Source organism: Ornithorhynchus anatinus, chromosome 1, assembly GCF_004115215.2.
Source record: "Ornithorhynchus anatinus isolate Pmale09 chromosome 1, mOrnAna1.pri.v4, whole genome shotgun sequence".
Lineage (NCBI taxonomy): Eukaryota > Metazoa > Chordata > Mammalia > Monotremata > Ornithorhynchidae > Ornithorhynchus > Ornithorhynchus anatinus.
In genome coordinates, this window is record NC_041728.1 from 185,105,086 (window position 1) to 185,226,981 (window position 121,896).

The 121,896-nt window shown below is 53.7% G+C and overlaps 2 protein-coding genes across 3 annotated transcripts; one reads left to right on the forward strand and one right to left on the reverse strand.

The window, feature by feature from the left end:
• Window positions 1–48,150: 48,150 nt before the first annotated feature.
• Window positions 48,151–94,838, forward strand: ITGB5 (integrin subunit beta 5). Of its 2 annotated transcripts, XM_029063332.2 has the most exons (15): window positions 48,151–48,244; window positions 55,627–55,712; window positions 56,547–56,751; window positions 56,867–57,116; window positions 60,075–60,243; window positions 64,818–64,979; window positions 67,541–67,636; window positions 69,116–69,205; window positions 70,060–70,194; window positions 74,188–74,629; window positions 81,123–81,345; window positions 85,535–85,650; window positions 85,766–85,885; window positions 94,025–94,191; window positions 94,365–94,838. In XM_029063332.2, the coding sequence occupies exons 1-15, from the start codon at window positions 48,226–48,228 to the stop codon at window positions 94,458–94,460; spliced, it is 2,376 nt and encodes a 791-aa protein (XP_028919165.2). In that variant the 5' UTR covers window positions 48,151–48,225; the 3' UTR covers window positions 94,461–94,838. The 2 variants fall into 2 exon arrangements, with proteins under 2 accessions (XP_028919165.2, XP_039769534.1); XM_039913600.1 differs by lacking the exons at window positions 94,025–94,191; window positions 94,365–94,838 and adding an exon at window positions 86,147–86,193.
• Window positions 94,839–95,657: 819 nt separating this feature from the next.
• UMPS (uridine monophosphate synthetase) lies at window positions 95,658–106,313 on the reverse strand. Its single transcript, XM_029063339.2, has 6 exons — window positions 106,089–106,313; window positions 102,566–102,719; window positions 101,744–102,394; window positions 97,285–97,460; window positions 96,437–96,551; window positions 95,658–95,893 (listed from the first exon to the last, which is right to left on the reverse strand). Exons 1-6 carry the CDS (start codon window positions 106,272–106,274, stop codon window positions 95,724–95,726), a joined length of 1,452 nt encoding a protein of 483 aa, XP_028919172.1. The 5' UTR covers window positions 106,275–106,313; the 3' UTR covers window positions 95,658–95,723.
• Between the last annotated feature and the right edge of the window lie 15,583 nt (window positions 106,314–121,896).

The following is a 121,896-nucleotide window of genomic DNA, read 5'->3' on the forward strand; positions in this document are numbered from 1 at the left end:
AAGTGCTTGGGAAAGGACAATATAACAATAAATAGATTCCAGATTCCCTGCCCACAGTGAGTTTACAGTCTAGAGAGTTGAGGATGATGCCAAGTTTGCGGGATTCTGGGGTGGGTAGGAGGAGGTGCCCACCGAAATGGGAAAGTTATAGGGGAGGAATAGGGGCACAGGGAGGAGGGTGAGTAGTTCTATTGACTTGGAGATGTCTTGGAGAGACATTCAGGCAGAGAGAGGCACTGGAGGTGGGAGGAGATGAGGGGTTATGGAGTGGGAGATTGACTGTATTAATAATAATAACTGTGGTAATGGTTAAGCACTTACTTTGTGCCAAGCATTGTTCTAAGAAATAATAATAATAACTGTGGTATTTGTTAAGCCATTACTAAGTGCCAGGCACTGTACTAAGCTCTGGAGTGGATACAAGCATATCAGGTTGGACACAGTCCCTGTCCCATATGGAGCTCACAGTCTCAATCCCCATTTTACAGATGAGGTAACAGAGGCCCAGTGAAGTGAAATGATTTTCCCATGGCCACATAGCAGAAAAGTGATAGAGTCGGGATTAGAACCCATGACCTTCTGACTCCCAAGCGCAGGCTTTATCCACTACACCATGTTGCTCCCCCATGGAATTGATACAAGATAATCAGATCAGACCCAGTTCCTGTCCCATATGAGGCTTAGAGTTTTAAAAGGAGGGAGAACAGGTGTTAAATCCCCATTTTACAGAAGAGGAAACTGAGGCACATAGAAGTTAAGTGACTTGTCCAAGGTCACGCAGCTGGTAAGTGGCAGAGCTGGGACAAGAACCCAGGTCCTCTGACTTCCAGGCTCATGCTCTTTCCACAAGGCTGCGCTTCCTCCCCTTTTTCCCCTTCTCCATTTCCTCCTCCTCTTTAGTCTCCTTGCCCTGCTCTTCCTCTTCCTCTCTCTGTCCAGGAGGGCAATTTGATCAATCAATCAAATTTATCGAGCACTTACTGTGTGCAGAGTACTGTATTAAGCATTTGGGAGAGCCCAGTAGAATAGAGTTGGTAGACGTGTCCCCAGCCCACAATAACCTTACAGTCTAGGGGGGAGACAGACAGTAATAAAAATGAATTAATATAAATGAATTTTAAAAGTACAGACATGGACATAAGGGCAGGGAATGGAGGTGGAGAAAGGGAACAAATCCAAGTACAACATGGCTTAGGGGCTAGAGCCTAGGCTTCGGTGTCCGAAGGACCTGGATTCTAATGCGGCTCTGTCATATGTCTGCTATGTGACATTGGACATGGCACTTCTCTTCTCTGGACCTCAGTTAACTCATCTGTTAAATGAGGGTTAAGAGTGTGAGCCCCATGTGGGACAGAGACTGTGTTCAATCTAGCCCAGCACTTAGGACAGTGCTTGGCACATAGCAAGTGCTTAACAAGTACCATAATCATTAACGAGTATCATAAACAATCAGTGCAAGGATGACACAGTAGGGAATGGGAGAAGAGGAAATGAGAGCTTAGTCAGGGAACCCTGTCTGAGTCAGAGTCCAGGGGTGACAGTGCCTGGACTGGGCCCCGGGTGGAAGCTCGCTGTGGGCAGTCATTCCGTCGGTCGATCAGTCAATCGTATTTATTGACTTCTTACTGTGTGCAGAGCACCCCTGGGAGAGTACAATATAACAATATAATAGACACGTTCCCAGCCCACAGCAATTTTACAGTCTAGAGGGGGAGACAGACAGTATAAATAAATGAATTACAGATATACTCTGTGGGGTTGGAGGTGGTGAATAAAGGGAGCAAGTCAGGGTGATAGAAAAGGGCGAAGAAAAGAATAAAAGAGCTTAGCCAGGTAAGGTCTCTTGGAGGAGACATGCCTTCAGTAGGGCTTTGAAGAGCAGGGAGAGTCATCGCCTGTTGGATATGAAGAGGGAGGGCATTCCAGGTCAGAGGCAGAATGTGGGCGAGGAGTTGGCAGCAAGACGGACGAGATCGAGGTACAGTGTGAGAAGGTTGGCCTTAGAGTGAAGTTTGCAGGCTGGGTTGGAGTAGGAGAGTAGCAAGGTTGAGGTAGGAGGCTACAGGGTGATGGAGGGCTTTAAAGCCAATGGTGAGGGGTTTCTGGTTGATGTGGGTGGGCAACCACTGGAGGTTCCTGAAGAGGGGCGGAACATGGCCTGAACATTTTTGCAGAAAAAAGGATCTGGGCAGCAGAGTGAAGTATGGACTTAAGTAGGGAGAGACAGGAGACAGGGAGGTCAGAAAGGAGGCTGACACGGAAATCAAGGTGTGATAGGATAAGGGCTTGGATTAACATGATAGCTGTTTGGACAGACATGAAAGGGCAGATTTTAACGATGTTATGAAGGTGGAACCGACAGGATTTAGTGATGGATTGAATATGTGGGGTCAATGAGAAAGGGGAGTCAAGGATAACGCTAAGGTTATGGGGAATGTATCTTCTAATTTTTCTTTATTGGACTCTCCCAGGTGCTTAGTACAGTGATCTGCATAAGCAGCATGGCTCAGTGAAAAGAGCCCGGGCTTGGGAGTCAGAGGTCATGGGTTCTAATCCCAGCTCTGCCACTTGTCAGCTGTGTGACTGTGGGCAAGTCACTTAACTTCTCTGTGCCTCAGTTACCTCATCTGTAAAATGGGGATGAAGATTGTGAGCCTCATGTGGACCAACCTGATTACCCTGTATCTACCCCAGCGCTTAGAACAGTGCTCTGCACATAGTAAGCGCTTAACAAATACCAACATTATTATATAGGCATAGTGGATAGAGAAGCAGCATGGCTCAGTGGAAAGAGCCCGGGCTTGGGAGTCAGAGATCATGGGTTCTAATCCAGCCTTCGCCGCTTGTCAGCCGTGTGACTTTGGGCAAGTCACTTAACTTCTCTGTGCCTCAGTTACCTCATCTGTAAATTGGGGCTTAAGATTGTGAGCCCCACATGAGACAACCTGATCACCTTGTATCCCCCACCAGTGCTTAGAACAATGGTTTGCACATAGTAAGCACTTAACAAATACCATCATTTTTATTATTATAGACCCCGGGCTGGGAGTCAGAAAGTCATAGGTTCTGATCCTGGCTCTCTCACTTGTCTGCTCCAAGACCTTGGGCAAGTCACATCACTTCTCTGGGCCTCAGTTCCCTCATCTGTAAAATGGGGATTGAAACTGTGAGCCTCTCATGGGGCAGGAACTGTGTCCAACCCAATTAACTTCTATCTACAGCAGCACATAGGACAGTGCCTGGCACATAGTAAGCACTTAATAAATGCATTTAATTAACTAATTAATTAATTAATTAGTAAGCACTCAAGAAATACCACTGATGGATCGATTGACCCTGCAGCCAGAAACCCAGAATTTCTGTCCCAGCCCACCTCCTCAAATCTGAACCCTCCAACACAAAGCCTCTTCTTCTTGAGGCTTCAGGATTCCCTGCAGACAGGATTTGGGGTAGGGGGTGAGAAGCAGTGTGGCCTAGTGGATAGGGCCTGGCCTGAGAGTCAGAAGGACCTGGCTTCTAATCCCGGTTCCTCAACAATCATATTTATTGAGTGCTTACTGTGTGAAGGGTGCTGCATTCATTCAATCAAATTTATTGAGCACTTACTGTGTGCAGAGCACTGTACTAAGTGCTTGGAAGAGTATAAGATAACAGAGTTGGTAGACACATTCCCTTGCCCACAACGAGCTTACGGTTTAGAGAAGAGTTTATACTTGTCTGCTGTGTGACCTTGGGCAAGACACTTCTCGGAGTCTCAGTTCCCTCATCTGTCAAATGGGGATTAAGACTGTGAGCCCCACCTGAGACACGGACTGTGTCCAGGCTGATTAGTTTGCATCTGCCCCCCAGCGTTTAGTACAGTGCCTGGTACAAAGTAAGTGCTCAACAAATACCATGGGAAAAAAAAGGAAGAGCTGGGGGAGGAGAAGGAGGAGCCGGGATGGGGCGGGCTGCATATGGGAGAGAAACAGCTTGTTTTAGTGGATAGAGCATTGCCCTGGGAGTTGGAAGGACCTGGGTTCTAATCCTAGCTCCATCACATGTCTGCTGAGTGACCTTGGGCAAGGTACTTAACTTCCCTGTGCTTCAGTTACCTCATCTGTAAAATGGGAATTAAAATGGGGACTGGGTTCCACCTGATTAGCTTGTACCTACCCTAATGCCTACAACAGTGCTTAGTACACAGTAAGCACTTAACTAGTAGCATAATTATTATTACTGTCCATTCTGTTTTCAGGTAAAAGCTTCTCTGGAATGGTCAACATGAAATCGAACTACAACCCCACGATCCACAGTAAAAAGAGCAAGGAATATCAAGATCTCTTTGACAGCCTGATGGACTTTGTGAGTTTTCCTGTGGAATTCTCTGGCTTGGGGCAGCGTTGGTGGTTAGAACAGGGTCAGCCCAGCTGGGCTGTGTTTGGAATGTGGCCCACTGGCCCAGACCACCGTGGGTGGGCTCTTTCACCAAAAAGGCATCAGATCACCAACACTTATGGTCAGGGATGGACTGTCCAATAATCCTGATTCTCCTCTCTCCATCCCTGACTCTCCCCCATTGACCCAGCATGTACCATTCAACACCCCTGATTCTCCCCTCTCCATCACTGACTCTCCCAGTGACCTGGCAGAGCACTGAGTACCAGACGACCTGGGTTCTAATCCCAGCTCTGCCACTTGCCTGCTGAATGCAAGTCACTTAACTTCTCCTTCCCTCAGTTCCCTGGTCTCTAAAATTAATTAATCCATGGTATTTGCTGAGCACTTACTGTGGTCAGAGAACCAGGAACTTGAGGGAGTACAATACCATGAAGTTAGTAGACACATTCCCAGTGGAGATCAGACCGCTACTCTCCCTCCTACCTTGGACTCAGACCCTTGTGTGACAGGAAAGCCAAAGGAGGGGGTCCGGGGGCATAAGTGAGGGGGTGAGCTCTCTGGGGGATGAAGGTGGGGAGTCTGAGGCAGAAGGAGAAGATTCTGGGGGGCTGAAAGTAGGGAATGTGGGGACCTGAAGGTGGGGGGGTCCAGGGGCCAAGGATGGGAGTGAGCTGTCCTGGGGGTAAAGATGGGGGCCCTAGGGTGGAAGGAAAATGTTCTAAGGGGCTGAAGGTTGGGGGTCCCAGGGCAAAGGAGAGGGGCAAGATATCTTGGGGGTGAAGGCTGGAGGAGAGAGTTCTGGGGGTTGAAGGTGGGGGACATGGAGGCCTGAAGATGGGGGGGTCCAGAGAAGTTGAAGCAAGAGCTCTTAAGAAGTTAAGGCAGAGGACCCTATGAGCCAAAGGTGGGGAGTTTGTGAGGTTGAATGTCACAGGGGCAAGAAACAACCTGACCTAGTGGATAAAGCACGGGCCTCAGAATCAGAAAGTCATGAATTCTAATCCCAGCTTTTCCACTTGTCTGCTGTGTGGCCTTGGGCAAATGATTTCACTTCTCGGTGCCTCGGTTACCTCATCTGCAAAATCTGTAAAATGGGCCCCTTGTAGAACAGGGACTGTGTCCAACCTGGTTACTTTGTATCTACCCCAGTGCTTAGAACAGTGCTTGGCACATAGTAAGTCCTTAACAAATACCATTATTATTGTTATTATTAAAGAAGCAGTGTGGCTCAGTGGAAACAGCCCAGGCTTGGGAGTCAGAGGTCATGGGTTCTAATCCCGGCTCTGCTGCTTGTCAGCTGTGTGACCTTGGACAAATCACTTAACTACTCTGTGCCTGAGTTACCTCATCTGTAAAATGGGGATGAAGACTGTGAGCCCTACCTGGTGCAATCTGATTACCTTGTATTTACCCCAGTGCCTAAAACAGTGCCTAAAACAGTGTTTGGCACATAGTAAGTGCTTAACAAATACCAACATCATCATTATTATTATTATTCTCTGGACCTTAGTTACCTCATCTGTAAAATGGGGAGTAAGACTGTGAGACCCACTTGGGACATGGACTGTGTCCAACCTGATTACTTTGTAAAATAATGATGGCATTTGTTAAGCGCTTATTATGTGTGAATCATCTACCCCAGGTCTTAGAATAGTGCCTGCCACATAGTAAGTGCTTAACAAACACCATTTTAAAGAGCAAAGGTGGGGCAAGCTGTCCAGGAGGTGAAAGCAGGGGGCCCAGGGCTGAAGGAGGGGAGCCAGGGGTGAAGGAGTGAGTTCTGGGGAACTGAAGGATGGGGAACATGAGGGTTCCAGGGGCTAAAGGTGAGGGGGTTCAGAGGTGTGAAATTGAGAGGTCTTGGGGAGTTAGGCAGGGGGCCCAATGAGCCAAAGTGAGGATTCTGAAGGTGGGCAGGGGGGTGTCCAGGGGATGAAAGTGGGGGTTCTGGGGATGAAGGGGGAGGGGCCAGGGGTTGAAGGAGGAGGGTCGGGGTGAGGAAGTGACTGAAGGTAGGGGACATGGAGGCCCGAAGGTGGGAGGTTTGGCGGGGATGAAAGCGAGGGTTCCTCGGGAGTGAAGGCAGAGGGTAGAGGGGGATTTCTGCATTTAATGTCATTTTTCATCTCCCACAGTTCAATAACTCATTCTCCAATAATAGCAATGACTATGGACAGACGGTGATTGTGAAGGTGGAAAAAGTCAGGTGAATGCGCAAGAAGGTCTGGGAGTATCTGAGGGGGTGTGGGGTTGACAGGTGAGTGAGCAAGAAGGCCTGGAAATGTGTGTGGTGTTATCAGGTGAGTGCCAGAAGGACTGAATCTGCCCTTTCCTCTCCAACCAAACTGCTACCAAGTTAATCACTTATCCTATCCCACCTAGATTACTGCATCAGTCTCCTTGCTGACCAATAATAATAATGTTGGTATTTGTTAAGCGCTTACTATGTGCCGAGCACTGTTCTAAGCGCTGGGGTAGACACAGGGGAATCAGGTTGTCCCACGTGGGGCTCACAGTCTTAATCCCCATTTTACAGATGAGGGAACTGAGGCACCGAGAAGTTAAATGACTTGCCCAAAGTCACACAGCTGGCAAGTGGCAGAGCTGGGGTTTGAACCCATGACCTCTGACTCCACAGCCCGTGCTCTTTCCAGTGAGCCACGCTGCTTCTCTGGACCACCCAACCTCCTGCTTCTACCCAATCCAGTCTATACTTCACTCTGTTGCCCGCATCATCTTTCTACAGAAATGTTCAGAACATGTCACTCACCTCCTCAAAAATCACCAGTAGTTGCCTATCCACCTCTGCATCAAACAAAAACTCATCATCATCAGCTTTAAAGTCCTCCACCACCATGCCCCTCCTACCTCACCTCCCTTCTCTCCTTCTACAACTCAGCCCCTCATACTTCTCCCCTCAGGTGCTAACCTTCTCACTGTGCTTCCATCTCGTCTGTCTCACCATGGACCTCTGGCCCACGTCCTGCATCTGCCCTGGAAAGCCCTCTCTCCCCAAATCCCACAGCAATGACTCTACCTCCCCTTCAAAGCCTTTCACATCTCCTCCAAGAGATGCCCCACTTTTCCTCATCTCCCTCGCCCTTCTACGTCACCCTGACTTGCTCTTTCCCCCCTCTCAGCCCCACAGCACTTATGTATATTTCTGTAATTTTATTTATTTGTATTTATATCTATTTGTATTGATGTCTGTCCCCCTGCCCACTCGACTGTGAGCTCGATGTAGGTCGGAATTTTCACTCTTTATTGTTGTATTTTACTTTCCCAAGAGCTTAGTACAGTGATCTGCACACAGTAAGCACTTAATAAATATGATTGAATGAATGAATGAATGAATGAATGAATATGGGGATGTCAGGTGAGCGTGCAACAGGCCTAAGAATGTGTGTGGGAGTGTGCAAGTAGGTCTGGAGTGTTTGTGGGGTGTCAGGTGAGTGTGAAAGCAGGTCTGAGTTTCTGTGGGGGTATGAGGGTGTGGGGAATGCAGGTAGTATTGTGAGTGTGTTTGGGGGCGGGGGTGGGGGGGTGACAGGTGAGTGTTCAAGCAACCAGAGATGCTGACTGGGTTCTCACCCCAGCTCCGCCACTTGGCTACAGTGGGGCCTTGGGTAAGTCACTTCACTTCTCTGGGCTTCAGTTTCCTCATCTGGAAAAGGTGGATTTAATCCTTGTTGTCCCTCCTACTTAGATATGGGATGGGGATTGTGCGCAATCTTGTAACTTCCATCAACTCCAGCGCTGTTTTTTCAATGGTATTTGTTAAGCGTTTTCTATGTGTAAATCACTGTTCTAAGCTTTGGAGTAGATACAAGTTAAGTAAGTTGGACACAGTCCATGTCCCATTTAGAATCTAAGGGGGAGTGAGAGTATATATCTATGATTCCATCTATCTATTTTGATGGTATTGATGCCTGACTACTTGTTTTGTTTTTCTGTCTGTCACCCCCTTTTAGACTGTGAACCCATCGTTGGGCAGGGATTGTCCCTCTGTTCCCGAATTCTACATTCCAAGCGCTTAGTACAGTGCTCTGCACACAGTAAGCGCTCAATAAATAGGATTGAATGAATGAATGAACAGAGATTGAATCCCTATTTCACAGGTGAGGAAACGGAGGGCCAGAGAAGTGAAGTGAACTCCTCTAGACTGTAAACTCGTTGGGGACAGGGAATGTGTGTCTATTGTTGTATTGTACTCTCCCAAGCATTTAGTACAGCCCTCTGTACACACTAAGCTCTAAATAAATATGATTGATTGGCTGAAAAAAAGTGACTTGTTCAAGATCACACAGCAGGGACGTGCCAGAGCTGGGATAAGAACCCAGGTCCTCTGACACCCAGGTCCAGGCTCTAATCACTATGGAGTGTTGCTTCTAAGGATCCCCCAGGATTCCTCCCTCATGGGTTTTCATTGATTCAATCATATTTACTGAGCGCTTACTGTGTGCAAAGCAGTGTACTAAGCACTTGGGAGAGTATAATAAAACAATAAACAGACACATTCCCTGCCCACAACAAGCTACAATCTAGACCTCTCTCATTCACTCCACACATCCTACCCGTCACCAAAACCGACCGGTCTCACCTTCACAACATTGCCAAGATCCTCCCTTTCCTCTCCACCTAAACTGCTACCTTCCTGGTACAAGCTCTCATAATATACCAACTGGACTACTGCATCAGCCTCCTTTCTGATCTCCCATCCTCCTGTCTCTCCCCGCTTCAGTCTATAGTTCACACCGCTGCCCAGACTATATTTCTGCAGAAACGCTCTGGGCATATCACCCCCCTCCTCAGAAACCTCCAGTGGTTGCCTATCAACCTTCGCATGAAGCAAAAACTCCTCACTCTTGGCTTCAAAGCTCTCCATCCCCTTGCCCCTTCCTACCTCTCCTCCCTTCTCTCCTTCTACAGCCCAGCCCTCACACTCCACTCCTTTGCCGCTCACCTCCTCACCGTCACTCATTCGCACCTGTCCCGCCATCGACCTCTGGCCCACATCCTGCCTCTGGCCTGGATTGCTCTCCCTCCTCACATCTGCCTAACTCTCTTCCCCTCTTCAAAGCCCTACTGAGAGCTCACCACTTCCAGGAGGCCTTCCCTGACTGAGCCCTCCCTTTCCCTCTGCTCCTCCTCCCCTCCCAATCACCCCTACTCCCTCCCTCTGCTCTATCCCCTTCCCCTCCGCATGGCACTTGTATATATTTGTACATATTTATTGCTCTATTTATTTTATTAATGATGTACATTTATCTATGGTTCTATTTATCTATTTTGATGGTAGTGATGCCTGTCTACTTGTTTGTTGTCTGTTTCCCTCTTCTAGACTGTAAGCCTGTCGTTGGGTAAGGATTTTTTCTATATGATGCCGATTGTACTTTCCAAGCGCTTAGTACAGTGCTCTGCACACAGTAAGAGCTCAATAAATACAATTGAATGAATGAATGAATGAATGAATGAATAGAGGTCCTTTCCCTTGGCAGAGTACAGTCGCCCCTTAAAACACACTGACTAAGCTCTCTTTCTTTTCAGTAAGGCTGTGTCTGCTGCCCTGTTTCGAGCCCCACAAGAAGACCCTCTCAGTGTCACGTTTCTGAACATATTTAATAGCCAAACAACTGTCACTGCAGAGAAAGTGGCTGAAATGATAAAAAACTCACATCATTCCAGTATTACAAATTATCAAGGTAAAAGTTTCAGGCTAAGTTTAGAACACTGCACTGTTGCGTATGAAACCAGGGTTAATCAATCAAGCAACCAATCTGTGGTATTTTTTGAGCCTTGTGCAGGGCACTGTACTAAGCACTTGGGAGAGAACAATACAATGGAATTAGTAGATGTGTTCCCTGCCCAATCTAGCTAACTGTCTGGATGGGGAGACAAACATTAATAGAAAAAAATAAATAAGAAATATGGATACAAGTGCTGTGGGGCTGAGAGAGGGGCAGATAAAAGGAGCAAATCCAAGTGCAAGAGTGATGCAGAAGGGTAGTGGGAGAGGAGGACAAGAGGGCCTACTTGGGGAAGCCTTCTTGGAGGAGATAGACTTTTAATAAGGTTTTGATTGATTGATTGATTGTAGTTGGGGAGAGTGATCGTCCATTGGATATGAAAAGGGAGGGAGTTCCAGGCCAGAGGCACTATTTGGACAACAGATGGAGAGCAGATGGAGGGACAGTGAGAAGGTTGGCATTGGAGGAGTGAAGTGTGTGGGCTGGGTGGGAGTAGGAGAGCAGCAAGGTGAGGTAGGAGGGGGTGAGCCGAATGAGAGCTTTAAAGCCAATGGTGAGGAGTTTCTGTTTGATGCGGAGGGGGACAGGAAACCCCTGAAGGGTCTTGAGAATTGGGGAAAGATGGTCTGAATGTTTTTGTAGAAAAATGATTTGGGCAGCAGAGTGAAGTATGGACTGGAGTGGGCAGAGACAGGAGGCTGGGAGGACAGCAAGGAGGCTGACGCAATAGTCAAGGAGATATAGGATAAATGCTTGGATTATCGTGGTAGCAGTTTGAATGGAGAAGAAAGGGAGGATTTTAGCAATGTGTGAAAGGTGAACCGACAGGATTTGGTGACTGACTGGATATGTAGATTGATGAAAAAGGTAAGTCAAGGACAATACCAAGGTTTCAGCTCTGTGAGACAGAGAGGATGGTGGTTGTTTACAGTGATGGGAAAGACAGGGACACAACAGGATTTGGGTGGGAAGATAAGGAGTTCATTCATTCATTCAGTCGTATTTATTGAGCACTTACGGTGTGCAGAGCATTGTACTAAGGGCTTGGGAGAGCACAATACAATAAACAGTCCCATTGCCACTCACAGCAAGCTTACAGTCTAGAGGGTGGAGACAGACATCAATATAAAAAAAATAAAATTACAAATATGTACATAAGTGCTTTGGGGTTGGGATGGGGGAAGAGGAAAGGGAGCAAGTCAGGGCAACAGAGAAGGGAGTGGGAGATGAGGAAAGGTGAGGCTTAGTCTGGGAAGCCTCTTGGAGGAGCTGGACCTTCAGTAAGGCTTTGAAGAGGGGGAGAGAGTCATTGTCCATCAAATTCGAGGAGGGAGGGCGATCCAGGCCAGAGGCAGGACGTGGGCTAGGGGTTAGCGAGTTCTGTTTTGGACACATTAACCTTGAGGTGTTGGAGGGACATCCAGGTAGGGATATACTGAAGGCAGAAAGAAATGAGAGACTGCAGTGAAGGAGAGAGATCAGTGCTGGACAAGAAGATTTGGGAATCGCCTGCATAGAGATGGGAACTTCAGCTGAAGTCATGGGAGCGAATGAGTTCTCCAGGGTGTGGGTGTAGACAAAGAAGAGGATGCAGAACTGAGCCTTGAGGGACCCCCACAGTTGGGGAGTGGGAGGCAGAAGTCTATGAAAGAGAATGAGAAGAAGCAGCCAGAAAGATGGGAGGAGAACCAGGAGAAGACAGTGTCCATGAAGCCAACGTTGGATAATGTTTCCAGGAGAAGGTGTTGGTCGATGGTGTTGACAAAACAGTGGTATCTACTTAGTGCATACAATGTGCAGAGCACCGTGCTGAGAGCTTGGAAGAGTACAGTAGAGCAAGTAGATATGATTCCTGACTAAGAGCCCGGGCTTGGGAGTCAGATGTCATGGGTTCTAATCCCAACTCTGCCACGTGTCAGCTGTATGACCTTGGGCAAGTCATTTAACTTCTCTGTGCCTCAGTTACCTCATCTGTAAAATGGGGATGAGGACTGTGAGCCCCACGTGGGACCACCTGATTACCTTGTATCTACCCCAGCGCTTAGAACAGTGCTTGGCACATAGCAAGCGCTTAACAAACACCAACATTATTATTATTATTCTTAAGAAGTTTACTGTCTACTGTGTGCAGAGGACTGTACTGAGCAATTGGGAGAAGACAGTAAAGTTAGTGGACACAATCCCCGTCCTCAAGAAACTGACAATCTACTATGGGCAGAGCACTGTACTGAGAACTTGAGAGAGGACATTAAAGTTAATCAACAGAATCCCTGCCCTGAAGGAACTTTCAGTCTACTGTATGCAGAGTCTGCTGAATTCAGAGTCCTGTACTGAATGCCAATCGTGTACAGGGCACTCTATTGGGTGCCTGCTGTGTTCAGAGCCCTGACTGTATGCTTATTTTGTGCAGAGGGTTTTGACAACCTACAATACACAAAAAAAGGGGGGTACAGTGTAAGGGGAGAGAAAAAGTGGCCAAAATTTCCAGAGGGCAGGTGAAAGAGTGAACAGTGTAAAAGACTATCCATCAGTCAATCAATCAATCCTATTTATTGAGCACTTACTGTGTGCAGAGCACTGTACTCTGTGCTTGGAAGAGTACAATATGACAGAGTTGGTAGGCATGCTCCCTGCCCTTTAAATTCAATGGTAAGGAGTTTTTGTTTGAAATGGAGGTGGTTGGGCATCCATTGGAGCTTTTTGAGGAGTGAGGTGACATGTCCTGAACGTTTTTGTAGAAAAATGGTTGGGGAAGCATAGTGAAGTCTGGACTGGTGTGGGGAGAGACAGGAGGCTGGGAGGTCAGCGAGGAGGCTGATGCCGTTGGCCCCTCTCGGGATGGCTCCTGGAGCGTTTTCAATACTCTCTCAGTCTTGGCTAGGGTAGGGAGAGTGAAGCCGAGGCATACCCATTCCATTCCTAGTTTGGCCAGTGGCTAGTGAGTGGCAGGCCATCTGCTACAATTCAAAACTCACCTGTACTGGGCAGCATTGGCATAGGAGAGAGTCAAGGGCGGAGACTCAAGTTTACTGCGCGGAAGGAGGAAATGGTCAAGCACTTCCAGATTTTGTCAAAGAAAACTCTATGGATACCCTTCCAGAATGATTGCAGATGGAGAGTGGGGCATTCTGAGAGAGATATGTCCATGAGTTGCTGTGGTTCGGAGGCGACTCGACAGCACAAGACAAGACAAGAGGCTGTTGGATTTGGCAAGAAGGAGAGCACTGGTGACCTTTGAGAGGGCGGTTTCTGTGGAGTGAAGGGGACGGAAGCCAGATTGGAGGGGATCGAGTAGAGAATTGGAGGAGAGGAATTTGAGACAGTGGGTGTAGACGACTCACTCAAGGAGTTTGGAGAGGAATGATAGGAGGGAAATGGAAGGTAGCCATGGTAAGCTCACACAAGCTGTGTCACACACAGACATAGACACACAATAGTGCTGCTCTCACACACGCACACACACACGTGTGCTGAAGCAGATGGCAGGTGGAGGGGAGTGGGGGAGGGGATGGCTTGACCTTCCGTTTCTCTGTCCAGGATTGAAAGCCTGTAACACCTCGTTCTGTGACGAGCACACCACCACCTGCAAGGAAGACCAGGGCTGGCCCTTGTGCCATTGCTTAGAGGGCCTCACCTCCTCCAGCCCCTTCTTCATCACTTCCTGCACAGGTCAGGAGCCCCCCGCCTCCCTCCCCACCCCCGACTCCCCTTCCCCCCACGTCCCCCTACCAGCCCTGTGTCTCCCTACTCCCCGCCCTCTGTGATGGACCCTTCCCGGTTGGGGGCGAGGAGGGTGAGGGTGAGGTAGGGTAAGGGGCATTGGCTCCATCACCGGACCGATGGTCGCCTCTCCCCCTGCAGCCTGCGCCGATGACTGCACTGGAATGAACCATAAGTACTGCACCGAGAACGATAAGCAGATCCCTGTGTGTTACTGCCTGCCTGGCTACTGGCTCCGGGGCTCAGAATGCAAAATGTGAGTCACCCCAGGACCCCCAGGGACCCCAACTCCAAACTGCCTTCCAACCCACCGTCGACCACTGAGCTCTCTGGGCTTGATTTAGCACTGCTGACGGGACAGGGACAATGCCACATACACACACTCCCTGCCCTCAGACAGCTGTCATTCTAACATTCATAATTACAACAACAATAATCATCATCATAATAATACTTGCTAAGCACTTACTATTGTGCCAAGTACTGGTTCTGAAAACTGGAACAGATGCAAGTTAATCAGGATGGACATAGTCCCAGCCCCACATGGGGCTCATGCTCTTATCCCCATTTTACAGGTGAGGGAACTGAGGCACAGAGAAGTGAAGTCTCTTGCCCAAGATCACATCACAGACATGCGGTGGAACCGGGATTGGAACCCAGGGCTTTCTGACTCCCAGACCCTTGATCTACCCACTAAGCCACACTGCTTCTTCAGATTCATACCAGGCAGTGAAAGCTGGAGGAGGAACACACACTCACTCACACACAATACACACACAACACACTCACTCACACACACAATACACACAACAACATCACAATGTCAACCACAGTATCATTGAGTGCTTACTCCCACAGGTGGCAAAGTTTGTTGAAAGGCAGAGAGTGTATCTACCCTACTCTACTGTACTCTCCCAAAGCACTGCACAGTGCTCTGCACATACTAAGACCTCAATACATTACCACTGATTATGTCCATATCCATAATTTATTTTTATTGTTGTCTCCCCCAATAGACTGTAAGCTCTTTTTGGGTAGGGAACATGTCTATCAACTATTATTTCATACTCTCCAAGCACTGAGTACAGTGTTCTGCATAACAGGAAAGTGCTCAGTAAAATACAATGACTTGATCGATTGACTGGAGGACAGGGAAATGTGGCTATCTCCATTTTATTTTATTCTTCCACGCCCTTAGTACGGTGCTCTCGTCTGTGTCTCAGTTACCTCATCTGTAAAAATGGGGGTTAAGACTGTGAGCCCCACATGGGATAACCTGATTACCTTGTATCTACCCCAGCACTTAGTACAGTGCTTGGCACATAGTAAGTGCGTAACAAATACCATGATGATTATTATTACATAGTAGGGGATGAATCAATCAATGGCATTTATGGTATTTACTCTTTTATTGTATTTGTTAAGTGCTTACTATGTTCCGGGCACTGTACTTAGGGCTGGGGTAAATACAAGGTAACCAGGTTGGATATAGTCCCTGTCCCACATGGGGCTCGCAGTCTCCATCCCCATTTTACAGATGAGGTAACTGAGGCACAGAGAAATGAAGTGACTTGCCAAGGTTCACACAGAGGCAGAGCTGGGATTAGAACCCAGGTCCTTCTGATTCCCAGAACCAGGCTTTAGCCACTAGGCCACGCTACTTCTTCTACTCTGTGCAGAGAACTGCACCTAAGCGCTTGGGAAAGTGCAATCCAACAGAGTTGATAGAGTCGTTCCCTGCCCCAAAGGAGCTTACAGACTGGAAAATAAATATCACTGGTATACAGAGCACTGGAGTAAGCATTTAGGAGAGTCCAATATGATAGAGTGGATAGACACAATCTCTTCCCCAAAGTACTTAGTACAGTGCTTAGTGCTCAATAAATGATTGAATGAATGAAGAGGTTTTAATGTAGGGGGGGAGACACAGACTGAAATTAATAACAGAAGTGAGAAGAGCAGAGTTTTAAAGATCTGTACAGACATGTTCATTCATTAATTAATTCATTCAATCAATCGTATTTATTGAGCACTTGCAGTGTGCAAAGCACTGTACTGAACACTTTGCAGACTGATGGATGGGATAGAGAGGTTCACAGATGTGAGGTGTTGGGACTGGGGTCCCCGGGTTCCTGTTGGGAAGGGGGCTGCACCAGCTCTGAGACCAAAATCAGACGTTTTGGGGCTAACGCCGGCAACCCCCCAGGCCCCACGACGCCCTACCTCAGCCCCACTTGCCTGTCCCCCAAATCCCAGCCCTTCACCTCCGGACCGGCCCCTCGGGCCGAAGTCCCGGGACGCCGACCCTGACCCTGACCCCTGACCCCTGACCCCGACCCCGTGGGAGGCCGCGGGATCCGCAGCCGCGTTCATTCGGGTTTTTGGTCTTCGTCCGGTCAGGTGTGATTTCGGCTACTCCGGGTTGAACTGCGCAGAAAGTGAGTGTGCATCAGGGGCGGGGCCTGGTGGGGGCGGGGCCTGGATGGGCTTGGTCTATAGGGGCGTGTCCCCGAATGGGGCGTGGCCTAAGGGGCGGTGAGCCGGTGAAGGGGCGTGGTCTGGTCAAACGTGGGCGGAGCTCATTGAGGGGCGTGGTCTGTGGAAAGGGCGTGGCCATTGGTGGGCGGGGTGGGGCCGGGCCGGGGCCTGGCCGGGGCAAGAGCTGGGAGACGGGGGTGGAGGCCGGGGTGAGGTTTAGGATTCAGCGGGATCTGGGTTCCAATCCTGCCTCCACTACTTGTCTGCTGCGTGACCATGGGCAAATCACGTCACTTCTGTGGGCCTCAGTTCCCTCCTCTGGATTAGGAGAGATTAGACTGTAAACCCGTCGATGGGCCGGGATTGCCTCTGTTGCCGAATTGTACATTCCAAGCGCTTAGTTATTTTGTTAATGAGAGGTACATCCCCTTGATTCTATTTATTGCTATTGTTTTTGTCTGTCTGTCTCCCCCGATTAGACTGTAAACCCGTCAATGGGCAGGGATTGTCCTATCTATTGCTGAATTGTCCATTCCAAGCGCTTAGTAAAGTGCTCTGCACATAGTAAGCGCTCAGTAAATACTATTGAATGAATGAATACAGTGCTCTGCACATAGTAAACGCTCAATAAATACTATTGAATGAATGAATGAAAATGGGAATTGAGATTGGGAGCCCCACGTGGGACGGGGACTGTGTCACTCATTCTTTCATTCGATCGTATTTATTGAGCGCTTACTGTGTGCAGAGCACTGTGCCAAGCGCTTGGAAAGTACAATTCAGCAACAAATAGAGATAATCCCTACCCAACAACAACGGGCTCACAGTCTAGAAGACTCTGTCCAACCTGATTAGCTTGTAGCTACCGCAGCGCTTAGTACGGTGCTTGGCACATAGTAAGCACTTAACGAATACCGTCATTAGTATTATAATAATTATTATCATCCTGGAACGAAGGGGGCACGAGAGGGGGCGGGGCCTGGGGGGGGCCCAAGGAAGGTGTTGGGGAGGAGGATCTCCCCCAGCCCCCTCCCAGCATTGATGTCAGGGCTGGCGGCTGGGGTCGGGCAGGGGGCTGCAAGAGACTCGGATAAGCTGGGGGTGGGGAGGACCGGTGCTGACTCTCCAACCCACCCCCCCCAACCCCCAACAACTCCAAAAGGGGGATCTGGAGCCCCCGAGGGGAGGGGGCTCCGGGGGCGGGACTCGATCTTCCCTGGGGTCTCCCTTGCAGACCATCTGCTGGCGCTGACCATCGTGGGCTCCGTGGGCGGAGCTCTCCTCCTGGGCGCCGCCGTGGCCATCGCCGTGCTGGCCATTAGGTAATGGAGGGGGCTGGGGATCGGGGGACTCAGGGCTCAGACCCTACAGCTGCAGGGTCGGGGGGGAGCTGAAAGAGTCGGGCCATCTGCTTTGTGCAAAGCACTGTGTGTCCGGAACGCTTTGTTGGGCCCCTACTCTGTCCAGAACACTGTGCTGGGCACCTATGCTGTCCAGAACGCTGCACTGCGTGGCCAAGTGGAAACAGCATGGTTCTGAAAATCATAGGACCTGGTTTCTAATCCCAGCTCTGCCACTTGTCTGCTGTGTGAGCTGGGGCAAGTCACTTCACTTTTCTGGGCCTCAGTTCCCTCATCTGTAAAATGGGGATTGAGACTGTGAGCCCCACATGGGACAGGGATTGTGTCCAACCCAATTTGCTCATATCCACCCCAGCACTTCATATAGTGCCTGGCACATAGTAAGTGCTTAAAAGATATCACAATTATTATTATGCCTGTCCTCTTGTTTTGTTTCGTTGTCTGTCTCCCCCTCCTAAACTGTGAACCCATTGTTGGGAAGGGATGATCTCTATCTGTTGCCGAATTGTGCTTTCCAAGAGCTTAGTACAGTGCTCTGCACACAGTAAGGGCTCAATAAATGCGATTGAATGAATGAATGAATTACTGTGTGCAGAGCACTGTGCTGGGTGCCTACTGCATACAGAGCACTGCTTCAGGGGGCTTGCGGGATGAGGGGTGGCTGTAGGTTCATGCATGGCTTCCGTTCCAGGTCCCGGAGCAGTGGAAAGGGCTCGGAGCGGGAGCATCTCATCAATAACATAAAGCTGGAGCCCACGGGCTTCAGCAACCCGGCAGCTGGAGGCCCCTCGGGAGGCTTCCACATCCCCAAGGTTGGAGCTGCCCCCTCCTCTTCTGCCGCAGCCCCCTACAACCCCTATGGCCACGATCAGAAGGGACGACGACCCACCCCGGCCCGCGACTACGAGGAGGTTGAGGTCAGTCAGAGGGTGACCCCAGGGGTTTGCTAGGGTCAGAGATGGGGGTCGTGCTTCCGGGGTCAGTGGGGGTCAGTGGGGGAGAGTCAGGGTTGGAGAGGGGAGATAGTCAGGCGGGGGGGGGGGGGGTTGATACATTCATTCATTCAATAGAATTTATTGAGCATTTACTATGTGCAGAGCACTGTACTAAGCACTTGGAATGTACAAATGGGTAACAGATAGAGACAGTCCCTGCCCTTTGACGGGTGCACAGTCTAATCGGGGGAGACAGTCAGACAAAAACAATAGCAATAAATAGAATCAAGGGGATGGATGAACATCTCATTAAAACAATAGCAAATAAATATTCATTCAATAGTATTTATTGAGCGCTTACTATGTGCAGAGCACTGTACTAAGCGCTTGGAATGAACAAGTCAGCAACAGATATAGACAGTCCCTGCCGTGATGGGCTTACAGTCTAATCAGGCGAGACAGACAGACAAGAACAAAGAATCAAGGTGATGTACATCTCATTAACAAAATAAATAGGGTAATAAAAATATATACAGTTGAGTGGACGAGTACAGTGCTGAAGGGAGGGGAAGGGAAGGGGGAGGAGCAGAGGGAAAGGGGGCAAAAGAGGGCTTAGCTGAGGGGAGGTGAAGTGGGGGGTAGAGGGGGAGCAGAGGGAGCAGAGGGAAAAGGGGGAGTTCAGTCTGGGAAGGTCTCTCGGAGGAGGTGAGCTCTCAGTAGGGTTTTGAAGAGGGGAAGAGAGTTAGTTTGGCGGAGGTGAGAAGGGAGGGCATTCCAGGACCGTGGGAGGATGTGGCCCGGGGGTCGACTGCAGGATAGGCGAGAACGGGGGACAGTGAGGACGTGGGCGGCAGAGGAGCAGAGCGTGTGTGGTGGGCAGTAGAAAGAGAAGGGAGGAGAGGTAGGAGGGGGCAAGGTGATGGAGAGCTTTGAAGCCTAGAGTGAGAAGTTTTTGTTTCATTCGGAGGTCGATAGGCAACCACTGGAGGTTTTTAAGAAGGGGAGTGACATGCCCCGAGCATTTCTGCAGGAAGATGAGTCTGGCAGCGGAGTGAAGAATAGATTGGAGCGGGGAGAGACGGGAGGAAGGGAGATCAGAGAAAAGGCTGCCACAGTAATCTAGCCGGGATATTACGAGAGCCTGTAACAGTAAGATAGCCGTTTGGGTGGAGAGGAAAGGGCAGATCTTGGCGATGTTATAAAGGTGAGACCAGCAGGTTTTGGTAACGGATTGGATGTGTGGGGTGAACGAGAGAGCTGAGTCAAAGATGACACCGAGGTTGCGGGCCTGAGAGACGGGAAGGATGGTCGTACCATCCACAGTGATAGGGAAGTCAGGAAGAGGACAGGGCTTGGGAGGGAAGATGAGGAGCTCAGTTTGGGCCATGTTGAGTTTTAGGTGGTGGGCCGACATCCAGGTAGAGACGTCTTGGAGGCAGGAGGAGATACGAGCCTGGAGGGAGGGGGAGAGGACAGGGGCAGAGATGTAGATCTGTGTGTCATCTGCAGAGATGATAGTCGAAGCCGTGAGAGTGAATGAGTTCACCGAGGGAATGAGTGTATATGGAGAACAGAAGCGGGCCAAGAACTGACCCTTGAGGAACCCCGACAGTTATAGGATGGGAGGGGGAGGAGGAGCCCGCGAAGGAAACCGAGAATGACCGGCCAGAGAGATAAGAGGAGAAACAGGAGAGGACGGAGTCCGTGAAGCCAAGGTGAGATAAGGTATGGAGGAGAAGGGGATGGTCGACAGTGTCAAAGGCAGCCGAGAGGTCGAGGAGGATTAGGATAGAGGAGGAGCCATTGGATTTGGCAAGAAGGAGGTCACGGGTGACTTTAGAGAGAGCAGTCTCGGTAGAGTGGAGGGGACGGAAGCCAGATTGGAGGGGGTCCAGGAGAGAATGGGAGTTAAGGAATTCTAAGCAGCGAATGTAGACGACTCGTTCTAGGAGCTTGGAAAGGAAGGGTAGTAGGGAGATAGCGCAATAACTGGAAGGGGAAGTGGGGTCGAGAGAGGGTTTTTTTAGGATGGGGGAGACTTGGGCATGTTTGAAGGCAGAGGGGAAGAAGCCATTGGAGAGTGAGCAGTTTAAGATAGAAGTTAAGGAGGGGAGGAGGGCAGGGGCGATGGTTTTTATAAGATGAGCGGGAATGGGGTCCGAGGCACAGGTGGAAGGGGTGGCACTTGCGATGAGGGAGGACATCTCCTCTGAGGATACTGCAGGAAAGGATGGGAAAGTAGGGGAGAAGATTGGTGGGGGGGAGGCGGAAGGGGGAGGAGTGACTTTGGGGAGCTCAGACCTGATTGTGTTAATTTTCGTGATGAAGTAGGTGGCCAGATCATTGGGGGTGAGGGATGGGGGAGGGGGAGGAACAGGGAGCCTAAGGAGAGAGTTAAAGGTCCGGAACAATTGGCTGGGGTGACGGGCATGGGTGTCGATGAAGGAAGAAAAGAAGTTTTGCCTGGCGGAGGAGAGGGCAGAGTTAAGGCAGGAAAGGATAAATTTGTAATGGATAAGGTCGGCTTGGTGATTGGACCTTAGCCAGCAGCGCTCAGCAGCTCAAGCATAGGAGTGTAGGAGATGGACAGAGGCAGTGACCCAGGGCTGTGGGTTAGTGGAGCGAGAGCGGAGGAGGGAAAGGGACTGTCTGTGCTGGGTTACTGGGGGACAGTCAGGGATGGAGAGGGGAGAGTAAGATGGCAGAGTGGATAGAGCACAGACTTGAGATTCAGAAGGTCATGGGTTCTAATCCCAGCTCTGCCACTTGGCTGCTGTGTGACCTTGGGCAAGTCACTTAACTTCTCTATGCCTCAGTTACCGCATCTGGAAAATGGGGATTGAGATTGTGAGCCTCATGTGTGATAAGGAACTGTGTTGAACCTGAGTTTTTTGTATCCACCTCAGCACTTAGGACAGAGCCTGGCCCATAGTAAGCATTTAATAAATACCATATTATTATTATTATTATTAGAGTCAAGGGGGTTGAAGGCTCCATGCTGGGTCCATGCTGGGTCACTGGGGGAGAATCAGGGATGGAGAGGGGAGATCTGGGACTTGATGATGGTCCATCCATGAAGGTCCAGGGGATCTATCAGTGGGGGTGAGCTGGGGCCATCTCTTGGGGTGTCTATTACCAGGGCTTCCCCTGGCTCTGTGTTTCCCCCCTCGAGATCTCCCCCAGGACTCTCCGCCCTGCCTGCAGCCCCCAACCCTAACTCTCATTCATTCATTCGGTTGGTCAGTCAGTCAGTCATATTTATTGAGTGCTTACTGTGTGCAGAGCACTGGACTAAGCACTTGGGAAGTTACAATACAGCAGTAAAGAGTGACAATCCCTGCCAACATTGAACTCACAGTCTACAAGGCGGGGAGAAAGACATCAGTACGGATAAAAAGACATCAGTATAAGTAAATAAAATGATGGGTATATACATAAGTGGTGTGGGGCTGGGGAGCAAAGGGAGTAAGTCAGGGTGATGCAGAAGGGAGTAGGAGATGAGGAAAAGTGGGGCTTAGTCTGGGAAGGCCTCTTGGAAGTGATGGGCCTTCAGGAAGGCTTCGAAGAGGGGGAGAGTCGTGTGTCAGATTTGAGGAGGGAGGGCCTTCCAGACCAGAGTCAGGACGTGGGCTAAAGGTTGGCGGTGAGACAGGTGAGCTGGAGGCCCAATGAGGACGTTAGCCGCACCAGAGGAGCAGAATATGCTTGCTGGGATGGAGAAGGAGAGAAGCGAGGTGACGTAGGATGGGGCAAAGGGATGGAAGGCTTTAAGGCCAATGATGAGGATTTTTTGTTTGATACAGAGGTGGATAGGTAACCACTGGAGACTTGTGGAGGTGGGGGGAGGGGGCGGCGATGACATGTCCTGAATGTTTCTGTAACTCTCCCATGCTGTGTCTCTCCTCCCTTCTCTGCCAGTGGTGATTCCAGAGAAGGATCAGCCCCATGACCCCCTGCTGCCTGACCGACCGTTGACAGGACCCGCCTGGGGCTCAAAGACCATTCCATCACAGCAGGCCCCCTCCCCCAACCCCCTTCCCCACCCTCACCTACCACCAGAAGCCTCTCCTCTCCGCCTTTCCTATAAATACTTCAGTCCAGATCTGATGGCTCGTGTTTGTCTGACAGGCCCCCACCCCCACAATCCAGGGATGGGGGTCCTGGGCGGAGAATGAGGGGTGAATCCCAGAAAAGGGGTGGAAGGGTCAGCGAGTGGGGGTCTGGGAGGTGGGGGTGAGGGAGGAGGGGGCTGGTGGAGGAGGGGGGAGAGGGTCTCTGGACAGTCATGGTGCAGGGGATCCCGGCAGATCCAGGGACAAAACATCCATGTCCCCTGAGACTGTGGAGAGTGGAGACCCCGTGGAGAGCAGAGACCCCCCCCCCCCCGAGGGTCTCCAGGCTGCCCCTGCCTAGGGTGTGTGTGGATGAAGAGCACAGTGGGGAGGAAGGTGAAGAGAACAGTTTGGGTGGATGGTGGGGAGGACAGTTTGGGTGGGCAGTGGGAAGGATGGTGAGGAGGGTTGTGGAGCGGATAGTTTGAGTGGGCAGTGGGGAGGTCGGTGAGGAGGATGGTGAGGAGGATGGTGAGGAGGATGGTGAGAAGGCCAGTTTGGGTGGGCAGTAGAGAGGAGGGTGAGCAGGATGGTGATAATTGTTATTAAGATGGTATTTGTTAAGCACTTACTTTGTGCCAGACACTGTACTGAGCACTGAGGTGGATACAAGCAAGTCGGATTGGATACAGTCCCTGTCCCACATGGGGCTCCCAGTCTTATCTCCCATTTTACAGATGAGGTCACTGAGGCAAAGAGAAGTGACTTGCCTAAGGTCACACAGGAGACAAGTGGCAGATCCGGGATTAGAACCCTTCACCTTCTAACTCCCAGGCCTGGGCTCTATCCACTTTGCCATACTGCGGTGGGGAGAACGTTTGGGTGGGCAGTGGAGAGGACAGTGAGGAGAAGGGTGGGGTGGGCAGTGAAGAGGATGGTGAGGAGGAGGACAGTGAGAAGGATGGTTTGGGTGAACAGTGAGGAGGGCGGTTAGCAGGATGCTGGGAAGGATGGTGGGCGGACACTGGGAAGGATGCAGAAATGAATCTGGGAAAAGGGATGCAGAGGCGGGGAGACCTCAGGGTGGGGTCTTCCGGGCAGGAATAGGGGGTGGGGAGAGGGTCCTGACCCAGATGCCAGCCCAGGACCCAGCCACAAAGTCACCTGTGCCCGTGCAATCAATCAGTGGTTTTTACTGAGTGCTTACAGTGTGCAGAGCGCTAAAAGACGAGGACAATTATCAGAGTCAGAGTCATATCCAGAGTCAGAGTCAGTTTGGAGGATCATAGTAACTGTGGCATTAGTTAAGTGCTTACTCCATTCCAAGCCACGTGCATTAAAGCACCGAGGTAAATACAAGATCATCAGATTCCATATAATAATAATAATGGTATTTGTTTAAGCGCTTACTTTGTGCCAGGGCACTGTACTAAGCACTGAGGTGGATACAAGCAAATCGGGTGGACACAGTCCCTGTTCCACATGGAGTGACTTTCTCAAAGTCACAGAGCAGATAAGTGGAGGGGTGCTGGGATTAGGAAACCAGGACCTGCTTGAACTGGTCAGACCTGTGCCCATACCGACTAGGCCATGCTACTGCTACATGCTTCTGCCCTACAGTATGGCATCGGCATAAGCACTCTCCACGCAGAAGGCACCAAGCACAGCTCTCTGCACATAGTAGGTGCACTGTACAATGCTCTGCCACAGTAGATGCTCAGCACACAACGGTCCACCCACAGTAGGTGTCCAGTACAATGTTCTAACCCACAGTATGATGCCTCAGCACAATGCTCTGCAAACATCCAGTACAGTGCTCTGCACACAGTAGTCACCTGCACAGCACTCTGCCCACAGTAATAATAATAATAATAATGTGTTAACTTGTTAAGCGCTTACTATGTGCTAATCCTTGTACTAAGCGGTGGGTGGACACAAGCAAATCAGGCTGGACACAGTGCCTGTCCCACGTGGGGCTCACAGTCTCAATCTCCATTTGACAGATAAGTGGAACTGAGGCCCAGAGAAGTGAAGTGACTTGCCCAAGTTCACTCATGTGGAATAGCCAAGATTAGAACCCATGACCTCTGACTTCGAGGCCCGTGCTCTATTCCCTACAACTCAGCATAGCACTTTGCCTAGAGTAGGTGTCCGGTACAATGCTCTGCACACAGTAGGCACCCTGCACAGCACGGTGCACACAGTATGCACAGGGTCCGTGATGATTAGTGAAGGTTAGTGACAATTCTTCCTGCACCTGGACCTCAGGCAGACTGTAACACTGAACGGTGTTGATTGGGTGAGAAGCAATATGGCCTAGCAGAAAGATCCCAGACCTGGGGGTCAGAAGGACCTGGGTTCTAACCTTAGCTCCACTGCCTGTCTGCCGTGTGACCTTGGGCAAGTCACTTCACTGCTCTGGGCCACAGTTCCCTTATCTGTAAAATAGAGATTAAGACCGGGAACCCCATGTGGGACAGAGACTGTGTTCACCCTGATTAGTTCATATCTACCCCCAGAACTTAGGACAGTGCCTGGCACATATTAACGAATACTCTAAAAAAAAAAAGAAAATTCAGATCCTGGGATCCCTTCAGCTACCTCTGATATATCTGTGATGACGTCCCAACCCCCGACTCTGATTCAGTGTGGTGGATTCCAAGGCAATGCCCCGGGCACCCCTGCCCCACCCTGCTGATAAAGCCCCAAGAGGATGCCAAGGTCACCAACGTCTGCTCCGGGCCTCAACCAACGGAGAAAGGGTCCGGGCCTCCCTGCCTCCTCTCTCTCCCCACTTCAGCCCATACTTCACTCTGCTGCCTGGATCATTTTTCTAAAAAGGAGCATGGCCTAGTGGCTAGAGCTGAGGCCTGGGAGTCAGGAGGTCATGGGCTTTAATCCCAGCACTGCCATTTGTGTGCTGTGTGACCTTGGGCAAGTCACTGTACTTTTCTGTGGATTAAGAGTGTGAGCCCAATATGGACAGAACTGTGTCCAAACCGGAATAGGTTAATAATAATGAATGATGATGGATGTAGTATTTGTTAAGTGCTTACTATGTGCTAAGCAATATTCTAAGCTCTGGGGTAGATTCAGGGTAATCAAGTTGTCCCTGGATTGACTAAGGCTCACAGTCTTAGTCCCCATTTTACAGATGAGGTGATTGAGGCACCTAGAACTGAAGTGGCTTGCCCAAGGGCACACAACAGACAAGTGGCGGAGCCAGCATTAGAACCCACGTCTTCTGACTCCCAAGGCCATGCACTTTCCACTAAGTCATGCTGCTTCTCATAGGTAGGGTGTATCTACCCCAGCACTCTGAACAGTGCTCGACACATAGTAAGCACTTAACAAATACCATTATTATTATTATTTTGAAAACGTACAGGTCATCTTTCCTCACTCCTCCAGAGCTCTAATGGTTGCCACACCACCTCCACCTCAAACAAAAATCCTCACCTTTGGTTTTTAAAGCCCTCAATCCCCTCAGCCCCCTTACCTCACCTCACTGCTCTTCTGCTACAGCCCAGCCCACACACTTCACTCCTCTATCACCAACCTACTCACTGCACTTCAGTCCTCATCCTCCTTGACCCCTCAGCTGCCTTCAACACGGTGGCCCACCCCCTTCTCCTGGAAATATTTTCCAACCTCGGCTTCACTGACACTGTCCTCTCCTGGTTCTCCTCCTCCTTTCTCTCGGCTGCTCATTCTCAGCCTCTTCTGCGGGCTCCTCCTCTGCTTCCCAACCCCTAAATGTGGGAATTCCTCAAGGCTCAATTCCGGGTCCCGTCTACACCCACTCTCTGCCTACACCCACTCCCTTGGAGAACTCATTCACTCCCAGCTTCAACTACCACCTCTGCGTGGCTGATTCCCAAATATCTGTCTCCAGCCCTGATCTCTCTCCTTCTCTGCAGTCTTTCATTTCCTTCCGCCTTCAGAACTTCTCTATTTTGATGTCCCGCTGACACTTCAAACTTAATATATACAAAGCAGAACTCCTCCTCATCTTCCCACCCAAACCCTGTCCACACTTCAACCCCTCTCTGCCCTCTGGCTCCTCCCCCTCGTCCCCCCTACCAACCCCCCCGCCTCAATCAATCACTCATATTTATTGAGCACTTATTTTGTGCAAAGCACTGTATTAACCATTAGGGAGAGAACAATGTCACAGAGTTGGCAGATTCCTGCCCATAACGAACTTACAGTTTAGAGGGGGAGACAGACATTAATATAAATAAATAAATTAGGGATATGGACATAAGTGCTCTCATGTCCTACAGATGGTCACTCACCGCACCATCAAGGTCTTATTCATTCATTCAATTCATTCAATCGTATGTATTGAGCGCTTACCGTGTGCTGAACACTGTACTAAGCGCTTGGAAAGTACAAATCAGCAACAAATAGAGACGGTCCCTACCCAACAACAGGCTTACAGTCTGGAAGGGGTGAAACAGACAACAAACCAAGTAAACAAGCATCAATAGCTTCAATATAAATAGAAAGAATTACAGATATATACACATTATTAATAAAATAAATAGAATAATAAATATGAACATATATACACAAGTGCTGTGAGACAGGGAAGGGGTAGAGCAGAGGGAGGGAGTTGAGGTGATGGGGAGGGAAGGAGGAGTAGAGGAAAAGGGGGGGGTTAAGTCTGGGTATTGAAGGCCCATCTCTTCCAAGAAGCTTTCCCTGACTAGACCCTCATTTCCTCTACTCCACTCCCTTCTGTGTCACCCTTGCACTTGGATTTTTCCCCTTTATTCACCCATACTCAGCCCCACAGCACTAATAACAATAATAGTAATAATAATGGTATTTGTTAAGTGCTTACTATGTGCCAAACACTGTTCTAAGCACTGAGATAGATACAAGGTAATGAGGTTGTCCCACGCGTGGCTCACAGTCTTAATCCCCCTTTTAAAGATGAGGTAAATGAGGCACAGAGAAGTTAAGTGATTTGCCCAAAGTCACACAGCTAAGTGGCAGGGCCAGGATTAGAACCCAAGTCCTCTGACTCCCAAGCCCGTGCTCCACTAAGCCAGCTGCTTTTCTTGAGTCCATATCCATAATTTATTCATTCATTCAATCAAACATATTTATTGAGTGCTTACTATGTGCATAGCACTGTATTAAGCCTTTGGAAGAGTAATAATAATAATAATGTTGGTATTTGTTAAGCATGTACTATATGCAGAGCACTGTTCTAAGTGCTGGGGTAGATACAGGGTAATCAGGTTGTCCCACATGAGGCTCACAGTCTTCATCCCCGATTTTAGCAGATGAGGGAACTGAGGCCCAGAGAAGTTAAGTGACTTGGCCCACAGTGAAACAGCTGACAAGTGGCAGAGCCAGAATTCAAACTCATGACATCTGACTCCCAAGCCGGGCTCTTTCCACTGAGTCACGCTGCTTCTCTAAGAGTACAGTATAGCCGAGTTGGTAGACACGTTCCCTTCCCACAAAGAGCTTGCAGTCTAGAGGGGACACAGATATCAATATAAATAAATAAATTATAGATATGTACATAAGTGCTTTGGCACCGAGGGAGAGATTAATAAAGGGAGCAAATCAGGGCAAATCAGAAGGGAGTGGGTAAAGAAGGATGGGGGTTTAGTCCGGGAAGACCTCTTGGAGGAGATGTGCCTTCAATAAGGCTTTGAAAGTGGGGAAAGCTGTGGTCCATCAGATGAGAAGAGGAAGGGCGTTCCAGGCCAGAGGCAGGACGTGGACCAGGAGTCAGTGGCGAGATAAACGAGTTGGAGGTCCAGGGAGGAGGTGAGCAGCACCAAAGGAGCGAAGTGTGCAAGTTGGGTGGTAGAAGAAGAAAAGGGAGGTGAGGTAGGAGGGGGCAAGATGACGGAGAACTTTAAAGTCAATGGTGAGTAGTTTTTGTTTAATACAGAGGTGGATAGGCAACCGCTGGAGATTTTTGAGGACGGGGGGACATGTCCTGCACATTTCTACGGAAAGATAATCTGGGCAGCGGAGTGAGGTATGGACTGGATTGGGGAGAGGCAGGAGGTTGGGAGGCCAGCAAGGAGGCTGATGCAATAATCTAAGCAGGATAGAAGGAGTGATTGTACTAAGATGGTGGCAGTTTGTATTGAGATGAAGGGGCGCATTTTAGCAATGTTGTGAAGGTGAGGCCGACAGGAATTGGTGACAGATTGGACATGTAGGTTGAATGAGAGAGCGGAGTCAAGGATGCTGCCAAGGTTGCGGGCTTGTGAGATGGGAAGGATGGTGGGAAAGTTTGGGAAAGAACAGGTTTTGGGAGTGAAGATAAGGAGCTCTGTTATGGACAAGTTCGAGGTGATGGGAGGACATCCAAGTAGAGATGTCTTGAAGGGAGGAGGAGATGCGAAACTGGAGAGAGGGAGAGAGATCAGGGGAGGAGATGTAGATTTGGGTATCATCTGCACAGAGGTGGTAGTTGAAGCCGTGGGAGTGAATGAATTCTCTCAGGGAGTGAGTGGAGATGGAGACTAGAAGGAGACCCAGAACTGAACCTTGAGGGACCCCCACAGTTAGGGGGTGGGAGGCAGAGGAGGAGCCCACGAAGGAAACTGAGAATGAACGGCCGGAGAGATGAGAGGAGAACCAGCAGAGGACAGAGTCAGTGAAGCCAAGGTTGGATAACGTTTCCAGGAGATGGGGATGGTCTACAGTGTGGTACTTAACCTAGCTATCTTCGATAATTAATCACACAGTTATGGGTTACTTTAGTAGAGACAGTGTATCACATTTGACTCAAAAGTCAATGCCCCATTTATAAAATAGTAATAATAATAATAATGATATTTGTTAAGTCTTACTGTGTGCCAGGCACTGTACTCAGCACTGGGATGGGTACAATAATAATAATGATGGTATTTATTAAGTACTTTCTATGTGCCAAGCACTGTTCTAAGCTCTGGGGTAGATACAAGGTAATAAGGTTGTTATCCCAAGTGGGGCTCACAGTCTTAAAATTGAACGGGACTCAGTCCCTGCCCAACATGGGGCTCACATCTCGAGCCCCGTTTTTACAGATTAGGGAACTGAGGATCAGGTAAGTAAAGTGAATTGCCCAAGCTCACACAGCAGACAACAGTGGAGATTAGAACCCATAACCTTCCAACTCCCAGGCCGGTGCTCTATCCACTACGCCATAACATTGTTACTATGAGAAAACTGATTTTAGCTTACATTTCAACTTAAAACTCATTTTTCAGGAATCAACTGTGTTAGAGAGTGGCCGCTATCTCTTTCTTTATTTGTTAGATTCACTTGCATTTTATCATTTGTATCTACTCTCTAACTTGTCTATTACACATTTGACAATTGGTCAAATTAGACTGTAAGCTCCTCTCCTTCATGGCGGAAACCATTGCCTCTTGCTTCTTTTATTTGTTCTTTATGTGCCTAGTTCAGTGTTCTTCATACAGTAGATGAGAAAATACTACTAATGACAAATTGATTTCCTAATATATTGCTTTCCTGCCACAGTGTCTGAGGTTATGCACGATGGTCTAATGGATGGAGTACGGGCCTGGGAGTCCTTCTGACTCCCTGGCTTCTAATGCCGGCTCACTGGCTTGTCTGCTGTGTGATCCTGGGCAAGTCACTTTACTTCTCTGGGCCTCTGCTTCCTCACCTGTAAAATGAGGATTAAGACTGTGAGCCCCAGTTGGGACAGGGATTGCGTCCAACCCAGTTTTCTTGTTTCGAACCCAGCACTTTGTACAGTGCCTGGCACATAGTAAGCACTTAACAAATACTATTATTATTCTTCTGTGAGACAGGGACTGTGTCCAACCTCATTAGCTTCCGTGGCTCAGTGGAAAGAGCCTGGGCTTGGGAGTCAGAGGTCATGGGTTTGAATCCCACCTCTGCCTCTTGTCATCTGACTGTGGGTAAGTGACTTCACTTCTCTGTGCCTCAGTTTCCTCATCTGTAAAATGTGGATTAAGACTGTGAGCCTCACGTGGGACAACCTGATTACCCTGTGTCTACCCCAGTGCTTAGGACAATGCTCTGCACATAGTAAGCGCTTAACAAATACCAACATTATTATTATTACCCCAGAGCTTAGTACATTGCCTGGCATAGTAAGTGCTTAACAAATACCATAAAAAAACATAAATCCTTGAAGGGTTTTCTCTGCCCTGCCTTGCATTTCAGCTGTCCATATCAATCAGTCAATCAATCAATCATATTTATTGAGCACTTACTGTGTGCAGGGCATACTAAATGCTTAGGGATACTACGTACTTATATATATATTAATGCCTGTCTCCAATCCAAACCGTAAGCTCTTTGTGGGCAGGGAACATGTCTACCAACTCTTTTATATTGCACTCTCTCAAGTGCTTAGTGCAGTCCTCTGCACTTAGAAAATAATAAATACAATTGATTGATTGATTGATTCACCCCAATCACCCTCATTCACCCCTCACATCCAATCCATCACCAACGCCTGCCGGTCTCACCTTTACAATATCGCCAAGATCCGCCCTTTCCTCTCCATCCAAACGGCTATCTTGCTGGTACAAACTCTCATAATATCCCAACTGGATTACTGTGTCAGCCTTCTCTCTGATTTCCCTTCCTCCTGTCTCTCCCTGCTCCAGTCTAATCTTCATTCCGTTGCCCGGCTCATCTTCCTGCAGAAATGCTCTGGGCCTGTCACTCCCCTCCTTAAAATCCTCCAGTGATTGCCTATCGACCTCCGCATGAAATAGATTTCCCTCCCCTCAGCACTGTGCTCATTTATATATATTTTTATTGCCCTATTTATTTTGTTAATGAGGTGTACATCCTCTTGATTCTATTTATAGTGATTAAGTTGTCTTGTTTTTGTCCGTCTGTCTCCCCCAGTTAGACTGTAAGCCCGTCAATGGGCAGGGATTGTCTCTATCTGTTGCCGAATTGTATATTCCAAGCACTTAATACAGTGCTCTGCACATAGTAAGCGTTCAATAAATACTATTGAATGAATGAAGGATTTAATGAATGAAGGATTTAATGTCTGTCTCCCCTTATCTGTAAACTTTTTGAGGGTAGGGATAGTAGCTGCAAACTCTATTTTATTGTGATCTCCCAAGGACCTAGTTCAGTGCTCTGTCCAAAGGAAGTGCTCAATATATACCATTGATTGTTAGTTCATATCTCTCTCTCTCTCTGACTTTCTGTAAGTCCCTGCCTCTCAGCCAGCCCGGCGCCTCAGCAGGCTCAATAAATACACTACAGGCTCAATAAAAACGACTGACTGTGTGATTAATTAATTCCGGGAATGGGTGGCTGGAGGTGGGGAGGAGTGTGGCTCAGTGGAAAGAGCACGGGCTTGTGAGTCGGAGGTCATGGGTCCTAATCCCTGCTCCGCCGCTTGTCGCTGTGTGACTTTGGGGAAGTCACTTCACTTCTCTGTGCCTCAGTTACCTCATCTGTAAAATGGGGGTTAAGACTGTGAGCCCTACCTGGTGCAATCTGATCACCTTGTAACCGCCCCCCCCAGCGCTTAGAACAGTGCTTCGCACATAGTAAGCGCTTAACAAATGCCATCAAGCTCTTAGTACAGTGCTCAAGCGCTTAGTACAGTGCTCTGCACACAGTAAGCTGTCAATAAAAACTCCTCACTCTAGGTTTCAAGGCTGTCCATCACCTTGTCCTTTCCTACCTCTCCGCCCTTCTCTCTTTCTACTGCCCAGCCCGCACGCTCGCTCCTCTGCCGCCTACCTCCTCACCGTCCCTCGGTCTCGCCTATCCCGCCGTCGACCCCTGGGCCACGTCCTCCCGCGGTCCCGGAATGCCCTCCCTCCTCACCTTCTTCAATCTAATTCTCTTCCCCTCTTCTCAAATCCCTACTTAAAGCTCACCTCCTCCGAGAGGCCTTCCCAGACTGAGCTCCCCCCTTTTCCCTCTGCTCCCTCTACCCTCCCCCTTCACCTCTCCGCAGCTAAACCCTCTTCTCCCCCCTTTCCCTCTCCTCCCCCTCTCCCGTCCCACCCCCTCAGCACTGTACTTGTCCGCTCAACTGTATATATCTTCATCACCCTATTTATTTTGTTTATTTTGTTTAATGAGATGTACATTACCTTGATTCTATTTATTTGCCATTTTTTTATGAGATGTTCTTCCCCTTGACTCTATTTATTGCCATTGTTCTTGTCTGCCTGTCTCCCCCGATTAGACTGTAAGCCCGTCAAACGGCAGGGACTGTCTCTATCTGTTGCCGATTTGTACATTCCAAGCGCTTAGTACAGTGCTCTGCACATAGTAAGCGTTCAATAAATACTATTGAATGAATGAATGAATTTATACGATTGAATGAATGAGTGGGTCCCTGCTGGGCCCTTTGTTTGCTGCCCTCTGGTGGCTATGTGAGGAACGGTGGAGGGTCGCACGACAAGAGGGATCAGGGCCGTAAGACCCCCGCGTCAGGAGAATAACAATAATAGTATTTGTTATGCGCTTACTATGTGTCAGGCACTGTTCTAAGCGCTCGGCGCTAGGAGAGATATAATGCTCTCTCATTTACCCCACACGTCCAAACCGTCACCAACTCCTGCCGGTCTCACCCTTACAATATCACCAAGATCCGCCCTTTCCTCTCTATCCAAATGGCTATCGTGCTGGTACCAGCTCTCATAATATCCCCACTCGATTATTGTGTCAGCTTCCTCTCTGATCTCCCTTACTCCTGTCTCTCCCCCCTCCAGTCTATTCTTCTTTCCACTGCCCGGATCATCTTCCTACAGAAAAGCTCTGAGCCTGTCACTCCCCTCAAAAACCTCCAGTGGTTGCCTATCAACCTTTGCACGAAACAAAAACTCCTCACTCTTGGCTTCAAAGCTCTCCATCCCCTTGCCCCCTACTACCTCACCTCCCTTCTCTCTTTCTACTGCCCACCCCGCACGCTCCGCTCCTCTACCACCGCTCACCTCTTCACCGTCCCCCATTTGCTCCTGTCCCGCCGTTCGACCCCTGGTCCAAGTCCTACCTCTGGCCTGGAATGCCCTCCCTCCTCACGTCCACCAAACTCATTCAATTACTATATAACCGCTATCGCATGTTCTTGTTAATTGTTCTCAGTGCTGCCACTTGCCTCTCTGATTTCACCATGTCCTTCCACATCCCTCCTCCCATCTGCCCCTCCCGATCCTCACCTTCCCCCTTCCCCTCTCCCGCCCAGCTCTTTCCCACTCTCTCCTCTGCCTCCTCCCCTCCTCCCCTCCCCCGCCCTAGAACCCCACTTTACCAGCGCATACCCCTCTTCCCCCTCCTCCTGCGCTCTTCCCCACCAAACCCCCTCCTCATTCCCCCTCCCCTTCCCACTTCCCCACGCACGCCCCATCCCAGTCCTCCTGTCCCACCACTACCCCTCATCCTCCTCTCCCCGCCCAGGCCCCCGCCATCTCATTCCCATCCAAACCCTTCCCTCCCCCCACCCACTCCCCCCTCCGTCCCCTGCACTCACAGCCACTGTCAAGTGTGGCCTTTGAAATCCCCGCTCCATTACAGGTAAACTACCTTTCATCCTTGACCTTTTCCTTTCCCGCTCTCTCTTCCTCCTTGCCCTGACAGAAACCTGGCTCATTCTTGAAGACACGGTCTCTTCTGCTGCTCTCTCCAGCGGAGGCCTCTCTTCTCCCACTCACCCAGACTCACCAGAAAAGGAGGAGGCGTCGGCTTCCTTCTCTCACCCCGATGCCTCTTCCGCACTATCCCTCCTCCCCCTTCCCTCTCCTTCAAAGTCCATATCGTTCGCCTCTACCACCTCCTCCAGATTCTTGTAGCTGTCATCTACCGCCCTTCTGGTCCCACCTCCGACTTCTTCAACCACCTTGACCCCTTTCTCACCTTCCTTCTCTCCTTCTCTATGCCCACTCTGATTCTCGGAGACTTCAACATCCACACGGATGTCCCCGGTGACTCCTCTGCCGCCCGCCTGCTATCGCTCCTAGACTTGCCGACCTCCTGCTCCACCACACCTCGCCCACTCACCAACTTGGTCACACCCTCGATCTCGTCATTTCCTACCGCTGCATTATCTCCTCCCTCACCACTTTGAAATCCCTCTCTTGGACCATAACCTTCTCACCTGCCTCCTCTCTCACACTCTCTCCTCCTGCAAATCTGTATTACTCCCCCACAGAGACCTCCGTTCTCTTGATCCCATCCATATCTCCAAAAACATCTCTCCCCAGCTTGCCTCCCTATCCTCTCCCTGCTCTCGATGATCAGGTTACCACTCTCAACTCCACTCTCTCTACTCATCTCAACTCACTTGCCCCTCTTTCCCTCCGCCGCACTTGCTCCACTAATCTGCAACCCTGGATCTCTGCCTCTGTCTGCCTCCTTCGCTCTTATGCTTGAGCTGCTGAGCATTGCTGGCAAAGGTCCAGGCACCAAGCCAACCTTATCCATTGTAAATTTATCCTTTCCTGCCTTAACTCTGCCCTCTCCTCCACCAGGCGAAACTACTGCTCTTCCTCATTGACGCTCATGCCTGTCACCCCCGCCAATTTTTCTGGATTTTAATTGTCTCCTCAGGCCCCCTATTCCTTCCCCTCCCCCATTCCTCACTCCCAACGATCTGCCCACCTACTTCATCATGAAAATTAACACAATCAAATCTGAGCTCCCCAAAGTCACCACTCCCCCTTCTGCCTCGCCCCCCCCAACCCTCTCCCCTACTTTCCCATCCTTCTCTGCAGTATCCTCAGAGGAGATCTCCTCCCTCCTCGCAAGTGCCACCCCTTCCACCTGTGCTTTGAAACCATTCCCGCTCAACTTATAAAAATCATTGCCCCTTCCCTCCTCCCCTCCTTAACTTCTATCTTCAACCATTCACTCTCCAATGGCTTCTTCTCCTCTGCCTTCAAACATGCCCATGTCTCCCCCATCCTAAAAAGACCCTCTCTCGACCCCACTTCCCCTTCCAGTTATCGTCCTATCTCCCTATTACCGTTCCTTTTGAAACTCCTGGAACGAGTCATCTACACTCCCTGCCTTGACTTCCTCAACTCCAACTCTCTCCCGGACCCCCTCCGATCAGGCTTCCATCCCCTCCACTCTACTGAGACTGCTCTCTCAAAGGTCACCCGTGACCTCCTTCTTGCCAAATCCAATGGCTCCTCCTCTATCCTAATCCTCCTCAACCTCTCAGCTGCCTTTGACACTGTTGACCATCCTCTTCTCCTCCATACCTTATCTCACCTTGGCTTCATGGACTCTTATCTTTCTGGCCATTCATTCTCGGTCTCCTTCATGGACTCCTCCTCCCCCTCCTATCCACTAACCGTTGTGGTTCCTCAAGGGTCAGTTCTTGGCCCTCTTCTGTTCTCTATCTACACTCACTCCCTTGGTGAACTCATTCACTCCCATGGCTTCAACTTTCATCTCTATGCAGATGACACCCAAATCTACATCTCCTCCCCTGTTCTCTCCCCCTCCCTTCAGGCTCATATCTCTTCCTGCCCCCAGACATCCAGTCTGCCGCCACCTAAAACTCAACATGTCCAAAACTGAGCTCCTTATCTTCCCTCCCAAACCCTGTCCTCTTCCTGACTTCCCTGTCACTGTGGATGGTACGACCATCTTTCCCGCCTCTCAAACCCTCAACCTTGGTGTCATCCTTGACTCAGCTCTCTCATTCACCCCACACATCCAATCCGTCACCAACGCCTGCTGGTCTCACCTTTACAATCGCCAAGATCCATCCTTTCCTCTCCATCCAAAGGACTATTATGCTGGTACAAACTTTCATAATATCCTGACTGGATTATTGTGTCAGCCTCCTCTTTGATCTCCCTTCCTCCTGGCTCTCCCTATTCCAGTCTATTTTTCATTCTGCTGCCGGATCATCTTCCTGCAGAAATGCTCTGGGCATGTCACTCCCCTCCTTAAAAACCTCCAGTGGTTGCCTATCAACCTCCACACGAAACAAAAACTCCTCATTCTGGGCTTCAAGGCTCTCCATTCCCTTGCCCCCTCCTACCTCACCTCCCTTCTCTCTTTCTACTGCCCACCCTGCACGCTCTGCTCCTCTGTCACTCACCTCCTCACTGTCCCCCAGTCGTGCCTATCTCACCGTCGACCTCTGGCCCATGTCCTCCCGCTGTCCTGGAACGCCCTCCCTCCTCACCTCCGCCAAACTAACTCTCTTCCCCTTTTCAATGTCCTACTGAGAGCTCACCTCCCTCAAGAAGCCTTCCCAGACTGAGCGTCCCCTTTTCCCTCTGCTCTCTCTGCTCCCTCTCTGCTCCCCTTCCACCCTTGCTCCCTCCCCATTCCACCCTTCACTTCCCCACTCTGCTCCTCCCTCTCCCCTCCCCCTCCCCTCAGCACTGTGCTCATTTTGTATATATTTTTATTACCCTATTTATTTTGTTAATGAGCTATACATCCCCTTGATTCTATTTATCATGATTAGGTTGTCTTGTTTTTGTCCATCTGTCTCCCCAATTAGATTGTGAGCCCGTCACTGGGCAAGGATTGTTTCTATCTGTTGCCAAATTGTACATTCCAAGCGCTTAGAACAGTACTCTGCACATAGTAAGCGCTCAATAAATGCTATTGAATGAATGAATGAATGAACTCTCTTCCCCTCTTCAAAGCCCTACTGAGAGCTCACCTCCTCCAGGAGGTCTTCCAGACTGAGCACCCCCTCTCCCTCTGCTCCTCCTCCCGTGCCCTCCCCCTCCCCCCCCGCCACCCTCCGCTCTTCCCCGTCCCCTCCCCTCAGCACTGTGCATATTTGTATATATAATTTATTACCCTCTTTATTTTGTAAATGAGGTGTATATCTCAATGATTCTGTTTATCTTGATGAAGTTGTCTTGTTTTTGTTTTGTTCTGTTTTGCTTTGCTGTCTGTCTCCCCCATTTAGACTGTGAGCCCGTCATTGGGCAGGGATTGTCTCTATTGGAAAGAGCACGGGCTTTGGAGTCAGAGGTCATGAGTTCGAATCCCAGCTCTGCCACGTGTCAGCTGTGTAACTGTGGGCAAGTCACTTAACTTCTCTGTGCCTCAGGTACCTCATGGGATTAAGACTGTGAGCCCCACGTGGGACAACCGGATTCCCCTGTGTCTACCCCAGCGCTTAGAACAGTGCTCTGCACATAGTAAGCATTTAACAAATACCAACATTATCATTATTATTATTATTATTATTATCTGTTGCCAAATTGTACATCCCAAGCACTTAGGACAGTGCTCTGCACATAGTAGGCACTCAATACATACTATTGAATGAATAATCAGGTTGGACACTGCCCCTGTCCTACACAGGGCTCACAGTCTTAATCACCATTTTCCAGCTAAGGGAATTGAGGCCTAGAGAAGTGAAATGACTTGCCCAAGGTCACCCAGCAGACAAGTGGCAGAGTTGGGATTAGAGCCCCTGACCTTCTGACTCCCAGGGCTATGCTCTATCCACTACACCATGAGATACTTCTTAGCGAAGAGTACAGAACTTTCAATAAGGCTTTGAAGGTGGGATGACACTTTAAGATGGGGTCTTTCAGACCTACTGTCCTCTCCCAAGTGCTTAGTACAGTGTTCTGCACAAAGTAAACTGGAAGTTCCTTGAGAGCAGGGATCATGTCTACTAACTCTATTGTTCTCTCCCTAAGTGCTCAGTACAGTGCCCCACACACAGTAGGTGTTCAAAAGCAGAGAGGTTTAGTGGACAAAGCAAAGGGCTGGAAGTCAAAGAGAAGCAGTGAGGTCTAGTGCATAGAGCCCCAGCCTGGGAGTCAGAGGACCTGAGTTCTAATTCCAACCCAGCCCCTTGTATGCTGTGTGACCTTGGGCCAGTCACTTCTCTGGGCCTCAGTGACCTCATCTGTAAAATGGAGATTAAGACTGTGAGCTCCATGTGGGACAGGGACTATGTCCAACCCAATTAGCTTGCAGCTACACCAGCTCTTAGGACAGTGCCTGGCACATAGTAAATGCTTAAGAAATCTTCTTCTCCTTGAAATGCTGTCGAGTTGTTTCCAATCCATAGCGACTCCATGGACACCCCCTCTTCAGAAGGCCCCATCTTCTGTTATAAAGTCTTTCTGGTTTGTGGATCCAGAGAATTTTCTTGTTATAGATATGGAAGTGGTTTACCACTGCCTTCTTCCATGCATTAGAAACTTGAGTGTCTGCGGTTGTCTTTGATGAACGTTTTGATCACTTGAGAAGCAGCATGATGTAGTGGAGAGATCCCAGGCGTGGAAGTCAGAGGTCATGGGTTCTAACGCCGGCTCTACCACTGGTCTGACACTTCTCTCTGTCCCAGTTCCCTCATCTCTGAAACGGGGACACTTTGCTTCTCTGGTGCTAACCTTCTCACTGTGCCTCCATCTCACCTGTCTGGCTGCCAACCCCTGGCCCAAGTCCTGCCTGGAATGCCCTCCCTCCTCATATTCATTCATTAATTCATTCAATCTTACTTATTGAGTGCTTACTGTGTGCAGAGCACTGTGCTTAGCGCTTGGAAAGCACAATTTGGCAACAGATAGAGACAATCCCTACTCACCAACGGGCTCACAGTCTAGAAGAGGGAGACAGACAACAAATCAAAATAAGAAGACAGGATCATTACCATCAAAATAGATAAATAGAATTATAGATCTATACACCTCATTACTAAAATGGAGTAATAAATGTGTGTATATATACACAAGTGCTGTGGGGAGGGGAAGGGGGTAGAGCAGAGGGAGGGAGTAGAGGTGATGGAGAGGGGAGGAGGAGCAGAGGACAAGGTGGGGCTCAGTCTGGGAAGGCCTCCTGGGAGAGGTGATCTCTCAGTAGGGCTTTGAAGAGGGGAAGAGAGCTAGTTTAGCGGACGTGAGGAGGGAGGACATTCCAGGTCGGTGGTAGGATGTGGGCCAGAGGTCGGTGGCGGGACAAGTGAGAACGAGGCCCAGTGAAGAGGTTAGAGTCACCAGAGGAGCAAAGTGTGTGGGTTGGGCTGGAGAAGGAGAGAGGGGAGGTGAGGTAGGAGGGGGCAAGGGGATGGACACCTTTGAAGCCAATCGTGAGAAGTTTTTGCTTCTTACGAAGGTTGATAGGCAACCACTGGAGGTTTTTGAGGAGGGGCGTGACATGCCCAGAGTGTTTGTGTAGAAAGATAATCCAGGAAGCAGAGTGAAGTATAGCCTGAAGTGGAGACAGGAGGTTGGGAGATCAGAAAGGAGAATGATGCAGTAGTACAGTCGGGTTAGGATGAAAGATTGTACCAGCAAGGTAGCAGTTTGGGTGGAGAGGGAGGGGCGGATCTTGGTGATGTCATGAAGATGAGAACGGCAGGTTTTGGTGACAGATTGGATATGTGGGGTGAATGAGAGAATGGAGTCAAAGATGATCCCAAGGTTGTGGGCTTGTGAGACAAGAAGGATGGTAGTGCTGTCCAGTGACAGGAAAGTCAGGGAGAGGACAGGGTTTGGAAGGGAAGATAAGGAGCTCAGTCTTGGACATGTTGATTTTTAGGTGGCAGGTGGACATCCAGGTGGAGATGTCCTGAAGGCAGGAGGAGATATGAGCCTGGAGGGAGGGAGAGAGAACAGGGGAGGAAAATTAGATTTTGGGGTCATATCCGACACACAATGACTCTCCCCCACTTCAAAACCATACTGAAGGCCCACCTCCTCCAACAGGCCTTCCCAAACTAAGCCCCGCTTTTCCTCATCTCTTACTCCCTTCCGCATCACCATGACTTGCTCCCTTTGCCCTTTCATTCATTCATTCAATAGTATTTATTGAGCGCTTACTATGTGCAGAGCTCTGTACTAAGCGCTTGGAATGTACAAATCGGCAACAGATAGAGACAGTCCCTGCCCTTTGACGGGCTTACAGTCTAATCGGGGGAGACAGGCAGACAAGAACAATGGCAATAAACAGAGTCAAGGGGAAGAACATCTCATGTAAACAATGGTAAATAAATAGAAGCAGGGTGATGTACATGTCATTAAACAAAATAAATAGGGTGATGAAGATATATACAGTTCAGCGGATGAGTACAGTGCTGAGGGGGTGGGACGGGAGAGGAGGAGGAGGGGAGGGAAAGGGGGGAGAAGAGAGTTTAGCTGCAGAGAGGTGGGGGTGGGTAGAGGGAGCAGAGGGAAAAAAGGGAGCTCAGTGTGGGAAGGCGTCTTGGAGGAGGTGAGCTTTAAGTAGGGATTTGAAGAGGCGAAGAGAATTAGATTGACGGAGGTGAGGAGGGAGGGCGTTCCAGTATCGCGGAAGGACGTGGCCCGGGGGTCAACGGCGGGATAGGCGAGACCGAGGGACGGTGAGGAGGTGGGCGGCAGAGGAGCGGAGCGTGCGGGAATAAAAAGAGAGAAGGGCGGAGAGGTAGGAAGGGGCAAGGTGATGGAGAGCCTCGAAGCCCAGAGTGAGGAGTTTTTGTTTTGAGTGGAGGTCGATAGGCAACCACTGGAGTTATTTAAGAAGGGGAGTGACATGCCCAGAGCATTTCTGCAGGAAGATGAGCCGGGCAGCGGAGTGAAGAATAGACTGGAGTGGGGCGAGAGAGGAGGAAGGGAGATCAGAGAGAAGGCTGACACAGTAGTCAGCGTGGCTCAGTGGAAAGAGCCCGGACTTTGGAGTCAGGGGTCATGGGTTCGAATCCCGGATCTGCCATTTGTCAGCTGTGTGACTGTGGGCAAGTCACTTCACTTCTCTGTGCCTCAGTTCCCTCATTTGTAAAATGGGGATTAAGACTGTGAGCCCCACGTGGGACAACCTGATTCCCCTGTGTCTACCCCAGGGCTTAGAACAGTGCTCGACACATAGTAAGCGCTTAATAAATACCAACATTATTATTATTATTATTAAAATGGGGATGAAGACTGTGAGCCCCACATGGGACAACCTCATTCCCCTGTGTCTACCCCAGCGCTTAGAACAGTGCTTGGCACATAGTAAGCGCTTAACAAATACCAACATTATTATTATTAGTCTAGCCAGGATATTACGAGAGCCTGTAGCAGTAAGGTAGCCGTTTGGGTGGAGAGGAAAGAGTGGATCTTGGCGATATTATAAAGGTGAGATCGGCAGGTCTTGGTTACGGATCGGATGTTGGTATTTGTTAAGTGCTTACTATGTGCCGAGCACTGTTCTAAGCGTTGGGGTAGACATAGGGGAATCAGGTTGTCCCACGTGGGGCTCACAGTCTTAATCCCCATTTTCAGATGAGGGAACTGAGGCACAGAGAAGTTAAGTGACTTGCCCACAGTCACACAGCCGACAAGTGGCAGAGCTGGGATTCGAACTCATGAGCCCTGACTCCAAAGCCCGTGCTCTTTCCACTGAGCAGACGAGTCAAAGATGACACCGAGGTCGTGGGCCCGAGAGACGGGAAGGATGGTCATACCATCCACGGTGATAGGGAAGTCTGGGAGAGGACCGGGCTTGGGAGGGAAGATGAGGAGCTCAGTCTTGCTCATGTTGAGTTTTAGGTGGGGGGCAGACATCCAGGTGGAGATGTCCTGGAGGCAGGAGAAGATGCGAGCCCGAAGGGAGGGGGAGAGGACAGGGGCAGAGATGTAGATCTGCGTGTCATCTGCGTAGAGATGGTAGTTGAAGCCGTGAGAGTGAATGAGTTCACCAAGGGAGTGAGGGTAAATGGACAACAGAAGAGGTCCAAGAACTGACTCTAGAGGAACTCCAACAGTTAAAGGATGGGAGGGGGAGGAGGCGCCTGTGAAGGAGACTGAGAATGACCGGCCAGAGAGATAAGAGGAGAACCAGCCCTTTCCCCTCTCTCCCCGCCCCACAACACTCATGTCTATATCTGTCATTTTATTTATTTGTACTGATGTTTGTCTCCCTGCTTCTAGACTGTGAGCTCCTTGAAAGCAGGGATGGTCACTCTTTATTGCTGTATTGTACTTTTCCAAGTGCTTAGTACAGAGTTCTGCACACAGTAAGTGCTTAATAAATACGATAGAATGAATGAATGACTTTGAGCCCCACGTGGGACTTGTTTGTATCCACCACAGCGCTTAGTACAGCGCTTCGCACATAGTGAGCACTTAACAAATACCATAATAATAATAGCTATTAGTTAATATAATTCCATAGTTATTATTATTATTGTTTTTGTCTGCCTTTGACTCTTTCCCTTGCCATTGTTGCCCAGCACAGGTGAATGAACTTCGATGCTTCATTCATTCATTCATTCAGTCGTATTTATTGAGCACTTACTGTGTGCAGAGCACTGTACTAAGCACTTGGAATGTACAATTCGGCAGCAGATAGAGACAATCCCAGCCCAATGGGCTTGCTTCAACAGCGTACACAAACTCTCCTGCCACAATAAGGCATCAATTTATAGGAGACAACAAATACCGTAAAAAAATTTTTAAAAACCCTGAACAAATACTATAAAAAGAAAGAAGGGAAGAGGTTGCGCTGGAGATGCAGAGTGAAACCAATGGGCACAAGGGGCTGGAAACTCTTTCTGGAAAAGCTTTTTGTCTCCTTGGTCAATCCATGGTATTTATTGAGCACTTGCTGTGTGCAGAGCACTGTGCTCAATGCTTGAGAGGGGACAGTAGAGTTAATAGACCCGATCTCTGCCCTAAGGAGCTTCCAGTCTACTGTGAGAGTGCTCCTTGAGAGTGAACACTTGGGAGAGAACAGCAAAGTAGACACAATCTTTGCCTTAGAGGAGTTTTCAGTCTTCTCTGTGCAGAACACTGGGGAGAGGACAGTGGAATTAGTAGACACAGTCTCTGCCCTCAAGGAGCTGACAGTCACTAATTACCTAATTTCTATCCATTTTTCTTCTTTCGAAGTGAGATTTTTCCTTCTCCCTCTGTGGCTCAGTTCCTCAGCTCTCCTACCTCAGTTTCTCAGTTCTCCTACCTCGGTTTCTCAGCTCTCTCCACCTCACTTTCTCAGCTCTCCTACCTCAGTTCCTCAGCTCTTCTACCTCAGTTCCTCAGCTCTCTCCTACCTCAATTTCTCACCTCTTCTACCTGAGTTCCTCACCTCTCTTGCCTCAGTTTCTCAGCTCTAGCATCTCATCCTCAGCTCTCTCCTAACTCAGTTCCTCAGCTCTTCTACTTCAATTAATTAATTAATTATGGCATTTGTTAAGCGCTTACTATGTGCTGAGCACTGTTCTAATCGCTGGGGGGAGATACAAGGTAAACAGGTTGTCCCACGTGGGGCTCTCAGTCTTAATCCCCATTTTACAGGAGAAGTAACTGAGGCATAGAGAAGTCAAGCTACTTGCCCAAAGTCACACAACTGATCAGTGGCGGAGCCGGGATTAGAACCCACGACCTCGGACTCCCAAGCCCGGGCTCTTTCCTCTAAGCCATTCTGTTTCTGTTTCTCTCAGTTTTCATTCATTCATTCAATCATATTCATTGAGCGCTTACTGTGAGCAGAGCACTGTACTAAGCACTTGGGAAGTACAATTCAGCAACTAACAGAGACAATCCCTTCCCACAAGGGGCTCACAGTCTAGAAGGGAGAAGGCAGATATCAAAACAAGTAAATGGGCATCAGTTGCATCATTATAAATGAATGGAATTATAGATATATACACATCATTAATAAAAATGAATAGAATTATAATTATAAATAGGTACATATGTACACAAGTGCTTTGGGGCAGGGAGGGGGGTAGAGCAAAGGGAACAGGTTGGAGCAATGAGGAGGGGAGGGGGAATAGAGGAAAAGGGGAGCCTTTCCTCAGCTCTCCTACCTCACTTTCTCAGCTCTTCTACCTCAGTTGCTCGCCCTTTTGCCTCAGTTCCTCACTCATTCATTCATTCATTCATTCATTCATTCATTCAATTGTATTTATTGAGTGCTTATTGTGTGCAGAACACCGTACTAAGCGCTTGGGAGAGTACAATACAACAATAAACAGACACATTCCCTGCCCACAATGAGCTTACATCTCTCCTAACAGTTTCTCAGCTTTCCTACTTCAGTTTCTCAGCTTTCCTACCTCCATTCCTCACTTCCATGGCACTTCCACTGGGCAGAGCACTGAATTAAGCACTTAGGGCAGTACAGAGTTGGAAGATTTGTCCTTGGCCCACAACGAGCTAAGGCATATATGAAGTTCTCAATAAATTCCATTATTAATTGCCATCATTAATATTATCTTCATAATTTGTCCTTTCTCTTCTTCTGTCTATAATTTATTTTGTCCTCTCCCCCACTAGGTGGTAAGTCCCTTGGAGGAGAGGATGTTGCCTGACTCTATTTACTCTCTCAAGCGCTTAGTATAGTGCTCGCCACACAGAAAGCGCTCAGTAAATACCATTGATGATTGATTACCCCAGCCGAGAGGGTGCCCAGTGGGCCTGTGGGTGTGCAGGGGATGGTGGGATGGGGGCGTGTGGAAGAAGGTGCGTGGCTCAGTGGAAAAGAGCATGGGCTTTGGAGTCAGAGGTCATGGGTTCGAACCCTGGCTCTGCCACTTGTCAGCTGTGTGACTTTGGGCAAGTCACTTCACTTCTCGGTGCCTCAGTGACCTCATCTGTAAAATGGGGATTAAGACTGTGAGCCCCACGTGGGACAACCTGATTCCCCTGTGTCTACCCCAGCGCTTAGAACAGTGCTCGGCTCATAGTAAGCGCTTAACAAATACCAACATTATTAAGAAGGTGGGGAACCGGTCAGGGAAGGGGGAAGGGTCTCTAGCTGAAGAAGGGGTCTTCCCTTCCTACCTGTGATCTGGACCTCCCTGGCAGCCACAGGGAGGGGCTTCGTGAATGTCTGTTTGTGTGTGCGTGTGTGAGAGAGAGAGAGAGAGAGAGAGAGAGTGTGAGTGTGTATGTGTGTGTACATGACTTTGGGGTACACGGAAGGTCAAGTATGGCATAGTGGATAGAGCACGGGCCAAGGAGTCAGGATGTCATGCTCCTCCACTTGTCTACTGGGTGACCTTGGGCAACTTACCCTATTTATTTTGTTTATTTTGTTTAATGAGCTGTACATCACCTTGATTCTATTTAGTTGCCATTGCTTTTATGAGATGTTCTTCCCCTTGACTCTATTTATTGCCACTGTTCTTGTCTGCCTGCCTCCCCCGATTAGACTGTAAGCCCGTCAAACGGCAGGGACTGTCTCTATCTGTTGCTGACTTGTACATTCCAAGCGCTTAGTACAGTGCTGTGCACATAGTAAGTGCTCAATAAATACTATTGAATGAATGAATGAATGAATGAAATTACTTCACTTCTCTGGGCCTCAGTTCCCTCATCGATCAAATGGGGATTGAGATTGTGAGCCCCACGTGGGACAGGGACTGTGTCCAACCCAATTACCTTGTACTTGCCCCAACGCTTAGTACAGTGCCTGGCACATAGTAAACGCTTAAGAAATACCACAATCATTATTAATAATGATAATAATAATGATGGTATTTCTTAAGCGCTTACTATGTGCAGAGCACTGTTCTAAGCACTGGGGTAGATACAGGGTCATCAGGTTGTCCCACGTGAGGCTCACAGTCTTAATCCCCATTTTACAGATGAGGGAACTGAGGCCTAGAGAAGTGAAGTGACTTGCCCAGAGTCACACAGCTGACAAGTGGCAGAGGTGGGATTCAAACCCATGACCTCTGACTTCCCAGCCTGGACTCTTTCCACTGAGCCAGGCTATTTCTATTATTATTATGCCTGTGTATACATGGATTGGGGGGTGGTGTGTGCATGGGCGGGTAGGCACGCATGTACGCGTCTGTGTGCAAGTTAATGCGTGTCAATGGGGATGTTTAGGTGTAAGGTGTGTGTGTGTGTGTGTGTGTGTGTGTGCGCATGCGCTTGTTGTGGGTAGGGAATGAGTCTGTTTATTGTTGTCCTCTCCCAAGCACTTACTACAGTGCTCTGCACACAGTAAGTGCTCAATAACATGGCTCAGACAGCCTGGGGCTTGAGAGTCAGAAGACGCGGTTTCTCATCCCGGCTCCACCACTCGTCTGCTGTGGGACCTTGGGTAAGTCACTTTGCTTCTCTGGGCCTCAGTGACCTCATCTATCAAATGGGGAGGAAAACTGGGATCCCCACGGGGGACCACCCGATGACCCTGTATCTATCGCAGCGTGATAGCGGCTGTAGCAGTATGAAGCAGCGTGGCTCAGTGGAAAGAGCCCGGGTTTGGAAATCAGAGGACGTGGGCTCTAATTCCGGCTCCGCCACTTGTCAGCTGTGTGATTTTGGCCAAGTCACTTCACTTCTCTGGGCTTCAGTTCTCTCATCTGTCAAATGGGGATGAAGACTGTGAACCCCACGTGGGGCAACCTGATCACCTTGTATCCCCCCCCCAGCGCCTAGAACAGTGCTTTGCACATAGTAAGTGCTTAACAAATACCAACATTATTATTATAATTACCACAGCACTTAGAAGAAGTTTAGAGAAGCGGCGTGGCTCAGTGGCAAGAGCCGGAATTGGGAGTCCGAGATCATGGGCTCGAATGCCATTATTAACTTGGCTCAGTGGAAAGAGCACGGGCTTAGGAGTCAGGAGTCAGAGGCCATGGGTTCTAATCCCGGCTCCTCCACTTGTCAGCTGTGTGACTTTGGGTAAGTCACTGAACTTCTCGGTACCTCAGTTCCCTCATCTGTAAAATGGGGATTAAGACTGTGAGCCTCTTGTGGGACAACCTAATTACCTTGTATCTACCCCAGCGCTTAGAACAGTGCTCGGCACAGAGTAAGCGCTTAACAAATACCAACATTATTAATCCCGCCTCCGCTACCTGTCAGCTGTGTGGGGCAAGTCACTTCACTTCTCTGGGCCTCAGTGACCTCATCTGTAAAATGGGGATTAACTGTGAGCCTCCCGTGGGACAACCCGATGACCCTGGATCTCCCCCAGCGCTTAGAACAGTGCTCTGCACAGAGTGAGGGCTTACCAAATGCCAACTTTATTATTATTGTTGTTAGAAGAGGGCTTGGCACCTAGTAAGCGCCGAACAAACGTCATCATGATTATTACTGTTAGAATGAATGAGCGAGTGTGTGAGTGAGTGTGAGTGTGTGGGGCCCGTGGGCGTGGCCTCGCCGTGGCCCTGTGGCAGAGCGCGCTCTGATTGGCTGCCGAGGGGCTGAGTCGGGGGGCGGGGCCAGGTAGGGGGCGGGGCCGGGGGCCGTCAGTCAATCGGACGGACGGACGGACGGACGGACGGACGGACCGACCGACCGACCGACCGACCGACCCTGGTGGCGCAGGAGCTCCCTCGGCCTGACCCCTGCACCCTCGGATAGCGGACCTCCGGACCCCCTCCGGACCCCGGCCCCTCCGGCCCCCGGCCCCCCCGGACAGCGGCCCCCCTCCGGCCAGCGGCCCCCCGGAGGCCGGGCGCCGCGGCGATGGGCAGGGCGAGGCCGGCGGTGGCGTTGGAGGACTGAGCGGCTCCGGACGGGACGGGACGGGACGGGACGGGAAGGGAAGGGAAGGGGAGGGAAGGGAAGGGACCGGCCGGACCCGGCCGGGACGGGACGGGATGTCGGCCCCGCCCCGAGGACCCCTCCCCAGCCCCCGACAACGACCCCTGCCCCCGCTCCGCCTGCTGCTCCTGGCCGCGATGCTGCCCCTCTGTCCGGGTGAGTGACGGCCGGACGGACCCCCCCACCCCCGGAACGACCGGCCACCCCTGCCCTTCGATCCTTGACCCCCTCCCGTCACCCCTCCCCCCCCCCCGAGTCCACGACCCCCGGACCCCGAAAACCGGATCCTCCACCCCCGACCCCCACCCGGCCTTTCCCCGGCCCCCCACCCCTGGACCCGCGACCCCCGGACCCAGCTCGGGAAGGGGACCCTCGAGACTGGGGGAGCCTTGACCCTGGGGTCTTACAGCCCCCCCCCCCCCATCCTTCTCCCCCTGCCCTCTTTTCCTTCCTCTCCTCTTCTCTGTCTTCCCGCCCTCCTCCTCCTCCTCCTCCTTCTCCTTCTCCTTCTCCTTCTTCTCCTCCTCCTCCTCCTCCTCTTCCCGCCCTCGGCTCCCCCCATAATCCCCCGCCTCCTCCTCCCCCTCCTTCCATTCCTGCCCCAACCACCCCCTCCTCTTCCCTCTTCTTCTTCTCCCCATCCTCCCTCTCCTCCTCCTTCCTCCCCCCTGCCACCCCGACCCCCATCCCCTTTCCTCTCCTACCCCCTTCCCCCAGGGCCACTGGTTACTGGGTCCTATGGAGGGGCTGTGTGTGTGTGTGTGTGTGTGTGCTTGTGGGCGTGTGTTCACATGTTTGTGTGCAGGCATGTGTGCACACGTGCTGGACGGGTTGGGGCTGGCTGGCCCTGGCTGAGAGCAGAGGAGTTGGGTGGGTTTGAGGGAGACACAAAGCATTGGGGTCGTGTTTCCCCCACCACCCTCGTCCTCTGCACCGAAAGACCTGGGGGACGCTTGGGGACTCAGGAAGGGCCCGCCCCGACCTCCAGTGACCCGGGCCCCGGGCCCCTGGCTACCAGCTGAGCCCCAGAGCGGGCACCGGGCCCCACGTATCTTAAGAAAACTCTGTTTCAGAGTGTGTGCAGGGTAGGCCAGGTCCTACTTGAGGGGAAGCTTGTGCTGGAGCTTCTGCAAGGCAGGCCGGGGCCTGGTCCGCTGGGGGACAAGGGAAGCAGGTGCTGGATCGTTTGCAGGGCAGACCAGAGCCTGGTCCACTGCGTGTGCTGAAGTGTGTGCAGAGCAGGCTGAAGCATGTGCAGGGCAGGCCGGAGCCTGGTTCGCTGTGGAGGGGAAGTGTGAGCTGAAGCGTGTGCAGGGCAGGCCGGAGCCTGATCTGCTCAGGGGGACCGTGTGCCAGAGCGTCTGTGGGGCAGGCCAGAGCCTTGACTGCAGGGGGGAGATGTGCTGAAGTATGTGCAGGGCAGGCCTGCAGCCTGGTCCGTTGCAGAAGGGAAACGTGTGCCAGAGCGTGTGCAGGGCAGGCCGGAGACTGGTCCGCAGGCGGGGGTCAGGAAGGAAGCGTGTATGGAGCACAGGCAGGGCAGGCCGGAGCCTGGTCCACTGGGAGACAGGAGAAGCAGGTGCTGGAGCATGTGCAGGGCAGACTGGAGCCTGGTCCTCTCGTGTGCTGGAGCATGTGCAAGGCAGGCCAGAGCCTGGTCCACTGGGGGAGGAGTGGAAACGTCTACATGACGTGAGTCAGCGCCCACAGCTGCAGCCAGAGCTCACTGCCCCGCCCTGCCCCGCCTTCACTGGTCCAAACCCAAGCTCCCCTCCCCGACCCCCCTCCCCATCCTCTGCCTTCCCCTCCCCAAGCCCTGGGCAGCCTATCCCTGCCAGGTGCTGTTTGTCCTTATGTCCAGCCTAGAGCCTCACTTCCCCAGCCCGCACGTGGCACATCGCCGCCGTCCATCCGTCCATCCGTCCGTCCGATACTAGTTCCCCCAGCCTGGGCGGCCCATCCCTTCCCACCGTCTTTCTGTCTGTCTGAGCCTGGAGTCTCGCTCCCCTGGCCCAGGGGTGGCCGCAGCCCCTTCCTCAGCCCTGGCCCCCGATGGACAGACGGAGGGATGGACGGACGGATAGTCTGTCCGTCCGCATGGTCTGCCCCTCTGCACGCCTGCCCAGCGGGGCCCCAGTCGGCTCCAACCCGACTTGGCGGGGGCCGGGGCCCGCGGGCCGGAGTCTGTCGGCCAGGGGCTGCGGGTGCAGTTGGAGTTGCTGGAGGGGCCGGGACCAGGGATGCCAGGTAGGGAGTCTTGATAGCCAGGGCCTTCTGCTGTGGTGGCCAGGGGCTGGGGGACGATGAGTCCTCGCCTTCATAAAATAATAATAATCGTGGTATTTGTTAAGCACCTACCATGTGCCAGCCACTGTACTAAGCACTGGGGTGGATACAAGCAAATCAGGTTGGACATAGTCCCCTTCCCACGTGGGGTTCACAGTCTCAGTCCCCATTTTATGGATGAGGGAACTGAGGCACAGAGAAGTGTGAAGTGACTTGCCCAAGGTCCCACAAAAGACAAGTGGCAGACCCGGGATTAGAACCCCATGACCTTCTGACTCCTGGGCCCGTGCTTTATGGGGGTTCTTGGGAATGGGGGGAAGGGGAAAGGCGCTCCCGGTGGCCCCTCGTTCCTTAGACTGGGCCACCTGGTCCCACATGGGGCTCACAGGCTAAGTGGGCAAGAGAACAGGGATTGAATCCCTGTTTTACAGATGAGGAAACTGAGGTACAGAAAAGTGAAGTGACTTACCCAAGGTCCCACAGCAGATAAGTAGAAGCAGCATGGCTTAGTGGATAGAGCACGGAGTCAGAAAGAACTGAGTTCCAACTCAGTTCCATCACTTATCTGCTCTGTGGCCTTAGTAATAATAATAATGATAATGATGATGATGATGGCGTTTAAGCGCTTACTATGTGCCAGCGCCGAGTGCTGAGACTTAGGCACGTCACCTCTCTGAGCCTCCGTTACATCATCTGTAAAATGGGGAGTAAGTCTGTGAGTCCCATGTGGGTCAGGGACTCTGTCCAATTTGATTAGCTTGAATCTAATAATCTCCCTCTAGACTGTAAACTCGCTGTGGGCAGGGAACGTGTCTACCAATTCTGTTGTATTGGACTCTCCCAAGTGTTCAGTACACTGCTCTGCACAAATAACAGCTCAATAGGAATGACTGATTGATCTATTCCAGCAGCTAGTACAGTGCCTGGCACAAAGTAAGCGCTAAACAAATACCATAAATAAGGGGTGGAGCCGAGATTAGAACCCAGGTGTCCTGATCCCCCAGGCCTGGCTTTCTCCACTAGGCCATGCTGCTTCTCAGACCGCAGAGTAGGGGGCTACTCTGGGAGTCGAAGGCTGAGAGTGTCAGGGAGGAACGGATGGATGGCGAGAGGAGGATGGACAGATGTGGTCGCCGTGAGGCAAGGAAAGAAGCCACTTGTGGGCGAGCTAAAATCGGTGCAGAAAAGTAGGAGGCTGGAGGGTGGGGGCAGGCCTCCTCGGGAGGGGGGCCGGATCATGGGGCTCGTGGTGGGCAGGGGCTATGCCCGAGCCGAGCGCTGAGGGCTCCAGAGGGAGGCTGGACGTCCGGTGGCTGTGCTGGGCTTTCCTGGGTCTGTCCAGCCCAGGGACTGAAGGAGGAGAGGCTGGTGTGGGGAGGGTAGGGAGTGTGGAGCCACCCCAAATCACATCCTGAGCAAGAGCCCCCTCCCCGCCCCTGCCCGCCGCTTGCCTGCCTCCTGCCTAGCCCCTGCCTGGCCCCTGCCCACTCTGAGCAGGGTTTGCAGGGCTGGACTGGACCACTGGGATCAGGTGGGGCTGTGGGAAGAGGGTGGTAAAGAGCAGGCAGCAATTGGTCATTTGGTCAGTCCACCAATCAGTGGTCTCCTGCTTGCAGAGCACTGGACCTAGGAGTAAGTTATGGTCACTGGTCCATGGGAACCCCCCCCCCCCCCAAACACACACAACCACACTCTCTCTCTCTCTCTCTCTCTCTCTGTGCTGGGCACTGGGGGAGGATAGAGTGGGGAGGAGGAGACACTGCTCATTCCCTCAACGGGCTGCTGGTCCATGGGGAGACTGGACATACACATGCGTGTGCACACAAGCATGCATGTGCACACACATACATACACATAAAGCGCTGGGCCCTGGGGAAAGACAGAGGGAGGAGAGGATATGGTCCATGCCCTCGCGAGGCTGCTGACCTGATAGGGAGACAGGACCCACACACACTCCGTGCTGGACATTGCGGGAGGGACGGATGAAAAGGAAGAGACACGGTTCCTTGAGGGGCTGCCGATCCATGGGGAGACCAGCTGGGTCGGGGACAATGCAGGGGTCACCGGGGTCGACCGCAGTGCTCGCAGCAGCTGCCCACCCAAAATCCTGGCCACTGACATTGTCACAGGGTGAGTCCAGAATCCTCCATTCCCACGGCCCGGAGACTGGGGCCTGACCACAGCGGCTCCTACGGCCCCGGGAGCACCTGCCTGCGAGGTCCTCTCAGGGTCCCCGTCGGGGTTGGGGCAGGTTGGCACGGAGGCTGGGAAACTCTGGCCAGACCTCTGGGCTGTCCTCCCTGGCCCCGTGCCTAGCTGACCTGGCCATCCTGGGGAAGTGACCCTTTCCCTGGAGAACAGCTAATTTTAGGGCCAGAGGAGGAAGTGGAGAGAGCGAGGGAGGGGTAAGGGGGGTGTGTGTACAAAAAAAAGAGCTGTCTCGCAACCCCAGCCACACTGGTAAACGCAGATTTTGTGGTTTCCGGGGGTGGTGGTGGGGTGCTCCGGAGTGGACGGGGATGGACTGTGGAGGCTGGGCAGTGGAGGCCGAAAGCCCGTCCCTGACCCCCACTGAACAACCCCGGTCAGGGGAGTTTGAGGGTGGGGAATGGAGGGGACAGAGACGGGGGTACTGGTCACATGCTGTGTGTGTGGACCACTGGGGTTCAAAGTTGCTGCTCATGTGTCTATAGTGTTTGCAGAGCCCTGCGTAGAGCACTGGGGTTCACAGCTTCTGGTCACAGGTCTAGAGTGTGTGCAAAGCCCTGTGCGGTGAGCTGGGGTACGCAACTGCGAGTCACAGTCCAGAGCGTGCTCAGAGCCCCGTGCGGAGACGTGAGCTACATAGCCACTGATCACAGTCCATAGTGTGTGCAGAACCCCGTGTGGAGTGCTGTGGTGCACGGCCTCTGGTCACGGATCTATAATGTGCTCAGAGCTCTGTGCAACGTTCTGGGATACACAGATGCTGGTCAAAGTCTTCAGTATGTGCTTGGTTCTGTGTGGAGCCCCGGGGTACACGGCCCCTGATCAAGAATCTAGAATGTGTGCAGAGCCTTGTGCGGAGCTGCAGGGCTATTGCGTGTGCGGGGGGGGGGGGGTGCACAGCTGCTAGTCCCCGTTGTAGAGTGTGTGCAGAATCTAGGAGAGAGAGCAGCCTCTGGACTCTGGCCCCGGACTCTCCGGAGGATCTGTGCAGTGCCAACCATGAGAGGCAGGCTGAGGGTTACAGGACCAGGAACTGGTAGATCAGGTCAACCGGAGCAGACGTGAGCCTCAGGGTGAGGGCCCAGGGCTGGGGTGTGGGGGATGTCACGGGACCGGTAGCCAGGGTCGACCAGAGTTGACTTTAGCCCCAAGGTGAGGGCCCAGGGCTGGGGGTCACAAAGAACGGTCTTGGGAGTCAGAGGACCTGGGTTCTAATCCCAGCTCCTCCACTTGTCTGCTGTCTGACCTTGGGCAAGTTCCTTCATTTGTCTGTGCCTCAGTTCCTTCTTCTGTAAAATGGGAATTAAGACTGTGAGCCCCATATGGCACAGGGACTGTGTCCAAACCTGATTACCTTGTATCTACTCCAGCACTTAGAACAGCGCTTAATAAATACTATAATTATTAATTATTATTATTATTGTTAGCTAGGATGAACCAGGGCTGATGTTAGCCCCAGGGCGTGGGCCTAGGGCTGGGGGATCACAGGACCAGGAGCCAGTAGCCAGGGTCAACCGGAGTTGACGAGAGCCCCAAGGTGAGGGCCGGGAGAGGCAGCCTGGGGGTCACAGGACCAGGAGCTGAGCTGGTAGCCGGGGTCACCTGGAGCTGACGTTGATCACAGGATGAGGGCCTGGGGCTGGAGGTCACAGGACCAGGAGCTGGTAGTGTTGACCGGAGCAAACATTAGCCTCAGGTGGCCCTGGGGCCAGAGCCCGGTGGTGGCAGGTCCAACATAAACCACTGGAAACACTTCTTGCCTAGCACCGGGGGTGTCCATTTGGCCTGGGAGCCCAGAGGCCATAATCTGGCAGGAACAGCGGAAGCAGGCAGACCCCCTGGACCATTGTCCATTCTGGGTCACTAAGGGAGGGGAAAGTCAGGGAAGTGGGATGATCCATGTTGCGTCACTAAGGGAGAGTCAGGGATGGAGAGGGGAGAGGCAGGGGTGTGGGGTGGTTCATGCTGGGTCACAGAGGGAGAGTCCAGGATGGAGAGGGGAGAGTCAGGGGTGTGGAATGGTCTATCCAAGGTCACTTTGGGGAGAGTCAGGGATGGAGAAGGGCAAGTTAGAAATGTTGGATTGTTCGTTCTGGGTCACTGTGTGGAGAGTAGGGGGTGTTGGATGGTCTGTGCTGGGTCACGGAGCCAGAGTCAAAATGTTGAATGGTCTATGATGGGTCACTGGGTAAGAGTCAAGGGTGTTGATGGTCTTTGCTGGTTCAGAAGGGGGTCAAGAGTGGAGACGGGAGAGTCAGGGGTATTGGATGGTTCGTGCTGGGTCACTGCAGGGAGAGTCAGATGCATTTCATGGTCCATGTTGGGTCACTGAGGAGAGTCAGGGATGGAGAGGGGGGAATCAGGGTTGTTGGATGGTCCAGGCTGGCTCATTGGAGAGAGTCAGAGATGGACAGGGGAGAATCAGGGGTGTTGGATGGTCCGTGCTGGGTCACTGGGGAGAATCAGGGATGGAAGCGAGGAACTGGGGTGTTGGATGCTCCATGGTGGGTCACTGGGAAGAGTCAGTGGTGGAGAGAGGAGAATCAACGGTGTTGGATGGCTTGTGCTGGGTCAATAGGAAGAGTCAGGGTTGGAGAGGGGAGAGTCGGGGGATCGGATGATCTGGGCTGGGGCACTGGGTCAGGGAGGGAGAGAAGAGAGTCAGCGATGTGAGATGGTCCGTGTAGGGTCGCGAGGGGAGTTGGATGGTCCATGTTGGGTCTTGCGGGCTGTTGAATGATCCGTGTTGGGTCATGTGGGGTGTTGAACGGCCCCTCCCTCTGACACCCCTCCGACACAAGTTTTCTCCAACATTCTGGGGTCCTGTTGGAGACGTAGTCCCGGGCCAGGAGTCTGGGGGAGCTGAGCGGGCCAGCCTCTTGGAATTTGGCGGGAGCTGGGTGGACCGGGGACTTGGGGTTTGGGGGCTTGGTGGGCCGGGGAATGGAGTTTAGGGGTCCTGGCGGGCTGTGATGGGGCATCTTGGGATTGGCTTCTCTCCAGCAAGCAAATGGCCTTCATGTCTGTCTCCTCGACCCCCGCAGGCCTCAACGTGTGCACACGGGGCAGTGCCTCGTCCTGTGAGGAGTGTCTGCTGCTCCACCCGCACTGCGCCTGGTGCTCCAAAGAGGTAAGGGGCAGTGCTCCGTACTCCAGACCCCTGGGTCCCTGCTTAGTGCTGCCCATCTGCACACCTCTGCCTCTGACCTCGGGGGGCTTCCACTTACCCAGAGGGGCGACTCCCCTCCTTCCGGAGAACCACAGCACTGAAGGCTGGGGGTGGGGTAGCTGTCCCCTGTGTCCAGAAAGTGTCCGGAGGGAGCCGCAGAAAGTTGGGGGCAGAGGAGCGCTCCCCGCTCTCAGTCCAGCATTTAAGACTCAGTAATAATAATTATGGTATTTGTTAAGGATTTACTACATGCAAGGCACTGTGCTAAGTCCTGAGCACCAGTACAATTCTCTGGCCACAGTAGGTGCCCAGTACAGTGCTCTGAACAGAAAAGTTTTCCAGTACAGTGCTCTGTCCAGAGGAGACACCCAGTACAGCTCTCTGATCACTGGAGGGGCCTAGTACAACACTCTGGCCACAGGAGTTGCCCAGTAGAGTGCTCACATCACAGGAGACAAGCAGTACAGTGCTCTGGCTGGAATGTAAGCTTCTCCTCTAGACCGTAAACCCGTTGTGGTCAGGGAATGTGTCTGCCTATTGTTGTATTTTACTCTCCCAAACGCAGAGTACAGTGCTCTGCATATAATAAGTGCTCAATAAATACTTTTGAATGAATGAATGAAAGAGGCACCCAATTCAGCACCCTGACCACAGGAGGCGCCCAGCACAGCACTCCACACACAACAGGCTCCCAGCACAGGGCCCCGCTCTCACAGACGCTCAGCAGATAGTAGTGCCCCACCTCTGGGCGTGCTGGCCTGCCTCCCCCTGACCCCCTATCTCCCCGTGCCCCAGGACTACGGCGGACCCCAGTCGGAGCTGCCGCGCTGTGACCTGCGAGAGAATCTGGCCCGGGGCGGTTGTGGTGGGGAGCTGGAGGGCCCCCACACCAGCGTCCACGTCCTGCAGGACGACCCCCTGAGCACCAGGGCCTCCGGACACGCCCTGGACCAGCTCACCCAGATCAACCCGCAGAGGATCGCCGTGGACCTCAGGCCCGGTGAGCCAAGGGGCCGCCCCGGGCGGGGAGACTGGGGGAGCGGGTGTGGGGCTGTGGGGCGGGCAGGGAGAGCGTGCCTGGAGGTCCGGCGACGGTGCGGGTGTGTGCCCGGCAGGCGAGGCGGCGCGGGTGCGGGTGCAGGTGCGCCCGGTGGAGGACTACCCGCTGGACCTCTACTACCTGATGGACCTGTCGCTGTCCATGAAGGACGACCTGGACGCCATCCGCCACCTGGGCACCCGGCTGGCTCAGGAGATGCGTGCGCTCACCAGGAACTTCCGCCTCGGCTTCGGCTCCTTCGTGGACAAGAGCACGTCGCCCTTCTCCTACACGGCCCCCCGCTACCGGGACAACCCCTGCGTCGGGTACGGGAGGCCGGGAGGCCGGGCGGGGGGCCGGGCTCGGGGCCGGGGTTCCGGTTTCACTGAGGAGAGTCGGGGAGGGAGATCGGAGAGTCGGGGGTGAGGGATGGTCAGTGCTGGGTGACTGGGGAGCAGGGAGTGAGGGATGAGAATGGATGATCCATTCTGGGTCACTGTGGAGAGTGAGGGATGGAGAGGGGAGAGTCAGGGGTATGGGATGGTCCATGCTGGGTCACTGGGGAGAGTCAGGGATGGAGAGGGGAGAGTCAGGGGTGTTGGATGTTCCGTGCTGTTTGGCCCAGTGCTTTCCAACCTGACACCCTCCGGCCCTCCAGCCTCCAGCCCATGCCCTCCTCCTTGGCCCGTTAGTGCCACCGTGATCCAAAGCGGGTGATCCACCAGGAGCCAGGAGTCCAGACCCTGAGGGGGCCCCCAGGGAGCATCACCCCCGGCCCCGCCCACTGCACCCCGGGGCTCCGGTCCAGCCCTCTCCGTTACTAAGCAACACTGCTCCTCTCCCACATCACCCCCTGTCCCCACGGCCCACACCTACTGTGCCCAAATGTAACCCATGAAGTAGCCCTCACCCTCCAATTTTCGGCAATCTAGCCCCTCCCCCTGCTTCTCTGACCCCAGCCCTTCACCCTCTAACAGTAACGTATTATTAATTAAGCATTTATTGTGTGCCAAGCACGCTACTAAACATTAGGGTAGATATAACATGATCAAGTTGGACACAGTCCCTGTCTCACATGGGGCTCACAATCTTAATCCCTATTTATCATTATTATTATTATTATTATTATTAAGAAACAATAATAATTATTATGGTATTTGCTAAGTGCTTGCTAATGTTCCAAGCACTGTATTTCTTAAGTGCTTACTATGTGCCAGGCACCTTTCTAAGCGCTGGGATAGTTATAAGTCATTTTCTAATAATAATAATAATTGATAATTGTGGTATTTAAGCACTTACTCTGTGCCAGACACTGTACTAAGCACTGGGGTGTTTACAAGTAAATCTGGTGGGACACAGCCCCTGTCCCACGTGGGGCTCACAGTCTCAATCCCCATTTTACAGATGTGGGAAATGAGGCCCAGAGAAGTATAGTAATTTGCCCAAGGTCACATAATAGACAAGTGGCGGAGCCGGGTTTAGAATCCATGACCTTCTGACTCCCAGGGCTGGGCTCTATCCACTCCTGAGGCACGGAGAAGTGAAGTGACTCTCCTTCTCCTGGATCGTTATATCCAACCTTGGGCTTTACCGATACTGTCCTCTCCTGGTTCTCCTCCTCCTATCTCTGGTTGCTCATTCTCAGTCTTTGCCTCCCACCCTCAAATCTATGGGGGTCCCTCAAGGCTCAGTTCTGGGTCTCCTTATTTTCTCCATCTACACCCACTCCCTTGTGGAACTCATTCTGTCCCATGACTTCCACTCCCATCTCTACGCGGATGATTCCCAAATCTCCCTCCCCAGCCCTGACCTCTCTCTTTCTCTGCCATCTCGCAATTTCCTCCTGCCTTCAGGACATCTCTATTTGGATGTCCCACTGACATCTCAAGCTTAACATGTCTGGAACAGAACTCCTTATCTTTCCAGCCAAACTCTGTCCTCCCCCCTGACTTTCCCATCACTGAAGACGGCACCACCATCCTTTCTGTCTCTCGAGCCCATAACCCTGACATTTTCCTCGACTCCTCTCTCTCATTCTACCTGCATATTCAATCCATCACTAAATCCTATCTGTTCAACTTTCACACCATCGCTAAAATCCACCCAAACTGCTAACACGTTAATACAATAAAATGAACGATTGTTCATCCTGTCCCTCCTGGATGACTGCATCAGCCTCCTTCCTGATCTCCCTGCCTCCTCTCTCTCCCCCCTCCAGCCCAAACTTTACTCTGCTGCCTGGATCATTTTTATAAACCCCCGTTCTGCCCACATCTTCTTGCTCTTCAGAAACTTCTGCTGGTTGCCCATCCATCTCTGCATCAATCAGAAACTCCTCACTGTCAGCTTTAAAGCGCTCGATCGGCTCGCCCCCTCCTACCTCACCTCGCTGCTCTCCCACTTCACCCCAGCCCGCACGCCTCGTTCCTCTCAGACTGACCTACTTTCTGGACATCATTCTTGCTTATTATCACCGTCGACCCCTAGCTCACGCCCTCCCTCCTCTCTGGATCTCCCCCTTCATACCCAACAGGCCACCACTCTGCCCATCTCCAAAGCCTCCTGAAATCGCATAATAATAATGATAGTGATAGTATTTTTAAGCGCTTACTGTACGTCAAGCACTGTTCTAAGCACTGGGGTAGATACAAGCTAATGGGGTTGGTCACAGTTCCTGTCCCACCTGGAGCTCACGGTCATCGTCTCCATTTTCCAAATGAGGTAACGGAGGTCCCGGGGGAGTGAAGTCACTTGCTCAAAGTCACACAGTGGATATGGGGCGGATCAGAATTAGAACCCAGGTTCTTCTGACTCCCGGACCTGTGGTCTTTCCATGAGGCCATGCTGCTTCTACATCTCCTCCAGGAAGCCTTCCCTGATTACCCTCGCACCTCCCCCGCCTTACAGGCACCCCAACTGTCACTTCAGCACTTCTGCCACCTAAGCTGTTGAGCACTCACGTGGCCCCCGCTAGATATCAAGTTTAACAGCGCTTCTGAAGGCACCGATCACACAGTGCTCTGCACAGAGTAGGCACTTGATAAATTCTCCAGACTGATTGATTGGTTGAGGGGCAGGGGGCATTGTGTCAGAGGGCATCCGGTCGGAGGGCATTGGGTCAGAGGGCTTCCTGTCGGAAGGCATTGGAACACGGGGCATCTGGTCAGCGGGCATTGGATCGGGGGGCGACGGGTCAGAGGGCGTCCGGTCAGAGGGTGTGGGGTCGAAAATGTCCGGATCCGGATGCGGGGCCCTGAGTGGTGGAGCTGCCTGTGCCCCTGCAGATACAAGCTGTTCCCCAGCTGCGTCCCGGCCTTCGGCTTCCGGCACCTTCTGGCCCTCACGGACGAGGTCGGACGCTTCAACGAGGAGGTGCAGAAGCAGAGAGTTTCCCGGAACCGGGATGCGCCCGAGGGCGGCTTCGACGCCATCCTGCAGGCGGCCGTGTGCACGGTGAGTTTCCCGCCCCACCTGGCCTCATAAAGCTTGGCCACAGCGCGGACACAGTCGGCGCAGACACGAGCTGCCCTCCCATACCACTAAGCAGCGTGGCTTGTGAGAAACAGCGTGCCTTAGTGGATGGAACACAGGCTTGGGAGTCCAAAGGTCCTGGGTTCTAATCCCACCTCCACCCTTTGTCTGCTGTGTGACCGTGGGCCAGTCACTTCACTTCTCTGGGCCTCAGTTACCACGTCTATAAAATGGGGAGGGCGAGGGCGGCCCTGGGCGGCAGGCTGACTGGGCCATGGTGCGACCGGCTGGAGACATGTGGGATGAAGTGAGGCGAGGAGGGTGGTCCGCTTGGGCCCGAGGGGTGAGAACTCAGCACCAGAAGGTGGCTGAGACGCCCACCTGCCCAGGCCGACTCCATCCGTTCATCCATGGGGGCCATGTGGAGGAATCCGGGGGGCTGTGGAGAGGAGGCGGGACTTCAGGGAAGGGGGGCCGGGGTGGGTTGGAGGAGCTGGGGCCGCAGGGAGGAGCGGGGAAGCAGCTGGGTCTAGTGGTTAGAGCATGGGCCTGGAAGTCAGAAAGATCTGGGTTCAAATTCATTCATTCATTCAATCATATTTATTGAGCGCTTACTCTGTGCCAAGCACTGTACTAAGCACTTGGAAAGTACAATTTGGCAACAGAGACGATCCGAATCCCACCTCCGCATGGCATAGTGGATGAGCATAGGCCTGGGAGGCAGGCAGAAGGTCATGGGTTCTAATCCCAGCTCTGCCACTTCTCTGTTGGGTGACTTTGGGCAAGTCTGTAAACATCTGTAAAGTGAGGATCGAGACTATTAATTATTAATTATTATTATGGTATTTGTTAAGCGCCTACTATTTGCTGAGCACTGTTTTAAGCGCTGGGTTGGATACAGGGTAATCAGATTGTCCCACGTGGGGCTCACATTTTTTAACCCCCATTTTTACAGATGAGGTAACTGAGTCCTAGAGAAGTGAAGTGACTTGCCCAAGGTCACACAGCAGACAAGTGGTGGAGCCGGGATTAGAACCCACGACCTCTGACTCCCAAGCCCTTGCTCTTTCCACTGGGACGGGGACTGTGTCCAACCTGATTTGCTTGTATCAACCCCAGCACTTAGTACAGGGCCTGGCATGTAGTAAGCATTTAACAAATTCCATCATTATTATTAATTTCTCTCTGCCTCAGTTCCCTCATCTGTCAAATGGTACAGGCTCTCATAATATCCCGGCTAGATTACAGTGTCAGCCTTCTCTCTGATCTCCCTTCCTCCTGTCTCTCCCCACTCCAGTCTATTCTTCATTCCGCTGCCCGGATCATCTTCCTGCAGAAATGCTCTAGGCCTGTCACTCCCCTCCTTAGAAACCTCCAGTGGTTGCTTATCGACCTCCGCACGAAACAAAAACTTCTCACTCTGGGCTTCAAGGCTCTCCATCCCCTTGCCCCCTCCTACCTCTCCTCCCTTCTCTCTTTCTACCGCCCACCCCGCACGCTCTGCTCTCTGCCGCCCACCTCCTCGCCGTCCCTCGTTCTCGCCTGTCCCGCCGTTGGCCCCCAGCCCACGTCCTCCCGCTGTCCCGGAATGCCCTCCCTCCTCACCTCCTCCAAACTCACTCTCTTCCCCTCTTCGAACCCTACTGAGAGCTCACCTCCTCCGAGAGGCCTTCCCAGAATGAGCTTCCCCTTTTCCCTCTGCTGCCTCTCTGCTCCCCCCTTCACCTCCCCTCAGCTAAGCCCCCTTCCCCCCCTTTCCCTCTGCTCCTCCCCTTCTCCCTTCCCCTCCCCTCAGCACTGTGCTCGTCTGCTCATTTGTATAGATTTTTATTACCCTATTTTGTTAATGAGATGTACAGCCCCTTGATTCTCTTTATTGCTATTGTTTTTGTCTGTCTCCCCCAGTTAGACCGTAAACCCATCAGTGGGCAGGGATTGTCTCTATCCGCTGCCGAATTGTGCATTCCAAGTGCTTAGTACAGTGCTCTGCACATAGTAAGCGCTCAGTAAATACTATTGAATGAATGAATTAACACTGCCTTCAAGGAGCTGACAGTTTACTGTGTACAGAACACTGTGCTGAGTGCTTGGGAGAGGACAGTGGAGTTCAGAGACACCATCCCTGCCCTCAAGAAGAAGAGCACTGGACTGACCACAGGGGAGAGGATGATAAACTTTGTAGACACCATCCCTGCCCTCAAGGCAAACATTATCCACACTGCCTCTCCCATTATGTCTAGTGGGAGAGACAGACATAAAATAATTCCCAGAAAGAAGTGCTCAAATAGCAGATGGACGAGGATGTGGCCAAAAGCGCTGAGCTGACGTGATGGGGGTGGGGGTGGGTGGGAGGGGGGAGGTGGGGGCGGGGCCCAGACTTCCAGCTGCGGATCCGCAGACACGTGAGGGACCCTCGCTCACCCACTCCTGTTTCTCGTGGCTTGGACTCTGGGACTCCAGGACTCTCAGGGTGACTTGGGGCTTCGGCGCTCGGTACAGTGCTCAGCACCCCGTAAGTGCTCAGTAAATGCCATCGATTGATGAACAGACAGGGGCTGTGCAGGGTGCCTTGCTCCGCCTCAATTCCGGGGTTGATTTGGTGCTTAATGTGTGCCAAGCACCGTGCGGACCCCAGGGATGGTACAGCAGGAGATGATTGGACATGGTCTCTGTTTGTGTCTCCCCCCGCCCCCACTGGGACTCCTGGGCTGAGAGGGAGGTGGAGCGGTGACCACCTCCCCATTGTACAGGTGGGGAAATTGAGGACCAGAGAGGGTCAGGGCCTGCCTGAGGTCACACAGTAGGCATGGGCAGAGTCAGCGGCCCTCAATCCTTGCCTTCCCCGGCTCCCTGGACCTACAGGGAGGCACCGCCTCCTCACAACCTTCTCAGCTCCCTCCTGCTTCTTGGTCTTCTCTTCCTCCTCCTGCTCCTTGGCTCTGTTCCTGCTCCTCGGCCTCCTCCTCCTCCTCTTCCTCCTCCTTCTCATACTCCTGCTCCTTGGCCTCCTCCATTTCCTCCTTCTCCTCCTCCTCCTCCTCCTGCAACTTGGCCTCCTTCTCAGCATTCTCCCCTCTTACTCCTCCTCCTCCTCCCCCTTCTTGTCTGCCATCTCATCCACCTCCTCATCCTTTTCCTCCACCACCTCTTTCTCCTCCTCCTCTTTATCCTCCTTGTCATCCTTCTCCTCCTCCTGCGCCTTCTTGTCCTCCTTCTCATCCTCCTCCTCATCCTTTTCCTCCTCAGCCTTCTCTTCCTTCTCCTCAGCCTCTTCCTCCTCCTCCTCTTTATCCTCCTTCTTGTCCTCCTCTTCTGCCTCATCCTGCTCCTGCTCCTTGGCCTCCTTCTCCTCCTCCTCCTCCTCATCCTCCTTCTCTTCAGCCTCATCCACCTCCTGCACCTTGGCCTCCTTCCCCTCTTCCTCGTTTTCCTCCTCCTCGTTCTTCTCCTCCTCCTCTTCCTCCTCCTCCAAACCTGAGGTGCTGGCATGGGCCGGGTCACCGGTTGGGAGGTTGGGGGAGGGGACGCAATCATCTCTCCAGTCCCCCCTGCCCTCCCCCACCTCCCCTCCCCCATCAGTTCTGTTGTCCCAGGAATGTGCTGTGCTGAGCTGTGCTGTGCTGGGCCGGGCCAGGCCGGCGGAGCGCCGGCTCGACAACAAACCAACTGGCGGGATTCCCGGAGCTCCGCGGCCTGGAATACCACCGCCCACACCCGCACTCCCTGCTCTCTCTCCCTGATGCTCTCCTCCTTCTCCCACTCTCCCCTCCCTCCCTGACTCTCCTCTTTCTCTGACTCCCCTCGGTCCCTGTCTCTCCCCTCTGTTCCTGCCTCTCCCCTCCTTCCCTGACTCCCCCCCCGCCTTCCCCGAGTCCCCCCACCGCCTTCCCTGACTCCCCCCTCCTTCTCTGACTCCCCCCTCCTTTCCCGACACCCTGCTTTCCACCCCTGACTCTTCCCTCTCTGTCCTTGTCTTTCCCCTCTCCATCCCCGTCTCTCCCCTCTGTCCCTGTCTCTCCTCTTCTTTTCTGACTCTTCCCTCCATCCCCGACTCCCCCCTCCTTCCCCAACACCCTGCTTTCCATCCCTGACTCTTCCCTCTCTGTCCTTGTCTCTCCCCTCTCCATCCCTGACTCTCCCCTCTCCATCTTCGACTTCCCCTCTATAAAAATAATAATAATTATGGCATTTGTTAAGCACTTACTATTTGCTAGGTACTGTACTAAGCACCGGGATGGATACAAGCAAATCGGGTTGGACACAGTCCCTGTCCCACGTTGGGCTCAGAGTCTTGATCCCCATTTTACAGATGAGGTCACTGAGGGCCAGAGAAGTGAAGTGACTTACCCAAGGTCACAGAGCAGGCAAGTGGCGGAGCCGGGATTAGAACCCATGACCTTCTGACTTCCAGGCCCATGCTCTATCCACTAGGCCATGCTGCTTCTTAAGGAGAGAGCGGGACAATGGGGACTTCTCTCCTCAGCGCCCAGCAGGAGGTGGGCGGGGCTGGGTCCAGGGTCCCGGCCTGATGCCAACCCTCCGACCCCATTGAGCAGGACAAGGTGGGCTGGCGGAAGGAGGCCCTGCACCTGCTGGTGTTCACGACGGATGACGTGCCCCACATCGCCCTGGACGGCAAGCTCGGGGGGCTCGTCCAGCCACACGACGGTCTCTGCCACCTGGACCAGGCCAACGAGTACAGCGCCACTAACCAGATGGTGAGGGTGGACCGGCGGGCCGGCGGCTGGTGGATGGGCGGGTGGGCGGGGCCGGCGGGAATTCAGGAGGGCGGACAGGCGGATGGGCACACGGGCGGACGACAAGCATCCTGGGCATTGTGGGAAAGTCTTCTGATCATCAACTGAGTGTGCTCCAATGTAGGGGCCCAGAGCATCCTAGTGCGCAGGGCCTGGTGTTCGGCCTATCAGTCCTTCGACCATGAGAAGCGGCGTGGCTTAGTGGAAAGAGCCCGGGCTTGGGAGTCGGAGATCGTGGGTTTTACTCCTGGCTCTGTCGTATTTGTCTGCTGGGTGACTTTGGGCAAATCACTTCCCTTCTCTGTGCCTCAGTGACCTCATCTGGAAAATGGGGAATGAGACTGTGAGCCCCACGTGGGACAACCTGATCTACTTAGAACAGTGCTTAGAACAGTGCTTGACACATAGTTAGCACTTAACAAATTCCATAATTATTATTATTATTATATTTATTGAGCGCTTAGTGACTAAGCCCCCAAGGGCCAATGGTCCCTTAGCATTCTGGGACTTGTCGTTCAGGTTTTTAGTGCATGCTCAGTATAGGTCCCACAGCATTTTGGGTTTTTTTATGGTATTTGTTAAGCATCTTCTACATGCCAGGCACTGTGCTAAGCGCTGGGGTAGATACAAGATAATCAGGTTGGATATGGCTCTTGTCCCATGTGGGGCTCACAGTCTTCATCCCCATTTTCCAGATGAGGTAACTGAGGCACAGAGAAGTGAAGGGACTTGCCCAAGATCACACAGGAGACAAGTGGCGTAGCCGGGCTTAGAACCCAGCCCTCTGATTCCCAGGCCCGGTTATTATCCCCTAGGCCATACTGCTTACCAAGAGCATTCTGGGCACTTCTGTTATATTTTGCTCTCCCAAGCAGTGGATGGTTTGATTAACACTGGGAGCGTGTTCAGTCCCCACTCAGCCTGAGTCCCTCAGCATCCTGCGACTTGTGGTGCTCAGTGTAGGCCTTGCCTGCTTTGTGACCTTGGGCAAGACACTTCGCTTCTCTGTACCTCAGTTCCCTCATGTGAAAAATGGACAGTCGATCCCTCTTCTCCCTCTGACTAAGACCGTGAGCCCCATGTGGGACAGGGTCTGTGTCCAACCTGATGATCTATTATCTACCCTAGTGTTTAGTACAGTGCTTGGCACATAGTAAGCATATAGGAAAAACCACAGTGATCAATAATAATAATAACAATTGTGGTATTTGTTAAACGCTTACTGTGTGCCAGGCACCCTACTAGGTGCTGGGGTGGATACAAGCCAATTCATTCGTGCCTTAGTGGAAAAAGCCTGGGCTTGGGAGTCAGAGGTCATGGGTTCTAATCCTGGCTCTGCCACTTGTCTGCTTTGTGACCTTGGGCAAGCCACTTAACTTCTCTGTGCCTCAGTTCCCTCATCTGTAAAATGGGGATTAAGACTGTGAGCCTTATGTGGGACAACCTGATTACCTTGTCTCTACCCCAGCGCTTAGAGCAGTGCTTGGCACTTAGTAAGAGTTTAACAAATACCATTATTATTATTACTATTTATTGAGCACTTACTGTGTGCCGAGCACTGTACTAAGCCCTTGGGAGAGGACATTACAATGATAGACACATTCCCTGCCCACTACGAGTTACAGCGTAGAATGGAGAGAGACAGGCATTAATATAAATCAATAAACTACAGATATTCACATAATCACGTCGGACCCAATCCCCGTCCCACATGGGGCTCCCAGTCTCGATGCCCATTTTTCAGATGAGATGACTGAGGCCCAGAGAAGTGAAGTGACTTGGCCAAGGTCGCACAGCAGACAAGTGGCAGAGCTGGGATCAGAACCCACGACCTTTTGACTCCCAGGCCCAGTCTCTATCCATTATGCCATGCAGCTTCTCAAAGCAGCTTATCATTATCACCATCATCACCATTATTATTTTTATTATCATTATTATTTTTGTTGTTATTATTATTATTGTTACACAGATATTTGGAGCATGCTCGGTGTAGGCCCTAGAGTATCCTGGGCTTTGTGATGCAAGTGTTCGGAGGATGCTCAGTCCCTGCTCAACCTGGACCACCCCACCCCACAGCATCCTGAAAGCCGTAGAACGAATGTTTGGAGCATACGCAGTTCATGTTCAGTGTGGAAACCGCCCCACCCCCCCGCCCCGAGCTTGGTGGGACTTAAAGTCCCAGGGGTCTGGGCCATCGAGCCTTGCTTTCCAGCTGACCCCACAATTAGAAGGGAAGAATCTCCTCGATCCTAGTGCACGGGTTCGGGGATTTGGAGGCATGGGCGAGGAGGTCTATGGGAGATGGGGCATCCCCCTCTAGACTGTCAGCTCGTTGTGGGAATGTGCCTGTTTGTTGTTATATTGTCCTCTCCCTAGCGCTTAGTACAGTGCTCTGCACACAGTAAGAGCTTGATAAGTAGGATTGAATGACTGGGTTAGGAGGCCTTTGGGAGCTGAGGCATCGCTCTGAGTTTCCGGGGCACGGGGACCCCTCATCAACCTTGCCCTCGCCTTCCCCGCAGGACTACCCATCCCTGGCTCTGCTGGGCGAGAAGCTGGCAGAGAACAACATCCACCTGATCTTCGCCGTGACCAAGAACCATTACATGTTGTACAAGGTGCGTTCTCAGTGGTCTCCAAGGGCTCCACGGGCTCGGGTCGGGGGTAGCCAGGGGACCCCGGGCCGGGGGGTGGCGGGGACCACAGAGGTATCCTGCTTTGTCAATCGGCGGGAATATCGAGCGCTTGTTTCTCGCAGAGCATTGTACTGAGCATTGGAGAGTCAGATAGACTTAGACACAATCCTTGCCCTCAAGGAGCTTCCAGTCTTCCGTGTGCAGAGCGCTGTGCTGAGCACTTGGGCGAGGATAATAGAGCTAGTAGGCATGATCCCTGTCCTCAAGGAACTTCCAGTCAACTGTATGCAGAGCCCTGTGCTGAGCACTGGGGAGAGGACAGTAGAATTGGTAGTCATGATCCCTGCCCTCAAGGAACTGACAGTGTAGCAGTGGAGACCGGCAAGAAAGTAAATTGCTGATACAATGAAGTATCCTTTCATACAGCCGTATTTATTGAATGCTTACTTTGTGCACAACACTGTAGCAAGCGCTTGGGAGAGGACAATATAACAACAAACAGAAATATAACAACAAACAGAAGCAGCTGGGTTTAGAGATGGGGACATGGAGTGTACCCAGGAGATGAGTACTCTTGCATAGAGAAACAGCATGGCTTAGTGGAAAGAGCACGGGCTTGGGAGTCAGAGGACGTAGATTTATTCATTCATATAGTCGCATTTATTGAGCGCTTACTATGCTCAGAGCACTGTACTAAGCACTTGGAAGATACAATTGGGCAACAGAGACAATCCCTACCCAATAACGGGCTCACGGTCTAAATGGGGGAGACAGCAAAGCAAAACGGAACAAGCTCTGCCACTTGTCTGATGTGTGACCTTGGGCAAGTCACTTAACTTGTCTGTGTCTCATCTATAAAATGGGGATGAAAAGTATGAGCCCCATGTGGGACAACCTGATTACCCTCTATCTACCCTAGGTCTTAGAACAGTGCTTGGCACATAGTAAGCGTTTAAAAATACCCTAATTATTATTATTATTACCCTTTGTGTACCTTAGTCTCTGGGTCCATGTTCCTTCCCTGGCTGGGTTCCCTGAGCTGGCGGGTCCAGGGGGCGGAGAAGGCCCTTGTGGGTTAAGGGACAGTGAGCGGCGGGGTGGTCTGACGTCTGATTTCAGCGGCCCCCACCCCGTCCCTTGCCCCAGGCCTGGCAGTTTTTAGGTCTGTTTTTTTGGTCGGGCCCCGACTGGACCGCAGGCCAAGTCTCCCCACTGCCCCCAGGCTGGAAGGGCCGTGCAGGACCAGAGTGGCCCGTCGGGTCATAACCCCCTGAAGAACACGTGGGAATCCCTCAAAATGGCAACCGGACGTCGTCGTCCCCCGGGCGGGCCGTGCCGCTCGGAAAGAGGCGTTCGGTTGCTGGGGTCGGGGCAGCGGGGGCCGGGGGATCGGGCCGGGCTGGGCTGGGGACTGCAGGGAGCAGCCGCCCCAGAATTTCACTCTTCCTTCCCCCGGACAAGAACTTCACAGCCTTGATCCCTGGGACCACCGTGGAGATCTTGCACGGAGATTCCAGGAACATCATCCAGCTCATCGTCAACGCCTACAATGTGAGGGCCCTTCCCAGCCCCTTCACCCTCCCCCTCCTCTCCCCTCTTCTCTCCTCTCCTTTTCTTTCCTTTCTCCTCATCTCCCGGCACCCCTTCTCCTCTCCCTCGCTCTCCCTTCTCCTCTACCCCGCTGTCCCCTACATTTCCCTCCCTCCCATCTTCTCTCCTTCCCTTCCCCTCCCCTTCTCCTTCTGACCCATCAGTGCTGCAGCTAGAGGTGGGAGGAGGTGGGACCGGGAGAGGGTCCAGGGAGGGGGCGAGGTCTGGGGGCATTGCCTCAGCTCCTCACCCACTCCCAGCCTGTGACAGCGCCGAGTCCAGTTTTCGACCCAGAGAGCAGCCCAGTCACCTCTAGGCTTTAGGGCAGCCCCGCGCCCCTCCAGTAAGTCCTCCCCCTCCAGCAAGCCCCGTCCCCTGCAGCCCTAGGGCCCACCCCCAGTGTTCCCCACCCTCCTACTCTCTCCTTCCCCACCCCCTGCAATCACACCCCATACTCCATTCTAGAGACCAGTGGGCAGTGGCCGTGGGATCAAGACACATGTACACACACACACACACACACACACACCTGCACTGGGTCTGGGAGGGGAGCTCGCTCCCTGCCAGCCTCTGCAGCCCCTTCCGCCTCCCACACGGTTTCCGGTCAGAGCTGGAAGTCGAGCGGAGGGGGCAGTCATGGGTGGGAAGGATGACACATCCATCTGTCCACCCATCCACGTGCCCGCCCATCCATCCATCCAACCTCCCATCCCTCCATCCATCCATCCATCTGTCTGTCCATCCGTCTGCTCATTCATCCATCCTCCCGTCCACCCTCCCTCCCGACCATCCGTCCAACCGTCCACCCGCCCTAGGGCATCCGGTCCAAGGTGGAGCTGGAGGCGTGGGACGTCCCCGAGGACCTGGACCTGACCTACACGGCCATCTGTCAGGATGGCGTGGCCCAACCCGGACAGAGGAAGTGCCGAGACCTCAAGATCGGAGACACGGTAGGAGCCCTTGCCCCCCAGCTCCTGGCCTCGCCCCCACCCCCCTCAGCCTCACGCCAGCCACAATTGGGCTGAGCCAGGCCCGGCCTCAGGGCGAAGGCCGGCAGCTGTGGAAGGATGGGAGTCATGTGACAAGAGGTGCCTGGGGTGAGGGCGGTGGAGGGGGCCCATGGCCATTGTTCTAATCCTGGGCTTTGCCACTTATAGCATTTATTGAGCACTTACTATGTGCAGAGCACTGTACTAAGTGCTTGGAATGTACAATTTGGCAACAGAGACAATCCCTCCACAGTGAAAGGCTCACACTCTTAACGGGTTCACTTATCTACTGTGTGACCTTGGGCAGGTCACTTTACTTCTCTGGGCCTCAGTTACCTCATCTGGAAAATGGGGATGAAGACTGTGAGCCCCATGTGGGACAGCGACTGGGTCCAACTTGATTTACTTGTTTCCACCCCAGCACTTAGTACATCCTGGTGGCTGGGCAGGGAAAGGGGGAAAGCCAGAGGGTGAGGGGGCCACAGAGAGAGGGAGGAGCCAGAAGAGATTAAAAGCAGCATGGCTCTACTGGCTAGAGCCCGGGCCTGGGAGTCAGGTCATGGGCTCTAATCCCATCTCTGCCACCTGTCTGCTGTGTGACCTTGGGCAGGTCACTTCACTTCTCTGAGCCTCGGTTCCCTCATCTGTAAAATGGGAATGGAGACTGTGAGCCCCACATGGGACAGGGACTGGGTCCAACTCGATTTCATTGTATCCACCCTTAGTACACTTAGTACAGCGCGTGGCACGTCCTGAGCGCTTAACAAATACCATTGCTATTATCCCCGACTCCCCATTGTAGAGGCCTGGACCCCCCTCGCACTTCCCCAGTGCAGTGTTTGCATTTCTCTCCAGAGCGTTTGCCACACGTGCTGCGGGCTGCAGTAGCGCTGCAGTGGAGTTGGCCCAAAGGGCTCGAGGGACGGAGCCCCATCAATCAATCAATAATGGTAATAACGACACTGTTGAGCGCTCACTATGTGCCGAGCACTGTTCTAAGCCCAAGGTATATACAAGTTAATCAGGTTGGACACAATCCTTGTCCCACAAGGGGCTCACGGTCTTAATCCCCATTTTACAGATGAGGATACTGAGGCCCAGAGAAGTGGAGTGACTTACCCAACATCATACAGCAGACTTGAGGTGGAACCAGGATTAGATCCCAGGTCCTTCTGACTCTGGGGTTAGTGTTCTATCGGCTAAGCCACGCTTCTCTATCAATCAATGGTAATTATTGAGCACTTACACTGTGCAGAGCACTGTACTAAGTGCTTGGGAGAGTACGGTATAGCAATATAACAGACACATTCCCTGCCCATGTTGTGCATACAAGTTTAGAGAAAGATGCAGATATTAATATTAATAAATAAATTACGGCTGAGTATATATAAATGGAAGGGCGATACAGAAGAGTCTGGAGACAATCTCAATTGATGAATGAATCAATCAATAGTATTTATTGCCTGCTTACTGGGCTCCTGAGCCTTCCTGGAAAGACCAAGATCCGTGGGATTTAGCCTCTGAGGCCAGTCTGGGGCAGAGCCGTCAGGCAGATAATAATTGTGGTATTTGTTAGACGCTTACTATGTGCCAGGCACTATACTAAGCGCTGGGTGGGTACAATCAAATCTGGTTGGACACAGACCCTGTCCTACTCAGGGCACACAGTCTTAATCTCCAGTTTACAGATGAGGGAACTGAGACACAGAGAAGTGAAGTGACTTGCCCAGGGTCACACAGCAGATAAATGGTGGAGCCAGGATTAGAACCCAGGTCCTCCTGACTCTCATGCCCAGGCTGTAGCCACTAGGCCATGCTGCTTCTCATGGCTGCAGTCCAGGAGAGCCCTTGCGCAACCCCTAACGGCCCCTGACCCAAGGCCCTCACTGTCCTCCTGGCCATTTACAGCCCACAACCACCTCTGCCTCGGCCCTGAGGACCAGTCGGGGTGTGGTCTCTCCCCATGAGCAGCACTGGGGTGTGCGTGTGTATATGAGTGTGTGTGTGTGTACACAACACAGAGCTAAAAGCTGTGACAGAATTCTGCTACCCAGGCAGCTCCCTGACAAATGATGCAATGGTAGACATCTAAACAGAAAAGAGAATCAAGAAGGCTGGCACATCCTCGATGGATGGAAAGGGTCCAGCGGCATTTGGTGGGGGGGTCCGACCCCCAGAGTGGACTTCAGGTCTCCTGGGCCGCAGAGCTGCCCACCCTTCTCTATGGCTGCGAGACCCGGCCCCCACACGGACATCACGTCTGGCTCCTTCCTCGGCCACTTCCACCGGCATCAGCCGACGAGCCAGGCTCAGTATCGGTCCGGCAATCATATTTATTGAGCACTTACTGCGTGCAGAGCACTGTACTAAGCGCTTATCACACGGCAAAGCGAGATCACGGATGACCCAGTGCTGGGTGGTCGTCAGTCTCCCCGTGTCGAAGCTGCCCTCGCCTCCCCACGGCTATGCCGGCGGGGATGTGGGAGGAGGAAGAGCGACAGCAGGAAACCTGAACAGCTGCCGAGATGGGGAAACTGGAAGTCGGGAAGGCGGAGGAAGCGTTTTAAGGGCAGGAGAAAACGAAGCCTCAGACAAGGCAGCATCCGAGCCGAACTCTGGGAGACAACGGCCGAGGACGGACCAGCTTGGCGCACTGCCGTCAAGAAGGGCATAGCTAGCTCTCTCTGAGCCACAGCTCTCAGGGACAAGGAGGGGAAAGAGAAACCGGCAACAAGAAGGACAACCTCACAAGAGACTGCCTTTTTCTGTGTTCAGAGTGGCTGGGCCTGTGAGTCCCACACTGACCTTACCAGATACCCTTAATTGTAATAATAATGATAATGAGGAGGAGGAGGAAGAAGAAGAATTATGGTACTTGTTAAACGCTTACTACGTGCCGAGCACTGTTCTAAGTGCTGGGAGAGATACAGGTTAATCAGGTTGGACGTAATCCTGGTCCCACCTGGGACTCACACTCTTAATCCCCATTTTTACAGATGAGGTAACTGAGGCCCGAGAAGTGAAGTGACTTACCCCAAAGTCACCCAGCAGACCTGCGGCAGAGCCAGGATTAGAACCCAGGTCCTTCTGACTCTCAGGCCTGGGCTCTAGCCACTTGCCTTTGTAGGTGAGCGTCCCTGTCAGTGGCATCTTACACCATCTATGAAGGACAGTTACATAGTACGTGCACATCCATGTGTGTGCATGAGCATATACAGCCATGTGACCGTGTTCATTCGTGTGATCGCACACATCTGTGTGCATGAATGCGTACACACCTAGACGTGTACACACCTAATAATAGCAATAATGATAATGGTATTCATTATGTGCTTACTGTGTGTCAAGCACTGTTCTGAGCGCTGAGGTAGATAGAAACTAATCATTCACTCATTCAATCGTATTTATTGAGCGCCTGCTGTGTGCAGAGCACTGCCCTGAGCACTTGGAAAGTACAATTTGGCGACAAACAGAGACAATCCCTACCCAGCAACGGGCTCTCAGACTCAGGTCAGACACAGTCCCTGTCCCATACGGGGCTCACAGTCTCCATCCCCATTTTACAGATAAGGGAACTGAGGCCCAGAGAAGTGACGTGACTTGCCCAAGGTCACGCAGCAGAGCCAGCAATAAAACCCAGGTAGTTCCAACCTCCAGGCCTGGGCTGCATCCACTAGGCCCTGCTGCTTATACGCATCCATGTGCTTGCACGTTCACATCCATGCGGGCGTGTAAAACATCTTGGTGTGTGTGTGCACGTGGGTGTGCGTGGGTGTACCTATCCATGTGTGCGCGAAGATTCACGTGTCCTGTGGGTGAAGACGACCGCTGCCCCAGCCCGGCATCGTGCCCAGCGTCCCCGGGGTCGTAGGAGGAGAGGGGGCTCGGCCGCTGGGACCCGGGTCGGGGGGGAAGGTTGCGGCTCTGCAGCGGCGCCCCCCGCTCTGCCCTCAGGTGGCGTTCGAAGTGTCGTTGGAGGCCCGCGGGTGCCCCGGCCCGGGCAGCCCGGACCGCAGGTTGGCGCTGAAGCCGGTGGGTTTCCGGGACACGCTGGAGCTGCTGGTCACCTACAACTGCAGCTGCGCCTGCAGCGCCCACGCCGAGCCCGACAGCGCCCGCTGCAGCCGTGGCGGCACCTACTCCTGCGGGGCCTGCGCCTGCGGGCCGGGCCGCCTGGGCGCCCGCTGCCAGTGCCGCGAGGGCGAGGGCGAGGAGGGCGGCGAGGCCCCGCAGGCCCCGTGCCGCGAGGCGGAGGGCCGGCCCCTGTGCAGCGGGCGCGGGGAGTGCGTCTGCCAGCGATGCCTCTGCTACCACAGCGACTTCGGCCGCATCTACGGGCCCTTCTGCCAGTGCGACGACTTCTCCTGCGCCCGCAGCCGAGGCCTGCTCTGCTCAGGTGGGCACCCGACCCGGGGGGCCGGGGGGCGTGGGGGTTGGCGGCGGGGTCCAGCAGGTAGACCGCCACCCGGGAGCTCGCGCCCCGTTGGGTGGCAACATCTCCAGTCGGTTGCCGGTTGCTCCCCGCCCCCGGCCCACGTCCCGCCTCCGCTCCGGAACGTCCTCCCTCCTCAATCCCACAGACGACGACTCTCCTCCCCTTCAAATCTCCTCCAAGAGGCCTTCCCCGACTAAGCCCCACCTTTCTTCTTCTCCCGCTCCCTTCTGTGTCGCCCCCCTCATGTCCATCTCTGTCACTTATCTATTTTTTTTTAAGTCTGTCTCCCCCATTCTAGATGGTCAGCTCACTGTGGGCAGGATATGTGTCTGTTTATTGTTGTATTGTTCTTTCCCAAGTACAGTGGTCTTCACACAGTAAGCGCTCAATAATAATAATAAAAATTATTATTATTATGGTATTTGTTAAACGCTTACTATGTGCCAGGCGCTGTACTAAGCATTGGGGTGGATCCAAGCAAATCGGGATGGACATAGTCCCTCGTCCCACGTGGGGCTCACGGTCTCCATCCCCATTTTCCAGATGAGGTGACTGAGGCCCCGAGAAGTGAAGTGACCCAAAGTCACACAGCAGACAAGTGGCAGAGCCGGGATTAGAACCCATGACCTTCTGACTCTCAGGCCCCAGCTCTCTCCACTACGCCATGTTGCTTCTTGATAAGTATGATTGAATGAGTGAATGAATGAATACGAACCCTCCCTCCACCCAATGACCCCTGCCCCACCCCTCCCAGATCTCCCCTTGACCCCTGTCTGACCCCCCGGGCTTTCCCCCTAAGACCCTCTGCCTCACCCCCCAGATGCCGCCAAGACCCCTACCCAACTCCCCCCCACCTTAAACACCTTTCTGAAGGCCCACCTCCTCCAAGAGGCCTTCCCCGACTAAGCCCTCACTTCTTCTCCCTCTCCCTCCTGCGTCGCCCTTGCCCTTGGATTTGCTCCTTTTCGTCCCCCCTCCCTCCGCCCCACACCACTTATGTCCAGATCCAGAATTTATTTATTCCCATTAATATCCATTTCCCCCTCTAGACGGTGAGCTTTCTGAGGGCAGGGAATGCGTCTACCGACTCTGTTGTAGCGGACTCCCCCGAGTGCTTAGTACAGCGCTCTGCACCACAGAAAGCGCTCAAAAATACCTTGGATCGATCGATCGATTGATCCCGTCCCACCCTGGCCCTGTGGGGGCCCAGTGACTTCTACTGGACATCCCCGGATCGCCCCCGAGACCCTCAATCCCCTTCCCCTGGCTCCCGCTTGACCCTCTCGACTTGCAGCTCATTGTGGGCAGAGAGTGTGTCTGTTCATTCATTCAATAGTATTTATTGAGCACTTACTATGTGCAGAGCACTGTACTAAGAGCTTGGAATGTACAAATCGGTAACAGAGACAGTCCCTGCCCTTTGACGGGCTTACAGTCTGTTGTTGTATTGTCCTCTCCCAAGTGCTTAGAACAGTGCTCAGCACACAGGAAGTGCTCAGTAAATACACAGACTGACTGATCGACCCCTGCTCAGGAAGGACCTGAGCTCTGGAGCTGGCCTAGTTCTGGCTTGGCCTCGCCCCTCCATGACCCCGCCCCCATGACCCCGCCCCCTCCCAGGCCCCCCTTACCCCCAGAGTTTTGGCCGGTCTGCGGCCAGTGACTAAGTCCGGGCCCCGGGGAAGCCGGGCAAGCGGCACCGTTGGCATTTCCTGCCACGTCTTCGGCACCCCGTGGGAGGAGACAGAGGGGAGGGTTAGGGTCTGTGTGTGGAAGAACATGTGTGCATGCATATGTGTGTGTATGTGTGTGTGTGTGTGCCTGCATGTCTGCATGTACGTGGGATCATGTATGTGTGCACGAGCACAGGAGACTGAATTCACTATGTGTGAATACCAGGTGTGCATGTATGTGTGTGTGTGTGTGTGTGCGTGTGTGCATGTGTGCACATGCAAGGGATTTTTTAAAATACAGATGAATGTCTGTTTCCCCTTCTAGACTTTCAACTCGTTGTGGGCAGGGTATGTGCCTGTTAATTGCCGTATTGTCCTCTCCCAAGGGCTGAGTATGTTGCTCTGCACACAGTAAGCACTCAATAAATACGAATGACTGACAGACACGTGCGAGGGGCTGCCGGTCTGATAGGGAGACTGGAAACACACACACACACACACAGACACACACACACACACATGCACATACACTGTACTTAGCACTGGGGATGGACAGAGGGAGGAGGAGACATAATCCCTGCCCTTTGGAACTGCTAGTCCATGTGGGGAGATTGGACACGGACACACGGGTGCGCACATGCACACACACACACACACACACACAGCTCATTGTGGACAGGAAATGTGTCTACTGTCCTGTTGTAGTTTCCCAAGCACTTAGTACAGTGTTTTGTACACAGTAAGTGCTCAATAAATATGATTGAACAAACACATTGTGCTGGGCAATGGGAAAGCCAGAGGGAGGAGGAGACATGATCCCTGCCCTCAAGGGGCTGTCAGCCTGATGGGAAGACCAGGCATGCACACACACACGTATGCACACAAATACACTGTGCTGGGAGTTGGGAGAGGACAGAGAGAGAGACAAAGTGCCTGCCCTCAATGAATGAATGGCATTTATTGAGCACTTACTGCATGCAGAGCGCTGGATTAACTGCTTGGAAGAGGACAATATAAGAGTTGGTAGAAACGTTCCCTGTCCACAAGGAGGTTACGGGCTAGAGGGAGAGACAGACATTGATACAAGTAAATGACAGTGATGGACATAAGCGGTGAGGGGCTGAGAGGGGAGAAGAGCAAAGGAAGCAAGTTGGGGCGATGCAGAAGTAGGGGGGAAAGGGGAAAGCGGAGCTTAGTCCAGGAAGGCCTCTGGGAGGAGAGGGGGTTTCAGTAAGGCTTTGAAAGGGAGGAGAATAATTGTCTGTGGGATTTGAGGAGGGAGGGCGTCCCGGGCCAGAGGCAGGACGTGGGCCAGGGGTCATCGGCGAGAAGGGCGAGATGGAGGCCCAGGGAGGAGGTTGGCTTTAGAGGAGCGGAGTGTGCCGGCTGGGCTGGAGTAGGAAAGCAGCAAGTTGAAATAAGAGGGGGTGAACATATGGAAGACTTTAAAGCTGACGGTGAGGAGTTCCTGTTCGATGAGGAGGTGGATGGGGAACCAGTGGAGGTTCTCGAAGAGTGGGGAAACACGGACTGAACGTTTTTGTAGAAAGATGATCCAAGCAGCAGAGTGAAGTCTGGACTAGGTGGGGGGTCGGGGGGGAGACGGGAGGCAGGGAGGTCAGCAAGGAGGCTGATACAGTCATCAAGGTGGGAGAAGATAAATGCTTGGATTAACACGGAAGCGGTTTGAATGGAGAAGAAAGGGCGTATTATAGCGATGTTGGGAAGGTCGAACTGACAGGATTCGGTGACAAATTGAATGTGTTGGTTGAAGGAGAGAGATGAGTTGAGGATAAGGCCAAGGTTACGGGCGATGAGGCAAGGAGGATGGTGGTGCTGTCTGCGATGACGGGAAAGTCATTGAGAGGACAGGGTTTGGGTGGGAAGATAAGGAGCGCTCTTTTGGACATGTTTAGTTTGAGGTGTTGGCGGGACATCCAAGTAGACTGTGAGCCCGTCATTGGGCAGGGATGGTCTCTATCTGTTGCCGAATTGTCCATTCCAAGCACTTAGTCCAGTGCTCTGCACATAGTAAGTGCTCAATAAATACTATTGAATGAATGAATGAAGTAGGGACGTCCTGAAGGCAGGAGGACGAGAGATGAGGGCTGGAGAGGGAGATTTGGGAATCATCCCCATAAAGGGCAGGAGTTGAAGCTGTGGGAGCGAATGAGTTCTCCTCGGGAAAGGTGTATAGACGGGGGATAGAAGGAGAGCCAGAACTGAACTTTGAGGGACTCCCCCCGGTTAGTTCTGCTCTGGAACACCTTCCCTCCTCAAATCTGACAGACAATGACTCTCCCCCACTTCCAAGCCTTATTTGAAGGCCCGTCTCCCCTGAGAGGCCTTCCCTAAGCCCTCATTTCTTTCATTCATTCAATAGTATTTATTGAGCGCTTACTATGTGCAGAGCACTGTACTAAGCGCTTGGAATGTACAAATCGGCAACAGATAGAGACAGTCCCTGCCCATTGACGGGCTTACAGTCTAATCGAATCATTTCTTCTCCTCCCACTCCCTCCTGTGTCATCCTGACTTGCTCCCTTCCTTCATTCCCCATCCCAGTCCCACAGCACGTATAATCGTAGTATTTGTAAAGCGCTTACTATGTACCAAGCACTGTTCTTAGCCCTGGGGATGATACAAGGTCATCAGGTTGGACACAGTCCGTGTCCCACGTGGGGCTCACAGTCTCCATCCCCATTTTCCAGATGAGGCAACTGAGGCCAAGAGAAGTGAAGCGACTTGGCCAAGCACACAGCAGCCAAGTGTCTCTTGCCGAATTGTACATTCCAAGCGCTTAGTACAGTGCTCTGCAAGTAGTAAGTGCTCAATAAATACTATTGAATGAATTGAAAGTAGCAGAACCTGGACTAGAACCCACGACCTCTAACTCCCAAGCCCATGCTCTTGCCACTAGGCCACACTGTCACTTATGTACATAGAGAAGAGAAGCAGCGTGGCTCAGTGGAAAGAGCCCAGGCTTGGGAGTCAGAGGTCATGGGTTCGAATCCCAGCTCCACCGCTTGCCAGCTGTGTGACTTTGGGCAAGTGACTTTACTTCTCTGTGCCTCAGTTACCTCATCGGTAAAATGGGGATGAAGACCGTGAGCCCCATGTGGGACAACCTGATCACCTTGTATCCCCAGCGCTTAGAACAGTTCTTTGCACATAGTAAGCACTTCACAAATACCACCATTATTATTATTATTACATCTCTGTCATTTACTGCATTCTAGACATGTCTGCCTCCCCCTCTGGACCATAAGCTTGTTGTTGAGGGAACGTGTCGACTGTTATGTCGTCCTCTTCCCGAGCGCTTACTACAGTGCTCTGCACACAGTAAGTGCTCCGTAAATATGAATGAATGAATAAACAGAAAGTCCAAATCCCCTAGAAAGCAGTAATCCCCGGGCAGTGCCCAAGTGTCTCCCCCACTCACAACAGTTCCCCGTCTCTGCTTAGAGCGGCCAGGGGCCAGGCCTGAGGGGGCCAGCAGGGCTTTCTGTCATCCACCTGTGGCCAGAGGAAGGGACCGACCAACCAATCAATGAGATTTATTGAGCACTTACTGTGTGTAGAGCACTGTACTGAGCGCTCGGAAGAGTACAAGAGAGAAGCAGCATGGCTTAGTGGAAAGAGCAGGGGTATGGGAGTCAGAGATTGTGGGTTCTAATCCCGACTCCACCATGTGTCAGCTGTGTGACCTTGGGCAAGTCACTTAACTTCTCTGAATCGCAGTGACCTCATCTGTAAAATGGGAATGAAGACTGTGAGCCCCACATGGGACAGAGTGATTACCTTGTATCTACCCCAGCGCTTAGATCAGTGCTTGACCTACAGTAAGCGCTTAACAAATACCAATATTATTGTTATTATTATTATTAACAGAGTTGGCAGACAGGTTCCTTTCCCACAACGAGCTGACTGTCTCAACCAATCAATATCTAATGTCTCTCCCCCATTTCAAAGTCTTATTGGCCAACCTATATTATCTTATATATACTCCAACACTTAGTACAGTGCCTGGCACAAAGTAAGCGCTTAACAAATACCACAATTATTATTATCGAAGGTCCATCTCTTCCAAGAGGCCTTCCATAACTAAGCCATCCTTTCTTCTTCTCCCACTCCCTTCTGCATCACCCTGACTCATTCCCTCCTCTCAACCCCACACCGCTTATGTCCATAACTCTAATTTTATTTATTTCTATTCATGTCTCTTTCGCTCTCTCTCTAGACTGTAAGCTCATTGCGGGTAGGGAATGTGTCCGTTACATTGTTTTATTATCCTCTCCTAAGCACTTAGTATTTTACTCCGCACACAGTAACTGCCCAATAAATCTGACTGAATTCATTCAGTAGTATTTATTGAGCGCTTACTGTGTGCAGAGCACTGTATGAATGAATGAATGGTATTTATTGAGGGAAGGAGAGTCGACCAGCCCTGCTGAACCCATCCCCTGACCTGTGACCTGGAGCATCTCCCCATCATTGGTTGGCGGAGTGGATAGAGCACGGGCCTGGGAGTCAGAAGGTCATGGGTTCTAATTCCGGCTCCCCCGCTTGTCTGCTGTGTGACCTTGGGCTAGTTACTTCCCTTCTCTGGGCCTCAGTTCCCTCGTCTGTCAAATGGGGATGGAGACCGTGAACCCCACGGGAGACAGGGACTGTGTCTAACCCGATTTGCCTGGATCCACCCAGTGCTGAGTACGGTGCCTGGCACACAGTTGCTATCGGGGGAGTTGTGACGCGGGCCCCTATGCGTGTCCCGCCCCCAGGACACGGCGACTGCCACTGCGGGGAGTGCCAGTGCCACGCCGGCTTCGTGGGCGACAACTGCAACTGCACGACGGAGACAGAGACGTGCGTGTCCGGGGACGGGCAGCTGTGCAGCGGCCGCGGACACTGCGTGTGCGGGCAGTGCCAGTGCACGGAGCCCGGGGCCTTCGGAGACACATGCGAGCGGTGCCCCACCTGCCCGGACGCCTGCGGCACCAAGAGGTAACGGGGCGGCCCGGGGGTGGGGCTGGCACGGCCGCGGGACGATCGGGTCGGGCACCGTCCCCGTGCCGTGGGGGGCCCGCGGGCTCCCGGGAAGGGAGAACAGGTTTTGAAGCCATCTGTAAATGCAGAAACTGAGGCAGACAGAAGTGAAGCAATTTGCCCAAGGTCGCACGGCAGGCCAGTGGGGGAGGCAGGATTAGAACCCACGTCCTCTGGCTGGCAGGAGCCCTCGGTCTCCCCTCCCCATAGTCCCCTGTTCTTCCGTCCCCTCCCCCTCCGTCAGCCAGGCTGGGGAAGTGGGGGAAGAGGGGTGGACGGAGATCTCTGCGTCTCTGCGTGAGTCTGGATGGCTCCAACACCCTCCCTCAAACCGACACAAACAAACACACATGCACACACACACACACATGCAGAAATACCTAGGGACCCACACCCACTGTCACATCAACCAGTGCTATTTCTTTTTTGGTTCTTGTTTCCTTTTATTAATAATAATAATAATAATGTTGGTATTTGTTAAGCGCTTACTATGTGCCAAGCACTGTTCTAAGCGCAGCACAGTTCAAAGCGCTGGGAGAGATACAAGGTCATCAGGTTGTCCCACGTGGAACTCAGTCTTCATCCCCATTTGACAGATGAGGAAACTAAGGCCCAGAGAAGTGAAGCGACTTGCCCAAAATCACACAGCTGACAAGTGGTGGAGCTGGGATTAGAACCCACGACCTCTGCCTCCCAAGCCTGTGCTCTTTCCACTGAGCCATGCTGCTCATTTGTTAAGCGCTTACTATATGCCAGGCACTGTTCTAAGCACTGGGGTAGCTACAAGCTAATAGGGTTGGATGCAAGTCCATGTCCCATGTGGGGCTCACGTTCCTAATTTAGTCCCCATTTTACAGATGAGGGAACTGAGGCACAGAGAAGTGAAGTGACTTGCCCAAGGTCACACAACAGACAAGTGGCAGAGCCAGGTCCTTGTGACTTTCAGGCACATGCTCTGACCACGAGGCTACACTGCTGCTTTCTTGAGTGCTTACCATGTGTCGAGCACTGTACTGAGACCTTGGAAGAGGACAAAACAACAGAATTAGCAGTCACGTTCCCTGCCCACAGTGAGCTTCCAGTCTAGAGGACGGGCTTCCAGTCTAACCTACTGTTTGATTTCTTTCTTTCCTTTTTTTTAATGGCATTGATTAAGCGCTTACCTTGTGCCAGGCACTTTACTAAGCTCTGGGGTAGATAGAAACTAATCAGACTGGACACAGTCCCTGTCCCATATGGAGCTCACACTTATAATCCCCATTTTAGAGGTGAGGTAACTGAAGCCCAGAGTATAATAATAATAATATTGATAATAATAATAATGGTATTTGTTAAGTGCTTTCTATGTGCCAGGCACTGTTCTAAGCACTGGAGTGAATACGAGCAAATTGGGTTGGACACATTCCCTGTCTCACATTGGCCTTATAGACTCTATCCCCATTTTACTGAGGCCAGAGATGGCGAGTGACTTGCCCAAGGTCCCACAGCAGACAAGTGGCGGAACCGGGATTAGAACCCATGACCTTCTGACTCCGTGACTCGCCCAAGGTCCCCCGGAAGACAAGTGGCGGAGCTGGGAGTAGAACCCGGGTCCGTCTGCCATCCAGGCCCGTGGTTAATCCACCGGGCCTCGCTGGTTCCCTTTGCCCCCCTCTCGAAGCGAGCACTGACCGGTCCCTGCCGGTCAGTCCTCCCCTCTGCTTTCGCCGCCGCCCCTTGAGATTCTGGGATTCTGTCTCTTGGCCACACCCGAGGCCACCAGCCGTCGCGAGGCGAAGTGGCCCCGCGGCCGGTCCCGCGGCACACCCGGGCCGCGAGGTCCAGCGGCGCGGGGTACGATGGCGCCGAGAGGGAGGGAGGCGGCGGCTTTCTGGACGCCAGAATCCATGGTTGGGAGGGACCCTCCAACCCCCCGACCGTCCCCTCTCCATCCCTGACTCTCCCCCAGTGAGCCAGCGCGGCCCATCCCACACCCCTGACTCTCCTCTCTCATTCATTCAGTCAGTCGTATTTACTGAGTGCTTACCGTCTGCTAAGCACTGTACTAAGCGCTGGGGAGAGTACAATATACATTCTCCCCAGTGACCCAGCACAGACCATCCCACACTCCTGACTCTCCCCTCTCCACCCCCGATTCATTTGGTCAGTCGTATTTATTGAGCGCTTACTGTGTGCTTGGGAGAGTACAATACACATTCTCCCCAGTGACCCAGCAAAGATTGTCCCACACTCCTGACTCTCCCCTCTCCATCTCCGATTAATTCAGTCAGTCAAATTTATTGAGCCCTTACTGTGTGCTAAGCACTGTACTAAGCGCTTGGGAGAGTACAATACACATTCTCCCCAGTGACCCAGCAAAGACCATCCCACACTCCTGACTCTCCCCTCTCCGTCCCCGATTCGTTCGGTCAGTCGTATTTATTGAGCGCCTACCGTGTGCTAAGCGCTTGGGAGTAGACAATACGAATTCTCCCCAGTGACCCACAGTGGACCATCCCACACCCCTGACTCTCCCCAGTGCCCGACAGACTGGCAGCTCCTCGAGGGCAGGGACTGGTTCCCCCTCCCCCGGCCCTCCCCCTGAGCCCAACACTGTGCGTGTGTGTGTCCCCGGCAGCCCCCTCAGGTCCCCAGCCCCTTCCCCTCTTTCCCCGTAGCGTGTGCTATCCTCTCCCTCTTCCCGTATGTCCTCGCCCACCCGCAACCCTGTCTCTGTTTGGTTCCCTGCCGCTATCGCTGCCCCGGCCGGGACCCCAGGGGTGAGTAGTCCAGGAGCCTCCCGGGCGGAGCCGGCGCGGGCCGTGTGCATGGTACCCGTCTGCATGCCGCGTGGCGAGGTTCTTGCCGGGCCCGTTCCCGCAAGTCCTTGGGGGTCTGGGAGCCAGCAGCGCTCCCGGTGGGCCCCGAGCCGTGCTCCGTCTCCACGCTGGGTGTGCCCCGGAGCCGTGCCCCGTCTCTGCCCTGAGCCGTGCCCCAAACCAAACTGTCAGCGTGCCCCGGGCTGCGCTCGCGGCGAGCCCTCAACGCTGCCCCAGGTTGGGTTCTGGTCTGGGCCCACAGGGTGTCCTGATTTTCATTCAGTCGTATTTATGGAGCGCTTACCGTGGGCAGAGCACTGTACTAAGCGCTTGGAAAGTACAGTTTGGCAGTAACGAGAGACAATCATAAGCCCACACCGGGTTTACAGTTTTGGACTATGGACTCTGATCCAGGCTGTGCTCCCGGTGGGCCCCGAGCTGTGCTCTGGGTTGTGCTCCCGGTGAGCCGCGAGCAGTGCTCCCAGGGTTCCCAGAGCTGTGCTGGGCTACACTGCCAGCGTGCCCTCAGCTGGGCTCCCATCAAGCCCCAGGCTGGGGCCCCGGGCTGTGCTCAGGGCTCTGCGCACAATGAGCCCTGAGCTGTGCTCCCATCTTGCCTCAGGTTGTGCCTGGAGCTGTGCCCTGAGCGGTGCTCCCTGCATGCCCCAGGATGTGCCCAGAGCTCTGCCCAGCCCAGAGCTCTGTTCCAACGTGCCCTGGGCTGTGCTCCCATCATGCCCAGTAGTAATAATAATAACGATGGTATCTGTTAAGCGCTTACTATATGCCAAGCACTGTTCTAAGCACTGGGGGAGATACAAGGTCATCAGGTTGTCCCACGTGGGCCTCACAGTCTTCATCCCCATTTGACAGATGAGGGAACCGAGGCCCAAAGTGAAGTGACTCACCCAAAGTCACCCAGCTGACAGGTGGCGGAGCCGGGATTAGAACCCCTGACCTCTGACTCCCAAGCTCGTGCTCTTTGCCCCGAGCTCTTTTCTGGGCTGCGCTACCAGCACGCCCCGGGATGTGTTCCCGGCACACCCCAGGATGCGCCCGGAGCAGCGCCCTGGGCCGTGCTCCCTTCAAGCCCTAGGATGCCCCCTGAGCTCTGCCCTGGGCCGGGCTCCCACCCGGCACACCCCGGCCCGGGCTGTGCCCGGAGCTACGGCCTCGGCCGTCCGCCTGTCGTGCCCCTGGTTGCGCCCTGACCCGGGTTCTGGGCTGGGGTCCCAGCGGCCCCAGGCTGGGCTCCCAGGGGACCCCAGGGCCCCGGCGAGCCGGGGGGGCACGGGGCGGAGCGGTGCCCGCCCACGGCCCTGACCCCGCGGCTCTGTGGTCCCGGGCAGGGGCTGCGTGGAGTGCCTGCTGCAGCTGCCGCCGTCCGGCTCCGACCGGGCGCCCGCCAACGAGACCTGCCAGAAACAGTGCAGGGACGCAGTGGTGACCCGCGTGGACACCGTCCGTGAGTACCGACTGCCGGGGGTCCGGGGGACCACGCTGGGGCAGTTGGGGGCTCGGGGAGGGTCTCCCTCCCGCCCCGCCCACTGGCCACTGTAGTCTCCCTCCGGCCCCCCCAGGCCTGGACGTGCCCGACACGGTGACCTGCTTCTTTAAGACGGCCCAGGACTGCGTCGTGACCTTCGCCTACTCGGAGGTGCCTGGGGGCAAGTCGACCCTCACGGTGCTCAAGGAACCAGGTCAGAGGTGGAGGGGGGTGGGGGGGAGGCGGGGGAGGAAACGGGTCCCCAGTCCTTGTAGGAGTCAGCCGGGGGCGGGGGAGGCCTCATCCTCCTCTCCTCGAGCCATCCTATCCTCTACTGAGCACTTGAGAGAGGACAGGAGAGTTAGAAGGCACGATCCCTGCCTTCAAGGAGCTTTCGATCGACGGTGTGCAGAGCACCGGCCGGAGCGCCGGGGAGAGGACGGATGATGTAGTAGGCACATTTCCTGCCCTCAAGGAGCTTCCTGTCGGCCAGGTGACGCGCACTGAGCTGAGCGCTTGGGACAGGACCAGAGAGTCAGTAGACACGACCCCTGCCCTCAAGGAGCTGACAGTCTACCGTGTACGGACCTCTGTACTGAGCACTTTGGAGAGCACAATAGAGTCAGTAATAATAATTATTATTATTATGGTATTTGTTAAGCGCTTACTATGTGAAGAGCACTGTTCTAAGCGCTGGGGTAGATACAGGGTAATCAAATTGTCCCACGTGGGGCTCACATTTTTTAATCCCCATTTTAACAGATGAGGTCACTGAGGCCCAGAGAAGTGAAATGACTTGCCCAAGGTCACACAGCAGACAGGTGGCGGAGTTGGGATTCGAACCCACGACCTCTGACTCCCAAGCACGGGCTCTTCCCACTAAGTCACGCTGCTTCTCTGCTTCTCAGTAGACAATCTCTGCCTTTGAGGAGCTTGCAGTCTACCATGTGCAGGGCGCTGTACCGAGCACTGGGAAGAGGACAGTAGAGTTAGTAGATATTCACTCATTCAGTCATGTTTATTGAGCGCTTACTGTATGCAGAGTACTGTATTAAGCGCTTAGGAAGGTACACTACAGCAATAAAGAGTGACAGACCCTGCCCACAATGAGCTCACAGTCTAGAGGAGAGGAGATAGCAAAACAAATAAACAGACGTCGATGTAAATCATAAAATGACAGATATAGACATAAGTGCTCTGGGGCGGGGACGGGGGGAAGAGCCATGGGACCAAGTCAGGGTGACGCGGAAGGGAGTGGGAGATGAGGAAAAGTGGGGCTTAGTCTGGGAAGGCCTCTCGGAGGAGGTGGACCTTCGGTAAGCCTTTGAAGGAGGGAAGAGTGGTTGGTGGATTTGAGGAGGGAGGGGGTTCCAGGTCAGAGGCAGGATGTGGGTCGGGGGTCATCGGTGGGACGGGCGAGACGGCCCAGGGAGGAGGTGAGCGGCGGCAGAGGAGCGGAGTGCGTGGGCTGGGATGGAGGAGGAGAGAAGGGAGGGGAGATAGGGGGCCAGGGGATGGGGGGCTTCGAAGCCAAGAGTGAGGAGGCCTGGGACTCCCTCAATCAAGCAACAGAATTTACTGAGCACTTAGAGAAGCAGCATGGCTTAGTGGAAAAAGCCCGGGCTTGGGATTCAGAGGTTGTGGGTTCTAAACCCGACTCCGCCACCTGTCTGCTGTGTGACCTTGGGCAAGTCACTTCACTTCTCTAGGCCTCAGTGACCTCATCTGTAAAAGTGGGGATTAAAAAATGTGAGCCTCACGTGGGCCAATCTGATTACCTTGTATCTACCCCAGCGCATAGAACAGTGCTCTGCACATAGTAAGCACTTAACAAATACCATAATTATTAGTAATTATTATTATTATTATTACTGTGTCCAGAGCACTGTAATAATAATAATGATTCTGGTATTTGTTAAATGCTTACTGTGTGCCAGGCACTGTATTAAGCGCTAGGGTGGTTACAAGCCCCGTGACTTAGTGGTAAGAGCCCGGGCTTGGGGGTCAGAGGTCGTGGGTTCTTAATCCCGGCTCCGCCACTCGTCGCTGTGTGTCCTGGGGTGAGCTGCTTAACTTCCCTGTGCCTCAGTGACCTCATCTGTACAATGGGGATGAAGACTATGAGCGCCATGTGGGACAATCTGATCACCTTGTATCTACCCCAGTGTTTAGAACAGTGCTTGGCACATAGTAAGTGCTTAACAAATACCATACTAATAATTAGTATTATTACAAGCAAGTCATGTTGGACACAGTCACTGTCTCACTTGGGGCTCACGGACTCTATCCCCATCTTACAGATGAGGTAACTGAGGCCCAGAGAAGTGAAGTGACTTGCCCAAGGACACACAGCAGACACGTAGCAGAGTCAGGATTAGAACCCACAACCTTCTGACTCCCAGGCCCCTGCTCTGTCATGCTGCTTCCTGCACTGTACTAAGCACTCATTCAGTAGTATTTACTGAGCGTTTACTATGTGTAGAACAATGTATTAAGCGCTTACCACCAGAATTGGTAGACACGTTCCCTGCCCACAAGAAGCTTCCATTCATTGTCATATTTATTGTCATGTGTACAGAGCACTGTACTAAGCACTTGAGCAGCCTCGTACGGAACAACCTGATTATCCTGTAACTACCCGAGCGCTTAGAACAGTGTACATAGTAAGCGCTTAACAAATACCAACATTATTATTTATTGAGCGCTTACCTTGTGCAGAACACTGTACTAAGCACTAGGGAGAGGACACTGCAACAGAGGTGGTGGACACATTCCTTGCCCACAGCAAGCCCTCCACACAGATGTGCCCATCCTCCCCCCTGCGCCCCCACTCCAGGGCACCCCTTCTTTCAGATGCCTTCCCTGATCACTTTTTGTTTTGAGTTTAAGCGCGTACTACGTGGCAGACACTGTTCCAAGTGCAGGCACAGACACCAGATCATCAAGTTGGACACAGTCCACGTCCCATCTGGGGCTCACGGTCTTAATCCCCCTTTTACAGATGAGGTAACTGGGCCCAGAGAAGCGAAGTGACTTGCCCAAGATCACGCCGCAGAGGAGTGGTAGATCCGGGACCGGGAGCCAGGCGTGGGCTCTACCCCCTAGGCCATGCTGCCCGTGCCCTGGTCCCCGCGGCCCAGCTCCCCGTTCCCCACACACTTCCTTGTTCTCGGCAGTGACGCGCACACGGTTTTGATCATTTTTCCCCCCATCTACCCACGCGGGCAGGGTAGAGTCTGGTGAGCCCTGAGACTGTCGTGGCAAAATCTGCTGTTCTCGGGGGGCGGGTGGGAAGGGCATCTAGGGATTGGAGCCAATCAGTGCTATTTATGGAGCGCTTACTGAGTGCAGAGCCCTAATTTTTTATGGTATATGCTAAGCCTTACTATTTCGGTTGATCATATTTATTCAGCGCTTACTGTGTTTAGGGCACTATACTAAGCACTTGGGAGAGTACGTTACAACAGACACATTCGCTGCCCACAACGAGTTTACAGTCTTCCGGGCACTGTACTAAGCACTGGAGTAGGTTAAGCAGTTGGGAGAGTATAATTCAGGAGCTGGTTGATACGTTCCCTGCCCCCTGGGGAGGGGAGAGGAGTGGTCAGTGACACCCCCAGGATCTCTAGTTTCCAGGAGACGCTAAAGCCTTTTATGGTAGTTTGTTAAACGCTTGCTACGTGTCAAACACCGTGTGGTTGCTTTTGTTTTGTTTTTTTGGTCCTGTGGTGGATAGAATAATAATGATGGTGTTTGTTAAGCGCTTACTACGTGCAAAGCACTGTTCTAAGCACTGGGGAGGATACAAGGTCATCAGGTTGTCCCACGTGGGGCTCACACTCTTAATCCCCATTTTACAGTTGAGGGAACTGAGGCCCAGAGAAGTGAAGTGACTTGCCCAAAGTCACACAGCTGACAAACGGCGGAGCTGGGATTTGAACCCATGCCCTCTGACTCCCCAGCCCCGGCTCTTTCCACTGAGCCACGCTGCAATCAGGTCGGACAGTCCCCGTCCCACGTGGGGCTCACAGTCTTAATCTCCATTTTATAGATGAGGGAACCGAGGCCCAGAGAAGGGAAGCGGCTGGCCCCAGATCCCACCGCAGACAAGTGGCAGAGCCAGAACTAGAACCCAGGCCCGGGCTCTACTCACTAGGCCACACTGCCGATGCCCTGGCCGTGTCGGCCCCACCCCGCCCCCGACTTCCGTGTTCCGTGCACAGGATTAGGATCGTTTTTCCCCCCATCTAACCACACGAGGAGGGCAGAGTCCAATGAGCAGTGAGATTGTGGTGGCAAAACCTGCCGTTCTCGGCATGACGGTGGGGGAGTCTCGTCACACCTAGGGATTGGAGCCAATCAGTGCTATTTATGGAGCGCTTACTGGGTGCAGACCACTATTAATTGTATTTCTTAAGTGCTTACCGATTCGATCGTATTTATTGAGCTCTTCCCATGTGCTGAGCTCTGTACTGAGCACTTGGGAGAGTATAACAATAAACAGACACATTCCCTGCCCACAACGAGCCTACAGACTACCAGGCACCGTACTGAGCGCTGGAGTAGGTTAAGCAGTTGGGAGAGTACAATTCAGGAGCTGGTTGATACGTTCCCTGCCCATCTGGGAGGGGGCTGTCGGTGAGCCCCCCAGGTTCTCCGGGACAGACGCTAAAATTTTTTTTTTAATGGTATTTGTTAAATGCTCACTGTGTGTCAAACACCATGTGGTTGTTCCCTGTTTGGTTTTTTTGTGGTATTTGCTAAGCGCTTACTATGTGCCAGGCACCGTACTGGGGTAGGTACAAGGTAGATTGGTCACAGCCCCTGTCCCACGTGGGACCCACAGCCTTAATCCTCATTTTAAAGATGAGTTAGCTGAGGTCCAGAGAAGTGAATTGACTTGCCCCGGGGTCCCACAGCAGACAAGTGGCAGAGCCGGGATTAGAACCCAGGACCTTCTGACCCCCAGACCCGGGTTGTAGAGAAGCAGCGTGGCTTAGTGGAAAGAGCCCAGGCTTGGGAGTCAGAGATCGTGCGTTCGAATCTCGGCTCTGCCACTTGTCAGCTGGGTGACTTTGGGCAAGTCACTTCACTTCTCCTCAGTGACCCCATCTGTCAAAGGGGGACTGAGCGTGTGAGCCTCACGTGGGACAACCTGATCACCTTGTATCCTCCCCAGCGTTTAGAACAGTGCTTGGCACATAGTAAGCGCTTAACAAACACCATTATTATTATTATAACCAGTAGGCCAAGCCGCTTCTCTAAGCGCTGGGGTGGATTCATTCACGCAAGCGGATGTACTGAGCGCTTCCTGTGTGCAGAGCACTTCTTAAGAGCTGGGGAGAGTCCAGTAAAACAATAAGCAGATAGATTTCCCTGCCCACAGTGAGCTGACAGTCGGGTGTGGCAGGGAGAGGCTGGAACGAAGGGTCCCCGACTCCCTTCTGCCAACTCTGCCCTCCTTCTCGAGCCTGCGCCCGGTGGACACGTCACCCTGCGGCCAACCGCTCCCTCCGACCGAAGTCCGCGGGGCCGGGACACTGGGGTCCGCTTCCTCCTCCTCGGCGTCCTCGGGACTCGGTGACTCAGCGCCGCCCTGCCTGACCGCTCCTTCTCAGTTTCGCTCTCCAGCCTCAGTTTCCCGTCTCAGTTCCCCACCTCTGGTCCTCTGACCGTTGGCACCCCCAGCAGGTTCTGCTCTGAGCTCTCTCCTTGCTCTTTTTTTTTTAAATGATATTTACCTTAATAATAATAATGTTGGTATTTGTTAAGCGCTTACTATGTGCGGAGCACTGTTCTAAGCGCTGGGGTAGAATCAGGGTCATCAGGTTGTCCACGTGAGGCTCACAGTTAATCCCCATTTTACAGATGAGGTCACTGAGGCCCAGAGAAGTGAAGTGACTTGCCCACAGTCACCCAGCTGACAAGTGGCAGAGCCGGGATTCGAACCCATGACCTCTGACTCCCAAGCCCGGGCTATTTCCACTGAGCCACGCTGTTTCTCCTAATTACCTTAAGCACTTACTATATGACAAGCACTGGGGCAGGTACCAGTTAATCAGGTTAGACACCGTCCTTGTCCCATGTGGGGCTCACAGTCTTCATTCCCCCTTTTACAGATGAGGCAACTGAGGCAGAGTTTTTGAGTTCACCCGAAGCGGTGCTGCAGCCTGGGCTTGGGAGTCAGAGAACCCGGGTTCTAATCCCGGCTCTGCCGCTTGTCTGCTGTGTGACCTTGGGCAAGTCACTTCACTTCCTCGGGGCCTCAGTTCCCTCATCTGTAAAATGGGGATCAAGACTGTGAGCCCCACGTGGGACAACCTGATTACCTTGTATCAACCCCAGCACTTAGAACAGTGCTTTGCACATAGTAAGCGCTTAACAAATGCCATAATTTTATTTTTATTTATCTCTAAATGTTCCATTTTTGTTTTTCTGGTATTGTGTCTGTGCCAGGCACCGTTTTGGGCACTGGGGTAGATACAAGATAATTGCGTTGGACACAGTCCCTGTCCCACATGGGGCTCACAGTCTTAATCCCTTTTCTACAGATGAGGGAATTGAGGCCCAGAGCAGTGAAGTGACCTGCCCAAGGTCACCCAGCAGACAAGTGGCGGAGCTGGGATTAGAACCCATGACCTTCTGACACCCAGGCCCAGGCTCTATTCACTACACCATGCTGCTTCTCTTGCTAAGCGCTAACTACGTGCCAGATGCCGTCCTAAGGGCTGGGGTAGATTCATTCAATCGAATTTATTGAGCGCTTACTGTGTGCACAGCACCGTACTAAACGCTTGGAAAGTACAATTCGGCGACGGATCGAGATCAACCCTGCCCAACAATTGGCTCGTCAGGTTGGACCCTGTCCCACGTGGGCTTCATCCTCATTTTACAAATAAAGGAACTGAGGCCCAAAGAAGTGAAGTGACTCGTCTGAGGTCACGCAACAGACAGGTGGCAGAGCTGGGATCGGAACTCCGGTCCCATTCCCAGGCCCGGGCTCCATCCACCAGGCCACGCTGCTTCTCACGACTCCTAAACTTCATCAGTCCCAAAGAGAACTTGGCCTCCTCTGTGGGACAGGAACTCTGTCCAACCTGGTTAACTTGGATCTAGTCCCTTACTTAGAACAGTGTGTGTGACACAGAGTAAGTGCTTAACCAATGTCATTTTGATAAGGATTATGCAGTGTGGCTCAGTGAAAAGAGCGTGGGCTTCAGAATCAGAGGTCACGGGTTCGACTCCCGGCTCTGCCACTTGTCAGCTGTGTGACTGTGGGCAAGTCACTTAACTTTTCTGTGCCTCAGTGACCTCATCTGTAAAATGGGGATTATCTGTGAGCCTCACGTGGGACAAATTGATTACCCTGTATCTGCCCCAGCGCTTAGAACAGTGCTCTGCACATAGTAAGCGCTTAACAAATACCAACATTATTATTACAGAGTCGGGATTAGAACCCACGTCCTCTGACTCCCAAGCCCGGACTCTTTCCACTAAGTCATGCTGCTTATCATTTTATTACTAGCCTTACTAATTATATTAATTACTATTATTTCTCCTGATGGGGGCAGGGCTCCGCTAATGCTGTTGTGTTGTACTAATAACTATGGTACTTGCTAAGCACTGTTCTAAACTCTGGAGTAGATACAAGTTAATCAGGTTGGACACAGTCCCGGTCTCATGTGGGGCCCCCAGGCTTCCTCCCCATTTTGCAGATGAGGGAACTGAGGCCCAGAGAAGTGAAGTGACTTGCCCGTGGTCACCCAGCAGACAGAGTCAGAATTAGACGCCATATCCTTCTGGTTCCCCAAGCGCTTAGAACAGTGGTCGGCACATAGTAAGCACTCAGCAGATACCATTAATTGAGAAGCAGCTTGGATCAGTGGATAAGAGCATGGGCCTGGGAGTCAGGTCATGGGTTCTAATCCCAGCTCCGCCACTTGTTTTCTGTGACCTTGAGCAAGTCACTTTTGTCCAACCCGATTTGCTCGTATTCACTCCGGCGCTCAGTATGGTGCCCTGAACATAGTAAGCGCTTAACCAATACCATAATTGTTATTATTAAGGGTTCTAATCCCAGCCCCACCACTTGTCTGCTATGTAAAATGGGCGAGTCACTTCACTTCGCTGGGCCTCAGTTCCCTCATCCGTAAAATGGGGATTGAGTCTGTGAACCTCAGGTGCGACAGGGATGGTGTCCAACCTGATTAACTTGTATCAACCCCAGTGCTTAGAACAGTGCTTGGCATGTAATAAGTGCCCGACAAGCGTTTCCTTGAGGCCGGGAGAGCCAGGCATGGAGGAGACGGTGGGGGTGGACGAGACCTCGAGCAGGCGTTGCCATCCTGTACAGATTGCGGCTCGGCGCCCAGCACGCTGACCATCCTGCTGGCCGTGGGGGGCTCCGTCCTGCTGGTGGGCCTGGTCCTGCTCGCCATCTGGAAGATGCTGGTCACCATCCACGACCGTCGCGAATTCGCCCGCTTCCAGAGTGAACGGGCCAGAGCTCGCTACGAGATGGTGAGCGGGGCGTGGGGGGCACCCAGGGGCGGGGCGGGGAAGGAGTCGACCTGCGGGGGGCCAGGATGCCTTCTGCCCGGGGCTTCCAGCCGGAAGGGCAGGGCCCCGGTCCTCCCCGGCGGAGGAACCCGAGGCCCTGAGGCCGCCGTATCTCTACCCTGCTCTCCCGCCAGGCCACCAACCCGCTTTACCGCAAACCCGTGTCCACTCACAGAGTTGAATGGACCTTCGGCAAGCTGAGCCGCGGCCACAACGGCACGGTGGACTGACGACCCGGCCCGGCGCCGGATGCGCTCGCTTCGGGCGGAGGGCAACCCCCCCTGCCCTCGCTCCCCTTCCTGCGCCCCCCCCCGCCGAGACTCGTGGCAGCAATCCCCAGGTTAGGGGGGCCACGAGGTGATGGCGACCCGGTGGGCGGTCTCGCGGACACCTCGAGGCCTGTGAACTGGTCAGGGAGGCCCACCCTCGCTGAGGCCACCTCTCGCCCCTCTGTCCGGCGGCCATCCCTCAAAGACAAACGTTCCCGTCTCTTGGACGGGACGGGGTGGGGCCTGGCGTCCCGGGGGCCACTGCCAGGTGGCGGGGGCCAGGCGGAGGGCAGGCTTGGTCTGAGGAGAAACGCTAAGATTAAAGTCAGCAGAACCAATTCCCAGAGTGCAGAGCGGAGGGCGGGCACAGGGCAGGCCGTGCCCACTGCCTCCCCCTCCACCCGATGACACACCAGCCCGGGGGCCGCTGGCCGAGGCAGGCCCAAGTCCCTGGGTCCTGCCTTGGCTCCAGGCCGGCGGGCTACCACCCTGCTGCCCTCTGATCACCGAGCCTCAGTCTCCGCCTCGTGACTCCTGGGCCACCCCCACCCAGCCCACTCCTCCCATGGCCCGCTGCCGAACTCTGAAGGACGGCTGCACGTGGGGAGGGCTGTGGGCCGGTCAGCGGCCCAGTGGCCCACCTTGGGAGGCCACGAGGCCCAGCTCCACCTTATCCCCGCACCTCTCCTGGGCTCGCTCTTCTCAGGGCCCACCCCTGGACTCTGAGGGGCCAGCTAAACCCGGGAAGAGATTGTAGGCTGGGCAGCCCACCGCTGAGGCTCTGAGGCCTGACTCCACCCTATCCCAGGCCCATGCTGGCCCGCTCCTCCCATCACCCACCCCTGGGCTGAGACAGCTGAGTCCAGAAGAGATCATGGGCTGGGCAGCTGACCAGTGAGCCCAGCTCCTCCCCCACCAGCCCCAGCTGGGCCCACTCCTGTCATCGCCCATCACTGGACTGAGGGAAGAGCTGAGCCTGGGGAGATTTTATCCCCCGGGCACTCCGCCGCGGGATGGACGGTGAGGGTCCCAGGCTCAGCTCCACCCAGCCCCTACTGGATCCGCTCCCCTCATCGCCCGGGCGCTGAGGACACAACTGAGCCCGGGGAGAGGGCGTGGGGCCGGCTGGCCGAGTTGTTGCAGGCAAGGGGGGCGGAGTGGGATGGGATGTGTTTATTGGCCGAAGCTCAGGGTTGGGAGGAAGCAGCGTTCACGGACGGAGGGTCAGGCCCGCAGCCGGCCCTCGTAGGCCTCCCAGGCCAGCTGGCGGTACGTCTCTGCGGCCGCCTGGCGGTCGGGGGCGGCCAGGATGCCCCGTCCGACGACGATGATGTCTGAGCCGCGGCGGCCCACCACCTCTTGGGGGCTGAGGTACTGCTGGCCCAGGGCGTCTCCTGTGGGGAGGCCCGCCTCGACGTCAGCCGTCGGCCCGTGGCCCTCGGGAAACCGAGGCCCAGTGGTCCTCCCCTGCGCTCCACCCCCCCCATGACCCCTCCTGGGGCCGGATGGAGGTGCACCAAGGCGGGCTTCCTCACCGACCCAGATCCAGTTAAAGCCATCCCTCTCTGCAGGGCTCGATTAATAATAATCATAGCAACAATTATCATAATAATGCCGCTTTTTAAGCACTTAATATGTGCCAAGCACTGTTCTAAGTGCTGGGGTAGATACGAGTTAATCGGGTTGGACAAGGTCCCTATCCCACATGGGGTTCTTACTCTGAATTCCCGTTTTACAAATGAGGTAACTGAGGCAAGGTGAAGTGACTTGCTCATGGTACACAGCATATGCGGTGAAACCAGGATTAGAACCCAGGTCCTGCTGACTCCCAGGCCTAGCTCTAGCCGCTAAGCCATGCTGGATTATCTTTTTGGGGCTCATAGGGTGAGGGCCTGGGCTCGTTTTGGGGGACGGGGCGGGGTGGGGGGGGGTCTCACCTCCAGCCTGAAGCTGCACCCCAGGAGTCAGGTGGAGAAGCTCTGGCCTGTCGCTCACGCGGGACCCCGAGATGAAGCCGATGACGAAGTCCATGTGCTCCTCGGCCATCTTCACCTGGGGACGACAACGAGAATGGGGTGGGGGATGAAGACGACCGCCGAGCCCCCCACCCTTCCTGGCTCCCACACCTCCCCCCATCCGCCCCAGCTCCTCCTCTCCAGACGAAAGCGTACACTTGGTTCAATCATTTGGACATTCCTTCAGTCCTATTTATTGAGCACCTACTAACGATAAGCTCATTACGGGTGGGGAATGTCTACTGGGCTCTCCCAAGCGCTCAGCACAGCGCTCTGCACGCATTAAGCAGCAGCCTGGCTCAGTGGAAAGAGCCTGGGCTTGGGAGTCAGAAGTCGTGGATTCTAATCCCAGCTGTGCCACTTATCAGCTGTGGGACTTTGGGCCAGTCACTTCACTTCTCTGTGCCTCGGTTACCTCATCTGTAAAATGGGGATTAAGACTGTGAGCCCCACGTGGGGCAACCTAATTACCTTGTTTCTACCCAGTGCTTAGAACAGTGCTTGGCACATAGTAAGCGCTTAACAAATACCAAAATTATTATTATTATTATTATTATTATTATTAAGCACTCAATAAATACAATTGGATGAGCACATTCCCCACCCACAAGGAGCTTACAGTCTAGAGGGATCTCGCCCCCACCCCCACCCACCCTTGCCCCCCACCCCTCAGGGCAGCCTCCAGGCCCAGCCTCTCCCCCAGCTTCTGGGGCCAGACAAGGGGCATGTTCCTCCCCGCCTCCCCTCTGGGTCCCACCACCCCGACTCACAGCGACAGCAGTGTAGTCGCCCGAGGCCAGGGACCCCTGGGAGCTCATCTCGGCGATCAGCAGACAGCCCCGCTGCAGGGGGAGCCCCACTTCGCGGAGTCCCCGGACCACGCCCGACCCGGGCACCGCGTGGGCATTCACCAAGTCGGACCAGGAGGCTATCTTGAAGATGCCACCTGGAGGATAGAAATAATAATAATGACGATTATTTGTTAAGCGCGTACTGTGTGTCGAGCACTGTTCTAAGCGTTGGGATAGATCCAGGCTAACCGGGTTGGACACAGTCCCCATCCCATGTGGGACTCCCAGTCTCAAGCCCCATTTGACAGATGAGAGGACTGAGGCCCAAAGAATAATTATGGTATCTACTACTACTAATAATATCTGTTAAGTGTTTACTATATGCCAGGCACTGTAGGAAACGCTGGGGTAGATACAAGCTAATCAGCTTCAACGGAGTCCCTGTCCCACGTGGATCTCACAGTCTTAATCCCCATTTCACAGATGAGGTCACTGAGGCCCAGAGAAGGGAAAAGACTTGCTCAAGGTCGGAGAGAAGCAGCGTGGCTCAGTGCAAAGAGCCCAGGCTTGGGAGTCAGACGTCATGGGTTCGAATCCCAGCTCTGCCACTTGTCAGCTGCGTGACTGTGGGCAAGTCACTTCACTGGGCCTCAGTGACCTCATCTGTCAAATGGGGATTAAGACTGTGAGCCTCACATGGGACAACCTGATTACCCTGTATCTACCCCAGCGCTTAGAACAGTGCTCTGCACATAGTAAGCACTTAAATACCAACATTATTATTACAGCAGATGAATGGAGGAACTAGGATTAGAACCCAGGTCCTTCTGAGCCCCAGACCTGTGGTCTATCCACTAGGCCATGCTGCTCATGACGGCAGCTGGCTGTCAGATCTCCAACCAAGTACTGGGAGCTTACTGTGTGCAGAGTACTGTGCTGAGCACTTGGGAGAGGGTGGTCCAGCAGAGTTGGGAGACACATTCCCTGCCCTCAAGGAGCTGACAGACTACAGCGGGGAGACCGACACTAATATAAATTACAGTTAGGGGAGATGGGAGTGTGTAAGGACAGAGTAACATGACAGATAGAAATATAAAATAAAAATAGATAAAATATAGATATAGATAAAAATGACAGATAGACACGTATGTGTTGAGGAGAAGGGTGGGAGGAGAGCAAAGGGAACGAGTCAGGGTGACGCAGAAGGGAGTGGGAGATGAGGCTTAGTCTGGGAAAGCCACTTGGAGGAGGTGAGCCTTCAGTAGGGCTTTGAAGGGGGGAAGGGTGATTGGCCCATTTGGGGAGGGAGGGGGTGCCAGGCCAGAGGCAGGACGTGGACCAGGGGTCAGCGGGGAGACAGGTGAGCTGGAAGCCCAGGGAGAAGGTGAGCGGCAGCAGAGGAGCGGAGTGTGCGGGTTGGGCTGGAGGAGGAGAGAAGGGAGGGGAGGTAAGAAGGGGGTGAGGTGACGGACAGCTTTAAAGCCAATGGTGAGGGGCTTCTGTTTGACACAGAGATGGATGGGCAACCTCTGGAGATTTCTGAGGACGGGGGGGGTTGGGGGGGGGGGTGACATGTCCTGAACGTTTCCATAGATACCTGTCCTCCCTCCAGTTAGGTTGTGAACCCCATATGGGACAGGGACCGTGTCCAACTTGTATCTAGCCCAGCACTTTGTGGAGTACTCTGCACACATGAAGCACTCAAATACAACTGACTGATTAGTACAGTGCTGAGCAGCATGTTGTAATGGATAGAGCCCAGGCCTGGGAGTCAGAGGGTCACGGGTTCTAATCCCAGCTCTGCCACTTGTCTGCTGTGTGACCTTTGGCAAGTCATTTTACTTCCCTGTGCCTCAGTTACTTCATCTGTAAAACAGGGGTGGAGACTGTGAGCCCCAGGTGGGACAGGGTCTGTGTCCAACCCAATTTGCTTGTATCCACCCCAGCACTTAATACAGTGCCTGGCACATAGTAAGCACTTAACAAATACCATGATTATTATTATTGTTGATGCCGAGTAAACATTTTATTTAATGGTATTTGTTAAGAGCTGGCTACTTGCTCTTCTATATGCCAGGATAGATACAAGTTAATCAGGTTGGACACAGTCCCTCTCCCCCATGGAACTCACACTCTTCACCCCCTTTTTCCTGATGAGGTAACAAAGGCCCAGAGAAATGAAGTAACGTGCCCAAGGTCACACAGCAGACAAGCGGCAGAGCTGGGATTAGAACCCATGTCTTTCTTACTCCCAGGTCCGGGCTCTATCCACGAGGCCACGCGGCTTCTTGAGCGCTTAACAAATACCATTAAGGTTTGCATTCGAGGAGTGAAGTGTGCAGGCTGGTGTGTAATAACAATTATGATATTTATTTGTTAAGCACTTACTATGTGCGAGGTAGTGTACTAAGCGAGATGAACGAGACCAAGTAAGATGGAGAAGAATTGATTGCCTTAAAGCCAACCTTCAGGAGTTTCTGTTTGATACATGTCCCCTCTAGACTGTAAGCTCGCTGTGGGTAGGGAATGTGTCTACCAGCTCTGTTATACCGTGCTCTCCCAAGCGCTTAGTTCAGCGTTCTGGGCAGAGTAATAAGTGCTCACCATCAGAGGGAAGACATGCACAAGATTATTTTAAAAAAATGATCTGGGCAGCAAAGTGAAGTCTGGACTGGAGTGGGGAGAGCCAGGAGGCAGGGAGGTCAGCAAGAAGGCTGAAAAAGTAATCAAGACGGGAGAGGATAAGGGCTTGGGTCAGTGTGGGAGCACTTTAGATGGAGAGGAAAGGGCAGGTTTTAATGATGCTGTGAAGGTCAAACCGACAGGATCCAGTAACTGTCTGAAGACGGGCTGAAGGAGAGAGATGAGTTGAACATAATGCCAGGGTCACGGGCTTGAAATGAGGAGGATGGCGGTGTTGTCTACAGCGCTGGGAAAGTCAGGGGGAGGAGAGGGTTGGGGAGGGAAGGTGAGGCGGTCAGATGTAGGCATGTAATTCCAGCCAGGCCGAAAGTACTGTACTTTCCCAAGCACACAGTACCGTGCTCTGCACACAGTAAGTGCTTAGTAAATACGACTGAATGAAAATAAATGAATTTCATTCATTCATATTTATTGAGCGCTTACTGTGTGCACAGCACTGTACTAAGCGCTTGGAAAGTCCAATTCAGCAACAGATAGAGACAATCCCTACCCATCAACGGGCTCACAGTCTAGCAGGGGGGAGCCAGACAGCAAAACAAAATAAGTAGGCTTTAAGAGCATCAAAATAGGATAAATAGAACCTTAAATAAAGGCACATCATTAATAAAATAAACAGGGCAATAAATATGTTCAAATATGTACAAGTGTTGTGGGGAGGGGAAGAGGGTAGAGCAGAGGGAGGGAGTCGGGGTGACGGGGAGGGGAGGAGAAGCTGAGGGAAAGGGGGGGCTCAGTCTGGGAAGGTCTCTTGGAGGAGGTGAGCTCTCAGTAGGGCTTTAAAGAGGGCAAGAGAGCAAGTTTGGCGGAGGTGAGGAGGGAGGGCATTGCGGGACAGCGGTAGGACGTGGGCCAGGAGTCGACGGCGGGAACGGGGGACGGTGAGAAGATGAGCGGCGGAGGAACGGAGTGTGCAAGCTGGGCAGTAGAAAGAGAGAAGGGAGGTGAGGTAGGAGGGGGTAAGGGGATGGAGAGCTTTGAAGCCAAGAGTGAGGAGTTTTTGCTTAATATGAAGGTGGGTGGGCAACCAACGGAAGTTTCTGAGGAAGGGGGTGATGTGCCCAGAGTGCTTCTTTAGAAAGATGATCCGGGCAGCGGAGCGAAGTATAGACTGAAGCGGGGAGAGACAGGAGGACGGGAGATCAGAGAGGAGGCTGATGGGAGTGATCGGGAGGCTCCTCTCCCCGTCCCCGATCCTTGGGTTGGCACTATGAGTGCTCTGACTGGCTCCTAGGGGGTTGCCTGCGGCGACCAACCAGAACGCCCCCCGGCCCCGCGGGCACGGCCTTGGCTGGCACGCCAACCCCCCCGGAAGAGCGACTGCAGCCAGACACAGGACAGCCCCCGGCCCCGCCTTCAGCTCCTTAAGAACCCCCCGCCTTGTGGAGAGGACCCAGCCCTGAGAGTCAGAAGGACCTGGGTTCTAAACTCGACTCCGCCACGTGTCTGCTGTCGGACCCTGGCCGGGTAGCTTCACTTCCCTGTGCCTCAGTTATCTCACCTGTAAACCAGAGATTGAGGTTGGGAGCCCCTTATGGGACAGGGACTGTGTCCGACCTGATTACCTGGTATCTACCCCAGCACTTAGTACGGTGCCTGGGACAGAGTAAGCACTTAAACCAAATAGTAAAAGAAAAAAAGGGGGAATTGTGTGGGCCCGCCTGGCGGACAGGGCCGGGGAAGGCGCCGCCGGGGTCACGCCAGACTTCGGGATGGTCCCCGGCCTCCCCGGACTCACCCTCGTACTGCCTCTTCACCGTGTTTCCGATGTCGGCGAACTTGCGGTCCTCAAAGATGAGGAAGTCGTGGGTGCGGGCCAGCGCCCGCAGGCGCTCCATGGCCTCGGCGCTGAAGTCGTCCAGCGTGTCCACGTGGGTCTTGAACAGGCAGATGGAGGGGCCCAGGGCGGCGGCCACCTCCAGGAGGGCCTCCGTGCTGCCCACGTCCGCCGCCAGGCACAGGTTGCTCCGCTTGCGCTCCATCAGGTCGAAGAGGCGGGCGGCCAGCGGGTGGACGCCGGGCAGCCGGGCCCGGGCCCCGAACCCAAGCTCCTGCCGAGGGCCCCGGGCCGGGCCGGGGGGCTTGGGTCCCTCCTGCAAGAAGCGCCTCACCCTCTCCACCGTCTCGGCGTCCACCCGGCCCTGCCGCTCCAGTGCCCCAAGGAGGCCGGTCAGCGAGCAGACGGCGTGGAGCCGGACGCCACGCTCCCCGAGCCGGGCCCGGCCGCCCTGCTCCCGGTCCAGCAGGACCACCGCGTCCGTCACCTTCAGCCCCTCCCGCTCCAGGGCCTCGGCGGTCTCCAGCACGCTCCCGCCGCTGGTCACCACGTCCTCGATCACCAGGCAGGTCTGGCCGGGCCGCACGGCCCCCTCGATGATGCGCTTGGTCCCTGCGGACGGCGGGGAAGGGGAGGTGAGCGGCCGGGTGGCGGCAGCGACGGTCCGCTCTCAGCAGGCCCGCTGGCACAGAGCACTGCGCCGAGCACTGAGGGGAGGAGCCCCAGCTCCCGCCCCCGGTTCTCGGACCAGCGGCTGGGGGACGGGTGCCCGCCGGTTCTCACCATAGTCTTTGGCTTCCTTCCTCCGGACGAGCATGGGGATGTCATGGGCGCAGCAGATGACCGTGGCCAGCGGCAGGGCCGTGTAGGGGACGCCACAGACAGTATCGAAGCGGACCCCGGCCTCCTGGGCCGTCCGGAACAGGATCTCGGCCACCTGACAGAGCGGCGGGAGGGGAAAGTTGGGAGGATCCCTCCTGGGGCCAGTCCCTGCCCACGGGGAGGGGCTTCGACTCCGCCCGCTCATGTCCCCTCTCCATGCCCCTGCAACCCCAGGGCTCCGCTCACGGCGGTGGGGCCAGGAGGCTCGGGGAGTCACTTGCTGACCATCAGGGCCCGGATCGAGGGTCAGAGAGCCCGGGCTACACGGACCGCAACTCCCCCTGGCCACAACTTCCTCTTCAGGGGGTCAAGCCTGGCGGTGGTGGCAGAGGGAGGAGACATGGCCCCTGACCCTCACCCCACAGGTCTCCCCCTGGGCTGGGGGCTCAGGGAGGGTCACTCGCTGACCTCCAGGGACCGGACCGGGGGTCAAGGAGCCCGGCCTGCACTGACCGTGCTCCCCCTCCCCGCTTCCGGGGGGCCGGGCCTGAGGGAAAGGGCGGAGGGAGGCATAGCCCCTTGGTTCTCAACCCCCAGGTCTTCCCCTGGGTCAGGGGTGTGTCCTACAACCACCCCCTCCCCCCCGCCCCAAAGACCCTCACCCCCCGCTCCTCCCACCCCTTCCCAGGCCGGGAAGTCACAAGACCCTAGACTTTGCCCCCAGGATCCTGACCTTGGGCATATCACCCACGCCACCCAGGCCAGATCCCTCTGGACAAAGGGGCCGTGATCCCGCCTCCCTCTCAGGCCAGGAGTCCCCTGACGGACAGGGACTGTGTCTGGGCACAGTGCCCGGCACAGTGTTTGTCACAGAGGAAGTGCTGAGAACCAGAATCAGCTCCTCCCCACATAACGGTTACAGATCATGGTATTAAGCCCTCCCTCTAAGCCAAGCACTCTGCCAAACGACGGTGAACGGGAAGCTCACCCCCTTTTTCCAGAGGGGAAAAACAAGGCTCCGAGAGGCTCAGGGACTTGCCCAAGGTCACACAGCTGGCCACGGGGCAGAGCCGGAACTCGAACCCAGGTCTCCTGACCACCAGCCAGTCAGTCCATCGTTTTTACTGACCACTTAGTGTGTGCAGAGCACTGTACTAAGTGCTTGGGAGAGTCCAATACAACAATATAACACATTCCCTGCCCACAACAAGCTTACACTCTAGAGAGGAAAACAGATGTTAATATAAACAAATAAAATGACAGATATGTACATAAGTGCTGTGGGGTTGGGAAGTCTGTTGCCGACTTGTTCATCCCAAGCGCTTAGTACAGTGCTCTGCACATAGTAAGCGCTCGATAAATACTATTGAATACTACTGAATGAATGAATGAAAGGGGGATGAATAGAGAAGCAGATGAATAGAGAAGCAGATAAGCAGCGTGACTCGGTGGAAAGAGCCCGGGCTTGGGAGTCAGAGGTCATGGGTTCAAATCCCCGCTCGGCTGCTTGTCAACTGTGTGATTCTGGGCAAGTCACTTAACTTCTCTGTGCCTCAGTTACCTCATCTGTCAAATGGGGATGAAGACTGTGAGCCCCACGTGGGACAACCCAATCACCTTATATCCTCTCCAGCGCTTAGAACAGTGCTTTGCACGTAGTAAGCGCTTAACAAATGCCATCATTATTATTAAAGGGAGCGAGTCAAGGCAATACAGAAGAGAATGGGAAAGGAAAGAAGGGTTTAGTCAGGGAAGGCCTCTTGGAGGAGATGGGCCTTCAATAAGGCTTGGAAGGGGGTGGGGAGTGTCACTGTCTGTCAGATACGAGGGGGCAGGGCGTTTCAGGGTATGGGCAAGAGGTCGGCGGCGACACAGATGAGATGGAGGCGAGGAAAATGTGTGGGATGGGTTGGAGTTGGAAAGTAGAAAGGTGAGGTAGGAGGGAGCAAGGGGATGGAAGACTTTAAAGCCAACGGTGAGGCATCTCTCTGAGGAGGAGGTGGACGGGCGACCACTGGGGTTTTTGTTTTTTCTTTTAGAAGTGGAGGAACAAGGTCTGAACGATTTTGTAGAAAAACGATGCGGGCAGCAGCGTGAAATAGGAACTGGAGTGGGGAGAGACAGAAAGCTGAGGCGGTAATCCAGGTGGGGTAAAATAAAGGCTTGGAAGAACGTGGTAGGAGTGTGGTTGGCGAAGAAAGGGCGGATTTTAGAGATGTTGTGAAGGTGGGACAGACAGGATTTCAGTGACGGATTGACTATGTGGGTTGAATGAGAGAGAGAAGCAGCAGGGCATAGTGGATAGAGCACAGGCCTGGAAGTCAGAAGGTCAAGGGTTCTAATCCTGGATCTGCCACTTAGCTGCTCTGTGACCTTGGACAAGTCACTTCACTTCTCTGGGCCTCAGTTCCCTCATCTGTAAAATGGGGATTAAGAGGGAGAGCTCCATGTGGGACAGGGACTGCGTCCAGCCCAGTTTTTGAGAAGCAGCATGGCCTAGTGGCAAGAACCCGGGCTTGGGAGTCAGACGCCGTGGGTTCTAATCCCACCTCCGCCACTTGTCTGCTGTGTGACTTTGGGCAAGTCACTTCACCTCTCTTAGTCTCAGTTGCCTCATCTGTAATATGGCAATTAAGACTGCGTGTGGGACAAGGGCTGTGTCCCACCTGATTGCCTCATATCTACCCCAGAGCTTAGAACAGTGCTTGGCACATAGTAAGTGCTTAACAAATACCATAATTCTCATTAGAGAGCAGTCAAGGGTAAGCACCGGCCCCACGCTCCATCCACCGGGACACACACTGCCTTCTCCCCAACCCTTACCCCCTACCCCAGAGAAGCAGTGTGGCCTAGTAGAAAGAGTCTGGGCTTGGGAGTCAGAGGTCATGGGTTCGAATCCCAGCTCTGCCACTGGTCAGCCGTGTGACTGTGGGAGAGTCACTTCACTTCTCTGTGCCTCAGTTCCCTCATCTGGAAAATGGGGGTGAAGACTGGGAGCCTCACGAGGAACAACCTCATTCCCCTGTATCTCCCCCAGCGCTTAGAACACTGCTCTGCACAAAGTAAGCGCTTAACAAATACCAACATTATTACTACCTTGTCTCCCCCCAACGCTTAGAACAGTGCTCGGCACGTAGTAAGCGCTTAACAAATACCAATATTATTACTACCTTGTCTCCCCCCAGCGCTTAGAACAGTGCTCTGCACGTAGTAAGCGCTTAATACCAACATTATTACTACCTTGTCTCCCCCCAGCGCTCAGAACAGTGCTTGGCACATAGTAAGCGCTTAACAAATACCCACATTATTATTATTTACTGAGGGCTTGCTGGGTGCAGAGCACTGTCCTAAGCGCCTGGACAGGAGAGTTGGGCAGCAGATGGAGGTCGCCCAAGCCCACCTAGGGGCTCCTCGGGGTCTGCCTATTGGACTCCCCCCGCGCCCCTCCCCCCCACCAGGACCGGCCCCACGCCCCTCCCCCCACCTGCTTGAGCAGCTTGGGGCGGGAGACGAGCCCCCTGAGATCGATGTAGACGGGGGAGGAGATGCCGCTCTTCAGCACGAAGTCGCCGAAGCGCAGGGCCTGGGCCTCGTGCAGCTCCGCCGCCAGGGCCTCCGCCGCCAGGGCCTCCGCCGCCAGGGCCTCCACCCCCAGGGCCTCCACCGCCATCCTCCCCGACCCTCCACGTGCCCGCCGCCCGCCGCCGGCGCCCCCTGATGACGTCGCGCCGGCGGCCGCCCCACACCCCCGTCGCGCCCTTTGATGACATCGCACCCCGCCGGAGGGAGAGGGAGCGGTGCGCCTGCGCGGAACGCCCGCCGTCGCTAGGGAGACGAAACCTCCCGAGGAGGCCTTGCCCCCCCCGGGCCGCGCGCTCGTGACGTCAGCGCCTTCGGAGGTCACGAGGGCCGGCCCGCCAATCAGAGCGCTCGGCTTCTCATCCCCCGCCCCGCCCCGCTCTCCTCGGTGCCTTGGGCGGGTCACTTCCCTTCCCTGGTCTTCAGTCTGCTCAAGTGTGAAATGAGCGTTAAATAATAATAATATTGTTAGTATTTGTTAAGCGCTTACTATGTGCAAAGCACTGTTCTCAGCCCTGGGGGAGATACAGGGTGTTCTCGAAAAATAAACTGAAAGTGTTAAAGTGAAGAAATAACAATAATAACGTTGGTATTTGTTAAGCGCTTACTATGTGCAGAGCACTGTTCTAAGCGCTGGGGTAGACACAGGGGAATCAGGTTGTTCCATGAGGGGCTCACAGTCTTAATCCCCATTTTACAGATGAGGTAACTGAGGCACAGAGAAGTTAAGTGACTTGCCCACAGTCACACAGCTGACAAGTGGCAGAGTTGGGATGAAGATGGGCAATTCCAATCATAATAATAATGATAATGTGGGTATTTGTTAAGCGCTTACTATGTGCAGAGCACTGTTCTAGGCGCTGGGGTAGATACAAGGTCATCAGATTGTCTCACATGAGGCTCACAGTCTTAATAACCATTTGACATCTGGGGTCACTGAGGCCCAGAGAAGTGAAGTGACTTGCCCACAGTCACACAGCTGACAGGGGGCAGAGCTGGAATTCGAACCCATGACCTCTGACTCCCAAGTCCAGTCTCTTTCCACTGAGCCACGCTGCTTCTCTAATACCCCAGGTGGTGATACAGATAGAAAGTCTCGGAGACAGGAGTCTGGATAGCGCAGAAAGGAGGAAAGTGGCTACACGTCCATTCATCCCAGTGGGGTACAAGTGGCGTGTAGCCCCAAGCCTCCCTCACAATATTGCCTTTATTGAAGCATACAGCCAATTAGTGAGGAAGGGAGGAATGGGGAGTTCGCCATCAGTTCTGGGGTTCAGGTCCTATTTTCCGGAGATAAGCAGACGTGCAGTCGACAATTAGCAGCTGCAGCCAGGGTTAACAACATGAAGTGATCACGGATTCTTGACATGGGAGTTAAAAGAATGTTGTGTTTATCTTTCTCGTCTGGGGGTCGACAAGTTCTCAAACTGGAGGGGATCATAAAACAAACTGGAGGGGATCATAAAATGAAAGGAAGTCCTGGATTCACTAAAAAGGAGTCACTCTTGTCCTCTCAGTTCTGCTCCATAGGCCTGGCTGCCAGTTGGTCGGTTCTTGTGGACAACAAGGGTCATCCCAAATTTATCCTTTCCTGCCTTAACTCTGCCCTCTCCTCCGCCAGGCAAAGCTTCTTCTCCTCCCTCATCGACACCCATGCCCGTCACCCCCGCCGATTGTTCCGGACCTTTAACTCTCTCCTTAGGCCCCCTGTTCCTCCCCCTCCCCCATCTCTCACCCCTAATGATCTGGCCACCTATTTCCTCACAAAAATCAACACGATCAGGTCTGAGCTCCCCAAAGTCACCCCTCCGCCTCTTCCCTCCCCCCCAACAACCCCCTCCCCTACTTTCCCATCCTTCCCTGCAGTATCCTCAGAGGAGATCTCCTCCCTCCTCGCAAGTGCCACCCCCTCCACCTGCGCCTCGGACCCCATTCCCTCTCACCTTCTTAAAACCGTCGCCCCTGCCCTCCTCCCTTCCTTAACTTCTATTTTTAACCACTCAATCTCCAAGGGCTCCTTCCCCTCTGCCTTCAAACATGCCCACGTCTCCCCCATCCTAAAAAAACCCGCTCTTGACCCCACTTCCCCCTCCAGTTATCGTCCTATCTCCCTACTACCCTTCCTTTCCAAAATCCTAGAACGAGTCGTCTACAATCGATGCCTAGAATTCCTTAACTCCCATTCTCTCCCAGACCCCCTCCAATCTGGCTTCCGTCCCCTCCACTCTACCGAGACTGCTCTCTCTAAGGTCACCCATGACCTCCTTCTTGCCAAATCCAATGGCTCCTACTCCATTCTGATCCACCTTGACCTCTCTGCTGCCTTTGACACTGTCGACCATCCCCTCCTCCTCCATACCTTATCTCACCTTGGCTTCACGGACTCTGTCCTCTCCCGGTTCTCCTCTTACCTCTCTGGCCGATCATTCTCGGTCTCCTACGCTGGAGCCTCCTCCCCCTCCCATTCTTTAACTGTTGGAGTTCCTCAAGGGTCAGTTCTTGGCCCTCTTCTGTTCTCCATTTACACTCACTCCCTCGGTGAACTCATCCGCTCTCACGGCTTTGACTACCATCTCTACGCAGATGACACGCAGATCTACATCTCCGCCCCTGTCCTCTTCCCCTTCCTTCAGGCTCGCATCTCCTCCTGCCTCCGGGACGTCTCCACCTGGATGTCGGCCCGCCACCTAAAACTCAACATGAGCAAGACTGAGCTCCTCATCTTCCCTCCCAAACCCGGTCCGCTCCCAGACTTCTCCATCACCGTGGATGGCACGACCATCCTTCCCGTCCCGCAGGCCCGCAATCTCGGTGTCATCCTTGACTCGTCCCTCTCATTCACCCCACACATCCTATCCGTTACCAAGACCTGCCGGTTTCACCTCTACGATATCGCCAAGATCCGCCCTTTCCTCTCCACCCAAACGGCTACCTTACTGCTACGGGCTCTCGTTATATCCCGGCTAGACTACTGTGTCAGCCTTCTCTCTGACCTCCCTTCCTCCTCTCTCGCCCCGCTCCGGTCTATTCTTCACTCCGCTGCCCGGCTCATCTTCCCGCAGAAACGATCTGGGCATGTCACTCCCCTTCTTAAACAACTCCAGTGGTTGCCTATCGACCTCCGCTCCAAACAAAAACTCCTCACTCTAGGCTTCAAGGCTCTCCATCACCTTGCCCCTTCCTACCTCTCCTCCCTTCTCTCTTTCTACCGCCCACCCCGCACGCTCCGCTCCTCCGCCGCCCACCTCCTCGCCGTCCCTCGGTCTCGCCTGTCCCGCCGTCGACCCCTGGGTCACGTCCTCCCGCGGTCCCGGAACGCCCTCCCTCCTCACCTCCGCCAAACTGATTCTCTTTCCCTCTTCAAAACCTTACTTAAAAATCACCTCCTCCAAGAGGCGTTCCCAGACTGAGCTCCTCTTCCCCCTCTACTCCCTCTGCCATCCCCCCTTTACCTCTCCGCAGCTAAAGCCTCATTTTCCCCTTTTCCCTCTGCTCCTCCACCTCTCCCTTCCCATCCCCACAGCACTGTACTCGTCCGCTCAACTGTATATATTTTCGTTACCCTATTTATTTTGTTAATGAATTGTACATCGCCTTGATTCTATTTAGTTGCCATCGGTTTTTACGAGATGTTCTTCCCCTTGCCGCTGTTTAGTGCCATTGTTCTTGTCTGTCCATCTCCCCCGATTAGACTGTAAGCCCGTCAAACGGCAGGGACCGTCTCTATCTGTTGCCAACTTGTTCATCCCAAGCGCTTAGTACAGTGCTCTGCACATAGTAAGCGCTCAATAAATACTATTGAATGAATGAATGTCCCACGTGAGGCTCACAGTCTTCATCCCCATTTTACAGATGAGGGAACTGAGGCCCAGAGAAGTGAAGTGACTTGCCCACAGACACACAGCTGACAAGAGGCAGAGCAGGATTCGAACCCATGACCTCTGACTCCCAAGCCCGGGCTCATTCCACTGAGCCACGCTGCCATTCAACTCTTCTCCAGCCCACTCTTTCTCCCATGCTGGGTGAAGCAGCGTGGCGTAGGGTAAAGAGCCTGGGTTTGGGAGTCAGAGGTCGTGCGTTCTAATCCTGTCTCTGCCACTTGTCTGCTGTGATCTTGGGCAAGTCGCTTGACTTCTCTGAGCCTCAGTTCCCTCATCTGTGAAAATGGGGATTTAAAAAAAAAAAACGTGAACCCCACATGGGACAACCTGATTACCCTGTATCTACTCCGGCACTTAGAACAGTGCTCAGCACATAGTAAGCACTTAACAAATACCATAATTAATTAGGGACGAGAGCCCAGGCCTGCGAGGCAGAAGGTCCTGGGTTCCAATCCCAGCTCCGCCACTTGTCTGCTGTATGACCTTGGGCCAGCCACTTCACTTCTCTGGGCCTCAGTGACCTCATCTGGAAAATGGGGATTGAGACTGTAAGCCCCACGTGGGACAGGGATAGTTAAGTGGTTAACAAATACCATTATTAATTGTTACTTATTTTCCCTTATTTTATGACATTTGTTAAGCACTTACTGTGTTCCAGGCACTGTACTAAGCGCTGTAATACTTTAGACGGTGAGCCCGTTATTGGGCAGGGATTGTCTCTATCTGTTCCCGAATTGTACATTCCAAGCACTTAATACTGTGCTCTGCACATAGTAAGTGCTCAATAAATACTATTGAATGAAGACATTCGGGTTGGACACAGTCCCTGTCTCTCATGGGACTCACGGTCTCAATCCCCATTTTACAGATGAGGTCACTTGAGGCCTGGATAATAACAATGACGGTATTTGTTAAAGCGCTTACTACATCCCGAGCACTGTGCTAAGCACTGGAGTAGTTACAAGGTAATCAGGTGGTCCGACATGGGGCTCACAGCCCTAGGTCACACAACAAACAAGTGGCAGAGCCGGATTAGAACCCACGTCCTCTGACTCCCAAGCCCGCGCTCCTTTCACTAAGCCACACTGCTTCCACATGGGGCTCACAGTCTTAATTCCCCCATTTTATAGATGAGATAACTGAGGCACAGAGAAGCGAAGTGACTTGTCCAAGGTCAAACAGCAGACAAGTCAGGATTAGAACCCAGGTCCTTCCGACTCCCAGGCCCAGGCTCTATCCATTAGATCACCCTGCTCAGACTATGAGTCCTAAATGGAACAGGAACTGTGTCCAGCCTGATTTGTTAAGCACTAGAAAGCACTTAACTACCATCTCTGTGTGGATGACACCCAGATCTCCCTCTCCAGCCCTGCTCTCTCTCCCTCTCTCCAGGCTCGCATCTCCTCTTGCCTTCAGGACATTTCAACGTGGCTCAGTGGAAAGAGTCCGGAGTTAGGAGTCAGAGGTCATGGATTCTAATCCCGGCTCCGTCACCTGTCAACTGTGTGACTGTGGGCAAGTCACTTGACTTCTCGGTGCCTCAGTTACCTCATCCATAAAATGGATTAAGACTGTGAGCCCCAAGTGGGACAACCTGATTACCCCGTCTCTACCCCAGCGCTTAGAACGGTGCTCGGCACATAGTAAGCGCTTAACAAATACCAACATTATTATTATTACTTGGCTGTCCTCCCGCCACCTCAAACTCAACATGTCCAAGAGAGAGCTCCTTATTTTCCTTCCCAAACCCTGTCCTCTCCTGAACTTTCCCTTCACTGTGGACGGCACGACCACCCTTCCCGTCTCACAAGCCCACATCCTCGGTGTCATCCTTGACTCGGCTCTCTCATTCACCCCACACATCCAATCCGTCACCAAAACCTGCGGGTCTCACCTTCATATCTCCAAGATCCGCCCTTTCCTCTCCATCCAAACCGCTACCACCTTAGTACAATCACTCCTCTTCTCCCGACTGGATGACTGCATCGACCTCTGTAAGTATATCTGTAATTTTATTTATTTATATTGATGCTTGTTTACTTGTATTGATGTCTGTCTCCCCCTCTCTAATAACAATAATGTTGGTATTTGTTAAGCGCTTACTATGTGCAGAGCACTGTTGACTGTGAGCTTATTGTGGGCAGGGATTGTTTCATCTTTATTGCTATATTGCACTTTCCCAAGCGCTCAGTACAGTACTCTGCACACAGTAAGCACTCAGTAAATATGATTGAATGAATGAATAATTTATTTTTTTCTGTTAATGTCTGTCCCCCCTCTAGGCTGTAAGCCTGTTGTGGACAGGGAATGTCTATTTATTGTTATACTGTACTCTCCCAAGCACTTAGAATAGTGCTCTGTACTCAGTAAGCGCTCAGTAAATATTTATACCTGCAGCCTCTAACCTTCTGTGCAGAGGATGGAGATTGGCAGCAGCCAGCAGCAGGTCGCCTCTGTCCAGAGCGTGAGAAGCCAGCTCAACCTGCACCGAGTGAGGAGCCGTGGGATGGGGGAGTGTCCCGTCCTGCTGAACGCTTGTGGGGTTGGAAGCCAGGTGGAAAAGCAGCGTGGCTCAGTGGAAAGAGCACGGGCTTTGGAGTCAGGGCTCATGAGTTCGAATCCCAGCTCTGCCACTTGTCGGCTGTGTGACTGTGGGCAAGTCACTTAACTTCTCTGTGCCTCAGTTCCCTCATCTGTAAAATGGGGATTAAGACTGTGAGCCCCACGTGGGACAACCTGATTCCCCTATGTCTACCCCAGCGCTTAGATCAGTGCTCAGCACATAGTAAGCGCTTAACAAATACCAACATTATTATTCACCACGGGTATGTGATGCTTAAGTGGGTTTCTCCCGTGTGGGGAGGAAACGTTCGTAGGCGAGAGCTAGCCGCCTCACCACATGTGGGTAACGCGTAAGTGGATTTAACACATAAGTGGATTCCTCCCATGTGCGAGCAAACCATAAGTCGATTCCGCCTGGGTGGGCCCGGGTGTTCTGCCACGTGCGAGTAGATACGAGTATATTCCTCCCGTTAGGGAAGCTCTAATTCCACCAAGCAAGTATATTCCTCCTGTTAGGGAAGCTCTAACACCACCAGTAATCATATTCCTCCAAAAAGGTAAGTTCATTTTGTTGAGTATAAATGATCAAATAATGCAATTCACCTTGCGGAATAAATTTCATAGAAAACTCGGGCTTTCCGTCCCCGGCCTTTCTCTCTCTCTTTCTCGCCGGGCCGATTCCCAACAAAACCCGTCCCCAGGCGACGGGTGACACATGGACTTTGTCCAACCTAATTATCTTTAACTATCCCAGGGCTTAGTACAGTTCCTGGCACATAGTAAGCATCGTGTAGACTGTGAGCCCATCGTTTAGACTGTGACCCCATTATTGGGCAGGGATTGTCTGTTACCGAATTGTGCATTCCAAGCGCTTAGTACTGTGCTCTGCACATAGTAAGCACTCAATAAATACTATTAAATGAATGAATTTAACAAATACCATTTGAAAAATATAAAAAATGAAGGAGATGTCAGTTCTTCAAAGATCAGAACCCAGCCTGGGCCCTGCCCAGCCCCGGCCTGCCATCCCACCCCACTGCCCCAGCTGAATCCCGGGGCAAAGCCTGTTGACCTATTTGAGGATCCTCAGCCGTCCGGGAAATGTTTTATTCCGAGAAAGAAATCAATCATCGTTGTCGTCACACAGTAATGGACTTTTTACAGGCACACAGAGGAATCTTCTGAGGATCTCATAGCACTTAATGAACAAGTTTTGGTAGTTTCTGCTGTCCTCCTTGGCACACGCAGACAGCATAGACTGACCTGCCTGCTCACCCACCCGGAGCCTGCGGTCTTCCCCAGCCCCCCAAGCATATGGTGGGTCTCTGGATCTCCTGTGCACCGCCTCCCCCACTCCCTCGGCTGGGCATGATGGGGGTGGTGAGACCCCTGAATGAACGAGGCCCCCAGATTTTCTTCCGGGGCAAGCTGACTAGGGTAATGTGCCCCCCACCCCCTCTCCCAACTCCGGGGGGGAGGGTCCTGACCGAGACCTGATGCACATAGCAGTGAGGTTGGAATCTGGGCCATGGACCCCTGTCCCCCCTTGGGGGAAGGCGGGCAGTGGGGGACAATGGGCAGGACCCACCACCAACAAAGAACCGAGGTATGGTGGGGGTGATAGGGGGTTGGGTGGTGTCTGCTTCTCGTTGCAAGAAATGATGTTGTAGGGCCGAGATTTGGGTAAGAACCCCCCAGGTCCCTCCTGCAGCCCCCGGCTTCCCTGGAGGCGGCGGGCGGCAGGGACTGTCTCGGGGCACAGAAGAGGAGCCTCTCGTACCACACTGGACCACCTGTACGGCTGAGTCTGCCCCTCATGATCTGGCACAGTGGCAGGGAGGGCAGAGGGGCAGGCCCAAGGCCTGCAGTGCTGTGTGGATTGTCCTCCTCCTTCTGGAGCAGTGGACCCAGGCCCGGAGGACCCCAGGCCCAGCCTAGACGTGGACACATCAGGCACAGGGCTCCCTCCCCACCGGGGGGCTCTGGGGAATTGGTGCCCCACCATGGTCCTCCCCAGGCCCGAAGGAAACGGGGATCAGAGAGGGTTCTGGGGCTGTGGCTGGGAGCAGGGGGGAAAAGGGGGAGGGAGAGACAGAGAGATGGAGACAGGAGATGGGGTGGGGGGGACAGGGAGGGAAAGAGATGGGGAAACCAAGAGTCAGAGAGGGGGAAAAGGGAGGGAGAGGCCGAGAGAGAGGGAGACAGGAGATGGGGGGCAGGAGGGAAAGAGGGAAGGAGACAGAGAGACAGAGAGGGGGCAGGGAAGGAGAGATACCAAAATAGAGAACAAAAGAGGGAGCAGGGAAGGAGACAGAGAAAAAGAGACAGAGGGATTTAGAGGAGACGGGGAGAAAAAGAGGAAGGAAGGGAGACAGACAGAGATAGGAGGCAGGAAGGGGAAGAAAGGGAGTAAAAGAAGAAGGGTGAGGGTAAGACGAGGAGGGGGGAGGAAGAGAGGGAGGGAAGGGAGGGAAAGAGAGAGGAAGAGAGACTGAAACAAAAAGACAAAGTGGGGTGGGGTGGGGAGGGAAAGAGGGAAGGAGACTGACAGAGAGGGGCAGGGAAGGAGAGATACCAAGATACAGAGAACAAGAGAGGGAGCAAGGAAGAGACAGAGACAAGGAGAAAGAGAGATTTAGAAGAGACAGGGAGAAATAGAAGAAGGGAGGGAGACAGAGGCAGAGAGACAGAGATGGGGAAGTGGGACAGAGGGAGTGAAAGAGGAGGGCAGGGAGGGGGACAGAGATGGGGCAGGGGCAGAGGGGACAGAGGGAAGGAGACAGAGAGAGACAGACACAAGCCTTCCACCACCCCCTCAAAAGTGGCTAAATTCACAGATTCATTCTCCCAGGGATCAAGACCCAGCGGGGGGAAGAACAACATGGATTTCATACCCCCTGTTGTCCCCTGAGGTTCCAGCCCCAAACATCTCCCCTTCCCCCGCATCAGGGAAGCAGAGTGGCTCACTGGAAAGAGCACGGGCTTTGGAGTCAGAGGTCATGGGTTCGAACCCCAGCTCTACCACTTGTCAGCTGTGTGACTTTGGGCAAGTCACTTAACTTCTCGGTGCCTCAGTTACCTCATCTGTAAAATGGGGATTAAGACTGTGAGCCCCACGTGGGACAACCTGATTCCCCTGTGTCTACCCCAGCGCTTAGAACAGTGCTCGGCACATAGTAAGCGCTTAACAAATACCAACATTATTATTATTATTATTATCACCCACCCATCCCTGGCACTTTCGGACTGAACTGACCAGTGGCCGCTGTCTGCTTCCACTGACCAGGAACTAGTCCTCCAGGCCTAGCCCTCAGCTGGGGGTTGGGTCCGGGGGTCCTCTGACTCCTGGGAAAGAAAAGCCCTTTTGGTTCTGACAGAGGGGCAGGTCCTAGGGAACCCCTAGACCCGCCCGGTGGCCGGACCCCAGTTCTAGGCAACCTAGGCCTTCAGCACCAGTGCCCCGGGCCAACAGGAGAAAAGGGGACCCCTCTCTCCACTGAGGGGAGTGGGCCCGAATTTCTGGGCCAGGGTTGGAGGCCCAGAGTGGAACCAGAGGCCACCCGCAATCAATCAGCCGATCAATGGAATGGATCGATTGATCAATGGGGGGGGGGGGAATCCTCAGTTTCCCCGCTGTAGGATGTTGCTAAAATGGTAGCGATATTTACTGAGCACCTACTGGATTCAAGGCACTGTACTAAGCGCTTTGGGAAAGTCCAGGACTGTGGGACAGGATCTGTGTCTGATCTGATAACCTTGTATCTAGCCCAGGGCTTAGCATACAGTAAACACTTCATCGACGCTATAATTCTAAGAACCAGAAGGAAAATTTTTCTGTCCTCGTGTTTGACATCATCTCCCTTGTTTGGCTGTCGAACGAGAGTCCCGGAGCGGTGTGATCGTCCCAAGCCCCACGGCCCTCCCCAGGATGGCTGTTTGCCTGAGAAGCAGCTCAAGTCCATTCCGGGATGAGGGGGGGTTGGCGTCAGAGGGTCGGGGGTCAGAGGTCAGGGAAGGGGGGGATCAGGTTTTTACATTGACCGTCCATCGGTCGGCAGTCCCTGGGGCCCAGGCTTCTAGTCCCAGCTCTGCTCCTCGGCCTGCTGGGTGACCTTGGCCAAGTCACTGGACCTCTCCAGACCTCAGTTTCCTCTTCTGTACAGTGGGGATAAGATTCTCGCCAAGCCTCGCTCTGGGACTGGGGAGAGAGGCACTGTGTCCGGCCCGATGTGTCCATCCCAGCGCTCCGCAGAGAAAGCGCTGAGGGAACACCATCACCACCACCACCACCATCATCATCGTAGCCATTCCGGTCCTACTTTTGACTGCATCAGATCGGATCCGAAACCTGGAATGTGGAATTCAGGATGGTCCATGAGCGGGGGAACTGTGGGAGGAGACCAAAGCCAGGTGTGACCGCCCGCTCCCTGTGAACACCCTGCCACGCTGACCACTACCTCACCCTGCTCAGGGGTCCGGCGGGGACTCAAGGCTCGCCCCACGGTCGTATGATGCCAGAGTTGTGACAGGACCATGGCCCCGGGGACTCCCGGCAGGGTGGAGGAGCCCAGGCACTGCCCACCCGCCCGCCCAGCCAGAGGCGCCAAGTCGGGGGAGGACGGAACCCTCCCCGCTGCCCAGGATCGAACCTGGAGTGGCTCCAGGAGTCCATCAATCGATCAATCAATCAAAGATTTGGTCCGACGGACCGTGGCCCCCGGGGCCCCACAGTGGGATGAGACCCTCTCTGGTTTGGGTACCTCTGGGCGACCTTCTGGATGCTGGGCTGGCCCGGGGGTGTGTGGCTACGGACGGGGCGGGGGCCAGGTCTTGTGGGGGGGGGGGGCGTGTCCTCGTCGAAGGAGGGGGGAAGCAGCGTGGCTCAGTGGCAAGAACCCGGGCCCTGGGAGTCAGAGGTCATGGATTCTAATCCCAGCTCTGCCACTTGCCAGCTGTGTGACTTTGGGCCAGTCACTTCACTTCTCTGGGCCTCAGTACCCTCATCTGGAAAATGAGGATGAAGACTGTGAGCCCCACCTGGGGACAACCTCATCACCTTGTATCTTCCCCGGTGCTTAGAACGGTGCTTGGCACCTAGTAAGCGCTTCACAAACACCACCGTTATTATAATTATTATGGGGGGAAGGGGCGTGTTCCGGGGGCTGAGGCCATGGAAGGCGTGTGGCGGGGGGGGGGGGGGGATCAGGCCCAAGGGGGCGTGTCCGGGTCCCTGGGTGGGGCGGCACCGGGGGCTGCCGCCGTGAGGGTGTGAGGGTATGGGGGTCCCGTGGGGGTGCTGCTTGTCCACTCCAAGCGCTTAACACGGTGCTCCGCACGTAGTAAGCGCCTGAGAAATAGGAATGAAGGCGTGGTGTGCCGGGAGGGGTGGGCGCCTAGGGCCCCGGGAGGGGCGGACGTCGAGGGCTGCAGCTGTGGAAGGCGTGGGGCGGCGGCGGCGGGCGGACGTCGTGCTGGAGCCGGCGTCTCTCCACGAAGCCGGCCAGGCGGGCCGTGTCCAGCGGGGTGGGGGCGGCAGAGGAGCCCACGCCCGAGAGTCCGGAGGGGGGCCCGGGGGCGGCGCCCAGGGGCGACCCCGGGGTCCCCGGGGTCCCGGCGGGGGAGGCGGGCCGCAGCCAGGGGTGCCGGAGGCAGGTGGCAGCGGTGGGCCTCCGCCGGGGGTCGGGCTGCAGCAGGGCCGACACGAAGTCCCGGGCGTCGAGGCTGACGGCACCGAAGTACTCGGGGGGGAAGCTGAAGTCGGCACGGCAGACGTTGTCGCAGGTCTCCTCCTTGCTGTCGTCGAGGAAGGGCGACACACCGCTGAGCAGCAGGTAGGCCAGCACACCCACGCTCCACATGTCGGTGCCCAGCGCCACCGGCGCCCCGCGCACCACCTCCGGGGCGGCGAACTCGGCGCTGCCCAGCAGCCGGTGCACGTGGCACGGGCCGGTGATCTGCACCGCGTCCTCCAGGTCGATCACCTTCACCCGCGGCACTGGCAGCCGCGCGTCGATCAGCAAGTTCTCCGGCTGCGGGGGGTGGTTGAGGGGTGGAAGGGGGAGGAGGGGTCGGGGATGGGAAGAGAGATTGGGGGGGATTGAGGAGGAGGAGGAGGAGGGGCAGGAGGGAGAGGGGGACAGGAGGGGAAGGGGCGAGAGTCGGGGGATGAAGAGAGGGGAAGGACCGGGTGGGGAGGAGAGAAAGGGGGGGAAGGGCAGGAGGAGGGGCGAGCGCGGGGGGAGGGGAAATCGCATCAAAACTGGAGGCCCCCAGTAGGCTGGCAGGTGGTAATGGGACCCTCTCTAGCGCTCGGTCCAGTGCTCTGCACACAGTAGACTGGAAGTTCCTGGAGGGCGGGGGCCAGGGCTACTAGGTCTACTGTCCTCTCCCCGGCGCTCAGCCCAGGGGTTCGCACGGAGGCAGTGGTCAGTAAAGGCCAGCGGGCCGGGCGTCCGGTGGGCAGTCTGGGTGTCCGGCGGGCCGGGAGGACGTGCCCCTACCTTGATGTCGAGGTGCACCACCCGGCAGTTGTGCAGGTATTGCAAGGCCTCGGTGGTGCCTCGGATGTAGAAGGCCACCTCGGCCTCCATCAGCTCGCCGTGGTTCAGGACGTGCTGGAGCAGCTGACCGTCCTCCACCCTGGGGACGGAAGGTCCGGGGGGGCCCCGGGGGGGACGGGTGACCGACGGACCGGACGCTCGCTCTCTGCGGGGTGGGGGGCTGCCGCCGGTCACCGTGCTGACAGACGATGCCAACACCACCACCGGACATCTTGTCCTGGGCTGGACTCCCCTCTCTTCCTCTGCTGGCCACCTCGCCCCTCGCTGGACTCCCGCCCCCCCACCCCTTTGCTGGCTATCTAGCCCCAGCCTGGACTCTTCCCACTCCTTTGCTGGCTACCTCTACCCCAGGCTGGACTCTTCTTCCTTTCTTTGCTGGTCACCTTGCCCTAAGCTGGTCTTCCCCTCTCCCCCCTCCCCCAACTTTTGCTGGCCACCTTGCCCCAGGCTACACCCCTCCCCCCACCTTTCTGGCCACCTGGTCTCTGAGCTGGACTCCCCTTCCCCATTTTGCTGGCCACCTCTTCCCCGGGCTGGACTCCCCCCTTGCTCCAATCCCTTTCCCCCTTGACTGGCCACCTCTCCCCAGGTTGGGACCCGCCCCCCACCCCCTGCCGGCCAGGGACTGTGTCTCCCCACTCTGTTGTCCCGCTCTTCCCCCAAGTGCTTAGCACAGTGCTGTGCACACGAGGGCTCAATACATCCTCCTGTGGATTGGTTTCTCAGTTGCTGGGATGGGGTCAGGGGGTGGGGGGCGAGCGACCCTCACAGCTCCAGGACGAGGATGTAGGCAGTGGGGGACTCGTAGGTGCCGTGGAGGGTGAGGAACTGGGGGTGCTGCACATGCTGCAGGAGCGAGGCCTCGTGGGCCACCTGATCCTTCCGCTTCATCTTCTTGCTGACGAACTTGACGGCCACATCCTTCCGCGTCGTCTTGTGCACGCACTTCTTCACCACCGCAAACCGGCCCCTAGCGGGTAGCGAGGGGGTGCCGGCCGGGCCGGCGGGGGCGGGGAAGGCGGAAAGGGACAGGTGGGGGGACGGTTGGGGGGTGGGGAGGAGGAGAGTGGAGAATGGGGAGAGGGGAGCCGAAGATGGAGGAGAGAGAAGAACCACTGACCCCACCGGGGTCCAAGTCTGGGCCTGCAGGAGGCCCAAAAGTACAGCTAAATTCCTGTTTCCCTCATCATCATCATCATCATCATTAATGCTTGGCACATAGTAAGCGCTTAACAAATACCATTATTATTATTAATATTAATAATAGTAGTAAGCGCTAACAAATACCATTATTTTAATTATTAATAATAGTAGTAATAATAATAACGGTATTTGTTAAGCACTTACTATGTGCCAAGCACGGTTCTAAGCACCGGGGTAGATACAAGGTTTTCGGGTTGAACCACATGGGGCTCACAGTCTTAATCCCCATTTTACAATTGAGGTGACCGAGACATAGAGAAGTGAAGTGACTCGCCCAAAGTCACACAGCTGACAAGTGACGGAAGCCGGCATCAGGACCCACAACCTCCGACTCCTATGCCCGGGCTCTTGCCACTAAGCCATGCTGCTTCTCAAAACCACAGTAACAATGACGATGATAATAATAATTGGGATATTTGTTAAGCACTTACTACATGTCAAGCAGTGTACTGAGCACTGGGGTCAGTACAAGCTAATCAGGTCCTTCAACCGGGTTCCCAGTCCAAGTAGGAGGGAGAGCACGGATGGATTCCCCATTTTGTGGATGAGGTCACCGAGGCCCAGGGAAGCGAAGTGACTTGCCCGAGGTCCCCCAGCGGACCAGTGGCGGAGCCGGGATGAGAATCCAGGTCCCCTGACTTCCCAGTCTGGGAAAATCTAAGCCCGCTGACCCTGACTGAACAACCCCCTCCCCCCCCCACGACCTATCTGGGCGGCCCTGCTGGGCCTGGGGGAGGGATAGGAGGGGTCCCGGCAGGAACCCTCTGCTCCTCCTCCCCTTCTCCCGGGACCCCCGGACCCCCCCAGGCCGGTACCTCCCGATCTCGTTCAGCTCCGTGTAGGCCAGGTCAAAGTTGTCCTTCCAGATCACGGTGGCCCCGGCCGGGGTCGAGTCTGCCCCCCGGGAGGACCGAGCGGCCCACCGGGGTGATGGGGTGGGGGGCACGGGACGGGACAGGACGGGAAAAGGAGGGAAGGGGAGCGGGGGCGATGGAAAGGAAAAGGGGGAAGGAAGAGGGAGGAAGAGATGGGGTATGAACTATCTGGGGGTTTTCCGGGGGGGCGGACGGGGAGGGGTCTGGGCGTCCTCCGGTGGGCGGTCTAGGGGTGTCCGAGGGGATCGGGGGGGTGCCCCGGGGGGTCGGATGGGGCGGTCTGGGGATGCCAGAGGAGACTGGGGGTGCCCCGGGGGGTCGGATGGGGCGGTCTGGGGATGCCCCGGGGTCCGGGCAGGCCGGTCGCCGCTCCCCTCGGCCGGAACGAGGACTGGCGTGAACCCAGGTGACCTCAACCCCCTCCCTCCCAGGCCACGACCCCCAGCGTGTCCACCCCTCCCTCCCGCCCTCACCCCTGGGCTCGGGCCGGGAACCCCGGGGGGGAGGGAGGTCTGGGGGTCCGTCCGAGAAGGAGGGGAGGGGTCTCCTCACCGGCCTCGGGAAGCCTGACGAAGTCGGAGGCCTCGCTGGGCGGGCTGATGCCCCAGGGGTTACTGGCGCTGACGCGGAAC

What these genes read in the sequence shown, in the direction of transcription:
- ITGB5 (XM_029063332.2), top strand. An exon ending in GCGCCTGGTGCTCCAAAGAG is followed by an intron (nt 55,713 to 56,546) that starts GTAAGGGGCAGT and finishes CCCGTGCCCCAG; the next exon opens with GACTACGGCGGACCCCAGTC. An exon ending in TCATCGTCAACGCCTACAAT is followed by an intron (nt 69,206 to 70,059) that starts GTGAGGGCCCTT and finishes CACCCGCCCTAG; the next exon opens with GGCATCCGGTCCAAGGTGGA.
- UMPS (XM_029063339.2), bottom strand. Translation starts at nt 106,274, where the DNA reads ATGGCGGTGGAGGCCCTGGGGGTGGAGGCCCTGGCGGCGGAGGCCCTG. An exon ending in GAAGGAAGCCAAAGACTATG is followed by an intron (nt 102,395 to 102,565) that starts GTGAGAACCGGC and finishes CGCCGTCCGCAG; the next exon opens with GGACCAAGCGCATCATCGAG. An exon ending in GGTGCAGCTTCAGGCTGGAG is followed by an intron (nt 95,894 to 96,436) that starts GTGAGACCCCCC and finishes GCCTCCCCACAG; the next exon opens with GAGACGCCCTGGGCCAGCAG.